At 47.4% G+C, this 129,612-nt stretch overlaps 13 protein-coding genes and 1 long non-coding RNA gene across 14 annotated transcripts; 6 read left to right on the plus strand and 8 right to left on the minus strand.

Annotated features, from left to right (window-relative positions):
• Nucleotides 1–14,791: 14,791 nt before the first annotated feature.
• LOC135809933 (uncharacterized) lies at nt 14,792–17,045 on the plus strand. The gene has a single exon (XM_065323382.1). The coding sequence runs from the start codon at nt 14,874–14,876 to the stop codon at nt 15,987–15,989; it is 1,116 nt and encodes a 371-aa protein (XP_065179454.1). The 5' UTR covers nt 14,792–14,873; the 3' UTR covers nt 15,990–17,045.
• An 813-nt stretch (nt 17,046–17,858) lies between these two features.
• LOC135809934 (2-Hydroxyacid oxidase 1-like) lies at nt 17,859–19,472 on the plus strand. The gene has a single exon (XM_065323383.1). The coding sequence runs from the start codon at nt 17,969–17,971 to the stop codon at nt 19,121–19,123; it is 1,155 nt and encodes a 384-aa protein (XP_065179455.1). The 5' UTR covers nt 17,859–17,968; the 3' UTR covers nt 19,124–19,472.
• Nucleotides 19,473–20,077: 605 nt separating this feature from the next.
• LOC135809935 (uncharacterized) lies at nt 20,078–22,773 on the minus strand. The gene has a single exon (XM_065323384.1). The coding sequence runs from the start codon at nt 22,731–22,733 to the stop codon at nt 21,603–21,605; it is 1,131 nt and encodes a 376-aa protein (XP_065179456.1). The 5' UTR covers nt 22,734–22,773; the 3' UTR covers nt 20,078–21,602.
• Nucleotides 22,774–22,935: 162 nt separating this feature from the next.
• On the plus strand, nt 22,936–24,617 carry LOC135809938 (2-Hydroxyacid oxidase 1-like). The gene has a single exon (XM_065323386.1). It carries the CDS (start codon nt 23,006–23,008, stop codon nt 24,161–24,163), a length of 1,158 nt encoding a protein of 385 aa, XP_065179458.1. The 5' UTR covers nt 22,936–23,005; the 3' UTR covers nt 24,164–24,617.
• A 470-nt stretch (nt 24,618–25,087) lies between these two features.
• On the minus strand, nt 25,088–33,007 carry LOC135809936 (putative phytanoyl-CoA dioxygenase). The gene is made up of 11 exons (XM_065323385.1): nt 32,663–33,007; nt 32,384–32,520; nt 32,047–32,193; nt 30,915–31,000; nt 29,959–30,055; nt 29,545–29,655; nt 29,012–29,161; nt 28,682–28,822; nt 27,969–28,102; nt 26,285–26,366; nt 25,088–25,791 (listed from the first exon to the last, which is right to left on the minus strand). Exons 1-11 carry the CDS (start codon nt 32,751–32,753, stop codon nt 25,720–25,722), a joined length of 1,248 nt encoding a protein of 415 aa, XP_065179457.1. The 5' UTR covers nt 32,754–33,007; the 3' UTR covers nt 25,088–25,719.
• Nucleotides 33,008–37,222: 4,215 nt separating this feature from the next.
• Nucleotides 37,223–38,991, minus strand: LOC135809939 (zinc transporter ZIP3-like). The gene has a single exon (XM_065323387.1). It carries the CDS (start codon nt 38,701–38,703, stop codon nt 37,507–37,509), a length of 1,197 nt encoding a protein of 398 aa, XP_065179459.1. The 5' UTR covers nt 38,704–38,991; the 3' UTR covers nt 37,223–37,506.
• A 195-nt stretch (nt 38,992–39,186) lies between these two features.
• On the plus strand, nt 39,187–41,159 carry LOC135809940 (uncharacterized). Its single transcript, XR_010552256.1, has 2 exons — nt 39,187–40,743; nt 41,035–41,159. It is a non-coding gene; the product is annotated as an uncharacterized LOC135809940 (long non-coding RNA).
• Nucleotides 41,160–53,635: 12,476 nt separating this feature from the next.
• Nucleotides 53,636–55,426, minus strand: LOC135810872 (zinc transporter ZIP1-like). Its single transcript, XM_065324281.1, has one exon. The coding sequence runs from the start codon at nt 55,243–55,245 to the stop codon at nt 53,938–53,940; it is 1,308 nt and encodes a 435-aa protein (XP_065180353.1). The 5' UTR covers nt 55,246–55,426; the 3' UTR covers nt 53,636–53,937.
• Nucleotides 55,427–65,320: 9,894 nt separating this feature from the next.
• LOC135809942 (carbohydrate sulfotransferase 14-like) lies at nt 65,321–67,167 on the plus strand. Its single transcript, XM_065323390.1, has one exon. The coding sequence runs from the start codon at nt 65,583–65,585 to the stop codon at nt 66,702–66,704; it is 1,122 nt and encodes a 373-aa protein (XP_065179462.1). The 5' UTR covers nt 65,321–65,582; the 3' UTR covers nt 66,705–67,167.
• An 8,614-nt stretch (nt 67,168–75,781) lies between these two features.
• On the minus strand, nt 75,782–77,775 carry LOC135809945 (zinc transporter ZIP1-like). The gene has a single exon (XM_065323393.1). It carries the CDS (start codon nt 77,578–77,580, stop codon nt 76,357–76,359), a length of 1,224 nt encoding a protein of 407 aa, XP_065179465.1. The 5' UTR covers nt 77,581–77,775; the 3' UTR covers nt 75,782–76,356.
• A 5,153-nt stretch (nt 77,776–82,928) lies between these two features.
• Nucleotides 82,929–93,941, minus strand: LOC135809946 (putative phytanoyl-CoA dioxygenase). The gene is made up of 11 exons (XM_065323394.1): nt 93,623–93,941; nt 92,862–93,001; nt 91,533–91,694; nt 91,294–91,379; nt 90,402–90,498; nt 89,839–89,949; nt 88,825–88,971; nt 88,093–88,233; nt 87,234–87,367; nt 85,765–85,849; nt 82,929–85,126 (listed from the first exon to the last, which is right to left on the minus strand). Exons 1-11 carry the CDS (start codon nt 93,654–93,656, stop codon nt 85,058–85,060), a joined length of 1,206 nt encoding a protein of 401 aa, XP_065179466.1. The 5' UTR covers nt 93,657–93,941; the 3' UTR covers nt 82,929–85,057.
• Nucleotides 93,942–95,460: 1,519 nt separating this feature from the next.
• Nucleotides 95,461–103,564, minus strand: LOC135809947 (transmembrane protein 216-like). Its single transcript, XM_065323395.1, has 7 exons — nt 103,266–103,564; nt 102,238–102,260; nt 101,414–101,507; nt 100,283–100,375; nt 97,763–97,871; nt 97,320–97,412; nt 95,461–96,607 (listed from the first exon to the last, which is right to left on the minus strand). Exons 1-7 carry the CDS (start codon nt 103,291–103,293, stop codon nt 96,589–96,591), a joined length of 459 nt encoding a protein of 152 aa, XP_065179467.1. The 5' UTR covers nt 103,294–103,564; the 3' UTR covers nt 95,461–96,588.
• An 892-nt stretch (nt 103,565–104,456) lies between these two features.
• On the minus strand, nt 104,457–115,794 carry LOC135809949 (uncharacterized). The gene is made up of 7 exons (XM_065323396.1): nt 114,308–115,794; nt 111,665–111,937; nt 111,076–111,299; nt 110,324–110,587; nt 109,686–109,749; nt 106,519–108,815; nt 104,457–105,629 (listed from the first exon to the last, which is right to left on the minus strand). The coding sequence occupies exons 1-7, from the start codon at nt 115,653–115,655 to the stop codon at nt 105,231–105,233; spliced, it is 4,869 nt and encodes a 1,622-aa protein (XP_065179468.1). The 5' UTR covers nt 115,656–115,794; the 3' UTR covers nt 104,457–105,230.
• An 831-nt stretch (nt 115,795–116,625) lies between these two features.
• LOC135810563 (uncharacterized) lies at nt 116,626–117,942 on the plus strand. The gene has a single exon (XM_065324055.1). It carries the CDS (start codon nt 116,626–116,628, stop codon nt 117,940–117,942), a length of 1,317 nt encoding a protein of 438 aa, XP_065180127.1.
• The last annotated feature ends 11,670 nt before the right edge of the window (nt 117,943–129,612 follow it).

The raw sequence follows: 129,612 nt of genomic DNA on the forward strand, positions 1-129,612 counted from the left end.
AACTGTTCAATACAATTCCGCCACAGTACACTGAGGCAAGATAACGAGTCGGAGAGTGATGCTTGTAGGAGTCCCAGGAGCGGGAAGAACGTATTTGCACTTTCCACGTTCCCTGAGTAGAATGGAATGACACAAATTCCTGCTATGATACTATGAGGTCCAAGACCAGAGAAAGAGAGCCAGAAGCGCAGGTCATGAACCTTGGGGAGGGTTGTTGAGCGCCCCACGCTGCACTTTAACTCGAACGGAATGGAGACGCGGTATTCACGTGCGATGAACACAACCATAACGTAAAGGCATAAGCATGGGTAGGGGCTGCATGGGTAGTTTTCACTGCCGGTGATGAGTAGCAGCGCCTTTGCCGGAGACGGAAAATGCGCAGACAACCTTTACTTTAGTGAGCTGGCTGTGGAGCTGTGCAAAACCAGCTGGCGTAAACAAAAAGGCTGTGAGAGGGTGCATGCAGCTGAGAGGCACGACATGGATTATCGACGCAGGTTAAGAGCTGGCCGTGTTCAAGGTTGATGAGCTCAAAAGGAACATGATTGGTTCGATTAGCACGGTGGATAGGATATTGCGTTCTCCTGTTACCCCTGTTGATGGGTAACACGAGTTGAGGATGCCAATATGGACAAATACTGGCAACAGCATATGCCAGCATGACTGCTTTTATGAAGCAGCAAGGTTAGGGCTGAGACTGGAGAATGACGGTCACACTTGATAGGCCGCAAAGGTAAGCCTGTCACTGTCAGCGCTGATTCCCAGTACAGTGCCACTGCATAGCGTGTACGAATGGAGGATACAGCGTTATGTGTATACGGCATACAATATACTTCAGGAAATACACAGTGTCACGTCAGCGCTGATTCCCAGTACAGTGCCACTGCATAGCGTGTACGAATGGAGGATACAGCGTTATGTGTATACGGCATACAATATACTTCAGGAAATACACAGTGTCACGTCAGCGCTGATTCCCAGTACAGTGCCACTGCATAGCGTGTACGAATGGAGGATACAGCGTTATGTGTATACGGCATACAATTATACTTCAGGAAATGCACAGTGTCACGTCAGCGATCACACCACACCATGCATGCCGAGGCGCTGATGTGAAGCATGTTGTCTGGGTGCTAATTGCACGGCGTGTACGTGTCCGTCTAGATCAGACGCTTAGCCTAAGCACGCGGTTGTTGTTGTTGTTGTTTTCTTTATTTGAATTCGCTAAAACCAAACGGACAGAACTGTCCAGTGACAAGGGAGCGAATGATGAGCGTCATAATCACTATGCATCAAAACATCTCAGGACAAAATGAGACAGACTATATTAAGGGAGGGTCTGCACAACACTTGTACATAAAGGGGAGTACGAGAACAAAGGCGCGGCAGAAGTCGAAGCAAGAAAGCAATCAACGCCAGAGATATTTTTGTCCACCAAAAACAGAGAGAGAGAGAGAGAGAGAGAGAGAGAGAGAGAGAGAGAGAGAGAGAGAGAGAGAGAGAGAGAGATCCGAGGTTAACCCTACATTGTATGCAACTACTGCTGGTGCTGAAGATTTTGAGTCTTCTTTCACCGATGACAACAACCTAGTATTCAGGAGAGCCAGAGCAGGGAGTTTGTGTGCGGATATATCGTGCAATGTCAGTTTGACGTGGGCAGGGAAATCGCCTTGACCACTACTACAGACGTGAAAGGTTATCATAACTTCAATCTACTTAGAAGTCACTTCCCTGACATTGCATGTACATGTACATGTATCTGTGCACTGTACGCACTGTACGGGTGCACCATTTGATCGAACACAAGTCATGAAAGTTTCGGCCAGACACCTTTCGCTTCTACTACATGCCGTTCTTATCATCCACAAACAGTCAAACACACAACACATTTTCGTCATCATTCGTCAGACATTAGTGCTCCTTATATGGCAAGCCTCGATCACAATCACAGCAGTCATATTCTTCATGTGTATAAAAAGGTTTTATAGGAGAATGTGCCTGGCCACGCGGTTAGAGGCAGAGAGTAGATACTTGTATACCGGCGGGCCGTACATGTATCAGGTGAAGTCAAATATAATCAAAGGATACACCCACTGGCACAACCCCTGGACCGGGTATCAAGTGACGAGTGATCTTTCTGAATACGCATTCTTGCTATGCCTTGGTACTATTGTTATGATCAGGTAGCCAGTCTCAGTGATAGACTAGACTGACTACATGCCATGGGCTGTACAAAGACTTCATCAGTACAGTCATGTACTTTGTTCCACATAGCCCCGCAGACTTTGCTGTGATACAATCGCACTAAGTACCGGTGCAGCAGGAGTGACCAGTGAGTGCCTGAGTGAGGATTACCATTGTTTTAAAAGCGCGTGGAGTACCAAGCTATGCAAGAGCACCGCAACTTCAGAAGCAGCAGGTAGCTCGGGAGACTGACCACTTGATCAGCAACTAAGTTAAGTTAGCGTGATGATTATGAACGCGGATGCCCCCCGATGAGAGAAAGACACCTGGGAGGGAAATGGCCTGTGCTGCAACCGATTGCTCTGGTGAATTCTTCTCACATCGTGTGATGAGAGGGAAATACTAGCTTAGAACATAATCGTTTGGAGCAGCTACAAGAACCCTCCCGGCAGTTCTGTTCACACCATTGGGGGCCTCGTAAACGCAGAGCCAGGAAGTGGCCTCATAAAGCTCTCTACAGCTGAAGCAACATAATTATGCTGAAACTACAAGTGGCGCTAGTGAGAGCGATCTCACACCTCACCTAGTCTTTCCTGCTTTTAGCCCGGCCCTACAGAGAGGCTAACGACAGTAACGTGTCGTTCCCTTCGCCCTGGGTGGTGGCTTTGAAACACACCCTAGGACAGTTTTCAAAGACTACAGATTCCTACTGGAACACGGTAGAGAGGTGTTGACTGAGATGAGAAATACACAGTTTATTTCACATACCTAACCCAACCTACATCGTCTACTATTAATTAATATGCAGAGCATGTGCTCCTGGTTCGATGTATTCGACATTCTCAACTCGTCTTGAGCACCTTACCAATGTCCTAGGTTAGTGTGCATGCTGCTGGCTAGGGAGGGTTGGCGGATGGAGCCTCTCGAAAAACTCGTTACGGGTGATCTGCAAGCCGATCAGCAGAGGCTTCAGTTTCATTGGTGCCGGTGAGACTGTCTGGGCCTCAAAACTAGAAAACTTGCTGCGCGCTTAGCCCTGGTCACTTCTATATTTAGATATCTTTCTCATTACCGGGATTAGCCAACCGAGACACCAGAGGAAGAAGAAGAATTCGGTATTGTTCTTATCACTTGCTGCACCGTTCAGTGCTGGTGCTGGCCCAGGGCGGCAGGAGTGGATGTGTTTGCAATACTAGATTACGGTAGTTAACTGCATTATCACTAGGCACAACCAAGAGTGCAGGAACTTTTAAAATGTTTAAAACTGTTGCCACTACGTATACTAGCATCAGCGCTAGTCTGTAGTCTGTGTAGTGTGTTGCATATTGCCTTTTCCAGTATGAAAGCGAATACATGCAATGCATCAGACCGAAGCGCATTCAGAAACGTACTGGACCGCCAAGCTCTGACTAACGACTCACTCATGCTGATTGACGCTAGACCAGATGATGGCCAATACACACACAACGTGCTGGACAGCCTTGCGCGAAGCCGGCGCACAGTCACTTTCAATAGCACAGCCAAACCAGCACTGGCAGGGGGCATACGTGTGCAAGATTTCCAACCTCTGGGTTTAGCTCTGGCCCTGGCCCCTGGATTCTTACTGAACCTTAGGCTTAGACTTATGCCAGCTGAGTGAGGGAAGAGGAGACGTCCCAGGGCATGGTCCATGATGGCAGTACAGATCCTTACTGTGTTCTAAGTCTAAATGCGTGACGGCTACTGTACATGAAGGGCGATGTACCGTGACGTATAATTGCCGTGTCAAGATGCTATCAAGTATACATAAAATGTGCAGAATGTAGACGTATGTTAGTTGTGATTATAGAGTCATGTTGCGTACATTTACATGCACACTATCAAAACCATTGGCAGATCATGGAGGGCTAGGGTGCGATCGACTGGCAGTGATAATAGAGTGCATTGCGGTGACATATTTTCGATGCACGGGAGCATTCAAGCATGCCAAACATACGCAGACACGTGACTTTGGAGGAAGCTCCAATGCAGATCGCGCTCACCTCACTATCCTGGAGACATTATGTTTCCATCGATACACGCAGCTTCGTCGAGTCTCTGCTCTGTTTCCGGGTGGCGCTAACATTCTGTGTGATTACCTAATTATTTCCGAGTATTTAAAATCCCTGATTACTTTGCCTTGAGGCTCCCTCCCGGATGCGATGCTGCATCTGCCGCTAGGCAATGATTATTCGCGGTTTGTTTTCTACAGCTCCAGGTACGCATACCCGGAGCTACATGTACATGTACATGTATATTACACGCGTGTGTCCACGAGAGCGGGAAAGGAGGATGGAGGGGGGGGGGGGGGGTAATGCTCACAACCATTTAAATTAAAATTAAACGTTACTTCATTCAAGGAATAAGGTAACTTCACATCCCGACCCAGTTTTTTCTTCGAACCATACTCCATAGCTTAGAACCTTCCAAGCTGGAAGGCTGTTGGAGTGCGCATCCAAGATGTGCTAGAGCTGATTGTCATTACATATGTATTAGGTGTAGAACGTCAGTACCTTTGATCAGTGTCGTGCAATGTTATCGCATGAGCTGATTGTTTAGTAACTGGTGGTGTTTGTGGACAATTATAGCGTAACTTGTAGTTCCTTGGTCATTTTTCTTTCTTTTTATAAATGATAAATGGCTGGACTTTATACATGACGTACTTCGTCTTGGGGGGTGAGACATGGGGAAGTTACAGTACAGGGGTGTCAATGCCGTGGACGTAGTCTGGTGTCCTCCTCCCCCCCCCCCCCCCCTGGCCTTGTGTCCGTTCTGATAATGATATCATTAGACTCATTACCGTGGTGTACATTGTAGTCAGTGACTAAGTACAATCTTGATTCCTGGTGTCACATACCGCTTTCAGTTTGTACTTTGAACTTGATATCCGACTAATCATTAGCAAGAGTGCCTAATTGGGTACTTAATCTTTGGATGGTCAATATTGAATATGTTGACTATTTGTAACACCCTCAACATACACAAGCACATGCGTGTACGCACACTCACACAGACGCACACGCACGCACACCCATGCACACACACACACGCACACACACACACACACACACACACACACACACACACACACAGGACAGCGAGTGGTATACACATGGTATGTCCATGTAATGGGTCATGGAAAGATTTAAAAAGTCTTCATCGTGTGATCGCCACTGGGCATTAGGAGGTGTGGAAGTAAGTTGTAGATTCAATGTTGTTGCAAGGAAGCGTCTGAAACAGTGAGGGCCCACTGCATTTGGTTCATTACGCATACATGCATACACGTACAATGTTATTAGGGTGTTGAAGGTTCGTGATTCGTGTTCCTCAGTGGAATCATTGGATGGTGTGACTGTCGCATTGTTACGTATCAAAGGGGCTCTGCATAGTGCATACATCGACGGTATCCTATTCTGGAACAACTGCAGCAATTCATACCAATACTGGATACTCAGTCTTGGACAACAAGCACTTGGACACCTGCTGCAAAACAGTGTCTGCTGGCCGGCAGGAACGTGGAGCCCATCAGTACTCAATAGGCTTCATGTGAGTGCCTTGCACCTGAACGGTGTCGAACCATGCACCAGCATGTCAAGTATGCCCTTGAAAATTGTCCACGACCGCATGGGAATGATCCATGCATTCACGGTTGATGCTGAAGAACAGTGTGGGTGAGTCACACCATAGCAAAAATGGCAGATGCTTTAAAAGTGTAGTCTGTACTGACTGACAGTAGGTGAAGTGGCACCGTTTTATTGACTGGCAGTAGGTGAAGTGGCACCGTTTTATGCATTTTAATCCAATACTGCACCTGTGATGAACATTTACCATCGCGAAGCATTGCAAAGTACTTATTGTCAGTGCATCTGCACGGGCATACCCAGTACCTCTGATGTGCAATCGTTGATCTACATTGTACCTGCTTGTTCTTTACCTGGGTATCTTTTGTGCGGCATCTCTCATTTACAATCTCACTTTGCACACAAGTTCTCCTTTTCCGTTTGCTATATTCCTCGTACATACACAAATAGGAGCCCCCCCCCCCCCCCGAGATAGGCATCAGCCTTTTGGTAAACCTGAAAAGAGAGTATTATTGTCGAGCAAAGCCAATAGACACAAATTCATATCACCTGTTGAGTGTTGTGCTCTGTCTCTGACCTGCTTTCTGGTATGCGCAGTACTCGTACATGTACGTTGTATGTCTCGTGTGAAAAGTGACTATTCAAGAGCTAAAGACAGCAGGGTGCTCTAACGGTGATAAGTGCCACGCCATGACTCCATGAGTGCATTACCAGGGTACCATGCACAATGCAAATAGTCTGGGAAAGGGACACTTGAAACAGTACGACTTGCCATTCTGTCGTTTTTGATTGACACTTTAGGACAAAGAATCCCGCGCCGCGGACGACCTTGTGCATACTACTGACAGCATCAGGAGTAATACTAATGCAGTACAGCAACTTAGCATTAACCGCGAGATTTGATCCGCACGACACAATGCTAAAATAATAATTATTGGTATGGAGGGTCCCAAATAGAAGCAGATGGAATGCTGTGGAAATGATGAGGACGGATCTACTTTACACTGTACAGTGTATTTGCGTATGCATGTACGCATGAGTGGGAGAGGCCTGTGGAGCGTGGAGCTGCAGGAGAGGTCTGGTGACTAACTACAGTGCTGGCAACTGAAATCCGACCCCCTGGGCGGCGCGCCGCACCGCCCTGGGGGTCGGATTTCAGTTGCCAGCACTGTAGCAACCAGGGAGTAGTAAAATACATTTTTTTACTACTCCCTGGTAGCAACTAACTAATGTATGGTACAGGTAGTAGTTCTGAGTACTACTACTAGTACTAGTAGTAGTACTCAGTATGTGATTACTGGTTTGCATAGTGCTAGCAGTGAGGATAACAAGGATGCAGTTTACAGGGTTATGGGCCGTTACACGCCCGATTGGTTGAGAGACTCACCTCCTCTCCCCTGACTCACTTGTGAGGTCTGCATTCGCCACTAAGGTGTAAAGGCATAGTGGTGGCCTGCGGAAGCGAAGGCTATAGCTTGTGTGTTTCTGAACATTCAAGTGATGCTAACGCGGATCCCGCGAATATTATAGTGCTAGCATACATGTACAGTACAAAGTACAACAGTGAAGACCAAAATCATAACCCCAGTAGGACATAATCATGGCCTAATGAGGCAGCAATGCCTCAGGAAGTGCATACAAGACATCATAATAATTATCATTATAAGACATTGGGTTTTCTAACTACATTGTACATGTAACTCAGAAGTTGCGACGGACTCGGCCATTTGACAAAAAAGAGCGAAACAGTTGCCGGAGGATATGGAACTTCTAATTCTATCCAAGAACGAACTTCCTCGCTATGGCATGGTGAATGCGGGCCAAGAGCGCAGTGTGCAGATGTGGATTACATTGTGCGGTGGCAGTGCTGCTTACTGATATCCAGTCGCGTCACTCAAGTGCGCGCCGGGCGATGCGCAGCCCTGGACCTGCGAACAATGGGCTGCGAAATGGTGCAAGGTGCAAACTTGAGTGACGCGACTGGATTTCATTGAGCAACACTGTTTAATAGTTATTATAATCCAGGGACACCTGATAGACCTGACGCCTACATGTATCTTTCAGAGATATTGCAAAAATTAATAAGCAAGTGTAAGTAGCAGTCTGCCCCAGAAAGGCAGGCGTGTGGATAGACCGTACTGCACATGGTAGTCCTTACACTCGGAAGTCCATAGCCCTTCCACCTGAGAATCACCCTATCTGCAGTATCTGGGCGACCTCATCTTGGCTTGTTCGTGGACAACATGTGAATTCTGCCTCCTGTACATGTACTGAAGTATCTCTCTGCTCGTTGGTTTTCATACGAACGATTTCTGACTGTTATTCTTCTCGTGGTTATTGCAACGTTCATGCACAAGTCAGTTGTATTGTATTTTGTACTGTATTTGGTATGGTATGGTATGGTATTGATTTATTTGAATTCGGTATCTCAGTAGGGTCCAGCGGATAATGCCGGCATTATATTCGGCATTATGAGACTATCCGAGCATCAGAGAATTATGGAGCATTAGAAGCATTAGAAGGAACGTCTCCAATCTCAATAGTACAATGTACAATCTTAGGCTCCCCGACACCCATCCTCGTCTGCTGTACCTACCGTCCGCCCTCAGTCAAAACCACGGAAATAGACCACTTCTGTGATATGCTAGCTAGTGCTTTGGTAACCGTTCCCATGTCATCGTACCATGTCATAATGGCTGGGGACTTCAACAGTAAGCACAAACGGTGGTGCCCATCGGATTTAACGTGTCCTGCTGGGGCGGCACTTTTTCGCACCCTTACCTGCTTCGGTTTGGATCAGCTGGTGCAGAGTCCAACGCACACAACATCTTCCGGAACACAGTCATGTCTAGACCTTGTCTTCACGAACCAACCCCTGCTGGCGACGGACGTTCACACAGCTTGCGCTCTTGGCTCCTCGGACCATCTCATGGTTTCATGCCAGTTCGCCGTCTCATTGCCCTCGGATCCAGACCTGCCACTTCCTTCTCGCAAACCGTTCCCATATCGCTTCCGTCGAGTTCCCTCTCAGTGCTGGGACTCTATGAACGCTGACTTCTCCTGCCACGACTGGTCGTTTCTGCAACCAGAAGGCTCTCCAACTGTTGACGCCGCGGTAGATCACTTTGCAGCCGTCCTTGAACGAGGGTTCCAACAGCACCTCTCTAACTTTGCTATCGGCTACAACAACCGGAAACATTCCAACCCAACATCCTCGACATCTAGTCCCCCATGGGTGACACGGTCCCTCGTATCTGAAGTGAAGCGCAAGCGTGATCTTTTCAGCATCTACAAGAAATTCCCAACGCCGGTTAACCGGGAGGCTTACCGAGTTCAACGCAACTTCGTCAAGCACCTTTCTCGTACCTCACACCGCTCCTTTCTAAACTCTCTTTCTGCAACACTCTCCTCCTCCGATCGCCCATCACTCCACCAATTCATTCGCAACCAGTGCCGCGGGACCTCCCGCGCGCCAATCCAGTACCTGACGGACTCCCATGGCAACCGCCAGCACGATGTGAAGGCGATTGCAGACACACTGAACAAGCAGTTTGTTTCATCCGGCATTCCGGAAGATCCGAATTGGGTCATTCCATCGCTGTCCCCAGCCCCTGAACTTAGCGCACCACTCACACGCGTCGTTACCACGACTGCTACCGTCTGTAAGCACCTCAAACTCCTGAAGAATTGTAAGTCCCCTGGCGAAGATGGCATACCCAATGAGGTTCTCAAATGGCTTGCGCCATCTCTGTCCTATCCCTTGTGCCTGCTCTTTAACATGTCATATCGTACAGGAGTATTTCCGTCCGTCTGGAAATCTGCTGTTATCGTCCCGATCTATAAGAAAGGCCAACGCTCTCAGGCTGGCAACTACAGACCAATCTCTCTCCTTCCCGCTGTGTCCAAGGTCTGTGAACGTATTTTCTTTGAGTCTCTGTACTGCCACGTCACCCCAGCGCTTTCACCATCTCAATCCGGTTTCTGCCGTGGAGACTCCACAACTTTCCAGCTAACACGTCTAGTACAAGACATCTACACCCAGCGGAACCTCAGGCGGCATGTTGGCATCGTGTTCTTTGACCTAGCGAAAGCTTTCGACACCGTCTGGCATCGTGGTCTGCTTGCAAAGCTAGAGTCCGTCTTCTTGGTACACGGTCCAGCCCTGCAATGGCTCTCATCCTATCTTTCCTGCCGCCACCAGACTGTCAGAGTATCTACCTCCCTATCAGACCCATTACTAGTCGTGTCTGGGGTACCCCAGGGGTCCATACTTGGGCCGCTCCTATTTCTACTGTACGTTAATGACTTGCCAGCCCTTGTACCAAATGTAAGTCTTTTTGCTGACGACACTGCTCTGATGTGCTCCGACAGCTCGGCAGACAACCTCACGGCCTCCATGCAGTCCGGGGTCAACGCTACAGTAACATGGATGGAAACCTGGAAACTGAAGCCTAACCTCGCCAAAACCGAGGCCATGTTCTTCTCTCCCTCGCCCCCCCACTCAACTTCTGTATTTTCCTGGTCTAAATAGTACACCTATTAAAGTTGTTAACGAGCACAAGCACCTGGGCGTTATTCTCGACCGCCAACTCTCCTGGTCTCCACAAGTCCAGTCTGTGTGCAAGCGTGCGAGTGCGTCCTTAGGTATGCTACAACCCCACTGCCAACACTTGAATGATAACTGCAGAAAATTGTTCTTTAAGTCGTACATTTTGCCTATATTTGACTATTGCGATATAGCTTGGTGCGGGTTGTCTCAGACTTTACTCCACAGACTGGAGGTACATCAACGCTTGCTTCTGAAAATTCTGTTTCGAAAAGACCAAACATTTGCCTCCCTTTGTCTTTATAAACTTGCTTCCACGCACCCTCTTCTTGCCCGACATCAGCAGCATCTTTGTATCCTTGTGCAAAAAATCTTCCTAGCCCAAGTCCCGAAACATATTGCCAAGTACAACTGGTTTGTTACCACTAGACCAACACGCAATGCCTTATCACTGCCCCGAGCTAGTTCCTCTCTGTTTTTGAAATCCCCTTTCTTCTCAGCATACTCCCTTTGGTCTAACCTGCCTACTAGCATTAAGACATGCCAGGATATCAGGAAATTCACAGTCCAGCTTTCCACACTGTCTCATCCGAAGTGATCCCATGTATTATTAATGTGCCTCCCTTTCTTTTTCTCTCCCTATCTCCTTTCCCTCTCTGACAGCATCTTTCTTTTTTTTTCCCCTTTTAGCTTGCCGTGGTTGGCTATCACCTGACCTCTCATGTTTATTGGCAGTCTTCGGACGGGCCAGGAGATGTTGAATAAATAAATAAATAAATAAATAAATAAATAAATAAACAACTTGGGAAGATCCGAATGACATAGACACATAAACATAAAAGTGGAGTAGGTGCCACAGCTGATCATTTTATCGCAGGTTGTGGTACTAAACGAATAGTAATACCAGTATGCAAGTACAAAAGAAATAAAAGCTGAATAAATACGACTGCATGACATTGGAGAAAAGCACCAAGTAGAGCGAAACAAACTGTATTGCATTTATTTTACTTAGGTGGCTCAACAGTACAATGTACTACTTCGAAGTACTACAAAGAGGCCCGAAAAACCGATCATATGGAGATAAAAGGGAAAAAGAAGGAGCAAACCAAAAACTAGATGAAGTGAGAAAAGCAACAAAAAACAGGAATATACATGTAAAAAGGAAAAGGACATATGGATACGAGTTAAGCGCTAACCGACAGCCTTCCAACTTGGAAGGTTCAAGGTTATGGAAAGACCAAAGAGGGGAAGGCAAGCGCAACGAAAACGAGCAAAAGCTACAGAGAGAGGCATAACCTTGAACCTTCCAAGTTGGAAGGCTGTCGGTTAGCGCTACGGAGATGTGTTGAAGCTAGGTGTCAGGACGTCGAATGTCTCAGTACTCTGTCAGTTTTGTGCCTAGTTATTGCACTTTCTGACTGTATATAGTATCCAGTTACAGTGATGGAGAGTTGCTCTTAACTATGTCCTTTTCCTTTTTACATTTATTTATGGCTCAACATCCGAGGAATATACATGTAATTTATATAAGCTGTACACCGTCACATGGCAAAAACGCTGGTTGAGGAAAGATGTCACGAACATGAGATGCTGTAGCGAGGATATGCTCCCGGCCCTGCCTCTCTCACTTCACAGTGATTTCCTTCTCTTTCCTTCCTTTGTACCTTTGTACCTAGCCTAGTTCGCCCGAGCGGCAATTACTCCGAGACCTGAGGTAGGCCGCTGGCGAGCTGACGAGCTGGTTGGATGTAATTACCACTGCGGCGCAGTTGTGCTGCTTTCACTATCCATTCACATACATGTAGGTGTTTGAAGGTTTGTGGTTCGTATGAACAATTACAACGCAATTCGAGGTAACAGATCGGCGATGCCTGTTATACGTTTTTTTGCAAAACCAATTCGGTGGAGCATTGTTGGATGGGTTTTATGACATAGGTCTGTGAGGTCCTGGATTTGTTTGATCAAACTGAGCTGAGCTGCTGATACGAAGCGTCGACCAAGCATCCCTGACTGGAGTGAATGCCCCAGCTGGCCTCTCGTTTGTCAGTGGTTGCTACTAGACCTGTTAGTATCACACTCACGACTACAAGTTTCCTGGTGTGCATCGACATCGGCATCAGTACAGTGGGGCCTCCCGCTGTCGATCCTGTTGACGGGCGGACAGGTCGGTGTGAATCCTGAACGGCAACCGAGCCTGTCGCGTTGGGGGATCTCGGCGGTGAGTCTCGCCTCGCCTGCATACATGGACATTGCAACATCATAATAATAAACAACATACATGTACTTTCCATTGGCATCAGTATTCCGCGTAAGATTTTCGTCGCCTGTGTGGTGTGTTTCTCCACCAATGAGCGAGTACTATGATTATTTATCGCTGTTCTCAGACTTTACCATTTTAGCAGCTTGCATATGCCATTGATATAATTATGTGGAAAGCGCGCACTTGCGCCATTTCTGGTGTATAAGAATGATCATTCCTCCATTATCATCCTCTACTGATGAGCTCCGACAGGGAGCGAAACAGCTGTCTAGAGGCGTGGAGCAATATTATCTCTCAACGGAAGTGTCCTTGCTGTGTCTGTATGGTTCGGCTGAAGAGCGCGTGGTTGTGATGAGTTGGGAATGCAATGAATTGAAAATATGGCCGAAAGCTCTGTCGCAATATTTAGTTCTGAGGTCCTGGATTGCTACCTTTATTCTTACTTGGTGCAAATCACGACTCACCACGATTCGGATCATGGTGCTGTGGAAGGCAGTCTAGCCATGGCCCAGTGGATTTGATTCATGCTTCATTGGCAGGCAGGTATAGTGGGACGGTCTAAGACCATGCTTGAGAAACAGAGGGTACCAGGTTCAAGTCCTGCTTGGAAGAGGAAGGATTTTTTCCAGCCGTGCTGCGACCCACAGTTAATTGGGAACTCGTGGCCTGGCACGAGGGAAACATCGATGCAGTGAAGGGGATTTTCGGTCTTTGACCACTTTGTGGTGGGTCTGATCTACTCACCGCTTAGGAGCTGCATCTGCGCCTTGATCCTAGAGGGTGGTGGCGTTCCTGCGGACGCGGAAAAGTCGGCTTCCAGCCGAGTCTCAAGCGAACCGTGATTTTTTTCATTGATGTGAATGCCGTCACAGAGCGGCTGAAGGACGGTCTCTACTGAAACCCGTTTTGCGAGATTTCCTCCACTGCTCGGTGCACCTACCCGTGGTGCACATCTGACATGCACTGCTGGGGAGGAAAGAGCGGAAACTCTTTACCTTTACTCAAGAATGTCAAGATTGCTTCCTCTTCCAAACTAGAGCCTAACACACAATGTACATGACCGTGATGTTACACACAAGAGAGATTGGAAGCTTTGTCACAACTCTGAGTTTCACGTATTACTACGATCAACAGGCAACTGACTGTTATGTTCCTCTCCTGCCATCACGTGACCCAACACTAACTACACCTCAAGTTTTTTTAAAATTATTTTAGCAATGTCCGAAGCCTGCACAGACATGGCTGCTAAAATCCAGAGGTCATGACTTCGTATCATGAATAATGTACATGTACAGTTTGCGGACTACCCGTCACTATCTTGTCCGCCCCAGGATACCTGATAAAGGCTGATTCACTCGCATCTTCTGCTGCATGTACTGCATCAGTGCGAGAAAGAACTTTGAAGAAGACGAGTTCGAGTATACAATAATGTATTGCCATGATTTCTACCCTGCTTTTCATTGAAAACACTATCTGCAGTGCATGCCCTCCAACTTACTTCAAGCCCTTTACCATGCAGACCACCAGGACTGATCAGGTGCATTGTACACAATTGTGCAGCCTGCATACTAGAACTGTGGTACAATCATGTAGTTATGCTCCTACCTCCGAAAGGATGCCAAATTATCCTCCAAATTTTCAACCCCCAAATTATGCCAATAATTATGCCAATAATTATGCCGGCATAGTCCACCGGTGCCCACTGCATGTACATATGCATGTGCCTCACCATCACTTCATCAGGATGTGCAGTGCGTTGCATCGCAGATTCGCAGTTGGAACTACGCATGTCGGACAGTTTACAAAGTTCCTTCGACAGTCTTGCCTAGATCCACATCCGTATTCCGTAACTCCTCGCAAACATCGCCACCCCAGCAATAGGCGACCAAACGCCTCCTGGGTCTTCTTTCAATGATTTTTCGTCCTTTGCACCGGAAGAAAGTAGCCATAGACATCTCGTGGAAGTATTGGTCTGGCCTTGCCGTGAAACTTCTCAACTCGAATGAATGGAAGGTACATGTAGATCTACAAGTGGGGTAGGGTAGGGATCTCTCCCATCCTGGCCAAGGCCTTTTTGGACTGTTGTGGTTGGGGGGGGGGGGGGGGGCGGGGGGCGGCAAGACACGAACCATTCATTCAGACATCTATCGAGAAATAGAATGGATGACTTTGTACTTCCGCGGAGTAATATTTTTTTCATTTGCGGGAATGTGCACAAAATAATGTGAAAAGGATAGATTGCAGGGTACTGGAAGCGGAAGGTGGACCAATTCAAAGTTGGGTGATGGCGAAACCAGCTCCTGACGACAACTATCGGCAATCCTATCTTCCCTTTGTGAATGTAGAGCAATTTCGTGCCAAAGCGAAGTCCCTGCTGCCATGGAGTGTCTACGCATTCTATTCAACCGGCGCTACTGACGAGGTGACTTTGAAGGAGAACCAGCGAGCGTTCACACGTCTGCTCTTCAAATGGAGGTGCTTGCGAGGTGTCAGTGGCGTGAACCTTCAGACAACGGTTCAAGGCGATACAATTGGCTCGCCAGTATGCGTGGCCCCCGCCTCGCTGCAAGGCCTGGCTCATCCGGGTGGGGAGGTCAGCATGGCGCGAGCATGTGCAGCATCCAACACGCTGATGACCTTGAGCACGATGTCAAGCTGCAGTTTGGAGGATGTAGCTGAATGCGCCGCGGACAGCCCATCGCCCAAGTGGTTCCAACTGTACACACTCACCGACCGTGAAATCACAAGGCGGCTGGTGCAGAGAGCCGAAAAATCCGGCTACAAAGCATTGGTGATGACCATAGATTTACCTCGTGTTGGCATAAGATATGTTGGCGATCAGGCGTTCAAGTTCCCACCGTTTGCTTCACTTCCAAACTTTTCCGACTTGCACAGGGATCCAAGCACCAAGGTTAGCAGCAGCAGTATCAGCAGCAGAAGTGCACCAGACAAACCCTTAGAAATTGTTCTGGATAGAATCATCACTTGGGACGATGTGGCCTGGCTGAAATCAATCACGAAGCTACCCATCATCGTGAAAGGTGTAATGAGTGCTGAAGATGCTACTGAAGCACTGAGGAGAGGAGTGTCTGGTATCTGGGTATCCAATCATGGTGCTAGACAACTCGACTCAACTGCAGCCACTATAGAAGTTCTACCGGAAGTGGTGCATGCCGTCAATGATCGTGCGGAGGTGTACGTGGATGGTGGTGTTCGTAATGGTGGAGATGTTCTGAAGGCGCTGGCACTGGGAGCACGGGCAGTGTTTGTTGGTCGTCCAGCTCTGTGGGGTCTTGCATGCAATGGTGAAGCTGGTGTGTCGCAAGTTCTAGAACTTCTCAACAAGGAACTGGAACTAACGGTTATCCATGGCATTGTGTGGATGTCCATCTGTGCTTGATGTTCCCGAGTCAATTGTAGTTGCAGCAGCACGATACCGATCGGCACTTTGAGCGCCGCTCTCAGAAACAGGTACATCAAGTACTAGTACCTGTTTTTGTTCAGCCAAGTAAAATTCAGGCAGGCATTGTCCTTCTTTGAATGGTTTTCTCGGAGACAATGCAATGCAAGATCCAGAAAAGTACGGGCCTGATCATGGATCTCCTTTTTTAAAACTTTGATGGCACCATTTTCGTGTCATAGGAGCTTATCTAGTCATCTTGGCTCTTGTTATCCGTATCTCTGCAAGCAGACCTTGATTGATGTACATGTCTACAGTGCATTTCAAAACTATAGACGCGTAGGGCTTTTGAAATATTTCAAATTTGGCTGGAACTTTTTGAGAATAGTTTTCGGAATATTGCTCAGGATCGCTCCACAATTACTCTCATATAGTTTCTAAAGGATTGGATAACAGACGCCCAATTTGGAAAAATTTATGCACAAAGTGATCACAGATTTTATGTGGTATAGATTATTCATTAGGCCAAACTAAAGAAAGTGGGGCGGAGGGGACTCAAGACGTTGTCTGATCTCCTCTCCCTCCGGGAGATTGCACAGGGCAGAGGGGAGTGGAAGGACCTTTGCAAGGACGTCTGCAAGTCCAATAGTGGCGTCTACGACTAAAACCAAATAATATTGCTCCGAAATATCACAGTACTGCTTTTCATAACTGCTGCAGTAATAATAATTAACATCTTTTTTAAATACCAACAAAATTCCTCTCTTAACGTAGTGCGTGGATCTGCACTGATCCACCTGCCACCATTTTACTGGATTATTCTCAAAACGGAGTCGACAATGCCCTTTATCCTGTGTCTGCGTCCTCTGTTCAATCTGAGCAATGCTGTCATGTGCCCCTTAGCAGGTACATGTACGTCTTGTATTGTATTTCTATTTCTGTTGTCGTTGCTCTTTTTATTTTTATTTTTTCATTTCCCAATTCCCAAGTCCATTCAGCACGTGCGAATTTGTGGGCGGTTTACCACCGCTGACATTGACGCGTGCTTGTGCCTGGCCACAAGTTCCCAGTTGACTGTGGGTAGCAGCACGGCTGGAAAAACCGCTCCCAGGCAGGACTTGAACCAGGTATCGTATCTCAATCATGGTCTTTGACCAACCCACTGTGCCTGCCTGGTTGTAGCCACCGTATGAAAGTGCAGAATGGGTTGCCCTCACAAATATAATAATTATTGCATGCATACAGTTGACTCCACTTATAACGAGCTGGCATAGCAAATTTCGTGATAAATATAGTGAACCAGTGTTAGGCATATGCGGATAATGCCGGCAGAAAAATTGGCAGAATTCGGTACTTTTTCTGGTAAGTTTCATGTACATGTATGTTTGGTATGTGGATAAAGAAATGGAGCAGAATTCGAGGAATTGCCCGAACACTGAACAGTCAGGGAAGTGACCTGCATGTTATCATGGTTACCAGGGAGTCGTATAGACCCGGGTGACTCCCTGATGGTTACGTACACGTTCTACATAATTATGTATACCTGGTATACAGTAGATCTACCATGGTCTACAGGCCAACACCCAGGTAAACCATGTAAACCATGGTAAACAGTGGTTCGATCGAGTCCTGGTGCCGTGGCGGGGTTGGCATCAAACTGATTCAAAGAGCCCGTATACCATGGTATACACTGCAAGACTAGTAGACTCTACTAGTAGAAGTGGTTATGTACTCTTGCTTATACGGTTGTGTACAGTGTAGCCCTGCTTGGCATTTTTGTTTTGTTTTCTGGCGCATATGCATGCAGCATTGCATGCATGGGTCTGACTGACTGTGTTGTTCGAAAAAATGGGAAATGTTTGATGTTTGTTTGTTTGAGAAATATATCGGACATAGTACAAGTAGTACTACTACTAGTAGAACTCTAGCAGGCGCTACGCATGTGGACACTGACTATTTTCTGCAAACGTTAACCGGCGATGGCAAGAGCACCTGTCCAGGATGGGAGAGATCCCTACCGCCACTTGTACCTTCCATTCATTCGAGTCGAGCAGTTTCACGGCAAGGCCAGATCAATACTTCCACGAGATGTCTATGGCTACTTTTCTTCCGGTGCCACGGACGAAAAATCATTGAAAGAAAACCAGGAGGCGTTTGGTCGCCTATTGCTGAGGTGGCGATGTTTGCGGGGAGTTGCGAATGTGGATCTTAGCACGACAGTCCAAGGAACTTCGGTGAGCTCTCCGATATGCGTAGCTCCAACTGCCATGCAACGCACTGCACATCCTGATGGCGAGGTAGCTATGGGAAAATCCTGTGCGTATTCCAACACCCTCATGACGCTAAGTACGTGGGCAACAAGCAGTATAGAGGAAGTTTCCGACAAAGCGGGGGGCACCTCACCCAGATGGTTTCAACTCTATGTTTTGAAGGATCGAAGAATAACACAGCGACTGGTAGAACGAGCCGAGAAAAGTGGATACAAAGCGATTGTGCTGACGATCGATCTTCCGCGCACCGGTATACGCTATGCTGACAAAAGGAGTGGATTTAAATTGCCTTCTCACCTTGTGCTTGCCAACTTCTTGGGTCTGGAAGAGTTTGCAACAGAAAACGACAAACGCTTTGCAACCCTTTCCGACTTTGCCGATAGTTTGTTCGATATTTCGATTTCATGGGAGAATTTGGACTGGCTCAAGTCCATCACTAAGCTCCCAATCATTGCTAAAGGTGTAATGAATGCTGAGGATGCCAATGAGGCACTAAGGCGAGGAGTGTCTGGTATCTGGGTATCCAATCATGGCGCTAGACAACTCGACTCAACTGCAGCCACTATAGAAGTTCTACCGGAAGTGGTGCATGCCGTCAATGATCGTGTGGAGGTGTACGTGGATGGTGGTGTTCGTAATGGTGGAGATGTTCTGAAGGCGCTGGCACTGGGAGCACGGGCAGTGTTTGTTGGTCGTCCAGCTCTGTGGGGTCTTGCATGCAATGGTGAAGCTGGTGTGTCGCAAGTTCTAGAACTTCTCAACAAGGAACTGGAACTGTCCATGGCATTGTGTGGATGTCCATCTGTGCTTGATGTTCCCGAGTCAATTGTAGTTCCAGCAGCACGATACCGATCCACACTGTAAGCACATCCTGCCGATAGGACTCAGCCCACTGTCCTTTGTTGATTTATCAAAGTTTGAAGTGCAGTGACATATTTTGTCTGGTACTCTGCATCACCATCTCAACACCTTATGCCAGTTATGGTGTGCTACATGTACATGTTTTAAACAGACCCCAGCTTTTACAGCTTGCTAAATTGCACCCTTGATTTTTCCGGACAGTTTACATGTACATCGAACTTGACCTTTTAGCTAGGGTTTTTTTGGAACTTCTGCCATTGATTTTTTCTCTGAAGTATGCCGGTCAGCCCCACTAGTAAGGACTGCCGCAATTGCTGATTTCCAGCCGGCTGTATTGTGTACATGCAACACACCTCCTGTCCAATCGACTCATTGTTACGTGGGGCTTACTTTTAATCGAGCTTGAGTGAGTCAGTCCCGTGATGTTTTATGCATAATCACGTTGCAAGTACATGTACAGTTCAAGGTGCAGGTAGTTATGGGACTGCCACTGGGCTGGTTTCGACTGTGATTCGTCTGCGAGTGTGACCCACTACGGCACTACTAGAGCATTAACTTACAACAGTTATGGTGCTGCTACCCTTTGGACATGACTGTGTAGACAGACTGTACCCAGCTTTGTGTCAATGAGGAGGGGTGGGGGGGGGGGGGGGGTACAAAGCCACTTTGTGGGATTGTGTGTGTGTGTGGGGGGGGGGGGGGGGGGGGTGAGGGAGGGGCGGCAAACTTTTGTCTGCCTGGAAAGTGGCTGACATAGACAAAGTTTCAAAAAACGTTTTTAAAGTACAAGTTCAATTTCAACAACGTGCAAATTGTCAACAGCGATTACTTGTAGTTTAAGGACCGGTCAATGTGTCGGGCATTCAAATGCCATAATCTGTATTATCCATGTTAAACCCACAGGTGCATTCTAGACCAGTGCCCGGACGCTGGTTTCAGACTGTTCGTAGCTAGTCATTCTGGGTTGATATTCTGTTTATCTGAGTGGCAGAGCACAAGTCCTAAAATAATGTCAATCAAAAAGAGGTTCTGATACAGTGTAAAAAGCTGATTCAGAAAATTTAAATAAACAATGACAATCATTAGGATTGAATCTCTCGGAAAGTTCAATAGATAATCAGGAAACTCAATATCACCCTGACATAATCAGTAGGGTGCGCCATGACATATACATCAACACGTATGTGCCATAAATATTACCATTTCCAAGCAGGAATAGAATGATTTTTGCTTAGAACATTCATCAGGAAATGTAGCACACTGCTTTTCACACACAATTAAAGTTGAAGTTGCAGCATAACAGTGGACATAAACAATAACAAGCAGCCTATGGAAGGTCTACGAAGAAGTTAGGAAGATGGGAATTGAAGTGAAAGTCAACATTCCCACAGAACAGATATTCCAAAACAACCTGCTAAGCGCAGCCTGTAGCCCCTGACACTGTACACATTTGCGTGCAGGATCATGCATTGAAGTGTGTAGGCAGAGTTACCACAGTAGACTAACGGATGCATACGGTTTGTGCGGTGATATGCTACATTTCTCACAGCATGGAGAGCAACCAGAAGGGTCTACGCATTCCACAGTTACAAGTCCAGCCAGCCATGTAGTCGCACAACATTGCCTGAGCAGATGGCATCGACACCCGTGCTGGTGGAACTGTGAGATGTACCCGGGGTGCCGCAATCCAGGGCAACTCAGGTTGTGGTTGTGGGGGTTGTATTGCAGGATAAAGCAGCCTGGCATGATGACGGAGGAGCACTTACTGATGTTACAGAAACCACTGGTTCTGGATAACCGTGTTGGCCGGGGATCCAGAGTAGCCCATGCTCTGTCTGCGATCCTGGGTCCAGTTGTCCATTAAAAAAAAAATTGTCCATCGATTGTGAAGGCTTCTGAGTTGTGTAGTTGATCTGGATCCATATTTGTGATATACTAGTGGTCAGTGTGGACCGTCGATGATGGGTCGCCGTACACAACGCCATGGAACCGTTGACAGGCCCAAACCACGCCGGGGCACTCTCTTTCATACTGCTGCTCAGCCGATGTCAATGATCGGGACGCATACGCAACTGGGTGGAGACTGCCGTCGTGGTTCTGCAGCAAAACAGCACCGAGACCATAGCTAGCATCCGCACTGATGACTGTCGGCCGTTTCGCATCAAAGAATGACAGGCAAGGGGTGATCAATGCATAGGCAAGTCAAACACTACAAAACAAAATTAATACGGATCCAGATCCGCTACAAGCTGTTAGTTCTCGTGAGGCTCACTGATGGCGACATTTGACACTGGCCAGAAGTGGCCTGTCCGCCTTTCCACGACCTTGCCAAATCTCTCCGTGTCGTGGTTCAGGTCGAAGACCAACTGTTTGATGACTGGCCTGGCCTTCCAGCATATACAGGAGATTATCACTGAGGGTTCATCATTCAATCTCAGATCCACGTTGTTGAAAACATTGAACTCAAAATTCAATATAATTCCTAGAGATTGGATCTGTACTTAGCTGCTGGAACAACAATTGACTCGGGAATATCATGTACTGACGGACATCCACACAATGCCATGGACAGTTCCAGTTCCTTGTTGAGAAGTTCTAGAACTTGGCAAACACCAGCTTCACCATTGCATGCAAGACCCCACAGAGCTGGACGACCAACAAACACTGCCCGTGCTCCCAGCGCTAGCGCCTTCAGAACATCTCCACCATTACGAACACCACCATCCACGTACACCTCCACGCGACCATTGACGGCATGCACCACTTCCGGTAGAACTTCTATAGTGGCTGCAGTTGAGTCTAGTTGTCTAGCACCATGATTGGATACCCAGATACCAGACACTCCTCTCCTCAGTGCTTCAGTAGCATCTTCAGCACTCATTACACCTTTCACGATGATGGGTAGTTTCGTGATTGATTTCAGCCAGTCAATATCGTGCCAGGCCATGGAAGCGTCGAAAGTGACCCGACGGGACTGTGAAGCGGACTGTGAAGCGGCACCTGAAAAGTTTGCCAATTCGTTCCACGGTGGGAACGTAAAGGCCCGTTCTCCAACATATCGTATGCCAATCGGTGGTAGGTCGATTGTCATTACCAGCGCCCTGTAGCCAACTTTCTCAGCTCGCAGCACGAGTTGCCTTGTAAGTTCACGATCGGTCAGGCAATATAGCTGAAACCACTGAGGTGAAGACCTAGCGGCACACGTCGCAGCTGCACTTGCTATATCTTCCAGACTAAACGTTGCTACCGTGCTGGCTGTCATGATCGTGTTGGAACGTGTGCATGCTCGAGCCATGGCCAGTTCTCCGTCGGGGTGCGCTAGACCCTGGAGGCCGGAGGGAGCAACGCATATTGGCGAGGCAATTCCATCTCCCTGAACCGTCGCGCTGAGGTCCACGTTAGCTACGCCTCGCAGACATCTCCACTTCAGCAGCAAACGAGAAAATGAAAGGCAATTTTCACGCAACGTAATTTCGGCGGTAGCTCCGGTTGACTGGAAGGCATACGCACTTCGGGACAGCACAGACTTGGCTTTGGCCTCAAACTGCTCAATCCTCACAAAGGGCAAATATGATCTGCGACCGCTGTGCTCGTGTTCTGTTTGTTTCTCCATCGGAAATATGCACCTCTAATGGCTCTATAAAAATAATACAATCTGGATCATTCAGAATCATAATGGTTGTGGGTCGATCCGGGATATCCGGGCTAGGCTGCGTTCCTTCGCAAAAACGTGTTTTTTAAAATCTCGTGCGCCTGTTGTCCTGCACAGTCTATAGATCTAGTACTGTCGCACGTCACGTGCGTAAATTTAGTGACTATTGTTGCGAAATGAAAACTGGAGCACGGATAGTTTTGAAAGAATAGGGCTGGAGCTAAACATTTGGGATGGCGTCCAAGAAGGAGGATGCAGAGAAGGCCTCAGTTCGCCATCTCCCTTTCCAGAGTGTAGCAGAGTTCGAGGAGCATGCGAAAGTCGTGCTGCCGAAGCAGGCATACGATTACTATTCGTCCGGAGCCACAAACGAAGTTTCCTTGAGGGAAAATTGCCAAGCGTTCTCCAGACTGTTGCTGAGATGGCGGTGCCTGCGGGGAATCACCAACGCAGACCTTCGCACCACTGTGCAAGGGGATGCGATCAGCTCGCCGATCTGCGTAGCTCCCACGGCCATGCAGCGGATGGCTTGTCCTGATGGCGAAGTGGCTATGGCCCGGGCCTGTGCCAGATCGAAGACGGTGATGACCCTGAGCACATGGGCAACATCCAGCATTGAGCAGGTAGCTGCGGCCAGTCCGGGTGACGCTGCATCTCTGAGATGGTTCCAGCTGTACATCTACAGCGATAGAGAGATAACGCGGCGCTTGGCCGAGCGAGCAGAGCGATGCGGATACAAGGCGATCGCCGTGACGGTGGACACACCGCGCCTGGGAATCCGCTATGCCGACATGGAGAACAAGTTCACGCTGCCGCGGCACCTGACCTTGGCTAACTTCGACACGTCCGGTGAACACGCTAGTGGCGTGAAAGGCAGTAACCAGTCTGGCTTGGCCGAATATGTCGCTTCTCTTATTGACCGGTCACTGTGCTGGGATGATATAGACTGGCTGAAATCAATCACGAAACTACCCATCATCGTGAAAGGTGTGATGAGTGCTGAAGATGCTACTGAAGCACTGAGGAGAGGAGTGTCTGGTATCTGGGTATCCAATCATGGTGCTAGACAACTCGACTCAACTGCAGCCACTATAGAAGTTCTACCGGAAGTGGTGCATGCCGTCAATGGTCGCGTGGAGGTGTACGTGGATGGTGGTGTTCGGAATGGTGGAGATGTTCTGAAGGCGCTGGCACTGGGAGCACGGGCAGTGTTTGTTGGTCGTCCAGCCCTGTGGGGTCTTGCATGCAATGGTGAAGCCGGTGTGTGTCAAGTTCTAGAACTTCTCAACAAGGAACTGGAAATGTCCATGGCATTGTGTGGATGTCCATCCGTGCGTGACATTCCAGCATCTCTTGTGGTGCATGCTTCCCAGTATCGATCCCAGCTTTAGTAGAGCAGTACTGCCAATGTGGAAGGATTGGCAGGTGCTTGTCAAGTCTTTCTTCGTCTTCCTTCACACAGGCATGGTCCCCTTGTTTTTTCTGCAGGTTTTCAACTTAAAAATATAATTTCAACATAGTTCTGTAAAAGTCGGTGAATGTTCTCGTTTACACTGGGCAAATTAGAGTGAGATTTTCAATGATTTAGTTAAGCTTGCTGAAAATTTCTTTAGCTGTAGTGGATTCTTCATTTCCCCCAGGCTTGTGTGCACCAGCGGGCACACTTAGAGATGCAATCTATTGTATATGCAATGAATATTCCTCGCGGCTATTTTCAGGAATTTTGATTTTTCCCGTAGTTCTATAATAATTATCATGATGTGATGTTCGCATCACCAGGCTGGCCCTGCCCTGTACAGCTGGGCTTATCGTACCAGTAATAAGTTTTTAACTATCTACATTCTACATGACTATGTCTTTGTGGTGGACATTCATTATGCCTGCCTCATGTCCAGGTCTGGCTTCTTGGGCTTATTGAGTTACTTACATGTACCGCACCCTTGTTTTCATGAAAATTATTATTCGGGGAACAGGCCTGAGGGGAGCACCCAATAATTATGTCAATACACAAGTTATGTACGAGTAAGTATGTGAAACAATGTGACTCTGACCACGTTGTACGAGACAACTACTGCTGTGGACGTGGAAATCCAGTCGAATGAACGGGGCCGGCGCCCTCAGCGTGTACCGAGCACAACGTCGTTGCACGCAGTGTCGTGTTGATGCGATCAGCGCGCTGCAGCGCATATGTACCGCTTACCCACGGCTGCATGGCCAGCGCCCTGGGGCCGCTAGACGTGCGGCCGGATTTCCATGTCCACGGCAGTAGTATGCAGCCTTTCGATATTTCACGAAAGATATTATTTTTGTGCGTGCGCCAAAAAACATGAAAGAAAAGAAGAACCGAGCCAATATAATTACGTATGGAGTATGGATTGTTTTTTCAGTCGATTCAATATTCACACGAGGTTTAAGCATTGCAATAAAGCATTAGTGTTGTTCATGTACATGTAGTACTAACTATTAAATTTTATCCAGTATTCAGTGGTACTGTCATCAGATTGGGTATTGAGATACAGCTCAATTATTCAAGCATGCAGTGACAAGTAAGCAGGCTAATGACAGCAGAACACCGTGCAAGCTCTGTTCAACAATGCGCGGGGGATTTAAAGGGAAACGGTGGAGTGAACTGCAAATATCCTCACGAGCTCATTAGCACCTCAAAAGGTTAAAAAAAGAATAAGTAAAAGAAGAGAAAAAAGGAAGTGATGATAATTAAAAAATAGCAATAGTATAATCAAGAGGGGTAACCTGCAGCAGTAGCAATACTCGTACCCAATTAAACCAAAACTGCAGGAATTCACTTGCGTCTTCAATGGAAGAGAGCAGTTACTTATAGCAGGACCATGTGAGGGAGGCAGTATAGGAAGTATAAGCGGCAGGGAAGAGAATTACCTTCTCCGGCAAAACTCAACAATAGTATATTTCAACAACAACAATAAAGCATCTAGCTCCACTCAGCAAGACCAAAGAGGCGATTTCCAAGGTCGGTGGCTTCAAATCCTTTTGCTTCAGCAACCTGAGGAGATCCACACAAACCAATGAAAGGAAGTATTGCATTTGAAGGCTCGAAGTCAAGTTGAGAACCCGGGTCAAGCTGTTGTCAGTCACCACCCAGTCTATTTGACCATCCCAAGGCTCCTTTGGCAATGAGTATGTTGCATGCGAGTGTGAGAACAAGCAAAGCTTTCTTTATTGAACAAGATCCCATGCTGGTCCATGAAGCAAGGGAAAAGTTTAACTAAAAAATAGTGTAGAAAAGAAAAGGACATATGGATACGAGGTAAGAGTAACTCTCCATCACTGTAACTGGATACTATATACAGTCAGAAAGTGCAATAACTAGGCACAAAACTGACAAGAGTACTGAGACATTCGACGTCCTGACACCTAGCTTCAACACATCTCCGTAGCGCTAACCGACAGCCTTCCAACTTGGAATAGTGTTAATCAATAATGAACAAAGTGCTTGACCATGTTGCACTATGACAGCCAACAGTGAGATCAGTTACCTTTTGTTGAACAACCCTGGCTCTATTCCTTGCCTGGCTAGTCCCAGAGTAAGCTGGCAGGACTTTGATGAACTGACACATCCTGGGGAAAAACCACCACAGAGCAGGATCATGAAACAAATGTGTTATTTATTTTCGAAAGATTATTCACACTTTCAGGCCAGGCCCATCTTCAGACGTAAAGATATGATGGGTGGCCCGGTTGAGTCGTTACATCTCTTTGATCAGTCTCCAACGTTTCTTTTACACATGTACATGGAAACACGAGGCCAAAAGAAGGACATATTATGTAAGGTGTAATCGTTCAAACTTGCTTAAAGGGGAAGTTAAGGCAAAAATTAAAAGTTCACCAGTTGTAGTCTTCGGGGTGCTGAGTCGAATGGTCGTGGTCCGAGGAAGCTGAGACGCTCCCTTCCTACTTGAATCCCAATCGAACTCGCGCACTTCCACCGAAACTGGGTGACTGCGCCCTACTAGATGGGGATTTGTATGCAACATGTCACTAAAAGCGCCATTTCGTTCTTATAAAAGCACGGATGACCGCGATTGGCCCATATGTTGTAGTCTTTTGGACGCTGAGTCGATTGGTTTTGGTCCGAAAAGGCTGCGATGCAGCGTTCCTCCTTTATTCCCAATCGAACATGGTTGAACAAGCGGTCACGTGCTCCTGGGTGCCCAAATCACCTGGTCACCACGCCAGCAGGCGACAACTTTCACACCAAGGTTCAACTCGGGTTCAACTCGAGTGACAGGACTGCACCCAAAAAAGGTCAAACAGGCTAGTAAGTTGTACCCTGCAGGCACCGTGACCAGGTGACTGGTGTACGCAGGAGCACGTGACCGCTTGTTCAACCATGTTCGATTGGGAATAAAGGAGGAACGCTGTATCGCAGCCTTTTCGGACCAAAACAAATCGACTCAGCGTCCAAAAGACTACAACATATGGGCCAATCGCGGTCATCCATGCTTTTATAAGAACGAAATGGCGCTTTTAGTGACATTTTGCATACGAATCCCCATCTAGTAGGGCGCAGTCACCCAGTTTCGGTGGAAGTGCGCGAGTTCGATTGGGATTAAAGTAGGAAGGGAGCGTCTCAGCTTCCTCGGACCACGACCATTCGACTCAGCACCCCGAAGACTACAACTGGTGAAATTTTGATTTTTGCCTTAACTTCCCCTTTAACAGCAGTGCTGTCATGTGCAATACACTACAGTCTTAGATGGTCCTCTGCCCGCGATGTCAATAAGAAAACACAAACATAGGATTACAGTACGACTGCCATGGCGACCACTCTGAGTAGGTGACTACCTGTCTTAGAAGACCACTGCAACTTGGACCAAGGGATGCCATTTCAAACGAAACTACTCTGGATTAGGAGACCACCTGCACTCAGGCAAGACCGCCGGAAGCAGCTTTACATTGGACCGGTCATACCGTGATCTTTCGTACAGTTTGTGCATGATAGTGCGGACACATAACCTCCTCAGTGGCAAACATGTGTTGGTGGCTGTTGTATCATCCGTATCATGCCTGTCATGATTGTCTGAAGCCATTGTCTGTGTTGAAGAAGTTGGTTCGGTGATAACCTGACCAACCGGACCGGTTCCGGTGGGCCTGGCAGGGACTAGGTTTTGAAGGCCCCTTGAGTGGTCGCCCGTACATAGGTTTCACAGTATGTCTTACCTAGGGTTACAGCTGTCGTTGGGAGCGCTGCCATGTGCCATGCGCTGATCCCAGATGACCATGCTACCGGCACGCATGGCCACGCGCTGCGGCTGCCCATAGAGCGGATCATCGCAGTCGACCTTCACCAGAGTCTGTAAGTGTAACACAGAAGAAACAAAGGCACATAAAGACATGAAAAGAGACATCACAATAGCGAGAATTCCCAGATTTAATAGCTAGAGTGCTCAACGCCACGATCGCCTTAGCCTTGCTATGTGCATGAAACACAGCGTTACAACAATGATCTAGCTGGTTGTCTCTGTTCTCTTCTACCTTTGTGAAAAGAGATATCATGTATGTGACTACTTAGGTACACAGAAGCCACAATAGAAGTGTCTACAGAGTTCACCGCAAGCTCCTAGTTTCTTGCACAATGCAATCATCGGGTGACTTTCGACATGGTCAGTGGGACTTGGCCAGTTTAAAAGCCATAATTTGGTGATGGCTGGGAAGGACAAGGAAGAGAGGAATGACCACTTTGGGAAATTTGTACTCAGAACATGCAGCAGGTATGTGTGGGAACGAGGGCACATACGTCATCACATGCATCGATCAGGGTGGGAGGTTTAGAAATTCCCCGTTCAGTAAAGGATGGGTGGAATGGAATTGCGTGGATTCTAGCAACCGGAATTTGTGTAAATTTGCGATCAAATGTTGCTTTCAAGACTTACCCTACGCCGCATCCGCACGCCCATGCTCTCTTTGCAAGAATCTGCCCACTTGGCCATGTGGTGGTGGCAGCCGACGACTATTTGGAAACCGCCATCTTCTACTTGGTTGTCAGCGAAGTTGATGAGTCCCTGGACGTTGATCTGATGTCCAGAAGAACAAACACAGGTCAGCAACTTGCCCAACTAACCAAGATAATTTACAGCCAGTAATGTATTCCTTGAAATTGCACACCATGCCAACACTGCCAGGTTCAGATGTGAATAAACAAACATAAAAATTAAAAAAGCAAAAAAACAACAAAACAAAAGCAGTATAGATGTTCCCCTTACACTGCCATCTTTCTCTGATCCAATCTCGCTGTTCTCTTTGATGAAGTCGCAAGGCTCCTCGTACGTCAGCTGCTGCTGGCTTTCTTTCTGGTGTTTCTTGGCATCGCGCAGAAAGATGGCATCATCCAGTGAATACCGCCAGGGGTTGAGCTGAATCAGCAACAGCATATACATACACTCTACATACTCAACATAGTCAAGAAAAGCGTTCAAACTCCCGCACTACGAATGCCCCCAATTCATTTCGACATGAACTCACTGCATAACTTGGGCACTATAAAGGAAGACCTTAGGGTCCTGTGGAAATTCCCCAGTAAAAAAGTACAACTACAAAAATCAACGTCATTGAAGCTTCAGAATTCACAAAGAAGGAATCTGATCTTGGTGAGGAACACAAATTTGGGTCAGGGATTCCCCTTGCAAAGAGAAAGATAGGAGAAGCACATGTGAAGAATGACTAGGATAATCTAAATACAAAAAGGCCATCACATTGGCACCAGGTTCAGCCCAAGTTCCAAACCAGTGAAACTCACATCCCAATGCAGAGAATACGCTGTTTTCCACTTCTGATTGATCGTGTCTGGTTCGTCCTTCACTCTAGTCGGTCGAAACATTCCAAGGCGACCCTGGTTAACAAGCAGGTCCTGATGAGTGGAAAGAGAAAAGTAAAGGGCAAAAAAGGAAGTTAAATCACGCACCGTGCTTTAAGTCTTGTCATCTAGAATTTCTGCAGTAAAGAAAGTCGGCACTAGGGTGAATAACCTAAAATGTAAATGCTCCGCCGGCTGCTCAGTCTGCAGACGCCCAGTACTTGTAATTGTGAACTTGCTCAGGCTCGTTTGAATAGCTTGGAGTGAATGGCTGAGCCGATCACATGGAGGTTTTACAACAGGTAAATTACGTTTGACCGGACCGAAGCACCGCCGCAGTATACCTAGAAAGCATACCTGCCTTTGCATGAGCGTCGCAAATGCCGAGTAGATCTTTGGATTCTGTCTATTTTGCAACACTTGCTTGCGAAACACCGGTAGATAACCAAGGATACTGCAAGGAGATTGATGCACACATACACACACACACACACACGCGCAAGCACACGCGCACACACACACAAGCACGCACACACACACACACACACACACAAGCACGCACGCACGCACACACACACACACACACACGCACACACACACACACACACACACGAACACACACACACACACACACACACACACACACGTTGAATGTAAATGCACAGCCTATAAATGACACTAGTGATGCCAACCAGAAGGACAAAAAACAATGACATAGAGCAGTTCTTCAACTTGAAATGAAAACATAATTATCTGAGGTGCTTTATACTAGTGGTGTGCACGTACAGTCGGGTACCCGTGCTACCCGTGAGGACTTCGGGTAGACGGGTACAGAATAGTACCCGAAAACCTGAAAGTCGCAGATGACATCGTGTACAGTGCACGTGTACAAATTCATGTAATACTCCGCATGTCTACCCAGTGTGTAAGGGAAGGGGTGCATTGTGGTGTTACCACGGAAACATTACCCGATCGGGTACCCGTGGAAAACTAGTTAACTACCCGAACCCGATACCCGAAGAAAATACCACCCGACTCAGCACTAGTTTATTCGGGGTGGCCTCACAGGCACTGGTTTGCAACCCAGTACACAGCCCAATGTACAGGGAATGTTACTCGCAAAACCAGTAGATCGTGAAAACAAGATCAGCATCGAGTAAGTAGCTCTCAGGTTTGTGTCCAAGCACCTCCTGACACGCCGGTACCCGATTCCCAACCCAGATGATAGGCATGCACTGCAGAACCGCGCTTAGCCCGTCGTTATAAACATGTGTACTTGAGGCAGTTGGACAGCACGCACACATAGCACATACCCTGCATGACCCATTGGAGGCCAATCGTTGTCCCAGGTTGATGGGTCATCTCTCCTGATTCGGGCAGGCGGTCTCTCCTCATCCATCTGCATACCACCACGGCACATACGATATCAAAAAAGAACGGGTATTGGAAATTCCTCAATCTTCGGAGAGCAACAGCAAGCTCGCTCTATGAAGAACACAGGAGTCACGCGTCTGGGCCAAAATAGTGTTATTCCCCCCCCCCCCCCCCCCCCCAAGGCAGGGTTCATATCTTCGTCCCTGGCCAGTGCAGTTCTAAATGGCTGTGTTTCTTCATACAGCATATCCATATGACGAGCTGAGATGCATAACCCGATAAGTGACAAATTTGAGAAAATCAGATTTTCAGCAAGGCGCACCAACAGGCAAAATTTCACATTCAACATTTGATTAGAACTAGAAACTGGCGCCCAGATATGGACTTAGATACAAACCGCACATAAAATGAATCCTTTTTGACCAATATCCGAAAAGTGATGAAATGGACACACACACACACGCACACACACATATCCATATGCACAACACATACACACACATACACACACCTCAGACCTCAGACATGCCCATCGCGGAAGCGATGATAGCGAACAGCTATGTTAGACATAGCAACTTGTGCTGGGATTACACCATTCAACAGCTTGCACGGCTGATGAATTGACCGCCACTAATTTTTAGCCTGGTATCCACCACACAGCTGATTGAAATGGCTTTTTTCTGGCCAGTGAATCCCTATTTCCATTTTTTTTACACACACACGCCACACCACATACTCCGGCATACACTGGCTGTTGGTAACCACCCAGGAGGATGAAAGAAGAGCTAGGAGAACGAGAAAGAGAAGAAAGACGTGTGTGACCATAATCGTCGGGAATTGAACCCGCAACCTCTCGTCGACTGCACATACCACTGCACCATATGGGACACACACACACACACTGTCACACACACACACACACACACACACAAACACACACAAACAAACACACACAAACACACACACACAGGGCACAAACAGCGCAATAGCACAGTTAATCTGTTATCTTGAAAGTCGAGCTTGTTCAGAGGCTTTGCAGGCAAACTGCTTTGCTCACTAAGCTTGCCTTACCTGCTTCTCATGCTCCGTTGGCCCGTCCCATTCTCTCAACTTGTAACCACGGCTTTCCAGGAATGTCCACAGCTCATCGATTGAGGCTCGGCACTCATCTTCAGTCAGGACATCTCGGATTACTACGAAACCATATTCGCGAAAGAACTGCAGATGGAAAGCACCATAATAGCCATGATAATAACTGTGTAAGATATCGTACGAGTTGCTATGGCACACACGTACACACAAATACAAAAAGCGTGTTCTACAACAATAGTAGAACGCGTTCTCATACCCGCATGCACGCACGTGCACGTGCACGCATGCAAGTGTACATTTCAATACCGGCACTTACCTCGCTCAGCTCCGTCGTTTGATCACTAGTAAAACACTTTGCATAGCGCTTGTCACTTTCATCCAGGGGAATATCAATACGCGGTATGGCATATACTGTCGACGGATCAAATGGTTGCTCTTGAACAGCATCTTGGCCTGAAGGGATATAAAACAAACATTTGAGGTCATCTTGTCAGGATGATTACATGGATTACTTTCGTCTCCAAGAATTAAAGTTTCTCCTACATAACTCCATGGCATGCAACAACTGAGAACCAACATTTCAAATGATTCGTACCATTATCGAAGTATGACAAAGCGGAGCCCATACCATGATTCAGTGTTGTTTGAGTCACAGCTACGTCACGCCGTTCTGAATCCAGAGTCATATGGCGGGACTCGATTTCGCCTTTCAGCTTTCGCACTGATTCCACAGTATCTCAACAGTCGGTACTGGTAGGGAATGATAATGATACTTGTAACTAGAGACAACTACATGTACTTCGAAGTACAATGGCAATGATTACGATTCTGCTAACCACTCATCAGAAATTTGAAATCACTTTCAGTGGCTTCAGTTCGAATACAGCCGAATCTCTATCACTTTCATTGTACCCAGGCTGCTTCGCTGGATAATGTTGTCTTCTCTTACCTTCAAATTTCCTTTTATATTGGTGCTATTCGGATTCCTAATGGCGTCCTCCACCTTTCGGTATCTCCTTGCGCGCAAGTCCAGAGCTCCACGTGTGCCTTCTTGCCACGTCAACAACTGCGACGTGTGTGTTGTCAAAACAGCAAAGAACAGCAGACCTACAACGCCGTCAGCTCATGTGCGTCATCACTGCAGCGCAGATCTACAGTAGATGAGCTCAGATTGTGCTGTGCATTTGAAAAATCAAAAAGAGAAAAGTGAGGGGAATACCCCTACTCAGCTCTCACGATCACGCATGGTACAATGAGATCATGTCATGAACTATGACGTGACTGAGACTTGCTAATTCTGTAGAATTCTTGTGACGTCGACATCCTGGATAAACACTTTTGGCTACCACACTACAAAAAGCGCAGGAATGACAACCAGCGATCATGCCTTTTAATTATTAGTTTGTTTCATGCCATGGTTTTATTTTGACACCACTAACTACTTTAATACCTACTTGTAGTCGTTGGTGCATCTGACTGTGATGTGAATCCGACACAAGCAGTCGCATCCGGGCCCTAGCCAAGGAGAAGAGAGTCCTGACTCCTGGACCTGGGCCCCAACCTCCCCCTACCGGTATGTACATGTACATAATTTTTTTAATGTCATTGAGCCTGTATTTCAAAACCATGACTACATGTGTGATGACTACTGAGTAGTGATGATTCGACTATTTTAGAGCCCATTGTATTATCAAGTTACAGCCCAGCCCGTTCACCAATTGATCTAGGCTAAAGCTAAAGGCTCAACAAAAGGTTCATGTGGAGTGTCTTCGTAATAATTATTATGATAAAGTATACCGAAATCCGGTGGTACCCATCGAGCTCAGCTCAGTGGCGAATATCCCTTACTTTCACACTGTGACGCCAAAACAAGATTCGTCAATTTGCGCATTGCCAAAATTAGTACTCATGATGGGACTGAGATATGCTGAGACTCATGCATGTCAAGTGTACGCCGGGATCGGCAATGCGCTGTGCCCTGTTCAACACCCGGAGGGAGTGCTCTCTGCTCAACACCCTACACAATGTACTACTGTAAAAAAAGCCATATATATTACGAAGTGCTAACTCTAACGGGTTAACGAGGAGAAATCTGTCGTTAAAATAGAAATCGTTATACAGAAATCCATACATATACTGTCCTATTGAGCGTTGAGAATGAGTGAGAATCGTTACCTTTGGTACACGTAAACTAGTCAATTTTGGGAAATCGTTATATATGCGCTTCGTTAGAATAATGACTTTTACAGTATGCCCAGGTGGTCGTAGCAAGAGTACAAAACGCTTTCTATGTATTCATTATGTTCACAAGCAACGGTCCCCAAGTGGGTGCTTGCACGCACGCACCCACCTTGACCTTGATTTTGCCCATTGCGTACGCAATGATAGCGAATGTCGGAAAGTTCAAGTGAGAACACGAGCGCAGAACTTGGCATGTCGTTTCAGGTCTCCTGGTCGACGAAACGGGCGTCCACAGACACATAGAAGAGGATCAGGAGCGGGCCGTGGCGGTGGAGTGCTACTCGCAACTCGTCTCCAGCCGGGACGATCTTGGCAACTCCCAAGCCAGGTGGTCACGCCGAGGTCCGCCAGATCAGTCGACACCACATCTTGCCACCTCTTCTTCGGGCCGTGACGAGGACGGGTGGCAGGGAGCTCGCCGAACAGCACCCCCCCCCCCCCCCACACACACGCATGCACGCACGCACACAAACACACACACACACACACACAGTCACACACACACACACACACACACACACACACACACACACACACACACACACACACACACACACACACACACACACACACACACACACACACACACACACACACCTTGAAACCTTGAAACTGCCACCTAAATGTGATGCAGTGCCTCAAAGTCACACAGTATCACTAACCGGCACAAACCCGCAAGTGCACAGTTAGGAGATGAGTTGATAACTGATTTATTTGCTCGGACTGAAAGAGAATTTATACGATATTTTACAGTGAATACAACAGTGCGTTGCAGTGCAACATCGTACGGAGCACGCATACTTCATTATTTTGGGAGAGCAGTATGCAGTATGTACGTTTGTACGATTTTCTTGACCCGGGTTGATTTCAACCCTCCCCTTGGGGGGAGGGTTGAAATCGACCCGGGGCGAAATTTCAACCCGGGTCAAGCACAATGCGTCATGTAAACGCGCCATTCATTTTATGCACATGGCAGGTTGAAACCTGACCCGGGTCGAACTCAACCCGGGTTGAAACGCCTCATGTAAACAGCGCCTAAGAGAAAGCTGCAAATTGCTGCAGTGCCGAAAACATGATAACGTCTTTAGAACTAAAACATGTAAAATAGCAAAATTAAACCAACTCGCTTCGCGACACAAAGAGACAAGGAGGGCAGAGTTACTTCTTGCATTTGTGTTGAGCCAGGTACTGGAGACGTGTGAACTTCCGAGAGCAGGTCGGGCATGGGATGGTGCGGCGCTCGGAGCCAGAGCTGCATGTTCTGCGGTTGCAGTTATGCCGGCGGTGCCCAGCTTTGCTCCGGAAACAGCGGTCACAGGTGTGGCAGTGGTGCTGACGTTGGCTGCAATCAGTTGGGCGAGGTGCAACTATCTCAGGAACTGGAGCATCACCAAGGCTGGGAGAGCAGCTATGCACAGCAAATCCACCTCGGTTAGCAAACCAACGATGGCACATTTCCCACAATACAGCACCGGACTGTTCATGGATCGGCTTCAGTCGCTCTTCCCTGCATTTGTGCCGCCGAAGTCCGCTTTCACTGGCGAAGAGTCGCTCACAGATCGCACAACACACTGACTTGGCTGTCGTTTCAAGGCATAAGCGCCGTGCAACAATGGCATCCGAGATGGACTGGATCCACTCGCCACGTTCAGCTGCGAGGTCGTACCAACGGGTGTATAGACCGAAAGACTTGAGGTCATCGCGTACCACATCACACCATCGACACACACACACACACACACACACACACACACACACACACACACACACACACACACACACACACACACACACACACACACACACACACACACACACACACACAGTCAAAGACACACACACGCACACAGTCACATACACACACACACACACACACACACACACACACACACACACACACACACACACACACACCATTTGACCATTTGACGCCCATCGCCGGAGGCGATGATAGCGATGCTACAGCAGAAGCCATAGCAGCTTGTGCTGGGATTGCACCATTCAACAGCTTGCAAGGCTAAGGAATTGACCGCCACTATTTCAGCCTGGTCTACACCACACAGCTACGAAGTGGCTTTTTCTGGCCAGTGAATCCCTACCGTGACTTTTTTTGGTCTCTTTCATTTTTTTCACGCACACACATCACACCACATACTCCTAACCACCCAGGAGAATGAAAGAAAAGTCAGGAGGAGTCTGAGAAAGAGAAGAAAGACGTGTGCGACCATAATCGTCGGAAATCGAACCCGCAACCTCTCGATTGAAAATCGCTGCACATACCACTGCACCATATGGGACACACACGCACGCGCGCGCGCGCACACACACACACACACACACACACACACACACACACACACACACACACACACACAATATTGGGCATCAATGCCCTTTTGGTTTGCGATGTAAAATAAAACTTCAAACAAAAAACGTGACACACACACACACACACACACACACACCCCGGTGACACATAAACACGCACGCTCGCACACAGCGCCATTATCAGCTCTGTGGAAAATACTACCAGGTCAGTCTTATAAATTTGAGAAGGCGAAATGGATTCCAATCTGTCAGTCTGGTAATGCAAACCAAAAAGTGAAGTGGATAGAAAGCATGTCAGGTGCACAAATATACCAAGCCTTGAAACAAAACATTAACCCAAACATGGGCAGAATCATGCAGAGAAACCTTACAGAAGAAGGCCAAGCACATTGTAAAACTGATAAAACACATGCTATCCAAGTAGGATGCAACAGCTGAATTTCATTATAATTTTTTATATTTTCATGCCGGCGTTAGTTTGAGACTTTTTTTTGACGGTGATTATATAGTATATAAATACGTTGAGGTCCTTGAAGCACATGTGGGTTAAAAAATAGCCATTGTCAAGGAAAAAAACGATAATAAAGGAGCCATGCACCATTCAGTTGCACTGCGCACATGATCGGGCTGAAGGCGGCAGCTAGATTCACAGAGTGAAACATGTCAAATGGTGTATATAGGAGCCGGAAAGGGAATGTTCGGAACTGAGTGTTCTGCGCGTGCGCGCGACTGTGTGTGTGTGTGGGGGGGGGGGGGGGGGGTGAGGGGGTGTGTGCGGTACAGGAAAGGAGACGAAACCAGATTCAGGGATGTGGATGTACATAAATCACGTTTGCCGCCTGCGGCAGAAATATTTATTGATGAAAATAATCAATGATCATGGTGGTCGTGGTCATGGTCATGCCACTCACACTCCAAGTGATCGTGCGTATGATTCAGGCTGAGCATAGCGATAATAGTGAAGCCTACAATAATCAGCACAAGACGCATCAGCTGAATGTCATACTCACCCCGCACGCGTTTCCCTTGAATCTCCGGCGAGATGATTTCCAGGAACGTGATGAAAAGGAAAGTCCCGGTGGCAATTCCCTGCAGACACGCTGTCACGAGCTGGCGGTCAACTTCATTGGTTGCATTCGCTTCAACGGCGATACCTATCCCAGCACCAATGGGACTCATGGCAGCAAATACCAGTGCTGCCAGACCGATTTGTTTTGCACTGGCCTTCAACTTGACCATGCGGATGCCGAGAGCGAATGCCAGCACACATTTGTGCAGCAGAATGGCAACGAATATCTGGATGGTTGTATCCGAATCGCTCTGCAGACCGAGAGCGAGGCCCTCAAACAGTGAGTGTAGAGACAAAGCGGCGAGCAGCACCAGCGAACCAAACGTTTCCCTGGCTGATTTACCCCTTGTCTCGTCAGTCTCTCCGGGAGCGGCATCACCAGTGGCCGGGGTTGGAGACGCCGCGATAGACACCTCTGCCTTAGTGCTGCTAGCCCCTGGCTGTTGACCAGCTCCCTGTCCTGATACAGGTAATGATGACCCTAGTAGCGGAGTACTGTCACAGGATTCTTCTGTAGCCGCGGACACCGTGCCATACACTGGTCCACCGCTTGTTGAGCTGAATGCCACGCGTTCTCTCTGACTCTGAGTTCCACAGTTGTCGAAGTTGCGCTCTCGGTCGCATCCGTGCGGTGGAACGTTAGCTATGTCACACTCTGATTCCGCTCCCCGATCGCGAAAGAACAGAACAAGCTGTTCAAATACCAAGATAATAAGAAAACCACCTGCCACGGTGATCTCTGTTAGCGGGTACTCGATATCCAATTCTTTCTTGCACAGCACGTAGTCAAACATTTCCCGAACCTCAGGTAGCAGGTGGAGGAGCGCAACTCCCAGGAAAATGCCCCCTGACAGGCAACTGGCGAGGCTTGTGCAGGCTCGTCTCCAACGTCCACCGCTTGTTGACCATGACGACAGACGAATGGGCAAGACCGCAAAAATCAGGGTCAGAAAGAATAAGGTCACGATGGACACCACTTTCGCTGCCACAACATCCATCTTTGCAAAGCGCCAGTCCTTTTCAATTTCGGGCAGACTCACTTGTACAGAACTCGATTATCGGATAGCAGTCAACCCGTCGCAGGATCAGGGCCAGTCCTGTCTTTGTCGGAAATCCTGGAGTGTTGAAGAAGCGGACTTGAAGTTTTGAATTAACAGTCTAAAGTAAGAGATCGTCATCCTTTTCTAGAGCATCGTCGTTTTCATCTCTCGTGGAGATCGAGAGTGGAGACTTGAGACTTGAGCTGGAGAGGAAAAAGAAGACGCTGCTCCTTTTTTATTTTTTGAAAGACTAGTCTCACCTGCCCAGCTAGCTGCAGCTGCGCTATCAAAGCGCATGCGCGCACATGCGGTGACTCATCATGCATGGCATGCATGTCGCTCATGACTTGAGTCATGACTCAGTGGCAGTGCATATATGCTGTTCCCACTTGGCCATCTAACAATATGGCGGCTTTTGCGCCGTTTTTGACAAATCCCAACGGTATTTTATAATACGAAGCGAATTATTACATTTTCACATCGAAACCATGACGAACCGAATTTTTGTACTTGCTGACACGCGCGTCAGACGCGTCCTCGATCGCCTCGAAAATATTGTGAGGAAAGAGATTGAGATGAGAACAAAGGAAACAACCTGAATTATTTTGAGAGGAGAGAAAGCTAAAAGAGCTCGATGGAAGGCCGAGAATTTCAGATAGGCCAGCAAACAAGATGCAGAGATACACTAACTTTACTGTGAGGATTTCCTCTTCCTGCTGACTGGACGGAGCGACTCGTGTTGTGGGAGAGTTGCAATCAAATGCGTCTGTGCAACAGACTTGAGGCGCTCCAAGGGATTGCGGATGGCCTCGTGGTGTCTCCTTAGCTCGTTGAAGCGGGCGTGAATGCTCTCACTCCCTTGCTCTCCGAGGAGACCAAGACCAACGCCTCGCCGTCGGATGGACGGCACGACATGCACCTCCAACATGTGCAATTTCGGCGTGATGTGGCCGAGCTTTTTGCTGACGACGATATCTCGGCATGCAGTCATAAATGTCTCCACCAAGCCTTCTAGCTTGGATATGGTGGCCTCGTCCACAGGCCTGCAGTGGCTGAAGAGGGCAGTGCACTCGCCATACAGGGACATCAGGTGCTGGTAATCCTCATGAATTCGATTTGCCTCTGGGAGCAGCAGAGCAGCAGCGGCGCACGAGAAGCTACTGCAGATAAATGTGCTGGGGTTATTTCAGTTGTCACTGCTGGCTGAAGAGCTATGTGCACATGGTTGCCCACAAAAGCACCTCCATGGTATGCTTGCCTATCGATTCCATTGCGCTGGAAAACTGGCTCGATGCTTGCTCAACATGGCCCCTCACACTTTTTGTTCTGTTTTATTGCGGCCATTTGGTCGGTGAGTGACTGTCTCCACGCAAGCAATACAGTACGGCGTGCATCACCATTCTTCCACTGGTCTTGTAGGTGTTGTGTCACGCCCTCCACTGTGGCAGCAGGTATCAAGCTGAGAAAAGAGAACAGTGTACTGGACTTGCTGCTGCACTACATGTAGTTGTTGGGTAACTGCAGAAATCTCCTCATCCGTTTTGCTGGCTTCATGCAGTGACGAAAGCTTTTCAAAGCTGCCAGCATCACCAGCTACTGCTGTAGCAGCAATGGCTGCAAGGATGACAGTGGCAGCAGGAACGCCTGCAGGAGCGACAGTGGCTGCAGGAGCAGCTGCAGGGACGGCAGTGGCAGCAAGGACGGCAGTGGCAGCAGGAACGGCTGCAAGGACGGCTGCAGGGACGGCAGCAGGAACGACTGCAGGGACGGCTGCAGGGATGGCAGTGGCAGCAGGAACGACGGCAGTGGCAGCAGAAACAGCGGCGGTGTCTGCTGTAGTAGCAACGGCGGCAGGAACGGCGGTGTCTGCAGCAGCTGTTCTTCTGGCAAGCTCAATGTCGAGGGCTTTGAGCTCAGCCTGAAAAGCAGTCAGCATCCATGGGAAAATACCCAGATCCAGATGAAGAGCCGCGATTACAACATTCTCCTCGGGAATAGGTAAGATCACTGGACGTATGCTGTTGTTGTAGTTCTTTGCATTCTTTAGATTTGAGCCACTGTTCGTGAATCCAGTGAAATCGTTGTACAGAGTTTCTAGTGTTCTGCTGGTAGAATCGGCATCTGGGTTTAGGGCTGGTGGAATGTCCATATTCTTCTTCTGACATAGACAGTGTAAGCATGGTCGGTGCCACTGGACCCCGACAAACCATATGCTTTCGTTTGATATTCGTAGTCGCCAAAGAAAAACAATTTGAACGACTTGTTCTTCCATGTTGCTGTTGTTTGCAGATCTCTGACCTCGTCACGATAGACTCCTAGCGCGGTTTCAAGGTTCGATGGCGTGTCTTGTGCCTCGAAGATGCAAATCGGGATAGTGTTGAGGAGTGAATTCGGCCGCTGCACATTCACGATCTGCAGGACAAACTTGAAAGATCCTCCGCCGTGATCACCACCGAGTTTGATCCACAGTGGACGGACCAGTTCGCAAGCAGTTGACAGAACAGGTCGCTTGGCTTTGCCAGTTCTGAAGCACGCAGGGTATGTTGGCAGGCTGGACACTGCGCACCGTTGGTTAATGTTTGGCATATGCATTTCGTGCAAAATACTCTAGAACAGCATGGTGACCGAACACCATTGCTCGGCATGCTGCGGCAGATCATGCATTGTACTGTGGCTGCTGCACTGCTGTCGGCAAATCTTGACATAGTCAAATTGCACTCTGCTTCATAATCAGGTGCAGATATGTCATACGCCTCACTTTCAGGTATATCCATGCTATTGCTAGATGCATAGGGTTTACCGGGTGTTAGCGGCCGTCGTGAGTTCCCTTCGGGAACGGACACGATAATTTACTTTTTACTTTTATTGCTAGATGCACATGCACTGCTACTGCTTGATGTCATTTTTGCTGCATGCTCCGCTTGCTGTTTTTATCCGTTTGCTTGGTCGGCCACCCTTCGATTTTTCTTGAAACTTGGTGCAGACTCTGCGAATCACAGGTTCAGGTCTTTTCTAACTAAATGTTACCCCTTGTCCACAACCACCGCCACTGGGATTGAACTTCTCTGTGCTCTGTGATCTCTTCAGCACTCTTTGGCAAAGAGCACAGATATATGTTGGGTGAATGGTAGGGTCGTCATTACAAACATCAATACTGAATACGTTTTTCATCGTTTCAGTGTAGTCAGACACTGGATATCTCGTCTGTTGGGAGCACGCAGTAAATTTTGCGCCTCCAACACGGCATAGATGCTGTAAATGCGCTGCATGGTGCTCCATGTCGTGCGATGCGTCGCAGATGTGCATATCTCTCACTGGAAACAGAGAAAAGTAAAGGCCCATCGTATTTTTGATTTCACCATCGTATTCAAAAGAACTTGCGAAAATATAACGGACAACTACCCGAGGATGCGAGGAAAACCTCGAGTGGTGACTGAATAACTCCAGAAGACGTACCACGAGCGTGATGAAGGTAGCTAACAATATACTGACAGCAATTTCAGTCGATAATTCCACTGCGCCAAAACAGAAAGCAACTTCCTTCTCCTTCGTCCGATCAAGGAATGTTTGGTACCAAAATGTTGCTGTGCGCGTCAGCTTTCCACTCCCGCGGATTTAGTATCAAAAATGTGGGGCTAGCGGCGGTAAATCGCGGAAGAATGATAGCAACTCACCTTAATCTCAACGTAAAATGATTAATCTTTGATTTTTTGCAAAAATCAGCGGGTACCCCCCGCCATGTTAGATGGCCAAAAATCGCTGGCTGAAACAGCATTATGCTAGTGAGTAGTGAGCGCCAGCTAGCTAGCGGAAATCAGCGCTAGCTGCAGTAACTAGCTAGTACATACGGGTAGCTACTAGTACTATATAGCAATAAAAACTGCTTTATGGCAGTTTTCTAAAAAAAGTTATTGTGTTCTAGTCCATGGACCCCGTCTAAAAAGTAAGAAATTAACGAAATGTGATAGCCGAAAATTAAAATTTCACACAAAACCTCACAATAATCACGACACTTGAAGATCTAATAGTACGGCTTTCAACACTTGTTTATTCCGACACTTGTACTTGTACAAGTACATGCATATGAAAGAGGACCACGAGGGGAAAAGGTCGTCTCGCATTCTGTGTGTGATTATTGTGAGGTTTTGTGTGAAATTTTAATTTTCGGCTATCACATTTCGTTAATTTCTTACTTTTTAGACGGGGTCCATGGACTAGAACACAATAACTTTTTTTAGAAAACTGCCATAAAGCAGTTTTTATTGCTATAATTTCTTTTGTTTTTTTGGCTAAAGGATATTATAATTGTGTCACCAATGGAATGCCCAAATAAATGATGGCCTACATGTACGTAGCGCCTCTACATGTTATTATTATTATTATTTTATTTTACTAGGGTGTTTCCCACACTGTACTATGGTCTTCTTCCGGGAGCCCCTATGTACTGTACATGTACGTGTATCATATCAAATTCAATACCGTAGTATACGCATTGATGTGCAAGCCTTTTCTTGCAGAAAATGGAACTAGTCTTGCATACATGTATTCATGTTCTTCTGCAGGGGAATCATATGGGTAGTGGCGGTGATACTTTTTTTTATACGCAGGTCATTCTGTGGATGTTGCAGAAGTTCATGACTCTGTCATAAAATTGTCTTGTCTTTCAGAAAATTCAGGTGTCCACACCCGAAATCAAATTTACTTGAGAATTGTAACAAGGTGCGTGCCGCAGATGTTTTTGTTGATTCTGTGTTTATAATTGTAGTCATGGGTTGTCGTGATAAGGTTATCCGGCATCATATTGTAGTGAAATCGTAATCCTGTTGATGCCGATAAAACTTTTGGAAGCAGTTCAATGACTTCAAAGTGTTACAAGTCCACGATTGTCTAAACCAACACAGCAAAGTAGGAACAATAAACATGTATTAAAATGTAAACAAATACATTGCTGAGTCCGACACCTCGTTCCAACAACTACACTGATCCTGAGGACATAAGGGGCAAGGATATATGGTTGGAGGTACTGAGAGATAAACAAGGCACTCCATAATAATAACATGTTACAGTCGTCCCTCTCTAATCTGGCACTTTATAATCCAGCACCCTCGATAAACCAGCACAATTTTCAGTAGCCAAAATGTCCTCTTCATGTACATTGCAGCAGTAAATCAGATTTGTTAATCCAGCACCCTCCCTAATCCAGCAGATTTTCGTGGCACAAATGGAGCCGGATTATAGAGGGACCACTGTACACGACTTTGGGGGAGTATGAATGATATCCAGTCAAACCTCTTTAGGACGAACATCAAAGGACCGATGGCATTTGCTCTGTGAGTTTGTCTTAACCCTATTTTATAACGAGTGAATACAATTATTTCTCCAATAGAGACACGAATAGATTTCTTCTACAGCGAAAGATTCGAAGCCAGACCAAACCATTGACTCGTCTTTTATGAAAGAAATGAGTCACTGAACCTTTCTTTAGCAACATGACGGCAACTGAAACAACAACAGAGAAAATACGATACATGTAGAGCACATTCTTGCAGGTACTACAAACAGATTGCAGATCGTAATTCTTGCTCTACCGGCACGCAACTTTATTTGGGGCAGTGCAATCTCGGCGCTACTCACAAATCAAACAGCCCAGACTCGAGTAAACAAATCCGATCGTACGAGATTTTCACGAGACGAGACTGCACCCATTGGCTTGTTTCGTATGAAGCAAACAAGTCACTGAATGCATGAACCTCTCCATAATGGAGATTTTCCCTGATATGCGAATTTATTTTGCATACTAGTACTCGGCCAATGCGTCCTTGAACCTTTCCCTCCAGATTGGGAACTACCAACGATGCTATGCCACTGCAAAATTCAGATTCTACCCTATGATCGGAGCACGGAATGCCGGAAGTAATCATGACCAGTGCCTTACTTGTAACGTACCAATGTACAATGAACATGAGTATTTCGACAACACATCTAAGCCTCAGCAGCAACATAAGCCTTACCGTCAAGAAGGTGAACTCGCGTTCTTCGCACACTGTTGGCAAGGGCAAAGAGATACGAATGGATCTAAATCCGAATAACATCAGCACACGTTTCCGTAAATGAAAGGGTGAGCATAAGCAAATGAATCGAAGGAAGCTGGTCAATTCAGAGATCACCTGTCATTGAGTATCCCGTAAAAGGAGGCCTCGACAGCAGAAAAGTTAATAATATAGAAAAGAGATCCTGTCAGCTTTTCCATTATTAATTTTATTGTATTCCACCTAAAATCAGCACACTTTTGGTAAATGAAGAGTCAACACAAGCAAATGAATCAAAGGGAACTGGTCAACTCACCTGTCATTGAGTAATATTCCGTGAAAAGAGTTCTCAGCAGAGCCGAAGCGAAATAAGCCAGGACACGAAATATCCGAAACAGCTCATGCAAGAAGCAGTTCCAAAGAAGGAAGTTCTTCGCGCATGCACATCCGAAAACGGACTGCACTGCATGCAACACAATGTCTGCCGTGCACGTGCACAGCACGCGGCTACCAAGCATTGGTAGATCTAATACCGAGCACCTTACGTAGAAACTTACGTAGCCTAAGTGAAGTACCGAGCACCTTACGTAGAAACTTACGTAGCATAGCGGTGTCGTTTTTTCTGCCATGTGAACACAATAATAGAAAAGCTGACAGGATCGCTTTTCTAAATTACTAACACCAAGAGTCCATAACTGGAGTCGTAAGTCAGTCAAGTGTCAGGTCAAGTCGGCGGAATAGCGCGAGCTCCAGTGTGGGTTATGGACTCTTGCTAACACCCGTGCCCAGCGGCACAGCTCCGGAGTCCGGACATTAGTCGTACAGGGGCACGTGATGCTTGCACTTTTTTTTTTAGCGGGGTAACGGCCTCTTTTACGGGCAAAATAAAGTCATGTAGACGTGAAAAAAAATTGAGATACCATGAAAGTTAAAATAGAATTTTATTCAAGTACAATACATTGGGAAACTCCAAGAAATTCCACGTAAAACGGACGGAATTCAGTTTTCAATGGCCGATGCCTACCCCAGCACCATCCTGCGTCGCACTGCGGACACTTGGCCGTGGTCTTTTGTTCTGTATGCAGTCTGTGAGTTTGTCCGTCAACAATAACATGACCACAGAGCAGTTTCGACTTTGTCAAAGTCAATGAGCTTTTTGGTTGAAGTCAGAAGAGTTCGGGGAGAAAGGTTGTTGCAGAGCGACTATAAGTAGGCCTTACCCGATCTCCAGTACGTGCTGCATTTCTTGACTGTATCGTGAGAACATTGTCATTCATATCAAGGCTTTGAACTACTACACTATTGTAGCCACGCTGATGATTTCTATTGAAGAGCAGCTTCGAACTTAGATGTGAGCTTCGTTTCTTGTTTGTTTTTACGACTTCTGGGCTATTGCCTTGCATTTTGAAGAAGAGCTCTGCATGCAGGGCAGGGGTGAGAAGCGTCACAAGCTTCGGGCGCAGTCACGTGTATGGATGCACGTCGACCGGCAGAATTCATCTATCTCTACTACTATCAGGAGGATGGGGAACTGAAAACTGGGTCTGGAGTAGTTCACTCGAGGAGCAGCACATGCACCAGTACCTTTCCAAGGCCAGTCACCCCAAGTGAAATTGATACTGAATTGTTTCAGCACCTGATAGTGGTATGACCTATTCCTAAATTAGCCTACTTTGCCTGTTAGTGAACAGTGGAGCAGTACATTATCAATTCTGTCACAAGCCGTGGCAAGATAATTATGTTATCATGCCGTTGCCTGAGGTGTGCGAGCGGGGCTGCAGGCCGACTGCTGTAGTAGATCGCTATGCGGCCCAAGTGGATGTATGATTCACTCTCTGGATACCATGTTATTGGATATGACTGCGCTGTTAGACAGTTCATTCTCAGTGACAGATGTTCAGTAGGAAGCATCCAGCAATGATGAGAATATGTGTGAGCAATGTTTTGTGAACATTGCTACCAAGTCCAGCCTCACTGTCAGCTTTGATAAAACAAAGTGCATGGTCATCAATGCTGATCCACCTCTTTGCCGAATGCTTGATTTTTGCAGATGCCGACAATATAATTGTGAAAAACTTCACTTACCTCGGTACCTGTATTGCTGGCGAAGGTCAGTTGTCGGTTGAGGTGTCTTCATGTCTTGCCAAGCCTTCCCTGGTATTTGGTGCCTTGCGTTCTTCTATGTTTGGGAACAGCCAAATCTCCGTTGAAACCAAAACACATGTTTATTTTGCAGTTGTTCTGTCAACGTTGCTACGCCTACGGTCATGGCCAGTCAAGGCAACCGATACCCGTCAACTGTCAGCATTCCACTACCGCTGTGTTAGCTTCATCCTGGAAGTCAGCAAGTCGGAGCAATGTTATGAGAATCTCTCCGCTGGTGATATCTTGGAGCAAACTGGAGATGCTGAGGACCAGTCCCCAGCCCCCAGCCAGTCTTCGTTGGCTGGGGCATGTCGAACGATAGAATGCTGAAATGCATCTTGTTTGGTGAGCTGCAGATGACCCGCCCTTGCCACGGACCACGCAAACGCTGGCACGACAATATACATTGTACATTATCTCCAAGAACGACATGTAGCCTAGTCGAGTACTGTCGTGAGTGGAGAGTGGCCTGTAATGCCATCGCCATTCAAAGTTCTGTTTGTCGTGACTGAAAATGCTGTCGGTCCTATCAGGACCTGCCATCATCGCAGTTGAGCATAATGGTATTGTGTGTGTACATGTATAATTATGTGTGTGTGTGTGTGTGTGTGTGTGTGTGTGTGTGTGTGTGTGTGTGTGTGTTCCCAGCACAAGTTGCCATGTCTAACATAGTTGTTCGCTATGATCGCTTCCGCGATGGACAGATCCGAGGTCTGAGCTGTGCGTGTGTGTGTGTGTGTGTGTGTGTGTGTGTGTGTGTGTGTGGTGTGTGTGTGTGCTGACCTGCCTTCTCTCTCCTCATTCCTCGCCTACCCTGTAGGCTAAACGTGTTCCATGATGAGGCAGGCGTACATTCATGGCAACCTTCCCTTCACATGAAGATTCTCAATACTTTCCTAGACACCAGACTCTACGAAATAGAGGTTGCGACTTCGGCGATGATTTTGTTTAGGAATGGGTTTGCTCTCACACTGGAGTCGTAAGTCAGTCAAGTGTCAGGTCAAGTCGGCGGAATAGCGCGAGCTCCAGTGTGGGAGCAAACCCATTCCAGACTCTTTTTATTCTATCGTTTTCGGTGCCTGTCTGTACGTTGGTCAGCCTGTCTCCCTTTTGCTTTCAGTTTCATCCCTCTGAATATCTTTCTTAATTCTATCCCTGCCTGTCTTTCTCTCTGTCTGTGTGTGTGTGTGTGTCTCCTGGGTGGGTCCCAACAGCCAGTGTACGCCGGAGTATGTGGTGTGTGTCGAAAAAGAAAAAAGAGAATGAAAAAAAGGAAAAAGGAAAGAGAGGGATTCACTGGCCAGAAAAAAGCCACTTCAATCAGCTGTGTGGTGGATACCAGGCTAAAATTAGAGGCAGTTAATTCATCAGCCTTGCAAGCTGTTGAATGGTGTAATCCCAGCACAAGTTGGTCGCTATCATTGCTTCTGCGATGGGCATGTGTGAGTGTGAGTGTATCTGTCTGTCTGTCTCTGTCTATCTCTGTCAGTCTGTCTCTGTCTGTCTGTCTCTGTCTGTTTCTCTCTCTCTCTCTCTCTCTCTCTCTCTCTCTCTCTCTCTCTCTCTCTCTCTCTCTCTCTCTCTCTCTCTCTCTCTCTCTCTCTCTCTCTCTCTCTCTCTCTCTCTCTCTCTCTCTCTCTGTCTCTCTCTCTCTCTCTGTCTCTCTCTCTCTCTCTCTCTCTCTCTCTCTCTCTCTCTCTCTCTCTCTCTCTCTCTCTCTCTCTCTCTCTCTCTCTCTCTCTCTCTCTCTCTCTCTCGCGGGTACGTACACACACACACACACACACAAACACACACAAGGTGTAAGTAATCACGAATTTTGAGCCATGCATAAAAATGCAAGAGTGTAAAGCTGAGACGAATATCCCGAATATTCGAAGCAGAACGAATGAACGAACGAAGCAAGAAAGCACTGTGTATTGAGCAGGGAGTGGTGCTTTCTGGTTTGCCGAGTGGACGGTTCGATGGACTTCTCGTGTGCTCTGGATGGCAGCCGTGAGTCAGTCAAGTCAGAATTCAAGTCGGCAGGAAAACCACGAGCTCCCATGTAGGAAGCAACACACTATTCCCCTACTATCGCCGAAGTCGCACCAACCTCTTCTTCACATTGTTGTCCCCAGCGCGTGCTTGCGAATTGGATGGTTTGGAGGCAACAACGTTGTGAATGGCCAACAGTCCTCAGCGCTTGTTCAGCACCTCCATGAGCGACACTGACTTACGCTGCTATCTGGTGTTGACGAGGTGTTTGTCGCGCTGGAAACGGAACGTCTCTGTAAGTTTGTATCCCTGGTGATGTTTGTGCCTGGAGAGCACTATTATAAGTGGTGCTCTTCAGGCACAATTTTCCTCAGCCTACTCAGGCTCAACTGATGAGGGGTGAATTCCCCGAAACACTGTGTATTGAGCAGGGAGTGGTGCTTTCTTGCACCTTTGCCGAGTGGACGGTTCGATGGACTTCTCGTGTGCTTTGGATGGCAGTCGTGAGTCAGTCAAGTGAGACTTCAAGTCGGCAGGAAAACCGCGAGGTCCCATGTAGGGAGCAACACACTCTTCCCCTACTAACGCCGAAGTGGCACCAACCTCTTCTTCACAATATTATTATTATTTGTTCATATTTTAATAGATAGATTGATAGATAGGTACTACTACAACGTGTAGATAGATAGATAGATAGATAGATAGATAGATAGATAGATAGATAGATAGTGCCTTTGCTGTTTGCTTTATGCAGACCTCACTGACTTGTCAGTTTGAGCACTCTGGCAAGGTACGTTCGGGCCTGATTGGAAATTTTTATTTCCATTGCTATCAGGTTCGGCCTCATTTCCTCTGTGCTGCGCTGACGAGTCCACAAAGGACGAAACAGTTCTGTCCGCAGATTGAGTATTTCGCTCCTGCTCTTGTAGCAGTTGAGCACTCTTGCGTGGGGTAGTGCCTTTGCTGTTTGCTTTATGCAGAGCTCACTGACTTGTCAGTTTGAGCACTCTGGCAAGGTACGTTCGGGCCTGATTGGATTTTTTTATTTCCATTGCTATCAGGTTCGGCCTCATTTCCTCTGTGCTGCGCTGACGAGTCCACAAAGGACGAAACAGTTCTGTCCGCAGATTGAGTAGATAGATAGATAGATAGATAGATAGCAGACTCAGCGGAGGACGTTCAGGTTGGTTGTAACTCTGAGTTTCATGCCGTTAGGCAATCATCAGACAACTGATACTCGAGTCTACCCAACAATATGCTTATAAACACACCACAAGCATAAACAAATTTAGCGCTAAATCTGGTGTAAGGTATGGCTAGAAAGCTGGCGTGGGCCAAAGCGGGACAGTAGAAGTGCTAGGAGGGTGACGGGCATCGCAACAGGCAGGTGTGAGCATGAAAGCGCGGAAAGAGGCGATGGGGAGGCAGTGTACAGCAGATGGGTGGAGGTGCCAGGAGGATGGCGGGCAATGGGCCAGTGGGATCGCTAGGGGGTCTTTGGGTGACGGGCAGGCGTGAGCATGGTGAACAGAGTGGCATAGCCAACAACAGGCCAAGGGATTTTGTTATTTTAAAATAATTGATATTGGGGTGCTCAGGCAAAGTGCAAAGTTCGTTTGATAGGTGTGAAATTTGCGAGGCAGAACTTATTCTCATGCCTGCATTTCGAGATCATCTCAGACCGCTTGTTGAGCAGGAGCTTCTTGGGTGTAGTCAGGATGTGGAATTTTTCCGCGGTGCATAGATTGCATTTTTTTACTCACATCTGTATGATCGGCTCCTCTCCCGCACCTTCCATGTAATGGTCAACGGCTTTCCCTAGCTCTTGAGCTCCCATACGAGTTTTGCGAGCTCCGTGCTGTTTTTGTATTTTTCATGGCGCATGGAGGGCAGGTGGTTGGCGTGATGGGCTTTGAAAGGTGTCTCTGATAGACCGATGTAAATCTTGCTGGTAGATTCTGCAGTGGCCTCATACACTATCTCCTTCGTCTGGCACTCTCCACGCAGCAGGAAGGACTCCTTGATTCTTCAGTTGCATGCCTTAGTTTGTTCTGGCGCTCGCAGGTTGCTCTTGTTGGGCATGCAGCTGTAGCTCACTTTCAGTGTGTTACGGTTGAAAATCTTCCAGAGCTTGGATGTTTTCGGGAAGTGCCTGGAGACAAGGCTCAGGAACCTGCCGGCGACGTTTGTGCTGACGTTCTTCGAGTGAGGGGGGTTGAACCATATGACCTTCCGGCTGCGGTTCTTCCTGCCCCTCTAACTCTGCTCATGTGCCTCGGGCTGAAAGCTCAGCACTTCATTGTATCCACCGGCCTTTAATGCGGTCTGGTACACGGGGGCTGCATGGTTGAATGCCTCCGCGTCGCTTGATAATAGTGGAAAGGCGCTTGTTGACAGCAGCAGGGATGTTTTTGGTGATCTCAGGCGGGTGGTTTGACTGCTTGCTGACGTAGAGCGGGTTTTCATTTGGCTTTCGGAAGGGTTGAAATTTCCCAGTGTCCAGGTTCATCGTGACATCCAAGAAATCCACCACCTTCAAGTTTGCTTCGATGGTAATTCTTAGGTCGAAGCGCTTGAAGATTCCCGTCAGCTTTTTTCTGAGGCGGTCTGCAGCCTGTGGGCTGGTGTCCTTGAGAGCGGCCAGTCCATCGTCTCTATAGGGACCGATAGCGGATCTATCGACGTGGCTTGAGAGCTGGTTGAGAAGAAAAGCGCCCACAGGTTCGCACGTCTCTGCGCCATCGTAACTTCCCATTGTTACGTCAAACATGTCGCCCTTGTCTTCATCCAGGGGCGGCCATCACGGAATAGGAGCGATTTTCGGACGTGAAGGATGATGTCCATTTCACGCGGCTCGATCGTGGTGAATTGCTCCGCCAACGATAAAGCCTGACGGAGGAGCTGCTCACAATTCTGTGCCCTGCTAAAAGCGCATCATGGCTCTGTTTAAATGCTTTTCGGCTAGTGTGTTTCTGTGGCATAGCGGACTGAAGAATAGTAAACGTGTTTTGCAATATATGTACGAAGCTATTTTGTATATAGTATGTTCCCATTCCGTTTTTGCTTTGGTGTAGCCCTGAGGTTGATTGCTTATTTATTTCTACCCTTCCTCTCTCCATACTTCTGTCCCCCCCCTCTCTCATTCCTTCTGTCGTCCACATGTATTAAAGGAGGCGAAATCGCCTGTTTGTGGTGCGACGTTAAATACACTTCTACAACAACTACAACAACAATTGACGGGTAGAATTCTACCACGTCAAAGCATAGGAACGTGTGGCGCTGTTTGTCGGGTATCTCCTTGAACCACTCGATCACTGACATGGTGCTCCTCCATATGTTCACGGCCGTTTGGCGACGCACAGCAGCCACGATCTTCTCCAGTATAGCCTTGCTTACCACACCCACTTCCGATTTGGCTGGGTTAATGAGTCTGCAGGGCAGCGCTCTAGCGAAGTTGTTTCTGTGATCTTTCAGGTTTTGTGATCTTTCAGTGTTATATACATACCTTACACCAGATTTAGCGCTAAATTTGTTTATGCTTGTGGCCCTATGTGTTTATAAGCATACTGTTGGGTAGACCCGAGTATCAGTTGTCTGATGATTGCCTAACGGCATGAAACTCAGAGTTACAACCAACCTGAACGTCCTCCGCTGAGTCTGCTATGTACTAAGCTCTGTCTCTGCAGCTCGGGGATCAACGGATTTGTAGATAGATAGATAGATAGATAGATAGATAGATATAATAGACATTGGGTAGACATATAGACAGGTAGATAGACAGCCAGATAGACAGATTGATCGATAGATCAACATATAGATAAACAAATACAGACAGATAGACAAAGTGTCTGAGGTTCTTGCTGCAAATAGTGCTCAATACCCTAACAAGGGCAGAGCATACTACACAAGGCAGAACAACAGAGGGCAAAAGGTTTTCTCAGAAATATTCGACCACTTCTGAAAAGTGAAGGTTTCGTAATGTACATGTAAGTCCTTTTGAATGATGCAAAGATAACAATAACTCCACACACGTTAAAAACCCTGACGCATGGTTACACTCTTATTTGCAGTGTACTTCTACAGTGCTGGTAACTGAAATCCGACCCCCTGAGAGTGGGTTCACATTCTTTGCGATTTGAGCCCACCGCTCAGGGGGTCGGATTTCAGTTGCCAGCACTGTACAACATGTACGTACATGTAGATGTAGCACAAGAATAATGCTTGAACAGGGTAACGGTCGCATTACATTCCATTTTTTTTTAATTTCCACGATGGCCTATGGCCAATAAGGTGTCGTCCGTAATTATCGATCTTCTTCACGAAGAGAAAAATGTTTCGTTTATGGGTGGGTGGGTTGAGGAGAGTTTCGTTGTGAAAGCCATCAAGTCAATATATTTTTCGTTGAAGGGTGTGGGGAAGGGTCAGAACTAAACTTTTTCGTTTTCGTTCCGTGAAATTTATCGATAATGCCGGATGACCCCGAAGCAAGGGACAGAGTTTCACAATCCACTTTGTTCTCACACATGAACAAGCACTGCTTCCCCCAACAGACAATGAATTTGGTCTGATCAAGGAAACCTAACATTGCAAAAACGAAAATGGATACTAGTAAATCATGTACATTTGCACAAAAAAAAAGAAGATTACCATTGAGGACTCGCATGTGACTTTATAAAATAATAATATATGATCGTCTCTCATATCATAAGAGATGATTCAAAGGGACAGAATGTACTTGAGAAACATCCTTAGGAACACACTTCGAAGCACATGTATGCCTGGTCGTGCAACGAAAGAAATGAAAATAGAGAGCTAGCTAGGTGTGCTGCAAGACTTACGCACATGTACATGTACATGTAGTCCATCCAGTCAACAAAAAAAACATGCACAAGTACAACTATGGTGACAAAGCAAACTACTTTCCCCATAATTATTACATTATAGTCGTACACACGTGCGCATGCATCAGATGAAAGTAGGAATTCGAAAATGACCTAGTGGCGACAGGGGAGAAAGTGCAGATTTCTGTGACAAATCATTCTCAGTGCACCGTTGTTAGCGGTGCCATCGTTCCATTTTCCATATGGCCAGTATGGTTAAGGTTGTGACCGTGGCCATGACCACAATCCGCATCGTCGCCATGGTGAGGCTCGTGCTGCAAACTAACCAGAGCGATGATGGCGAAGCCGAACACAATCAGTGCCAAGCGCATCACATGGATATGTGACTCACCCGGCGAGCGCTGTCCTTGAATCTCGGGGGAAATGATTTCCAGGAACACCACGAAGAGGAACGTTCCGGTGGCAATTCCTTGCAGGCACGCTGTAACAAGCTGGCGGTCAACTTCATTGGTTGCATGGGCCTCAACGGCGATGCCAATTGCCACACCGACAGGGCTCATGGCTGAAAATATCAGTGCTGCCAGAAGGATTCTTTTCGCGCTGGCCTTCAACTTGACCATGCGTATGCCAAGAGCGAATGCCAGCACACATTTGTGCAGCAGAATGGCAACGAATAGCTCGATGACTGAATCCGACGCGTTCTGCAGGCCGAGAGCAAGGCCCTCGAATAGTGAATGCAAGGATAGAGCAGCAAGCAACACAAGGGAACCAAGCGCCTCCGCTGAGTCCTTTCCAGCTGGGTTGTCTTCTGATGTGGAGGCACTTGAAGATCTGCGTAGGCCACTGTTCTTTGCACCGTTTGTGGACGACGTGAAGATGACTTCCCGATCCTCAACATTAGTTCTTGACGCAGGATCGTATGGCGACAGCTCATTGCTGTAGTTGACTTGTCCATTGGTGCTGTTCAGTGATTGGTCTTTGCGCACTGAAGCAGCAGCTGAGGTGTCCTGCGCGTGTGACGGCTGATCGATACTGCTATACGCCGGCAGGGCGCACGCTGAACTGAGCGTCGCAGGTTGCGAATCCTGCGAATCCTCTTCCTGGCAGTTGTCGCAATTGCGCTCCCGGTCACATCCATGTGGCGGAACGTTCGCAATGTGGCACTCTGATGTGGGCCTCCGCTGATGAAACAACAGCACCAGCTGCTCAAACACGAGAATGAGCAGAAATCCACCAGCGACAGTCAGCTCGGTGAGCGGGTAGTGGATTTCAAGGTCTTTCTTACACAGCACGTAGTCGAACATTTCCCGAACATCAGGTATTAGGTGGAGGAGCGCCACTCCCAGGAAGATGCCTCCCGACAAGCAACTAGCGAGACTTATTGAGGCTCGCCTCCACCGTCCACCGCTCGTTGACCATGAAGTCAAACGAATTGGCAAGACGGTAAACAATAGGGTCGGAAAAAACAGGCCCAGAATGGACAGGACCTTCGCTATCACAATATTCATTTTCACAAATAGCTACCGTACATCTACTTCCGTTCAAAAGGTTTGAGACTCTAACTGTCAGTGGCACGCAGCGAGCGCTCACTATGTCGGACAAAAATCGGAAAGACCAGAAGACTTCTAGGGCATCGTCATTCTCTTCTAAAGCGTCGTCGTTTTCATCCCCTCAAACTGAAGAGGAGAAAGAAGACGCTGCGCCTTTTCAAGCAGCTACTCTCCTGCATGCGCATGCTCGTCACTTACTGAGTACGTGGCTTGAGTGTGCGCTGGGCTGAGCTGGGCACGCCGCCACCCTGTACTGACTGACTGTACGTAGATCTACCCCCTGCTACTGTGACCTTAGCCCCATGCATGCTACATACTACACACTCTCCACTAGACTACAGTGACAGTGTAGTCACGTAGCTAGCTAGATAGCGCTAGCTGAGCCATAATCGATCATGCCATACCAACGCCCATGCCACGCGAACGTGTCATGCACAGTGGCATGCGCCGCCTGCGGCGCGGCCCCGTGCCTGGACTAGTACTAACTGATGATGTAGTACTACTAGTAGTAGTACAGACTAGACTGTATCTAGACTAGTACTAGTATACTAGTAGTAGATCTACTAGTACTAGTACTAGTAGTAGTAGAGCTAGATAGAGAGCTATGCGCGTGCGATGGGCCGACACTCCTTTTTTATGATAGTAAGACATAGTAATAGTAATACTAATAGTTACCGACTGTCTGTAGATCTACTCGTACATGGTCGACCTGGAACCACGTAGACCCACCCACCCCGACCCATGCCCAGCGGCCAGGCGCTAGGATCATGAGGATAGGATCATGTATGGCACGTGAGTGAGTGTCAGCGTCCCTAGCCACAGCAGCCCTGATCTGACCCGCCCCTGGCCCGGCCCAGCGTACTATTGCAGTCATTCCATGGTGATTTCTGCCAGTTCTGGTTACCCCATCCCAGCAAGTGTAGGGTGTACGGTGTGCAACTGTGCATAGGTAACTGTCTTGGCCGGGGTTTTTTTACTCCGTGTGGTGTAGACCAGGTGTGCATTGGTGGTCGATTCACATGGCTGCGCCAGTTGTGTGGATTTAGACCAGCTTTTTGGTCTGTCTCATTCGGGTCTTGTTCGCTATCGTTGCTGTAACTAACTTAGTGTAAGAGAAAATCTGTGGGTGCACATCCAGTGCATTTGCAGATGTGCGTGCTTCTCTTGCGACGGGCGTATACATGTAGGTCTACATGGTATGGTAGATGGTCTTCATGCCATCATGATTGCAGGCCTGGCCCTAGCCTAACCGTAAGTAAATGTAAAATGACCATCTACATGTACATACAGTACATGTACAATGTACACACTAGTCAGAACAACAGATGGCCTGATCAGTCACATCCCATCTCAGGCACTCATCAGGTGATATGAACATCAAGAAAAATAACCCACTATTTAAAGCCCAGTATGGCGGGACAAGGATAACAGAAAGCGCGGCGGAGGTGTCGAGTGATGGCCACAGCGATGGGCCCAAGACCTACATGTAGAGGGGACGGCTCGATACCGGGACGCTTTGACAGCCAAATTTGTATAGACCCAAACCGATCATCAGCGTTGATTTTTCACTCGAAATATGTTTGTGGAAGGAAACTGGCATGTTGAAGTTTGCTCTGGGGCCAGAGTCAATCGAACTGAGCCACTCCTTTGGGTTGTCCCATTGCCTCCAAGTTGCCCAATTTTTCGCTTCAAAAAAGTTCAAATCAGAGGTGGCTCCAAACCGGACACGTTTTAGAGTGCACGTCAAATTCACTCTGGGTCTGAAATTAGGTAATTGCTATCGCTCCACGACGGCCAGTACAGAGTAACAATACGCCTTGTGTGTGCTTCCATTAGTTTTGATTGGTATGCGGTGCTTTATTGGCGAGAGGCGAGCCGCTGTTTACCTGCGACAAGAAGTTGATTTTTCGAAAGTCGTAAAACTCAAGTCGCAGTGCGAAGCAACACGTCAAAAACTCACCTGCTTGGTATGGCGCTTCTGGTCATCGCAGAGCCATGACATTTTGGCTCGGAGTATAACACATCGTAGTCTCACTGTGACATATGTTTTCTAATCAAAATACCAAGAGAGAAAGTGTATATTGAGTCCGTTCCGGTTCGCAACCTATGTCCTATTTGAAACCGTCCCCTCTACATTGGCAGCACGGAGCCTCCAGTCAAGCTTCGATACGGGAATCACAAGACATCCATCAAGCTTCCTGGATAACGCAAATCCACGGGCCTCTCAAAACATGTGTGGGAAGATAATGGCAAGACGCACGACATCAAGTGGCGAGTGGTTCAGAAGGCCAAGGCCTACACTACAGCAACATAACGAAAAGATGCAGCCTGTGCCTCGAGGAGAAAGGAAGAATAGTCACTGCCGACAGGAGATCGAGCCTCAACAGGCGGCCGGAGTTAGGGACCGGCGGATTACGCTCGAAAAGGTGGCAGATTCTGCTCGAAGAGCAGTGAAATTGGCAGAACCATACAAACCTTATGGCGGGCAATTCCTCGAATTCTGCTCCATTTCTTTATCCACATACCAAAAATGCATGAAACGTGCCAGAAAAAGTACCGAATTCTGCCAATTTTTCTGCCGGCAGAATCTGCCGGACCCTAGCCGGAGTTGATATCTAAATGTCCACATCAAAATAAATTCATGCTAATAACATGATCTTCTCGGCATCCTGCTTCCAGGCAGTAGAGCCAGTTGACAGCCCTCTGCCGCCTTGTCACCATCATCATCTTTGCACGGCGCATCTCACTAGCTGTGCCAGCTCGGTTGTACCGTTCTATCACCTTTGTCACCTTTCTTAGTACCGCGATCCTTACTGGCTATGGCACTGAATCGGATATGAGTTGATAGCGCCCCTAGCGCTTTCTGTTATCCTTCTCCCGCCATACTGGGCTTTAAGTAGTGGGTTAATTTTCTTGATGTTCATATCACCTGATGAGTGCCTGAGATGGCATGAAACTTTAAGTTGTGACTGATCAGGCCATCTGTTGTTCTGACTAGTGTGTCACGGCTCTACCTTCCCGGTATCGAGCTCTCTTGGATTTCTGCTGGAATTCACAACAGTCTACATGTACAACGTACAAAATGAGTATGTAGGTACATGTACATGTAGGTAACTCGTGAAGCAACAGGTGCAGGTGACGGTTTTGTTACATGGACAGAATCCTCGCCACAACGTGAAAGATGCCATGTGTCAGCGCTACATCGTGTACTCAGTCTAGTCCGTAGCTCAGCTGAGCTACAGTGTACTGTGTAGCTCTCCAAGACTCCATGCATGATCCAGATCAGATCAGACATTATTATTAAAGGGGAAGTCCGGTGAAAAATTTAAATTTCAGGGTCGGTAGAGTTTCGGCCGCTGAGTCGAATGGTGTTGGTCCCACGTGTCTCCGACAAAGCGTTCTCGAGATATTTCCGTTTGAAAAACTGAGTTTCGGGGGCTGCGCCATGACGTCATGCGGCCGCGCCACACCCTCTGCAACGTCATAGCGTGCAGCTAGGTCAAAAGGAGTGCGTGAAAGCAATAGTGTCAGTGCTATTTCAAGTGATTTGGCGACTGATATTAGGTGGTGCAAGCGACCCCGAAGACATGTAACTCCTTGTGAGAGTGAGGATGCAGCCATGGCTGACCTTCATGAGTTCGGTCTGGGGCTGAGAACCTCGGTAGTCAGCTGAAGAAATGGCCGCGCGGGCCGGTCAAGAGTGAGCGCTACTGAGTTTCCGACTGATGAAGAAGCAGCAGCTATTGCAGACGAGGCTGATGTAATTATCAGATCGCTGGAGAGCAGGGTCGCCAAAATGGAGAAGAGTGATGCGAGTGCTCTAAATGTTGTTCCATACCGATTAGATTCGCTTAGACTCCAGTAGCCTGCCACATGGTGATGTTTTGGTGCGGACTTGGAATATTTCGGACTACTCAATTGGAGAACAGTGCAGGCTCTTTGAACCACGGGCACGACTCTTCGCTCCCAACGCTATGGAATCTGAAAGTTCTAGGTCCGAGAGCTGTTCGCTGTTTTGTCACTTGTCACGGTTGTGCACTCATCGCTGTAGCATAAAATAATGAGGCGCCGCGGGTGCGGAAAACTAAAATTTTCTTTCTCAAAGCACAACCACCGGCACCGGCAAGGAGAAACGCACGTTCTCTGACTACATGACTGTACAATACGACTGATACGAGTGTAGTACATGACAAGTCCGTGTGTTGACTAGTTTTCTGAGTCTTGTGTCAGTTCTGAGTTGTGACATGAGTTTGTTGACTGCATGCACTACAGCTAGATAACACACTGCACGCACTGCATGCACGCAGCGCAGAGCGCATAGACCATGTAGACGGGCTAACGGAAAAGTCCAACTCGGAAACGGCTAAAATACGGTATAACCTCCAGATTTACCGAGCTGAAAATCACAGGGTACGTAGTGTTTGTAACACTGAATCGAATGGTCTTGGTCCGAAGAAGCTGCGATAAACGGCTCCCCAATCGAACGCGCTCCGAATATGGCCATTTTTGTACACAACTAGATGGTGTGGCTACCTGGCTGCACGCTGTGACGTCATCACCTGGATCTGGGTGATGCGCGCTCAAATTCGCACATGTTCGATTGGGCGTATCTGACGAACCATAAGCCGCAGCCTCCTCGGACAAAGACCATTCGACTCAGCGCCCCGAACTCTACGGACTGTGAAATTTAAATTTTTCACCGGACTTCCCCTTTAATTATGTGACTTGACAGGCAGGATCTCTGGCAGTGGCAGTGCAGTGGCATGCATGCAGTAGGCCATAGGACTATTATAATTATTAGGAGAGACTCATGCCATCGCGTCATGCTAGAATATGTGCATGCCGGACCATGCGCATGAGGAAAACCAGCCTACATCATGTACAGTGCAGTGTAGCTCGTATACAGCTACAGGCTATACTGCTAGGCAGAGGAGCAGAAGAAAAGCAAGTCATCAATATCATGATTATGGTCATCTGGTCATAGGTCATGCATGCATGGCCTGCTTCACAGATGGCAGACGAGACGTCCGTACTCCGTGTATGAGCCGATCCTCAGACGCAAGTCACGTAACACGTGGTGGTTGCCATGGTTGCCAATGGGCAAAGGTTACTCGTTATGTAACGTAACGCAAGCTGCTTTGAATATCTGGTGAACAGGCAAATCCCAGGTCACATTCAGTTTGTTCGGGAATGGACGCGTGGAGGTGAAAGAAGCACTAGGATGGCGCTCAACTTCATGTCCGACACTCGTGTTGAGTCAGAGCAGCTGTCAGGAAGCCTTTTAAATAAATAATTTAATTCCATGGCAAGAACAAGCTTCAGAATCGCTCCAACTTCCAAGCGCTAGTGGAGGCGGACCGTTCACATTTCGTATACTTTTCAATGCGCCAACCCGTTCACCACAATCTCGACGTGAGCGCCGCTGTCGGGCACGGCGCCGTGTAATTGAAAAAAGCCCTCTTTATAATAATTATAATGTTCCAGCCACTCGACAGCCCACGCCTCTGTAGCGCATACGCCAAGAGTGATTAGCAACTGAATAGAGCGGTTGTCAGTTGACAAACCCCCTTTTATTTACACTGTCTTTAGCTGGAGAACATTATGGCAAAACCTGATGTGGTACAGCTAGATTTCCCGGCCGGTTTGTATAGAAGCAGGCCTGTGCAACTAACATCACGTGCAGGGTCGTGGAGGCAGTTTGTGATACACCTGTGCCCAGTCCTCCGTATTCCCCCTGCCCAGCATGTACCATGCATGTACTGCTGTCTGAGTGTGGATTTGAGCTAGCTACTGCCACGGGACATGTCCATATTGCGTCCGCATCAGAAATGATGTTTCCTCATTATGAGATAGTGGTTTTTCCCCAGACCCCTGTGCAAGATCGTTTGCTATAAGACATGTTTCCATCGGTCCCTTATACAAGACGAAATGAAACATTGATCGATCTAACTATGGCCATTTGATTTATCTTATTGAGAGAATCGATCCTGCAGCCTGTGGGACAGCTGAAGGTGACGTTATAACGAAGTTTGTCTACAAACGCTAAATACATTCGTCAGGGTTTTTTGGATCGCTGCCTTTGTCTTGTAACCAATGTCGTACTAACGAGAGTAGACCTGTAGATCTACCCTACAGTACAGACTTCAGTACTCACGAAACGACGAACGCCATACATGCTCAGCTCGCCATCCATATCAGCAGCCCTCGAATCCCCCGCTAAGTGCGAAGCAAAGCCAACGGCGCTCGTTTCCGGCGATAGGCCTCGCACTGACGAGTGGAATGCTATACCACGGAAGCTCCTCGGTGGGGCGTTGGAGTGCAGCCTAAGTCTTCATGAGAAAATGTAAGTCGTAACTCTGTTGAACGTGACCAGTACCTCCATCAACCGTCGCACGAACTGGATTGAAGCTACTGTCGTACGGATCTTTTTAATCTATTTTCCTTTTTGCCGCTAGTGATACTTCTTCTCACTGTATAGTTACTTGGAAGTAGTTGATCCTCCTTCAATGTGGCTTCCCTGGTACATCCGGTATGTGAGGAAGCCGAGAGATGGACTGACTAATTATTCACTTGTCCTGTCTTTCTAAATAACATGTTATTGCCAATATTATCGGATGTAATGATATATCGGATATTATGATGGCAACAAAGAATCAAAACATGCATAACACACTATATTATTATCGGCTATAGTGATAACTTTAAAATACATGTAGCAATAATATCAAAGGCCCTATTTTTTTACTTTCTTCACGTTGCTTATTTTTATAGTGACACATGTACATGTACATGTACATAACAGAATTTTTATGGAAATGCGGGCACTGTCAACTATGCAGCATGCTCATTTGTCAAAACGCCATGCTAGCTGGAAGTATTTCCTTGCCTTTCATGTGTCGATCGACAAAAGAAAAAATCGATCGTATCGCATATAGTGATGCATCGGTTATAGTGATAAAATCACGGAAATCAAAAGGGTACGCTATAGCCGATACAGACTGCATAATGCTAGGAGCACTATTGAAGTATTGGTGGGTCTTGTGGCGCTGTGTGGAAAGCCATGTGTAAATGTGGGGGGGGGGGGGGTCGGGGCCAGCGGTGTTACTTTACTCTTTAGGCAGGAGGCTGTTTACAGATTGTGTGGTTGTTGTAGGCAGGGGCTGTAGTCTAGTGTAGAGGCAGTGACAGGGATAGCAATGTAATGCTAGCGCAGAAGGTGTGGCTGTTTTGGGCAGGAGGTTGTGAGCAAGGTGTCATTGAGGATTGAGGATAGACGCATACGCATTGGACGATTGCCGGCATTTTACAAGGCAGAGGGCGCACTGTGACGAAAAAAGTGCGCCTAACTACAACCATCATCCGCTGGTGGAGCCCCAGCTAGGCTTGCGAGTTGCGACCATTTTGAATGGTACGGGGTCAGTTGAGTATTTTTTGTTCGTTGTTGGATGTCAGCCTTGTGTAATGTCCTCCCATACCGCGCATCATTTTGTTTGTACTTACACTTGTTTGCGTTATGCTTGGTTTGTTCGGGTTTCGGCACAGTGCGTCCTCCGCCTTGTAACATGCCCCCCTCCCCCGTCCAAAATATTAAAGTATCAAACAAGTCAAGAAAAGGACCAAGGAACTGCAAGTTACGTTATAACTTATTATGTCCACTAACACCACCGGTTACTTGACAATCATGCGATAACATTGCACAAAACTGACCGACAGTACCGACGTTCTGCAACTAACTGGCTATCAGCTCTAGCACGTCTTGGGTGCGCACTCCAACAGCCTTCCAACTTCGAATGTTCTAAGTTATATGGAAACATAGGAGGGAAGCCTTTCCCTCCTATGTTTTCATATAACGTTGAACCTTCCAAGTTGGAAGGCTGTTGGAGTGCGCACCCAAGACGTGCTAGAGCTGATAGCAAGTTAGTTGTTGTTATGTTCATTTTAATTCGCGATCAAACGGGCAAGTATGCCCATTGCCCAATTACAGGAATGCAAATACCGGAGATAGATAAGGAAGAATAGAAAAAGAGCGAAGGGCTACAGCGTAGAGGGCACACATTTCGAGGAGAATCAAATGAATACAATCATGTACTGGTGGTCAAGAAGAGTATGGGGTGTGGCTGCCAGTTTAAACTGGTCTTAAAGGGGAAGTTAAGGCAAAAATTAAAATTTCACCAGTTGTAGTCTTCGGGGTGCTGAGTCGAATGGTCTTGGTCCGAGAAAGCTGAGACGCTCCCTTCCTACTTGAATCCCAATCGAACTCGCGCACTTCCACCGAAACTGGGTGACTGCGCCCTACTAGATGGGGATTTGTATGCAAAATGTCACTAAAAGCGCCATTTCGTTCTTATAAAAGCACGGATGACCGCGATTGGCCCATATGTTGTAGTCTTTTGCTGAGTCGACTGGTTTTGGTCCGAAAAGGCTGCGATGCAGCGTTCCTCCTTTATTCCCAATCGAACATGGTTGAACAAGCGGTCACGTGCTCCTGGGTGCCCAAATCACCTGGTCACCACGCCAGCAGGCGACAAATTTCACACCAAGGTTCAACTCGAGTGACAGGAGTGCACCCAAAAAAGGTCAAACAGGCTAGTAAGTTGTACCCTGCAGGCACGGTGACCAGGTGACTGGTGTACGCAGGAGCACGTGACCGCTTGTTCAACCATGTTCGATTGGGAATAAAGGAGGAACGCTGCATCGCAGCCTTTTCGGACCAAAACCAGTCGACTCAGCGTCCAAAAGACTACAACATATGGGCCAATCGCGGTCATCCGTGCTTTTATAAGAACGAAATGGCGCTTTTAGTGACATTTTGCATACAAATCCCCATCTCGTAGGGCGCAGTCACCCAGTTTCAGTGGAAGTGCGCGAGTTCGATTGGGATTCAAGTAGGAAGGGAGCGTCTCAGCTTTCTCGGACCAAGACCATTCGACTCAGCACCCCGAAGACTACAACTGGTGAAATTTTAATTTTTGCCTTAACTTCCCCTTTAATTGGCATTGGGTACCACGAAGGCACGAACAGCTGCTGGTAGCGAGTTCCATTCAGTTGCGCCAGCGAAGCCAAACCGGGTTGTGCCAGAACGGGTCCCAGCTTGCGGCAGCTGAAGGCCATCTTCAGTCTGGAGTGGAGGCGAGTTCTGCCTCCCGTTGGGTGGGAGACTAGTGCACACAGTGGTGGACCTGCCTTTTCATGAGTACACCAGTGACCTCCATACTAACGTAAGAGCTTTCTGGCGGTGCTAATCCGGAACAGGCCCATTTGCACTAGGAGCGGGTGAGCGGAAGTGCCTGGCAGTTTTCCAAACACTGCCCGGGCAGCACGGTTCTGGAGTTTCTGCAGCCGATCCACCTCTTGGGCTGTAAGGCAGGAGTAGAAGCAGTTTGAGCCGTATAGCAGGTCGGGCATCACACCATGGCTTTCATGAAGGCGATGCGCGCTGCGAGGGTCAGGCATCGCCTAGCCTTCCACAGAGCACCAACCGTCTGCGAGACTTTGCTGACAATTGTCACAACATGATCATCGAAGCCTTAGACGGTCATCAATAGTGACACCGAGTTGTAGAACGTCAGTATTGTCGGTCAGTTTTGTGCAATGACTATGTTCTCGCATGAGCTGATTGTCAAGTAACTGTTGGTGTTAGTGGACATTATAGCATAACTTGTACAGTCATGTAGTTCCTTAGTCCTTTTCTTTACTAGAAATTAATCATTGGCTCTCCATCCAAGTCTATCAAACAATATAATTATACCATGTACGTACGTGTCCATGGCTTTGGTAAAAAGAAACTAACTTAGGTTGAAACCAGGGAGTAGTAAAATACTACTCCCTGGTTGAAACTAACTAACATTTGGAAAGGCCTCCATCGACGCCGATTCTCGCTGCGTGGTCCGGCCGACACTTCGACAGATAGCCTAGCCTGCGCGTGCGACGGGCCGTAGAAAACGTAACGTTCGCACATGTAATTATGTAGACCTACATGTGCATCCGCGCTACCGGGGTCCAGCATCCGTTCACTCATATCGATTTGGCCCGACTTCGGCAACCAACTTCGGCAAAAGAAAAGTCGGATTGCACTAACGGCATCGGGACTAGCGGAGTCAAGGAATTTGTAGGAGCTCATGGTTGAAAAATGTCTTGAATTCCATCCTGCAGGGCTGTAATTGTTGTTCAGCTGTAGTTGTGCAAGGGCTTTATATTTACACCTAACGTTATGCTCGGACCGTGCAGTGGAACTGATAACGACTGGTTACGTTAGTCGTTAGTGTGCAGGCCAACTCCTGCTAGTCGCGTTGAACATGCTCTTCTCTTTGGCATGCTGCACAACTCCCCGTAGATTGATGATGGCCGGCGGAGCGAAGTCTTGCATGGGGCTCTCCCTCTCTTTGGCGATAGTCCTGTGTGTTGCCAGTTCTTGTTTGTATTTGCGCCACTACGTGTTTGGCGGGTACGTGACCCTTCCTCCTAACGTCATCATGTCCAGAGAGAAGAGATTATCGCCTGAGATAACGCTGCCCGGTTTGGACGAGTCTCGCTTGGCAGATGACGTGATGGCGAAGTGCTCCGTGAAAGTGACGTATCCAGAGAAGTTGACGTTGAAAGAGAAGCGCGTCCTCTTCAGAAATATGATGTATGATGACAAGTACCGCGTAGTGTTCTGCTACTTGTCCAAGGTCGGATGCTCAAACTGGAAAAGAGTATTTGCTGTCATGAAATCCCACAATACGTCACTGTTCAAACTGCAGCATCACGATTTACACAATCGTAGTGCTCACCACTACAATGTCCTAGCGGATTTGAATGGGCCTGAGGCCCTGAGGAGACTGCAGACGTACAGGAAAGTCATGTTTGTGCGGAATCCGGTCACTCGTCTCTTGGCTGTTTACAGAGATCTTGTTGCAACGAGATCGAAGAGTACTACATCGGCTGTGAGCAAGTTCATGCATGAGTATTTCTTTTCGACGAGATTAGTCAGCTTGATTGGACACAAGCTTAAACCGTCGGACGTCAACATTACTCTGACATCATTTGTGAAGCTAGTGCTCGAGGAAGAAGACCCGTCTGACATGGATGAGCATTGGCGACCATACATAACCAGCTGTTTGCCTTGTACAGTCAATTATACATACATCGGCAGGCACGAGCAACTACCGACAAGTGCGAATGACATTCTTCAAGCACTTGGAGTTACTGATGTTCAGTTCCCGAACTCAGAACCAGATTATAAAGATGAGCCGGTGCGGATCCAATCATCGGCAGAACAGTACAAGAAAGTATCACAGACACTGGTGAAGAAGCTATGGCGAAGGTACTCCGACGATATGAAGCTGTTTGGCTATAGCGAACCGGTGTCACTCGGCTCAGAGGATGGCTCGCCGGTTATAGAGCCAGATACTTTGGAAGAATATCTTCGGGGATAGGTAGCTGTCAGTAGTTATGTACTACATATTGTGTTGTGTTTTTCTCGTAAAGTTACATGTATACGAGTCTTAATCTAATATTCAAAAACTGTAAGAACCTGGCAAAGCAAGCTTTAACAGTATGCAGAGCATCTGCACATTAACGGCTATTGGGTACGCGTCACACCCGCAGCAACGTTCTTGGCGTGCAACCAGCGTGTCGTACTGCAAGGTGGAGGGTGCACCTGGTTCGGCTGCGATCTGAGTACGCCTTACAAAATGAGTGCCTGCAAAAACATGTAAAGAGGCCCACATGACGTCATAGAACGCCCCTCCAAAAAAATATCATATTTTCAAAATGGAATATCTGTAGAACTGTTCTTCGGAGAGACGTGGTGCTGGGACCATTCGACTAAGAGCCCTGGACTCTAAAACCCTGAAAACCTCTCTTTCACAGGACTTTCCCTTCAATTTCCACTCTGGTTTCTTTGCCCACATGCTCTGTGTCTTAAAAAAAAAAGGTCTTTTGCACAGCTAACTGGAGTTGGTCATCCAGCAAGAAAGCATTCGCGCTAGTATATCCCAGCATATTTATTTTGTCACTATGTTTCAAAGGCAGGCAGGCATAGTGGGATGGTCTAAGACTATGAAACAGAGGGTAGAAGATCTACCAGATTCAAGTCCTGGCTTGGAAGCGGAAGGATTTTTTCCAGCCGTGCTGCGACCTACAGTACAGTTGATTGGGAACTCGTGGCCTGGCACGAGGGAAACTTGGGTGCAGGGAATGGGATTTTTCTGTCTGGCCACTTTTCTGGTGAGCTGATCTACTTACCCCACGCTTTAGGAGCTCCATCTGCGCCTTAAATCTTTGCAGGGTGGTGGCGGTCCTACGGATGCTGAAAACTCAGTCTACTACTGAGACTCAAGCAAACCGTGAATTTTTTTCGAAGGCACGTCTTGCTGCAGTTGACGATTCCTAAATGTCCGCAAGTGCTAAATAGTGCTGAAATGCAAGGTGCTGAACCTAAGCAGTGCGGAAAACTGTGTACATGCACGAGGGACGTTTTTTGCTATGTTCACATTCCCAGCTCGAAAATAATAAAGATGGACAATGGTACTGAGACTAGGACAAGCGTGACAACTACTGAGCAGGGGTTGCACCAAGACGCGGCAGTGATGGTGGGGCATTGATGGCTCTGGGGGACTGTTGACCCAATACCGAAAGGCGGAAATCATAGCACCACAACCCAACGCCACTAACATTTCAGCACCACTTCTTCTTTTTTCCGTGTACAGTGTGGCCCACAGCATCCCGATGTTGCCTGATGATTGAACATAAACTGTAGCATGAAACTCAGAGTTTCCGCGGGCAAATTAGCCCACCCTACCCACTGTTGTACTGTGCAAATGCACTAGTACGCACTGCCCTGGAGTCATCGGAGCACTCTCTGCACACTTGGCACTTCCTCCTGGCCAACTGCACACTGGCAGCAGGCTGTATGGTATCACACAATCGAAGGTTCGATCAGGCGTGTTGTTCATGACGCGGCCTCTTGTTGTTGACGTTGTTCCAAGTGGAGTTCCAAAACAAGTTTAAGCTTCAGGCTGCAGCTAGATCAGGTGTCCATTTCGAACCCAGACTGTGATTCTGTGAACCAGGGCCTAGGGAGGTGCTTAGTGGAAAAGAGGGAAAAGAACACTCTTGGTACAGGTTATGCGTTAGAGTTTACCAACTACTCCCCCCCCCCCCCCCACACACACACACGAACCAGATCGACCACAGTCACAGGCGACAGGTTGGCACAAAGCTGACACGGAGTACTGAAACGTTCCACGATATGTAAGTGTTGGCAGCTCAGCTGGATAGCATTAACCGACGGCACTGGCCTTCCAACATGGACGCTAACCGACGGTACTGCACTGGCCTTCCAACATGAACGGTTCGTGGCTATCAGAGATACATGATGTACATGTACATGTACTGATGTAGCTTTATTACCAAAGCCAAGGGGAAGGTAAGCACCAACGAGCCGCGCACAAGCTACACAGCAAAAAAGAAAAAAAAGAAGTAAATTATCGTATCCGTTCCCGAATTCGAAGGGAACTCACGACGGCCGCTAACACCCGATAAACCCTAGCGGCAGATGCAGCGCCTAACGGTGGGCTACACAGCAAGGCTCCACTGAACTCTGGCCTACGATGATGACAGGACGGTGGTGAGGCAAATTTACAGTACGGTATAAGCACAATACGACAACGTATTCCCACAACCACCCAGCTTGGGAGGCTCACCGCCAGCAAAAAGAAGACACGAAGGCGAAGGAATTGCAACCTATAATAACAGACCTGGCGCCAATATTCTCCAGTGACGTCACTCTGTTCTCCAGTGACGTCACTCTGTTCTCCAGTGACGTTACTCTGTTCTCCAGTGACGTCACTCTGTTCTCCAGTGACGTTACTCTGTTCTCCGTGACGCTCAAACGTGAAATTGCTCGAAGTACTGGTAGCACAGGCATGGTGGTGGCCTGGCACATGCGAAACATCTTTTAGCTGGTTGTGTTTCTCAACGTAATTGTATAGCCGGTGGTAACGCGGACGTGCAAACTTTACTTTTTTTACATATTAACATACATGTATTAATTTTGTGTTTGCTCACAGTTGACCTTGTTTGATGCGAGTCGCATTTTATTAATTAAGCTAATGGCTTAGGGCTCCCTTGAGTAGTGCAAGTCACAAGTATGATGCAAGCCAGATAATAATAATCTTTATTATTTAAATTGAAGTGTACAACAACAGTAATTGCACATTGCTCAGTTGCTGGAATTATGGTAAGCATCTCATGTCAAGTGCATCGACAAGGAAGAGTGTCAGTGTCAGTAAGACGATGCCAGTTCAGTATCTTGCTGTCAACCTGCAGCGCATGTCTAACTGAAGAAAAGTGGGTAAACTTTGGTCGTGTCAGGGGCATGGCGCGACGCGGCACGGATCTTTGTGGGCAGTTCGGCTGCAGCGCCACACCCACGCCTGCCCCCTGACCACTTTACCAACTTTTCTTATACAATACATAGGAGATTGAGTAACATGTACATGATTGAGTATGTACATGTTATGTATGTGTAGGTGTGTGATACACTCTGAAAGAGTCCCGAGCCTACATGTACATGTAGGTACATGTCATGGTCAGGGGTGTGTGGCGGCGCGGCACTCCACGCTACCGCACTCATCTTTGGCTGCAGCGCAACACCCCTGGCCACACTTTTAGTTTTACCCACCTTTCATATCTCCTACAGTTACATTGTACATGTACATGTACATGAAAGAGTACGACATCAGGTGGTCCATCGTCGACAGAGCAAAGACCTACACTACAGCAACATCTCAATAAGATGCGGCCTGTGCTTGGCGGAAAAGGACAAAACCATCCATTGATCCGCGCTGACGCAGCCACGCTCGAGAGCGCTCCTCAACAAAAATCAGAATTACAGTAGTATCAAGATGTCGACACCCGAATACGTTCAATACGTTCAATACGTTCAATACGTTCAATACGTTCAATACCTTCAATACGTTCTACCTCTTGCGCTGCGGCACTGGCGTCACTTAGTCACCTGCATCAGGCTACATGCCGCCGCCACCAGGCCCAGGCCAGGGCCTGTCACACCTCCTTCTCTCCTTCCTTTTTCACCTACCATGTAATAACCGACACCATCCGCACCATGTCTCCCTAACTAACGTATCACTGGAAATGTCACACTAATCATATGTCGCGCTTTTGCCACCTTTGCGCCCTATGCCACCTGCTTTTTCGCGCTTTACTCACTTTGCGCGCCCTGTTTTAGCTACCTGCCTGGGCCATGGGTATACATTTGGACCCAGATGATGTACAGGTTATCAGTTGTCTGAGGATTGCCTTAGCTTTGCTATGTGCATGAAACGCAGCGTTATATGTAACGTTACAACAATACGGAGGATTAGCAAGACGAAATTCGCGTTCGCGTTCGCAAACATTTTTCAGTTCGCGAACTGGATTGCGAACTTTCGCATTTTTCGTTCGGAAAAGTAGTCGGAACACGAATCGCGGATTCGTGTCAGGGCAGTCATAAATTTACCACGCTGTGCTGTCTACACGTGTCAACGTCATGCATGTGCGAATTCTGTTTGCTAATCCTTCTCATAACGCGAATTCCGTCACTGAGTTCGACTTTCCTTGGAGAGCGAACGCGAACGCGAATTTCGTCTTGCTAATCCTCCGTAATGACCTAGCCGGTTGTCTCTGTTCTCTCCTGCCTTTGTTGTTGTACATGTACATGATTGTACTTCGAATACTACTGTATCACACGGCACGTGCATTGGAAAAGCATCCCTTGAAGTTGAACCAGCCTAGGTTGCCTGATGATTGTGTAGCGGATCCCACCGCTGCCACCAATTATGTAGCGTATTTTTTTTTTTTTTAAATTTCGGCCAGTCGGCTACTATCATTTTCGTCTTGGGGGCTAGACAAGGGGAAGTAGCCATGTCGGGGCGTGAGCCCGCCTTTCGGCACCGGGAGTTGCAGCTCGCTCGACTTGACTCTACTGAGTGCAGAGGAGTAGCGTATCCCACCGCTGGCACCAATTATGTAGCGGGCCGCAGTCTCTCTCTCTCTCTCTCTCTCTCTCTCTCTCTCTCTCTCTCTCTCTCTCTCTCTCTCTCTCTCTCTCTCTCTCTCTCTCTCTCTCTCTCTCTCTCTCTCTCTCTCTCTCTCTCTCTCTCTCTCTCTCTCTCTCTCTCTCTCTCTCTCTCTCTCTCTCTCTCTCTCTCTCTCTCTCTCTCTCTCTCTGAGGCAAATGCACGCGGGTCTCAGTGAACACACTGTTAATTATTACTGAACTAAACGGAAGACTACATTGTAAACATTAACTCTGACTCTAACTCTAACTGGCGTCTCTAACTGAAGTTTCTAACTGAAGTTTCTAACTGGCGTTTCTAACTGAACTTTAGCCGCCGCGGTCAGCGGAGATTTTCTGTTGCTGGTGCTCTGCTGTGGAACGCTCTCCCTGGTGAGGTCCGCACAATTACCCTGCTACCTGAGTTTAAGCATGCATGTGTACCATACGCCTGTAGGGAGTAGTTCGAGTTGCTGCTGATCGCTCTGCTCTCCCTCCCCGTGCAGTTCAGTAACCCGCACGTAGTATCACAGATACATCGTATTCTCTCTCTCCCCCCGTTTACCCGCAGTTATTAGTATCCTATTCTCTTACTATGTGCTTCCATAGCTTTTACTATGTTCTTCCATAGCCACTTCTAGGCTAAGCCTTCGCCGTCATTTTATTGGGTCGTCATCCCGTTTGAATGTGCGAAGTGAAATAAAAACCAACCAACCAACCAACCAACTTTCTAACTGGCATTTCTAACTGGCATGGGGGGTGAACAGCAGCTTTTTATAGGCAGACAGCATACGTGCTGCAACAGCAATGGTCACGGCAAAGCTCAGCAGAGAGAAGAAGAAAGGTCAAAGTAGATGTGTGGGCAGTAGAAAGTGTCATTGCACAAGGAATGCTACTTGGTTCTATGCAGAAGAAGGAGCTGAATGCGATGTGGGCAATGGACGTAAAAGAAAGGCGGTTGAAAGTGCAGCAAAAGGTCTAGACTAGTATTTCTAAGGTCAATATGAAACATTGAACGCAGTGGGACTAGTTACTGTACTATCTATGTCATGGATCTGCAAGCACGGTATACAGAGTTGCAAGTGCGGGTTACGGGTGCGGTGTAACACACGTGACCAATACATTGAAAGTGATTCACGCTGCAGCTGTGTAAGTACTCTAATTTCAGAAATTTCCGGTGCTCAATATTTTCGGTATGAGGGCAACAGGCTAGGTTAGGTGAACAGAAATTTTCGGTACAGACAAGCAGTTCCCTATTGGATATGTGTGTTAGTGTTTGTTCGGTGTATTGAAATTTTAGGTGTGAAACAGACGCACCGAAAGTATCGAAAATAAAAGTACACCGAAAATTTGTGAAATTACAGTTATAAGTTACTAGCGTGCCAACGCTACGACTTCCTTCTTTAAACACAATCACGTCCTCGTGATTAGAGTACGAGTAGCAGAACACGAAGTGACGAACACTGATAGAAGATCATGGAGATTCGCAGACTAGACTGGGCGAGTATTACTAGTAGTTGATAGCCGGACTCCGACAATCGACTGAGATTAGAAAGCACTGGCGGCATGCATGGTCGCGTCGGAATAACCTCGACGGAAGAAGATAGGCAGAATGGATGACTTGCATATACAGGTGTATGTATTCGTGAACAGCCTCGGTTGATATCCGGACGCGTGCCACTGTCAATTGTATTTTGTTTGCCCGTAAAAGAGGCCTTTGTCCGGACGCATTGAGGACAACTGACATTGAAGTACTGGCTGGAGCGCAGCAGCAGATCATAGGACTAAGAGGTTGTACGAACATTGAACATTTTAGTAGATAGCGAATCATTACTGGTAGAGCCTCAACCGGAATATGGCAAAATAATATCGGAAATGATAACGTTTGGAGTAGACAGAATAAATGAACTGATAAAATCATATTCATAAAGTAGCAGCACACCAGGTTCACACGATCTCACGGGGTCAAAAAGGGAAAAGAACCATCCTCAAAATAGGACGTGAAAACCACAGCACTCTTGCTGCACAACCCTGGCAAAAAGGGAAAGAACCTCCGTCCTCCAAATAGGACCTGAATACCCACAGCTCACTTGCTGCACAACCCTGGCACAACCTGCCAGCACAATCGCAGTTCAAAACCGAACTGAATACATTATAAGGGGCATTGTAACACACATCGTCCCAGGTTAGCTAGATAGACCGTGGCTCACCATGATCGGACGCCTACCTAACTAAACTGGATTCACACACTCGCATAAAGGAAGACTAAAGAGAACAGAAAGACTGAAGGAAGACAGGAAAGAAAATGCCATATCGGGAATTAGCTTACGTTGGACATGGAGCTTGATCGGTAGAGACGCTGTCCGTCATCATTTTGGACTAGGGGGAGACGTGGCGGCCGAAGGAGTAGCGGCGACTGACGCATCAGGCTGGGCCATGCTGGTACCGGTTACACCAATAAAATAATTTACCACTGCCATCAATTCTGTAGCGCCGCTGCCATCAATGCAATACAGATAATAGGTGGGTTCGAATCTAGCAATTATAAAATTGAACCACCGCTGCCACCAATTCTGTCCTCCAAATAGTAATTAGTTACTAGCGTGCCAACGCTACAATTGCACTGCATTGTAGGCATGAAATCGATCGGCCCACTTCAAATCGTCTTTCAGCAGACATGAAGCCAAGAAGAGATGTCACTACGAGGAATGATTTCGGGAAGTGGAGATGTCAGGTTTCACACCTGTTGCTCTTTCAGACTGGGGGCCTGCCCGGGGTGGAGGTGGGGGAGGCATGGGCCGTGCTGGTATGGCATACTACAGGCAGCTGATTTAGTGATTGTCCTGATGGAGAGCGAGCAGGTGAAACATTTCTAATCATGATACTACAAGTATGGCGTCCGTATCGCATTGATCCGGAGCTGCTTGGCCTTTGCAATCCTGCGTGCCAACATTACTATAAAGTGTGCAAGCAGGGAGCGCGCTAGCGTTCAATACATTTGGGGGATGGATGGCCCGTCTCCAGATCTTCCCGTTTCCGAAGGAAATCCCTTTTTAAAGAGCCTTGTCGCACCTTGACTTTGATTTTGTGTTTCTCATTATTTTTGTATTTTTGTTGCAATCACTGCTTATCCATGCCGGTTCCTTTTTCCTTCTCCTCCCCTTCTCCCTTCCTTGCCATGGTTGGCTAACACCCTCTCTCTTTGTATTGGCCGGTGTTCTCACTGTGCTATGAGATGCTGTAATAAATAAATAAAATCGTGTTGGTAACTAGGCTAGTTCCTAACAAGTGCCTGTCAGTCAGCGGTCTAGCTGACACTACACTCATAGCGTGCAGGACCGGTCTTGCTAGACACTGTATGGACCAAGACTAAAACCCTTTACTGATACCGTTACTGTTAGTTGAATTGTGTGCAGACATATTTCAAGTTCTTTTCTCAATGTTTTTGGAATTATTAGTAATAGTGACTTCGGAGCGAATCATAAGAAGGGAGGTTGGTGGCTCGGAAAGCTGCACCTAGCGCATTTCTTGCCGACTTTAAACGACACTTGGCTTACTCACGCCATCCAGAACACACGAGAAGTCCAACGAACCTTCGAATCGGCAAACCTGCAAGAATACATCACTCCCTGCACAGTGTTTTGCGGAATTCACCCCTCACCAGTGGAGCTCCAGCAGGTTCAGGAAGCCATAGCCAGTGGCAGTGGCTGGCAATGGCGAAGTACGCCACTGCGAAGTGAGGATCACGTAACCTGTCGTTGGGCTGTGTCTGCTTTGCGCAGACTCGCACCAGACCGCCATGAATTGATTGTCATGGCTGCGGACAAAGCCACGTGCTTTCGAAAACTCCTCTCTTACAGCCTTTGGCCGGGCTTTGGCAAGCATAGCTCGCTTTTTCGTTTTTCGAAGCTGTTGGGGGAGAGAGAGAGTGTTCAATCAACTAATAATTATTACTTGGCTTACTCTACTGGTGGGTGCACTGACTCGGTGTAAATCATGTAACGAACGTATAGTACATGATGTACATGATTCTTAAAGTGAAACAACTACTTGTACCAGTACTACGCTCTCTGGCTTGGCGGCATCCAAGCACTAGCTCTCGGCGCAATGCATTGTGTTACTGTGCGACTGCTATAACATGCATCCCGGTAGTAATTTCAATTATTTGTACGGCACTACGAAGGGTGGGTCCTCTTTACTGTTCACGACGGCCTCTTCAGGTGTGCATTTCGCACTCTCGCTGTGTACCAGGGAGATACTCAGAGGAAAGGAGGTGAACACTTAGCCACAAGTAACAACGTTAGTCACAGGTGGTGAGTTGATCCCAAAGCTGACAAGTACTTAGCATTCCAGGACATGAGAGTGCATGACCGTACAAGAGGCACTGCCAAAGGGGAAGGTAGGCGCTTGGTGCCATTTAGCTGCACACAAGCTTCATTCCAAGGCTCCATGGACTGATGAGGACATTTTTGTAAGTGCTCTGAGTTGGCAAGCATGAAAAAATGGTGCAAACAGAGAAACGAGAAATGTGATGAAAGTCTAAATGATTCATCCAGTCCTAAACAATAATGCAGATCATGTGCTATTTCGAGAAAACAAATTGTCTTCCTAAATGTATAGATGAGGACTGAAACCATTACATGTCATGTGATTGTATGCTATTACTTACTCATCTGTTATCGCTCATTCCTAACAATCTTATAAATAGGCGACGTGGAGACATTTTAGTGTGACGACTAGTAACGAAGTGGACATAATGTAGCATGGAAAATGGAGTAGTGTTCCGCACAAAGGACTAGTCAGAAGGTAAACATCCACGATGGCTTCATCATTCAGCTCTACTGGGCTACTACTAGTATAAACAATTCAGTGAACGCACGTGTACATGTACATGTATCACGTGATACATGTACATGTACATGTATCACGTGAAAGCCGGAATTCGAAAATCGACTCACTAATACTCACTAGGGAGACACTGCAGAATTGAGCGCAAATGATTATGGCACAGTTGTGGGTGAAGTAATCTATTCATGATGATCATCGTGGTGGTCGTCATGGCTATGATCCATATCATGATCATCCATAAGACCAGTTTGATTGAGAGCCATGTTGAGCAGACCGTGGCCGTGACCACACTCCTCCCCAGCATGGCCATGGTGAGGCTCATGGTGCAAACTAACCAGAGCGATGATGGCGAAGCCGAACACGATCAGTGCCAAGCGCATCACATGGATATCAGATTCGCCCGGCGAGTGCTTTCCTTGAATCTCGGGGGAAATGATTTCCAGGAAAGTAACGAACAGGAACGTTCCGGTGGCAATTCCTTGCAGGCACGCTGTAACAAGCTGGCGGTCAACTTCATTGGTTGCATTGGCTTCGACAGCGATACCAATCGCCCCACCGATAGGACTCATGCCTGCAAAAAGCAATGCAGCCAGCAGGATTCTTCTTGTGGTAGCCTTCAACTTGACCATGCGTATGCCAAGAGCGAATGCCAGCACACATTTGTGCAGCAGAATGGCAATGAAGATCTCGATAACACCGTCAGTGTCACTTTGCAGGCCAAGAGCAAGGCCCTCGAACAGCGTATGCAGGGATAGAGCAGCGAGCAGCACAAGCGACCCAAGTGTTTCTGTGGCGGCTTTTCCAGCTGGGTTGTCTTCTGGTGTGGATGTACTGGTAGATCGGGATAGGTCAGTGTAAGGTGTACCGTTTGTGGATGGCCTGATGGCGGCTTCACAATCATTTCTTGACTCAGGATGTTGTCCATTGTTACACGTCGGTGGGACGCACGTTGAAGTAAGCGTCGCCCGTTTCAAGTCCTGCTCGTTCTCTTCCAGGCAGTTGTCACAATTATTGATCTCTCGGTCGCATCCATGAGGCGGAATGTTCGCTACTTTGCACTCAGATGTTGACCTGCGCTGATGAAATAACAGCACCAGCTGTTCAAACACGAGAATGAGCAAAAATCCACCAGCGACAGTCAGCTCCGTGAGGGGGTAGTCGATATCAAGGTCTTTCTCACACAGTACGAAGTCGAACATCTCCCGAACATCAGGTATCAGGTGGAGGAGCGCCACTCCCAGGAATATACCTCCCGACAAGCAACTAGCAAGACTTGTTGAGGCTCGCCTCCATCGTCCACCGCCCGTTGACCATGAGGTCAAACGAATTGGCAAGGCGGTGAAGAATATTGTCAGAAAGAACAAACCCACAATGCACACGACCTTCACTATAACAACATTCATTTTCGCAGCTCTACAATCATGTACAGTACTTCGGTTGGAAAGGTTTGAGACTCTGCCTGACAGTCCGCGAGCGTTCACTGTATGTTGTTTTAATACCGGACAAAGTCGGAAGCACCGGAAGACGTTTATGTCATCGTCATCTTCGTCTTCTACGAAAAAACATCGTCGTTTTTATCCCATCAGACTGACGAGGAAATAGGAAGACGCTTTGCCTTTTCAAGCGACTCTCTTTCATGCGCAATCCTGCGGCAGGCTGGGCTCGCGCTCGGACCCATCCTGCCAACCATTGACATTGTATTGAACCAATGCCGGGGGTGTGGGGCATGCTAGATACAGGTACGTGTACATGTACATACAGTGTCAGTAGACTAATTTATACAGTCAGTTAATTTACTACGTTCCACTTCCAGCTGGAGTAGAGTGCGATTGGCTAGCTGGAGGATTCGATGTAATCTCGTAAATCACTCATTTTATTATGAGTGGTCAGCAGAGCTAGAGAGTAGGGACAAGTCAGAAAGCGCAATAACCCATCACGACACACACATTGTGTATCTGAGTCTGACATGGGCAGTTGGAAGGAATCCAAGTGGGTGTTAAGTGAGAAATACACTCAACTACAGTGTATTCCTGTTCATGTTGCAATCTCAGCCCTGTACGCGTGTACGAATCACTATTCACGAAACGTCGTTTGACAGGCGTGTACAGGCGTGGGCGTATTTCACAATTATTTCATTTGCAGAAAAGAAAAAGGACCAAGGAGCTACAAGTTACGCTATAATCTCCACTAACACCACCAGTTACTAAACAATCAGCTCATGCGATAACATTGCAAGACACTGACCGACGGTACTGACGTTCTACAGCTAACTGCAATGTAATGCCATGAGCTGATTGTTCAGTAACTGGTGGTGTTAGTGGACATAATAGCGTAACTTGTAGTTCCTTGGTTCTTTTTCTTTTCTATAAATTTATTCTTGGCTCTCCATCCGAGTCCATTTCACTTACATGTATTTGTTATGGAAACACTGGCACTCGACCTCTGGTCTTGTTCGACGGGCGGTGGGCAGTGATTAGGCGATCTCACACTCGCATTCTGGCTGGATTCCATACCGTTCTGACACCAGTCATTGCACTCTTCATGTGCATGCACATCTACATGTATGACTGTGTAATCAAACCAAGTACAGTGGTCCCTCTATAATCCGGCACCATTTGTGCCACGAAAATCTGCTGGATTAGGGAGGGTGCTGGATTAACAAATCTGATTTACTGCTGCAATGTGCATGAAGAGGATATTTTGGCTACTGAAAATTGTGCTGGTTTATCGAGGGTGCTGGATTATAAAGTGCCGGATTAGAGAGGGACGACTGTACACTGTATTTCGTCACCAATGATAGTATCATCAGTGCATGTTCACATCATTTACTCATATACATGTACATGTATCGGTACATGCAGCATGCTTTCTTTTACTTGTATTGTGGTGTCTACTCAAAATTGAGAAGAAGTTTGGAGGTTTCCTGCAGTTTCATAGTTGACATAGTAGACACAATAGGGTGAACTCACCCATTCCACAATAGTCTGCAAATTTCCGAACCATTCCATTATATACAACGTTTCGGCCAATGGTCTTCTTTAGGTAGTCTACTCAAAATTGTTTTAAATAATAATACATGTACATACCGGTAAGACTAATAATACACACCGGTAAGACTAATAATACACACCGGTAAGACTAATAATACACACCGGTAAGACTAATAATACATCCTTGATACTTGATGAGAAGGGAACGAAAACGTTTGGATATTATAGCAAATGCCCTATTTGACTGTATGTACGGTATAATGACCATTGCCGAAAATTGTTCTTTACGTCGTATATCCTACCTATATTTGATTACTGTGACACAGCGTGGTGCGGTCTGTCTCAGGCCCTTGTTCAAACTCTGGAAATACACCAGCGTCTGCTTCTAAAAATCCTGTTTCGCAAAAATCAAACATTCTCCTCCCAACGTCTCTACAGTTTAGCTTCAGTATCTCCCCTCTTAGAGCGACACCAGCAACATCTTTGCATCCTTGTACACATGATCTTATTGGACCTGGCTCCAAAACACTTTGCTTAGTATAACTGGTTTGTGTCCACCAGATCAACACGTCATTCCTTCTCATTATCCCGTGCCAATACCTCCCTGTTTCTGAAATCTCCTATCTTCTCTGCGTACACTCTCTGGTCTTCCCTGCCAACTAGCCTTAAAGCATGCACAGACATTAAGGAGTTCAAGCTTCAGCTTCTTCGTCCTAAATAATCTCACCATTTTCGTCATGCCTCCCCTTGCAGTACTCTCTTTGTTTCTCTCCTTATTATTCAGTTCGCCGTGGTTGGCTACCACCCGACTTCTCATATATATTGGCAGTCTTCTGACGAGCCAGGAGATGTTGAATTAATAATAGTAGAAAGGAAAAGGACATATGGAAACGAGTTAAGAGTAACTCTCCACCACTGTAACTAGATACTATATACAGTCAGAAAGTGCAACAACTAGGCACAAAACTGACATAGTACTGAGACATTCGACGTCCTGACACCTAGCTTCAACACATCTCCGTAGCGCTAACCGACAGCCTTCCAACTTTGGTCTTTCCATAACCTTGAACCTTCCAAGTTGGAAGGCTGTCGGTTAGCGCTACGGAGATGTGTTGAAGCTAGGTGTCAGGACGTCGAATGTCTCAGTACTCTGTCATACCCGAGTTTCAAATTATTAATAATAATAATGTGTTTGCGTGGATACTTGCGAACTGATACGTCATGTACTTACCTTCGTTTGGAAATAATTATCCGCCTCCGACCTCTCCTAAAAAAAGTAATACACACTTATAATTATGCAATGTACACATGCCGTTCATTCTCTGCACTCCCATACTGGATCAGCGGGCTTGGATCTCTCATCAAGCTAGCTCTCCTTGGCGGATTAGGTCTTTTGCCGGTTTAGCTCCATGGCACCTGTCTAAGCAGCCTTCATCTCCATTAGCAGTATCTCTGCTCAGTGCTCAGGAAAACGCATTACATCTTGCTGTGGAATGTAAAAATGTAAAGTATTCATTGTCAATTACTCCAAAGTACATGTATGAATAGAAGAGGTTGTAGCGACTTTGGCGATAACAACAGACGGTTCCTCTTTGTCAGTTTTGTGCTAGATCGTGCACCCGTCACTGTTCCAGATCGGATTTAGTTGGTGGGCTCTAACGCTGCCTTCGGATTCCCCTCTTTGCACCAGTTCACCACAGTTCCCTCCTCCATCACGCAAAGCTTCCCACCCTTAGCTCACGACCGTCGAGTCCTTGTTAAGCAAACCCTACTAGCATGGGACATCCACCACCAAACCTCCCCACCCACCTGCAACAAGCACATCTTGCAACACAACGTCAACACCAACCATACACCCTTCGACAGACAAGGACCTACTCCATCGGACTCTCCGACCTTGGCTCACCATTTGAGGTCACGTTCGCATCCTTAGAGCCATCATGAATGTACGGCGACACGATGGCTGTGTGATATGCATGAACGTGACATTGATGATTGTGTATGTGAGTACAACCAAGAGTATAATGGCCTTAGTAACAGCATGGGAGCTTTTTAAAAGTATTACATGTGCTTGTATACTCCTGGTACAGTACTACCGTAGTAGTGCCATGCCAGGTGGCCACTGCAGTACAGCGCACAACCCAGGCAGCGAGATATAAATATTACAGGCTGTCCAACCGTCCTGCTTTGGACCAAAACATTTGTATACATTTACATGGGAGACACTTGCCTGTGTATACATTGCATATAGGTGTAGGTGTCCTGCTTTGGATTGGTGGCAAGATTGGACTGACTTTTATTAATTTTTAAGTGGTATGTACTCGTATGCCAAATGGAATCAATCCAAGGCAGTCTTCACTTCCATACTTGCACAGCTGCGAGCATTCTTTCAAGCCTTCCCAGGGGAGCTTTGATTATCCAATCGAGCCTGGCCATAAGGGCTCCCGTTTGCCGATCCAGCTAGAGAAGGTTGAGTCACCAAACACAGTACCACGTCCTCGGCATATGCAAGACATGAAGGAAACAGTAACGCCTGTACTTCAGGTCACACATGGGCATGGTAGTGTCATGGTAGTGTCATCGAAGAGCCAAGGCCAAGGGTATGTCTTCAGGTCACACATGTGCATGGTAGACTCGTGTCATTGAAGAGCCAAGGCCGCAAGGGTTTGTCAGACGTTTTGATCCTTCCCCAGGTATAAGCCTGACGTCGTCCACTTCGGTCAACGATATCCCCGCTTGGAACAAACTGATGGCTTCTTCAGACCGCCTCATATCCTAGTGCGGTCAGCCGAAACTACTGCACTTTACTCAGTCTTTAGGCCTCGTGAGACTCGGGTCTTTTGCCCTAGTTTTGGCTTCAGTGCATGATATCTGTGTCAGCTCTCTCCACAGATGGCTTTCGCGATACAGTCGAGGCTAGCCACAGCAAGTCGAAGATCTCGCCGCTGTTCAGTGTTCACCATTATCGAAAATTTGGAAAACGTCGGACTCAAAGTGAACGATCGCGAATTGTAAGATCACTGTCCACCATTTTTTTCCCCACAAACTAAGAGTGAGATTGTTTAACGATCCACCAGGCATAGGTCAGGGAAGATTTCACGTCCGTGGCCACGAGAACATTTTCCCATGTACATCTGTAAGCTACGCTGTAGCCTGTCTGTAGCCTAGGGACAGGAAGTGAAGGTGCACACAGTCTAGACCAGTATGATCAAGTGTTTCAAGGGTTTGTGGACGGAGGCGAATGCACCGCAAGTACAATCCGCTGAGCTGTTTTCAAGCCCATTGCTGTGGGCAGGGATGTGTGCGGAAGAGTTGTCAATGTACAATGTAAATGTACGTGTACGTACTGTGTGTGCGCTGCATGCATGTGGTGCATGCGCATAAAAACTAGCATTTCTGCTTCAGCAAATCGCTTCACTGCCAGTTAACTTAACTGCCACCTTCTGCATGGTCTCCAGAAACCCCTGATTCTGCTAGAAACCCTGCCGGAAGAATCCAATATTTGGCAGCGCCGGGGTAGGGGGAGAAAGCGCTTCATTTTCAAATCAAGGGCCTTGGGAAGTGCAGCGCTGGGTAGCGTGGTGACCACAGAATCAAGCACGGGGGGGGGGGGGGGGGAGTTTGTCCGGGTTCATGTTGAGTCCCTTGAGATCTCAGTGGAGCTCCAGGACAGTAAGATCATCCTGAAGGTCCTGGTTGTAGCATAACAGAAAAGTCCATTCCAATGACAAACAAGGCAATGTCATCTTCATAGCAGAGAGTCTAATGAAGAGTAACCAGAACGTTTTCTCGTGACAATCATCAGTGGTTTAATTAACTTTTCGTCACTAAAAGTCAAAGAGAATACGAAAGTATAATTATTTCAAATAGCCATGCATGTGACTCGCCCTAAAGCGCGAATGTAACCATAGAAGGAAAATACGGACGAGAAAATCATTGTAGTGAAGTAATAATTGCTTGTGAGCATGGGTTGACTTTGGGTTTTTTCTAAGCATCTTCCTGATCACGTTATCATGGATTTTCAAGAAAGTTCTTTCACAATAGTAAAATTAAAATATTCCTAAAGAGAGAAAGAGAAAAAAATAGGAAAAGGGGAGGTAAAAAAAGAGGGGAGCTCCGGAGAGAGAGAGAAAGAAATTTTACTCCGAAATGTTTCAACTTTCTTTCATGATAACAGAATGTCATGATAATACAATGTATATAGAAATTTTTCTAGGAACTCTCCAACTCCAAGTGAACTTACAAGTGAAGACTGTCCGTTTTCTTGCCAGTTGTATGACCAAGATGTGTGGGTTCCAGGTCATTCTTCTGGCTGTATTAATAATAGTGTTGAAACGATCTCACCGGATACTCGTTAGCTCGCTCGCCAGAAACTCGGCTCGTTTGTGCGGCCAGCTCGTTTGCACTAACGAACACCGTACACCATGGTACACCGTACTCCGTACACATGGCAGTACATGTCGACCGGGGAGTCGTAAAATATTTTACGATTCCCTGGTCGATCGAGAGTCCAGTCCCTCGCAAAGTGAAAATCACTCGCAGTTACAGGTGACTGTATGCCTGCACGACACTTGAGTTGTTTCAGTTGTCGTTGCAGCTTTGGTGGACTCTACTGATGTCTTGTTCCGCATCTGCTGACCTGTCGCAGGATATGCTTCGGTCACCTCTCCATTCGAGTGAGAGTTACGCTCAGTCGTTTGGAAGTTTTCTCCCGCGATGCAGCGAAGACCAGGGCTACTTGCAATCTTTGCAAAACGGTCTATTCTTACAAAGGCTAATCGACGACGGCGCTGAAAAGACATCTCGACACCAAACAGCAGTCCGAAGTGAAGCAGCAGCAACCCCAAATGCCGGCGGTGATAATTTGAACCAGCTGAAAAAAATCGAACTTAGAAAAAAAATATTCAAAAAAATAATCATATTTGCCACATCAATGAAACTCGTTAGCTCGCTCGATAGCTTGCTCGTTAGTGGAACTGATCGCTCGTTTGTTATAGATACGCTCGTTTCAACACTAATTAATAACTTTAAAATGGTTCATGCTCATCTTCCCTTCCTCATCAATGAACTGATGTCAGGCGAAATATTGGCAAAAATGTCATTCATTTTGTGCAGCCAAGAGCCTGTTGGCGGAATGAAAGTGTTTACCAGGGTAATTGGAAAAAAAGATGTGATGTTAAAATTAATTTCATATTTCACTCATGTTTCATTATTAAAAATGATCCAAGGAGCGCAGAGCATGAATGCAATGGGCATGGCCGGGCATGGTGCATACAGAAGACCACTGTGCCAGTCATGTTTGAATGTAGGAATACTCCTAGAACCAACAAAGACCACTACTGAACTAGATAAGTGATCCAATAACAAGACTTGGATACATGATTTTTCCGGGGTAATTGACAAGAATTTCAGGATCTTGTGAGATCAACTAAAGTGCAGGATACTTGTCAGCTCAAACATATTTCTACGTGTACATCGTTGTGAATGTCAGTGAAGTCGAGATGTGTATGGTTGCCCTAGACGTAATACTACAAGGAACGCTAGATACTACAGTCCTGCTCAGCGAAATCCGATCGCTTGACCGTTACTGAGTTCCGCCCTGCACCACTTCACATCCCTGTGTTCTTTTCAAAGTGTAGGGCTGCACAGTGCCCGCTGTGGCGTTGACTTGTTTGTTCGGAATTAATTGAGCAGTACAGCAGATTGCCTGAAAAGTGAGTAAAAACTAACAGCTATGCAGTTGTGAAATCTCCTCACCTAATTACCAATCACGATCACCATCAACATTTCAGGTACGGGAAGCACCCAACTTTGTCTTGAATCACATAGTTAAGAGTTGGGGAAATCGCTTGGCTGCCGGGGACACAAGAAGACCTCAGTGTCGACAGGGTCACTGCCATGGTTTCAGTCCAAACAGGCACTTGCCGACATCCGATAGTTCAACTGAAGCAAGGTCCACCTGAACAACAACAAAAAACGAGTGCACAAACCCGGCAAAGACAAAGTACAATTTTTACTTACTGTATTTTCAGGAATATAAGCCGCATTTCAAACAACAGTGATTCACCTAAAAAAAAAGACAGTCAGCATGGCGTATGTTCGATGGTCAAATTGACGGTGATAAGCAGGGCAGATGTCTGTATTTTGTGACAAAAAAACCTGTGTGCGGCTCATACTCCAGCTGGGTTTAAAATACTCCGGAGAATAAGGTACTTGCCATCTCGTGAGTCACAGTACTTGCACTAGACAGAATATCACACCACTATATGTACTCCTGTGAGGATGCTTGCGAGGAGATAGGCAATACAACTGGCACACTCATTGTCAAAGCAAAGCTCCTGGACAAGGCAATGTGTCGACATGGCAAGGTGCTTTAAGGAAGGAAGTTGTGCTCGCTGATAAGACGACAAGCATGACTTTCTTGATTTGGCAATGATGTAAGCGAGCTATCTCAAGATCAGCTGCAAGTTGGTAATTGCATGAATATGCGGCACTTCCAGTCAGAAGTAGGTGGTTGAGCACAACACATTTACACTGTGATGGCAGCGGGCATTGAACGTCACCCGTACACTGTTGACTAACAACGCAGGTACATACCTTGCCCTGTACAACCTTGGCTCTATTCTTTGCTTGAGTTGTGTCCAAGTCCAGAGCGGGGAACATCTTCATGAACTGGCAGAATCTACGCACGTGCAAACACACACAAACACACACACACACACACACACACAAACACTCACATTTTGGTGCACAAATGACTCAAAACATATGGCACACTATATAAGTAGGTTTGCCAGATACAATCCTTGAAGTCCTTGCAACAAGAATATCATTTATAACTCATTTGATATCGTTTTTAAGAGGTCTCTAAGTTTTTTTGAATCATTTTCTAGAACTGTTTCGACAAAACATTCAATAATTATAGAATACAGTTCATTGCCTGATGATCGTAGTAATACGTGAAACTCAGAGTTGCGACACAGCTTCCAATCTCTCTTCTGTAGTATACAGTTCAAAGTTGTTTATCCGGTGGTCAGATATCCGGCACGTCGCTTATCCAGCAGCGCACTGACACTGACATTTTTTTATGCTAAATTACACTCAGTCTGCGGACAGAACTGTTTCGTCCTTTGTGGACTCATCAGCGCAGCACAGCACATTTATGCTAAATTACAGTCCAACTTCCATGTGGACAGTGAGCACCATGAATGTTGCCTTGATGCGGCGTCAGTACCGTTACATACAAGTACAAGAGAGTCTGTAGAGATGAGCAGGGCGACCGGCTCTGGGTAATATCAAGAGTGCATAAACAAGCGTATGCAACTGTGGTTATGGGTCAGTGCGCGGCGCGCTGCCTTCATTACGTAACTTGCCTTCACCACGCTCTGAAAGCATGCACTCAAACCCACAATTTCTCGTGCCAGCCCATCAGTTTTTGCTCGATTCATTCCAGCACCTATGCGATCTCTGAATTTTGGCGCATGAACTCCAGTTCCACACGAAAGTTCATTTCAAACCAGAGGGAAAGTGCAGTGCTTAATTTTCCGCAGTGCGCGGACTGCAGCTGAATGATGTAATGAAGGCAGCATGCCGCGCATCTGGCCCATAGAAAAGAGATCACAGTTGCATACTCTTGTTTATGGACTGTTGGTAACACCAGTAACAGAGCACCAACATACAGGTACAATCATGTTTTACTGTCCGTTTGATGTGTGAACCGTGAACACAAGATGACTATGCAGCTTCAGTTATCCAGGATACCGGTATTCATTTATCCAATATGGTTCAGTGGAGGGTGCTGGATACCCAATCCAACATGGTCCAGTGGAGGATACCGGTATTCATTTATCCAACATGGTCCAGTGGAGGGTGCTGGATACCTAGCACGCAGCTGTACTTGGTTTCTACGGCATTCTTCCTGATAAGGACTGCGTGAAAAGTTTGGTATGGTCAGAAGATTGGAATTGCGTTCTATTTCGTGTTTGAGCTTGGCTTTGCCAGAAGCTGCACAGTTCAGGCGGCCATCAGGGAGTTCCCCTTGGCATCCTGCTCTCAGAGCTACTTACCTCAGGTTAGAGCTGCTGTTGGGTGCACTGCCGTGTGCCATGCGCTGGTCCCACACCACAATACTGCCGGCACGCATGGACACGCGCTGCGCTTGCTTGTACAGAGGGTCCTCGCAATCTATGGGTACGAAACTCTACACGATAGCACAGCCATAGCAAAAGTTGAATGGGAGTCTGCAAAACAGTAAGCAAGAGCTGAACAAGCCAAAATAGCATTGCTTAGCACCGAAATGGGCAAGCAAGGAAAATAGCACATGGTTGTTTGCAAACTGGTCATCACTCAGACTACACGTGCCCAGTAGTAGACCCCTGTTACTACCGGCCCTACTCACCCACCGGCCCTACTCACCCACCGGCCCTACTCACCCACCGGCCCTACTCACCCACCGGCCCTACTCACCCACCGGCCCTACTCACCCACCGGCCCTACTCACCCACCGGCCCTACTCACCCACCGGCCCTACTCACCCACCGGCCCTACTCACCCACCGGCCCTACTCACCCACCGGCCCTACTCACCCACCGGCCCTACTCACCCACCGGCCCTACTCACCCACCGGCCCTACTCACCCACCGGCCCTACTCACCCACCGGCCCTACTCACCCACCGGCCCTACTCACCCACCGGCCCTACTCACCCACCGGCCCTACTCACCCACCGGCCCTACTCACCCACCGGCCCTACTCACCCACCGGCCCTACTCACCCACCGGCCCTACTCACCCACCGGCCCTACTCACCCACCGGCCCTACTCACCCACCGGCCCTACTCACCCACCGGCCCTACTCACCCACCGGCCCTACTCACCCACCGGCCCTACTCACCCACCGGCCCTACTCACCCACCGGCCCTACTCACCCTGTCCATCATTCTCAGCCCCATGCTGTCTTTGGTTGTCTCGGCCCACTGGACAATGTGCTTGTGAAAACCCACCACCGTCTGAAAGCCACCGTCCTCGACCAAGTTGTCGGCAAAGTTGATCAAGCCTTGCAGGTTGACCTACAATGGTATCACACGGGACAAGACAGATGTAGAAGATGGGCACATGCAGCCAGGCAGGCAGTTCCGGACGGGTAAGAGAAAACAACTCGCCAGCAACTTGTACACCGTAGGAGCGTATTCGAAGATATTTTATTTCTCTGCTTGATGTCACCGTTAGTTGTTTGCCTGAGGATCGTTTTGCTTGAAACTCAAGTAGCAGACAAGAAATCGTTCTGACTTCAGTACATTCGAAAGCTCTGCAGCATGGTACTGGGCACTGTGTGAGCAGTAGAAGTCCGGGTATTGAGCAGTTTGTGAGCAATAGAACTGCAGTATTGAGCGCCATGTCAGCAATGGAAGTTGCCCACTTTGGGACAAAGACCTGTTGAGTGCCACATGATAATGTGAAAGAAAGTGGCTGCAAAGACACACAAAGACCACCTGTCTTTAGCCGCATTCCGATGAACCAAGCAAATGACCGTTATTAAAGACACGCTTTCCTGTACATGCACTTACCATGTCCTGTCTGGTGTGCGTGTGTGTGCGTGTGCGCGCGCGCGCGTGTGTGTGTGTGTGTGTGTGTGTGCGTGCGCGCGGTGATGATCTTACCCGATCGTCATCGGCAGTTCCAACCTCATTGTTTTCCTCAAAGAAATGGCCAGGATCTTCGTACGTGATCTTACTCATTGCGTCTTTCACGTTAACCGCACCCTGTTCAAAGTGCCCGTCACGCAATGAATGCCTCCATGGATTTAGCTACAGATTGAAAACAGGACACGCGAAATACAGGTACAAGTATTTCATGATTCCACCATGACAATCTCCATCTAGCATTAAATAAAGTGAAATGTCCAGAGCTACATGTATAATGGAATGAGATGACGCATGGCCGATTCAACACAGTCCATGCCAGATCAATATTGTGAGTAGTGGCCTTCCCACGCCCATTTCGCTACCTGCATGCGTACACCAGTACGTGACTGTGTCTACCCCATATCCAGCAGCAGCACAATCTCTGTATGCAATCCACACGGCACGCAATACAAACTGATTACATGCGGTTATCACAATATCATATCTCCTACTAAGCCACCGTTATAGATATTTACGTAAAGCCCTCTGCAAAGCTGGGCATTTCCCCCGTTGATGTTTCCTTTTCTCAAACAAGACAAGAGTATTCGGCAGTACATTGACACTTGCTTCTCAGAACATAACTCACAGGCGTATCCAGTGAAATCATTGCACAGTTTGCTGGTCAATGAATTACTTTAGCGTTCATTGCCTATGTACCATTAACATTATTGGGAAAGCTCCATTAAATTCGAATCGCAATGAAGAGACCGCTTTGGAAAGCTCCGATCGCAAAAAAATGCCCCATGCTCGTTGCATCCCCAATCAAAGGTAGGTTGGGCTCAGGTGATTTAAAATACTGGCAATTCAGCTCTTTCAAGTCCACAATATAATATACAGTCTTTGCACCAACGAAGGGACACATTCTATTTTATTATGGCATGCAGTTCATATCCACAATAAAAAAATAATGTTGCTGGTGCTTTTTATTTAAAAAACAAATATTTCCACTAGAATATGCATGAAACCTGTCACCACGAATAGGATACTTACATCCCAATGGAGGGAATACGACGTCCTCCATTTGTCATTCGTTTTCTCTGGATCCCCAGCCACTTTGACCGGGCGAAATAATCCGTAGCGGTCTTGACTCACCATTAGATCCTGCATTGCCAGTAAGGGACCATATACATCCATAGGTATCCACATAAACCGTTGTACCAGTCAATGATATACAATAACAAAATTTATCGTTTTATTGCACATCGTCTCCACCGTTTTTACATTGCATGAATAAAGTACACCAATGTCGGTTCAGCTAGTTTTATTGATTGTGGTTATCAAATTATTGTCTCCTCGCCGTGTGACAAAATTTAATCGCATGAATTAATTAACTTATGTCATCAGTGCACGGTCACTGGCAGAATCTGAAAGTCTGGGGCTGCACAGCATCCGGCCCTGATCGATCACGCAATCAGATGTCAAGGAGTACGAGAATGGTCGACAGCAGAACTTATAATACCAATGTACAGTACTAGAGGTTTAGACAGCGATGCATTGTTTCTCTCGACTATGTGTCTGTACCCAGGTCGCACACTAGAATATTATTATAGTACCTTTCGTTTCATGAGCGTGGTGTACACAGAGTAGATATTGGCGTTCTGCCGGTTCAGCAGTGCCTGCTTGGTAAAAACTGGAAGGAATCCGAGAATGCTGAGCAGAGAGAGAGAGAGAGAGAGAGAGAGAGAGAGAGAGAGAGAGAGAGAGAGAGAGAGAAGTGAGATAATGATTCATGATTCATGATCATCACCACAGCCACCAAAGAACATGCAAAACTGCCCTATACTATAATCATGGTATCGAGTCACCAAAGACCCCCTAAAGAAGAGCTATACTGGTAGGTGAATTGTGTTGCAAAGAGTACAAGTGCTGGATAAGCTATTGGTTAGCCACTCTCATTGTACTTGTAATATCAAAAAAAAGTGTTTCTTTTCTCAGGCCAAGATTAGAAGCGGTGAGGCCTCCTGCAGTTTCATACAGAATTACAGATGGAGCGGACTCGCTCCCTTCTATTTACACTGCAACGTTCGAACACATTTTCGTAGTTAAAACAACGTTTCGGCATATAGCCCTCATCAGGTTTGCAATGATGTGCACTCTACAAAGGAGCAGCAAATATACTGTGCTGTGCTGTGTTTGCGCCAAATGTGTCAGCTACAAAGGTGGCGAAAGGGATTGGTGATATATTAATATCCAGATACGATATATTCACAGTAGTGCCCAGCCAGCATTAGTGTTTACTTGCGGCCGCAAGTTTGATTGCAATAAAACTGTGAACGGTACCATTCAGCTGTTTCTTTACATATGATACACGTAGAATATTTTTTACGATACTTTTCCAGACGTTTCGTCATTCTGAACAACACCGTCAGTGGATAAATATAGAAACAGCTTTTTTTGAACTGTGTTCCATCTAGGAACTGATATCAGTTTCAACTCATGACTTACCCAGCATTGGCCAATGGGGGCCAATCATTGTTCCATGTGGACGGGTCATCTCGCCTGATCAAATCTTCTGGGCGTTCCTCATCTTGCTGTGCAAGGATACAAGACAATAACATGGTGACGGTTTTCCAAGATGACATGCAGTATTGCAGTATGCATTACTTGCTATCATAGCAGAGTGGGATGACATGCGGGGTTGCAGTGTGCATTACTTGTTCTCATAGCAGAGTGGGGAGACTCACCGGGTGCTTTCCGTAGAGTTTCTCATGCTCGGTTGGCCCGTCCCACTCGCGATACCGGTACCCTCTGCCTTCCAAGTACTTCCAGATGTCGTCGACCGAGGCCTCGCACTCGTCACGACTTAGGACATCGCGGATGACGACAAAACCGTACTCCTCGAAAAACTATGCAGACATAGCACAACAGATAGCCGATATTACAAACATAAACAAGGACGGTCGAGGCAGCTCGAGGTAGAGTGCACAAAATTCAAATGTATAGAGCAGTATACACCCACACACAACAGAGGCGAACGGCTGTGTGGCTGTAACTTGAAGTTTCACGCATTTCAGCAATCATCAGACAGCAGCATTTGACATTCACCAATGCCAAAAGTCGATGTCCGATGATCGCTGAAATGCGTGAAACTTGAGGTTACAACTACACAGCCTTTTGCCTCCATTGTACGTATATTACAAACATACTTGTTAAGCACTCTCGGTAGGCTGCTCTGCTGAGTGCTGCTGAATTACGCATCGCACGCTACTTTTAGTAGTTAGAGCACTCCGGCGCTAGAGCAATGAGGTATCTTTTAATGTCTGTGGTGCCTCCTTTGCACCATGACAGGTAGCTCGGCTTACTTAAAGCTCGTAGCTGTACTGATGAGGCCCATATGGCTGAAATAGCTTGCTGTCTGTAGCATTGCATATCACAAATATATGTATGGATACTCCCAGACCCTCCACGTAGTGCCTCGAGATATGTATTGCTAAACTTGGGTTATGTTTTAGTGTATCGTCTTGTGACTGGTATAGTCTCAAACAGATAATGGAAGGTGGTGTTTTGGGTAGGGCTTTTTCACACGCACGTGCACACAATCTTGGGTTTATCAAGGAAGTACAACATTGGGAAGTCTTCCAAGCCTAACTTTCGTTATCGGAGTTGCGATAGCATTGTTCATAGAGAGCAAAAAAAAAGTACTGTAATTTCACAAATTTTCGGTGTACTTTTATTTTCGGTACTTTCGGTGAATCTGTTTCATACCTAAATTTTCAATACACCGAACAAACACTAACACACATAATCCAATAGGGAACTGCTTCTCTGTACCGAAAATTTCTGTTCACCTAACCAGGCCTTTTGCCCTCATACCGAAAATATTGAGCACCGAAAATTTCTGAAATTAGAGTAACTCTTCGTCCCTTCTAGACTCACGAGGCAATGTTGGGCATCTTCGGCTAAAGCTTGACTGAGTAGAAAGGATACAGGACTCCAATTCAGCAAAATACATAGCAGAGTACGGGACACCAAACAAATTAACGGTATTATGCATTCTAACATAGCTTGCTTACCGATTGAAACTCTTCCTTCTGGTCGATTGAAAACGACTTCACGTAGCGAGTGTCATCTTCATCCAAGGGAATGTCGACTTTCGGAGCCACGTAAACAGCCGCCGGGTCAAACGGCTTTGCCGGTGGCCTTTCCACTTCACCTAGTAGAATGCAGATTGAACAAGACAGGCATCATCAGATTGTTTGGGGAAGCATGTTGCACAATGTGCACGTGTGTGATGTGCAATGATGGGTTTTATGTGTCTTCACGTTTCATGGTCAATTACTGCTAGTCACCGATGCTCATACTTCGATGGAATGGCATTGGTCTTCATAGAACGTGTCAGCATAGTGCGCCGTTGCCACCGTTCAGGTGACCTGGTCTATAAAGCGTGATGCACATCATCACTTCTACGACGCGATGCGATCGAGAGCTTTTTGAACTTTTTCTGCAAAATTATGCATCACAGGTTGTCGCAGCTCCGTCGCAGGTCGCATCGTGGGAAGCTGAGCTAAGTTCAACAACTTCATTTTTTACACGGCAGGCGCACGTGGCACAAGTGCTCCGGCTCGAGTTCTTTGAATAGAGTACTTTTTTAGTACTCCCGATGATCCCTGGGTGATCATAGCCATAAAGGAAGTGACGTGGGACAGATGTACGAAACCAGGAATCACCGGGAGTACTAAAAAAGTACTCAATTCAAAGAACTCAGTCACTGCAATGACGTCGCACAAGCACTCAACAGATAATTTTAAAATTGAGAATTTCGAAATAGTCTTACATGCAGTGGTTGAGGAGCTCTCCGCTGCACCCATCTCTCGGACTCTCTATCTCACTACCAAGAATGAAAGAGGATTACCCTCACTGGGCCTCAGTCTGTCGTTCACTGGCTCTCCTGCCTCTCCTTTTCAAAGGACAACAACGATCTCCGTAGCTACACTGCACGAAGATCCGAGGCTCAGACTGGTATGAATGTTTCAGAACAATCTATCCAGATTCTTATGACTCCGTTCGCTGATATCGCTTTGTTTTTGCAAATGTCAGCGTTTCATCAGGACAAGCTTCGGTTCGCCAGGCTGCAGGCCAGACGTGAACATACTGGCAACTGCACTGCATGTAGTCTTTGTAGAAGGGTCGCCGGACTCGACTGGCATGCAGCACGTCAAACGGACAAAAGCCCTATCAACACTGGTCACTGGATTCGACAAGCGGCAAGGGGAAGTCCCTCTGGCTTCGTACCAACTACACTACAGTCTACAACTACAACTTGTAGCACTGTATCTTGTGTCACTTGAACATGGGCAAGCTGCAAGTGCAAGGTCCAAGCCGCAGACTGGCAGTGCACTGCCGGGTTGTTCTTCTTGTCTGTGTTAGGTAGTACTGTAGATCTACGCCAGGTATGCTGGGCGTTTTCCTGAGTCTGAATAGCCCTGCAGCCTGGATCATGGTTTGCTATTGTATAATATTATGACTGTGTGTAGTAGTATGATACAGTCATGCACATGTACATGCAATGTCCCCAGCATGGTGACAGCCGTGGCATACAGCTTTACAGGTCTATAATACTAAAAAAATGTTGCTGGAATAAAGTATCAGTCAGAGTGAGGAGGTGGCAACAGACTCGGCCATTATCCTGTAAAACTCCACAACGCCACTTTCCGGAAATGTTGAATAAATACATACATATACAAATGGAGACCAAGGGAACTCCCAAAGCCACCGACACCCTGATTCTGAATAACCCACTGTTGCAATGACTGAATACCCGGCATCAACGACACGGGTAGGGGCACGAAGGGGAGTGTGTGTGTGTGTGTGTGTGTGTGTGTGTGTGTGTGTGTGTGTGTGTGTGTGAAAAGAAAGAAAAAAGACCAAAAATAGGGATTCACTGGCCAGAAAAAGTCACTTCAAATAGCTGTATGGTGTAGACCAGGCTGAATAGTGACGGTCAATTCTTCAGCCTTGCAAGCTGTTGAATGGTGCAATCCCAGCACAAGTTGCTATGGCATCTGCCGTAGCATTGCTATCATCGCCTCCGGCGATGGGCGTCAAAGGTCAAGGTGTGTGTGAGAGAGAGAGAGAGAGAGAGAGAGAGAGAGAGAGAGAGAGAGAGAGAGAGAGAGAGAGAGAGAGAGAGAGAGAGAGAGAGAGAGAGAGAGAGAGAGAGAGAGAGAGAGGGAGAGACGATGTGTGTGTGTGTGTGAATGCAATGTATGCGAGATCTGGACTCCGGCCAAAACCCGCTGCTAGTCTGCCCGATTTCCTCTCTTTTTGGTTGCGATTAAAACCTGTTCATCCTGTACTGTGTTCCTCAGTATGCTCTGTGTATGACTGCATACTGAGCCCTGTAAGACTGTCGGTGGGCTAGAAGATAGCGCTTTAAAATCGTACTTGTGAACTAAAGTTACTTGATCATACGCGAAAAATGCTTCATTGAACCAGCCCCGTCCCGATGTCACTCTATCTGGACCATGATCATTACGCGGCTGGCGTTCACGTCGCCGTACACAAGACAACGGCAGTGCCGCGTGAGTTAACCCCAAACATCCTGACAAATAACTCGGCCTTCGCACCGGGCAAATTCAGTGTGAACATGTCCCCGGCCAAAAAGAGCGCTGAGCCACAAGCTCAGCCTGGCCAGTCAACCTCAATTGATTTACTGGGGTGTTTGCTTTGGCATAAAAAAACCCATAGTTTTCCCTTTCCTCGACCAATGAATATAGAAATAGCATCTGACAGAAAAATAATTGGGTCAAACACCAGAAATAAACGGGAAAACAACGACTGCAAAATAATGATATGGCCACATGTGTAACCATGGCAATTTGAAAATGTCAAAAAAGAACCAGCAGTTCGAAATCAGTATTCTGACTACCGGCAACACTGCGGCCTGCGCAGTATTGCTGATGAAAGTATTGCTGAACTGGAATACAAGGTAATAACTCCGGGGCATGTGTGCAAAGGGTAGGAGCATGCGACAAAGTACCTGGCAAAGTAACATGAGTCCAGATGAGCCCCGGTGCCGGCGGCAACCACCTTCCTTTTTTCCAGGCTAACATGCGACGAGGCTCACTTCCAAACTCGTAGTGATCAGTGCCCTGCATGCCCTGATCAGCGCCAGCATGCGCCCATCCTACGTCGGCATCATGCGGCTGGCAATTATGAATGGTCACTCGGAAAGCTTGTCTTGCCTGCGACCTGTGTCAGCAGGACCAGTGCATAGGAAATGCCTGTAACATAACCAGCATACATGTACTCCAGTGCCTGCTCCGTCTTGATTTAATTGGTTGCTGAACGGAACCGCCGACACTGATCTTCAGGTGTGCTCAATCACCGGCGTGATGGTGAGCTCAGTCGCTAACACTACGGACTGGAATTGTTGACAAGGCGTTTGACTCGACGGGAGCTCACCACTCTCGGAGAGAGAGAGCTGCCGAGAGAGTAAGCTAGGAGCAATGTTGAATGGCAGGGCTGCACCGCCCGGTGAATGGCAGGGCTGCACTGCTCGGTGAATAGCAGGGCTGCACTGCTCGGTTAGCATGTTTCCAAGCACTTGAAGTCAGCTAACACACTCAATGGTGCTTAAATCTAATGTCAAACTTCTGAAACCCACCATACACTGATACAGCAGTAGCCCTAGTCATGGCACTCAGATAAGCCTGATACTGCTCCATTCCATCGTCTTGCTAAGACGTTAAGATGGTGTAGCCACAGGATACACACATGCTTCATTGCGCCGTGGCATCCTCAGAGCACTTGGTCATGGCTGCACAGGGAATCGAAGCGGACGCCAAAAAGCAAAGCATAGTTGGACACATACTCTGTGAACACTCATGGGGAAGAAAGAGCTGTGCAGCATACACTTTTACATCACCGCGACAAATCTACTGCTTATTTCTGAAGTACAGGCAATGTGTCCGCACTGTCCTGGGTGCATGTGAGCTGAAGTACACAAACCAAGTATGTGGCTTTTGAGTAGGTTCATTCACGTATTTTCACGTTTAACAATGCACATGTGGCCAAAGAAACACAGGTACACACACAGTAATGTACACATGCACATACACACATGCAAACAAACAAGCGGCAAACACACACACCATTGGACCATTGGACGCCCATCGCCGAAGGCGGTGATGGCGATGCTACAGCAGAAGCCAGAGCAGCTTGTGCTGGGATTGCACCATTCAACAACTTGCAAGGCTGAAGAATTGACCGCCACTATTCAGCCTGGTCTACACCACACAGCTATAAAGTGGCTTTTTCTGGCCAGTGAATTCCTACTTTTTGGTCTTTTTCATTTTTTTCCGCACACACATCACACCACATTCGCCGGCATGCACTGTCTGTTGGTAACCACTCAGGAGAATGAAAGAAAAGTCAGGAAAAGTCTGAGAAAGAGAAGAAAGACGTGTCTGACCATAATCACACACACACACACACACACACACACACATCATGTCACGCCTTGTACGTACCATATAAACTTGAACAAGACATGGCCGGCTAGAACACACTCCATGGCCAGCATAGCTAGAGCCCAGTAACCAATTATCAGTTCCACACGCAATCTGCAGTAAGTGGAAACAGGACAGAGTCACAGAGGAAATGGGTAGACATGAAATGGAGGGATTTACAGATACATCAATGCTTGTTTTGAAAACAAAATTGTACTGGTATTTTTTTTAACCATTAGCTTTACAATCACAATGATTTTGGACAGCATACGGCAAGATAAACTCCCCTAAGAGCAGAGGCAATAATTGATTGATTCCAACTCGACTGACACACACGTGCGCACACACACATACACACACACACACACACACATGCACACGCATGTATACACCCACGCATGTACAAGCGCACAGCCCCCCCCCCCCCCCCCACACACACACTAGACGTGACAGTGTTGACTTACACGTATGTTTGCCACAGTACGATGTACAGGTAGGAGAAGAGAACAGGCAGGCAGAGTAGCAGTGAGACAATCAGTGGCACCTTGTGTTGTGTAATGTTACCTTGACTTCCTGTAAACCATACAGATGCACACTATGTGTTACGGAGGTAGCCTCAATTGAAGTATTATTCGTTCTCGTTCTGCTTCTTTGAATTTGCTGAACAGTTTTCCTCTCCATGCTCTGCTAAATCGTTGCCTGTACGCGCCACGTCTAGCGCCTTGTTTCTACACTGGCACTTAGCACCTTATTCGTCATCACGCGCTCTTCTTATCTACATGTATGTGCTAAGTGTTGGTGTAGAGGCAAGGTGTTGGATGTGGCCGCCGCTCTTGCTATAGTTCATTGGAGCGTAGGCACAGTTGTTGTTTTCCAGAGTTCTGCTTGTGATTGTATTCTTCTGAATGGTCATCGAAGTAAATCTGAGTATGGTTCAAGACAGTTAGGGCATGTTCGTTTGGTAGGATCGGGATCCCGATCCACTGGATTCGCACCCTTTCGATTGGTCGAATCCGGATCCGGATCCTTCGGATTTGGATCCGGTCAACTCACCTCAGGGAGCAGGGTTGACCGGATCCAACGGATCCAAATGTACCTTTGTGCGTATATGGCGGGTAAAACTCGTTTTTGTACACATTGTGGTACGCACACGTGGATCGAGATAGAGCTTGCTGACTTTTTGTACAATTGGCGCGGTGAGTACGACTTTTTATTACTTCGTCAACATGGCAACAGTCAAGGCTCAAAAAAGTGTCCAGTTGACTCTGAAGGATCCGACGGATCTGAGATCTGGATCCCGATCCTTACCAATCGAACATGCCCTTAGTTGCCTTTCGAGAGTATCTCTGGGTTTATTAGCCACAGTATGAAACCACATTCAACATAAACCATGATCAGCTCCGTACAAAATTCTCATGACTTTTTCGAAAGTCAAGGCCTGTGTGCACAGACTTTCCTATCCACATTTACTGTCCACCTTGCTAAGAGCCACATCTGGCTAGGCTCAGGAATTACCAGATATGTTTGAAATGTCTGTGGTGACCTCGGAAAATACAGTGCTTACATCAAAGTGCAGCCTATGAATTAAATCCAGGACGTCAAACAAGCTGCGTTCTACTAGGCCAACATGAAAATGAATCAAAGAGTATGGGCGGTTTTCCATGCTCTATAATGAATGGAAAAATGAAGTGATTCGACTTTCGTTCATAGTCTTCAATCGGAATAACGACCTAGTTGATGGACGGTATCCACTTTACACATCAATCTCCAGGAATTGTGGGGAATGTTATCTAATGCGGACACACGGTCCAGTTTGTGTTAGCATGCCTTGACTAGATTGGCCAGGTCAAGGCCAGGGTCAGCAGTTTTTTCTTTCTTTTTTCTACAGAATCCACACAGATATCTCAAGACACTGGGGTGAATAATGGAGTGTGGTGGTGGGGCCCATTAAGCTCAGCCGACCATAGGTCTCGGCTTCATAGCTCCATGGACGCACCAAAGGGATATCGGGCAGGGTAGTGACTACCGTGTACAGTCAACTTCGCTAATAACGACTGCGGATATACCGACAATTCGCGAATAATGACAGCATTTCCATGCCCAGAGCAAAGTCCCTTCCAACTGTAATACATATAATAAGACTTCGGGTATTACGACACTTCGCGAATAAGGACACTTTTTTGATGCCCCGCCGAGTGTCGTTATAAGCGAAGTTGACTGTAAGTACAAATTTTCATGCACGAAATCTTTCGTTAGATCACTCCACCAGCAGGTTCGTTACGTACTAAATTTCGTTTTTGGTCGAGGTATGTCATCCTGAACGTTCAGAAAAAAACTTTAGTTTGGTACAAACTTTAGTTATTTCGTGCCCCCTAACGAATAGAGCAAAAGTTAATTCCAAACGAAATGTTTTACTTATACAGTAGTGACGAGTGAGGTTCTGCTAAACGTGAAACGTAGAGAAATCCCGCAGAGACCACTGAGATGTCTGGGTTTGAGTCTGCAGCTTTGCGTGTTATGCCGGGGTGTTCTACACGTAGACGAGACTCTCTACGTCGTGGCACACACAAAGAAAATGCACACGGATCTACCGGGTGCCATCCAAATCAGGCAGAAAACTTCCAAAAGTGGAATGGGAAATTCCCAGTGCACATTCTACGTGATTTCTTTGCATGAACGGAGAACAAAAAAACTGGTTTCCTTTACGTTACGGCAGTGCGAAGAGTGTTCCCGGGATTCTTCACTTCACGTTCCCGTAACGCAGAGCAGAACATCACTGATATCCCGTGCCGCTCAGCCAGAGCTCAAGCTGATCCTCGGAGTGTCACCAGTGGATATATGGCTACCAGAACACGCAAGGACATGCTCTATGTGACTGTCATGCTCTGTGGCACAAAATAATAATTTGACAAACAATTTTGTTATTCAAGTGACAATCGCGATCATGGGGCACACACATTGCCAAGTCTACACAGTGCTCATACCCAAGAAGAGCCGGCCAAGCTCCAAGAAGAGCAGGAAGATGAAGAACACAATCTCGCCTCGCAGATTTCGATCAGGGTACGGTAGAACGATAGCTGAAAAGCAAACGACATGTCAGAACACGGAGATGACAATGGTTCTTGGATACACAATTTAGACAATTGTCAACTATCTTAAAATGTGCAAGATACTCGAGGTCATTCTTCGAAGTTAAAACAGAAATCGTTATACAGAAATCGATACATATACTGTCCTATTGAGCGTTGAGGATGAGTGAGAATCGTTACCTTTGGTACACGTAAACTAGTCAATTTTGGGAAATCGTTATAATATGTGCCTCGTTAGAATAATGGCTTTTACAGTAGCTGCCTTGGCAAGGGTCCGCGGCATTTATCTCACATAGAGAAAAGGGTGAGCCAAAAAAAGCAGGATTGCTGTAGTAAAACAATGCATTTCAATTGTCTTTCTCCCTATGTGTAAGGCTCTACACCCAGGAGTATGAAACACTCTCTTGAGCTGACACAATTTGCTCCATGGCAAGTACAACATTCATCTCATAAACATATGTGCCAGCATATTGGGCTTGCTTTGGATGCCTTTTTCAGGGACAACATTCTCCTCTACGAACAATTAGTCAGTTAAACATTCTGTCTGTGGTTCCCGAGGGAACTCACGACAGCCGCTATCACCAGGAATGATTCAGTGGCACGTGCAACGTCCAACAGTGGGGTGAGGAGATATGACATCACCTCACGATTACCGTCACAAGTGAGGAAAGCCCCACTAGCCACATCCATGTACCCCACGTGCCTGGTCACAAGTAACTTCCCAGTTCACTTTGAGTAGCACTACAGCTGACGATCTACACAGTATTCTGCATAGGTAATGTTCCTTGATTGTTCTTGGCGACAGCATAGCATGCTGACATTAGTCATGCAGCTAAACAAGTTTCCATAAATGCACGTTGCAGGCATATCGGTAATGTTAATTAAACGGCTTGGGTCAACACTCTTCATGTGAGTACCCCTATTAATCAAAGTGTACAGTCTCTGACCCAGATTTGACCCCAACCTGGAATGAAAGCTCTTACGTAAAAAAACATCCTGACAGCCAACGCGTCATTAGCTACTTACTCTTGTAGACGAGGAGCAGGATTTCACAAATCCATCCAATTCCGAAAAACCAGCCATGGAAGTAGAAGAACATTTGCAGTGGCAAGGAAGAGAGCTATCACAGCCTGGTCAAGGAAAGTATGCTTTGTTCGGAGGTACAGTGTATCATTGAACAGTTAGTGCTGTGAGTGTGAGATGTCAGTGGTAGCATACCTTCATGGTACATACGAATCTGTACATCACAGCTGTGGTACTGTATAGCTGATGTGATTGGACTGGTATGGTATAGCCCAAAGACATACAAAAATTAATAGTACTCCGGCTAGATCCGTAAGGCTGTTATCCACAGAACACTCGCTACTACTGAAGAGTTTCACTGTGCATTCATTGTAACCCAGGTCTCGGCGCATCGGGTACCTCTCTAAAATGTACGTGTCAACTTTCTCAAGTTCCACCAGTTCTTAGCTACAATCACAGCGTACTGAGGACATTACCCTAAGTACAACGGACATGTCAAGTACCCCACAACGTTTGTACTTGAGCTGGTACTCAGTATGCCGCACAATGCAAGAAAAGATCATAGGTGACACGTGTAGAATGTGCCTGGAAGCGTAGTGCTTTCTACACACCATTATTAATTACTACATGTAAAGCATGCAGCAATTGAAGTCTGCACATACCAATATCATACAGACTGACAGCAGATAAAATTGGAGGACGAAATCAAACATTTTTGAAGGACAGCTTTTCATGCTGAGCATAAAATGAGCCCATACTGTCCAGTTCTTTCTAGCAATGCCATACTTTCAATATCTATCACAAAGCTTCATCCAGGAGTCGGATACTGTTGCAACGACTGGCCGATAACCTACAGGAAAGCAAAAGACAGAGACATTGCAGTTACTGAGATCGAAACTTACAGGGAAGAATGCTGGTAGCTATTGTGTACAATGTAGTAACTGTTCTGCGTTGTAGCTGTTATGTGATTGAGCGTGATAACCTCATTTGCCCAACTTCTACAGTAGGAAAGCGTCACACTCTAAGGGATAATGAGGTACATATATGTCACTCTCTTTCCCAGCCTATGTCTCCGAACTGTACAAGCGAGTTCCACGGCAGGGTATCGAACATGCGCTCGTCATTCGGTGTGACAAAGCAATCATGTACTATCGAAGCTATGCGACTACATCACCTCTAGAGTTGTTTTAAAAATTTGTAGAGAGATAGAGAGAGACAGGGAGAGAGAGAGAGAGAGAGAGAACGTGTTCTGGCAGGTGTATGTGTGTGTGTGTGTGTGTGTGTGTGTGTGTGTGTGTGTGTGTGTGTGTGTGTGTGATAGTCTGTGTGTTTGTCTGCCTGTGTGTGAACGCGCACCTATGTGTATATCTGTGTTCAAGAGTGTGTGGTCAGTATTGAACCGCCCAATGGCCAACACCCATCCCAATCTGTGTGTGGGGTTGGAAGTATGATCTCACTTATAGACCCACCCACCGCAGTAAGTGAGTTAGGGCTAGTGCAGATAAAGAATTAGCTGCCTCACAAGGGTATCCAAAAATACTATCCATCCCAGGATCATGCATGTACAGTACGAGCATACACGCGGACACTGCGTACATACAGACAGACACACCACACACGCACCATGTACACACACATCACACATACCCAGACACACGCGGCGCATCAACACACACGCACACACACAAGCACGTACATGCACGCACACACATACACACACACACACACACACACACACACACACACACACACACACCGACACAGTGACAGAGGGAGTAGCCTCCATCTCACTGATTCTGAATGTTCATGGAACCCAATTCTTCTACATGATTGTATTCTCTCCCTAAAATCTTACCGCCTGTCAAATCGGGACACAGATTCATCACTGAAGTCTTTTAGTTTTAGGGGCTGGTTTTCTCAAGCAAGAATCGCTACTGGTCATGCCGCCTTCGTCAAAGCAGCTCGTCACCCTGCCAGCTAATTCCCACCTAGGAAAGCTGTACTCGCCAACGTTTTCTTTCAATGGTTGGTCAGCAAGGAAAACCAACGCGAAAACCTCTCAACGAAAACTAATAATTATTATTATGTCTCTTGCAGTAACGGCCTGTTCGAGTAAGTCACGGTGCAATGTAGCGCGGAAAATGAAAGAAATCCAGTGCAGCGCGAGATTGATGTAAAGACCGTCCACACCCCAGTCTCCAGACCATACTGTAATCTGGTAATACCCGGGCATACTGCCCCATACATTAATACTAGTGTAGTACTAGTAGTAGTGACCTGGCCTGGTGACGAGCGTGACTCAGTCACGCTCGTCACTATGGGCACGTCACAGTGTCATGACTGAGAAGTGAGAGTGAGAGTCTGCGCTAAGTCTGTGTACAGACTCAGTGTATTCGACACACTGTCACTGTTTTTATTACAATCACTGAATCAAACAATAGGAGGACAGAGGAAGTGTTTTTACTCAGAGTTTCACGCACTAAGCGATCATCAGAAAACAGTTTTCTGATGATCGCTTAGTGCGTGAAACTCTGAGTAAAAACACTTCCTCTGTCCTCCTATTGTTTGAACCAGCTCTACCACTCGGTATTGAGCACTCTCTTGGACAGCCTGGAACCTCTCTGTTTTACAATCACTGAATCAGTAAACGTCATGACAAAGAACTCAACGCATTCAAAATGTACTTAGTAATCAGGGCTTGTTGTTATGACAGTCGGCAATACTGCTAGCATGCAATGAGAAGATCACCATGATTATGTGTGTACGAGCGCTTGTACTTGTGTCCGATCGGGCTAGCTGTTTGAGTTACTTTTGACGTTTCAACACTACCAGCCTGCGTGAAAGTCAGTCCTCATCCACCATGCATGGTCAACAAGACCCGTCAAGTACTCGTACTGTGTGTGTGTGTGTGTGTGTGTGTGTGTGCGTGTGTGTGTGTGTGTGTGTGTGTGTGTGTGTGTGTGTGTGTGTGTGTGTGTGTGTGTGTGTGTGTGTGAGGTGTGTGTACCCACACTGGAAACGGATCACTCGCAACGAATACTCGCACTTCCTGAGACATATCTGCGCAGCAGAAATCATTGGATTCCAAACATTCTAGTGTAGAGGTGGAAATAATGATAATTGGTATTCACAGAGCGATAAGTGATATCAGAAGGAGCAAACAATCTTGCTATAGTCATCACTCAATGCTATGTGGAAAATCTGAATTTAAAGAAGCAAACATGCTTGCCGCTTGTCAATAAGTGGATACAGAGGGTAAAAATTTAAATTCTCTCGACGCTAGCATTCTCCAATGCACATTACATCATTCTCTAACGCACATTACATCATTCTCTAATGCACATTACATCATTCTCTTACATACAGCACTCATACCCCGGTGCAGCCAGACTACACGTTCTGTACATGCGGGTTGGCTGCGGTGGGTTGTCTGGATGTACATGCACATGCCTCGGTACTACGGTAGCACATGGCGCATAGCACTCTCAGACTGGAAAAAACGCCAAAAGCACGAACAGTGAACGAGAAAAAAAGAGTAGTAACAGCACAAATCAATAATAAAAAATATCAGATAAGATCGATAGTCACAGTCTTGCCGCATGGCAGACAATGCTTATGTGTATTCAATATGCATGATGTTCATTCATGTCTGGGGAAAGTATTGGGGGTAGTCGTGGCATATCCTGTACGCCAGGCAGTTGTGATGCCGGCAGTGGTAGTGGTGGTGGTAGTAGCTTCACTGCTCCACAACCAATGGCCTTTATTGGAAAGAGCCTTGGCGACATCAGGTGACCGCTCTCATCAGCGAGACGCCGCAGGACTAGATCTGCGCCTTGCGCTTGATCTGGTTAAGTCGTGCGCAGACCTTCTTGTGCGCCGGGAAGTGCGTCTTCTGGCACTGGCGGTCGCAGTAGAGCACGACGGTGCAGCGCTGGCAGTAGTTCATCTTCACGTCCGGACTCTTGAACTTGAGGCAGTGACCGCAGCAGGTAGCCACGCGACAGAACCTGAAGAGCACGACTAGGTCGTCGTCGGACATCGACGTCCCGTGGAACTTGGCGGCGTGCTGCACGCCGAGCAAGGTGGCGTAGGTGATGATCTCGGTGCCGTGGAACGGAATGCCCTCGATCTCCACCACCATCCACGATTCGTCGGCGCCGAGGTTGTCCTCCCAGGCCTCGATGAACGGTGTCAGCAGTTCGTGTTCATATTGCCATGCCTGGAAAGCAAGCAAAGATAACAGGCAATCCGGTGAACAAACACACACAGAAACCAGCCAAAACAAACATACACACACAGGCTGAGTGCATAGTGGGGATGGAAGCAGCCAACACTGCATAATGGGGGTGGAAGCAGCCAACACTGCATAGTGGGGATGGAAGCAGTCAACCCTGCATAGTGGGGGTGGAAGCAGCCAACACTGCATAGTGGGGGTGGAAGCAGTCAACACTGCATAGTGGGGACGGAAGCAGTCAACCCTGCATAGTGGGAGTGGAAGCAGTCAACACTGCATAGTGGGAGTGGAAGCAGTCAACACTGCATAGTGGGAGTGGAAGCAGCCAACACTGCATAGTGGGACTGAGTGGAAGCAGTCAACACTGCATAGTCAACAGGGCTCTAGAGTGCAGAGCAAATTAGTGAAATATGAAGTAAAACTGTCCCCACTCCAAAGTTTCATACAACAATGGAATCATCAGAGGGATATCCCCTTCAGGAGTATACAAAAGATTGTTTGTGAAAGGCCATGGAACGCAGTACTCTACGATTAGTGCGGGCTTGCCCGATGTGATCCTACTTGTCAAACAAGCTGCTGCAGGGTACTGTATTCAGCTCAGCTGTTCAGAGCCAGGGTTGGGCATAGGAGCTGGCTGCTGCCACAAACTTCAATGGCATTGACTACTGTACTGGACTGGAGTAGGAGGCAAATGTTTACAGAAATTACATCTGAAGGTCCCTGGTTTGAGTTCTAGTGCCGGTGACAGTCAATGTTTTCTTCAGACTTTTCCCTTTTCCATTCCCACAACCCGTGACTCGATGATAAGAAAATACATCTGGTGCCATTTCACCAATTTAGAGCAGGATTCCACGCATGGCATTTCTCAACCAACCTTGTTCATGAGAACGAGAATCTTGCGTTCCTCCTCATCCAGCGTTGACATTATCTCTCGGTAGTCGTCCTCGTCTTTCACAGATTGCGTGTACAGACCGGTCTCCATGAAGATGCGGACCGGGTGGTTGCGCTCCAGGCCCAGGTGCCAGTCGGGAAGGCCCATACTCGGCCCGACGATCATGGGATCCGCCGGGAAGGCGGAGTAGCGACGGGCCCGCAGCATAGCGGTGTACAGCTGCTGGAAGGGCATGCCGTCGGTCTGCGTGCGCTGGTCGTAGAACAAGGCATACCAGTACTTTGTCAGTTCGTTGGCGGCGTCACGTTGATCCTTGGCTAGTCTCAGCAGCAGGCCAATACGTCGCAGCTTATTGGCCATTTTCAAGAAATCCTGATGAGGCGGCATGTACTCGGTGGATTGAATGCATAGCGATACATACGCAATTAGAACTACTACACCGTCGCTGGCATACTTGGATGTTGCAATTTTCGTGGCTTCCGTAGGCTCTGGCTGTGGCTCCTTAGGCTCTTTCTCCTTGTCCTCCTGTTTCTCATCTCTTGCCGGTACGTTGAGCCTGACCATGCCCACTTTCACCGCCTCGAAATGCCTCACCAGCAAGTCGGAAATCTGCTTCCATCCGCCGGTGCACGCCAGTGTCTGCAGGTCGAGCAGCGTCAGGAGCGGCGTGTGGTGCGCTTTCAGCATGTGGTACTCGCGGTACGCCACCATGGCGGAGGTGCGGATTTCCACGCTGTCCGATTCGCCGAGCCGCATCCTGAAGCGCCGCTCCAGGTGCCGGCAGAAGTAGAGGAGCTCGTGGAACTGCATGGCCTGCTCCGGGTCCATGCCCGGCCGCCGGACAAAGTCTATGCAGCCCTGGAAGACTACGGCGAGCGTCTGCAAGGCACGTCCCCACTCCTGCAGCTGCTCTTCAAAGTAAGCCAATGTCAGGTGAGTGGCGCACACAAGATAGTGACTGCCGGAGACCGTGGAGAGGTACGCAGCGCGCCGCAGAAAGCTGTACACCGTATCGTCCGGGAAGGCCAGAGCGAAAATGTTGTACGCGGTCGGGTTGCGAACAACCTCGCTGTCACGGATATCCGTGCAGTACCGGAACGCACGCAGCATGTGCGGATAGTCCAGCCGGAAATTATCCTGAATGGCTTCCACGTCGTCCTGGGTGAGGGGTTCCACGGTTGCAATATAGTTCAGCTCGTTGAAATAGTAGGCTGTGTATAAGCGGCGGAACACGCGGTGCTCTCTGTCCTCCAGCGAGGCAAAGCCGTGCTTGAGAGCGATTGGCTGCATGACGTAGCGATTGAGCAGCGTGTTGTGGCTGACCAGTGAGCGTTTCTTCAGCTCTCCCATTATGTGTCTTTCCAACAGGGTCGGGCTGCTGAAGTGAAGCAGATGAACAAGGGCGCCTGTTGAAAAGGCCGCGTGGAAGATGCACATGGCTCCGAACGCTATTTTCTGCTGATCGCTGAGCATGTCGGAGGCCATCTCAGTGAGGATGTAGACCAGCTGATCGGTTTCTGTCCATGACGGGTAGTTCATGTCACTGCGGTGCTCTGCAGCATGCTCAAGCACCTGTGTCATGGTCCATTCCGGATGGTACTTTGCCAGTGACACCAGCAAGTGGATGGCCAGTGGGCAACCGGAGCTGAACTTGGCTACTTCGCGCGTCTCACTTTTGCTCAGGCATGGCGCCAGCGTGCGCATCAGCTTGTAGGATATCGCGGGCTCCAGCGCTGGCACCTCCATTTCCACAAGGTCTCCCTCCATGGTCTGGCAGCATGTCAGAATGATACGCACCGTGTTGTGGTAGTCCAGGATCCTTTCAAGCATCTCCGCTACGGAGTAGTCTGAGTCACTGAGCTGTGCGGTGTTGTTGCTGACCGAGTAGACACAGTCCTCTAGGTCATCCAGTATCAGCACCGGGTTGCCTTCTAGCACGCTGATTTCCTCCTCCAGGGTCTTCATACTATTGCCAGTGCTGTTCGGTGAGATGATGTGCACGATACGTCGCACGGCGACCGGACACGTGATGCATCCGCGCAGCGGCACGAAATGCACGTAGTTGTCCTCGATCTCGGCCAGCTTGCGTGCCACCGCAATGGCTATGCTACTCTTTCCCATGCCGTTGGAGCCTCTCAGGGCCAGAACACGCTTCTCGGTCTCCTCGCTCTGCAGCATGTTGTTTAGGGTGGTGATCGCCTGCTCGACCAGCTCATCACGCCCTGAGAATGGCTGGCTCAGCTCCGGGAACTTGTGATCGCGGGCTTCCCGCTCTGCAGCTGACACACCAACACACAAACACACACACACACACACACACACACACACACACACACACACACACACACACACACACCATGTACCATATATACGCCCGTTGCAAGAGAAGCACGCAAATCTGCAAGTGAACTGGATGTGCACCCACAGATTTTCTCTTATAGCAACGATAGCGGACAAGATCTGAATGAGAAGGATCAAGACTAGCGCCAGATAACTGTCCAATCCACACAACCCGCGAAGCCATGGGAAACGACCACCAATGCATACCTGGTCTACACCACATGGAATACATCGGCATAGAACGGCCAAGACAGTTACCTAAGCACACCCTACACTTGCTGGGGCAACCAGTATAGACAGCATGCTGCTTTGATAGAAGCAGACACTAGATGCACTGGTACCTTGAAGTGAAATTGGAGTTACTTTACCAAACAGCCTCGGCTACTGAGTACTGGGACCCCCCCCCCCCCCCACACACAAAACACACACACACACACACCACACGCACGCGCGCGCGCGCACACACACACACACACACACACACACACAAGCACGCCTGGATACACACAGGACACACAGGACACTGACACACAAAAACATGGACATGCATGTACATACAAGTGCACATACAATGCATGTGCACACACAATGCAGGTGCATACACAATCCATGTGTACACACAATGTATGTGCATACACAATGCATGTGCACACACAGAGCATGTGCATATACAGTGCACAACACGCAAACCAGTGAGACAAGAGGGCTCTTTCAAGTACAGGTATGTGAGAGAGCACTGTGCAGTAGCAGAGAAGGATTTGTCCCAAAAACGGCCGACTTCGTTATGGAGAAATATTGCTGCTACTCACCCCTTTCTTCTTCGGCTTTCTTCTTTGCTTTCTCATCTGCAGCTTTCTTCTCCTCATCCTTTAGCTAGATGAAGAGACAGGGAACAGGTAAAAGTGGAACCAGGTTGAAGCAGCTGTGATAACGAACTAAGCACAATTCACGACATTTGTTTCCAGCATAGTGAGTGAGTTAGAGTTAGAGAAAAAGAGAGAGAGAGAGAGAGAGAGAGAGAGAGAGAGAGAGAAAGAGATAGATAGATAGAGAGAGGGAGAGAGAGAGAGAGAGAGAGAGAAGGAAATTGAGAGAGAGAGAGAGAGAGAAAAGAGAGGTATGCATTCCTGGTCTAGAATTAAACACATCAAACACCTACATGTATGTCAACACTTAAGCGCTTGAGATGATATCTGAACTTGTTGCCGCTCGACCAAATCAAAATTCTTCAAATGCATAATGTTATCTCAAGTCAGAAGAACATATTTGACGTAGCAAAGCATCCGAAAATGTGAGAACATGAACCATTGGTTAGAGCATCGCTGGTCTAGCGAAGGTCTCTCAGGTTCGAGCACTAATGGTGACCATCAACTTTTTCTTTAGACGTCGTCTTCCCTTTTCAGTACCTCAGACTTATGGATATTAAATTAAAGAGTCATTCGTTTACCTTTCTCGCAAATTTGAACAGATGGTGGTGGACTTCTCGATAGCGATCACCAAAGCTTTTAAGGATATCAATGAAAAGCTTGTATCCGGATGGACCTGTCTTGCGAATCCAACGATACAGTACATTCATCTCACGTCCCGATTCAAACATCGGAAGCATTTTCAACCAATCTTCATCGGAAATCAGTTCCTTCTCGACACAACGCGATCCAAATTCCACGATGTCAATTCGATTCTGAAGATAGTTGATGTTGGGTCGAACAATCTAATCGGACAAACCGCACGCAAACCAACAGCATAACCACCCAAGCATGTGAGCACATATGGAGACACACACACACATACATGTACGAGTATTCACGCCAACAGATACACAGACACACAATAAATTCACCATCTACATGGATCAAAAAGTATATTATCGTGTCCGTTCCCGAAGGGAACTCACGACGGTCGCTAACACCCGGTAAACCCTAGCGGCAGATGCAGCGCCTAACGGTAGGGATGAGTGGATAAGTCTCACAACCACTGGTACAAGTGCCGAGAAACCCCATTAGCCGCAATCTACAAGGATAGGTGTTGCGTAACTTATATTCTGATTACGTTCTGATAATTGACCTTACGTGAAGCGCGTTAACACCCCTTGCCCTACTGCTACTACCAATAACACACTGCCTCGCAAGATTCTATTACTTGACATACTCCGAGAGCCAAACACTAAATTGTTCCTGTCGTTTGCACAACTTCACTCACCGTTTTCCACTCTGACTTGGGTGCCTCAGCCTCTCCCTCATCTGCTTTCTTCTTTTTCCGATTTCTAGGCTCCAAAATATCAGCAGGTGGTACGATGTCGACGTCGGCCGCTATCAATTTCATTAAATCCTCACCGGCGTCAAATTTTAAATCATCAAAGTCTTCCCTCACTATGCTTGTACTTGCTGGAAGTGCTTTCAACTCATTCATGTCAATTTTGCCACCTACAAGCAACAACACAGCAGCAGCAACTTGACAGTGAGAAGCATACCTTGAAAATCCTGGGAGAAGAAATTATGTGGGCTTGGGCGGCTAGGCTGTCAATAACACGCTCACCAACACAGTGAAACACACACACGCACGCATACACATGCACACACGCATACACATGCACACACGCATACACATGCACACCACACACACGCACGCGGAGCTGACAAGCTCGTTCCCATAACCCTGGAAAACACTTTTGCAGAGTTATGGGAACAAACTTGCCAGCTCCGCGTGCGTGCGCGCGCGCACGCACGCACACACACATACACACACACAGTATTTCATGTCACAAGAACCAGCGGCAACGGCAACTTACAGGTTATTCGGAGTTTCTTCATTACAAACGTCTTCAATGACGGCTGCTCTTGTATGATACAGCGGTATAACGTGTCGATGTGCGGTGGCTTCTTGTGCAAAAGACCAAGCATGAAGCGCACGGCAATCTTTTTCCCATCAGCGGCACCGTGAAGTTTCCGGATCTGTTCTGCCTCCTGCCCTGAAATGCCGCCGGAAAGGAATAGCAGATCTAGGACTTTGCTCGCGTCAAGGTGCTTCACGAGAAATGGCCACATGCTCGTAAGGGAATCCACTGCAGAGAAAACATGAGTTGAAAACAACACACGTCATGTTGAGGAGAGAACCATGCGAGTCCAGGGAAGTGAATGTCCGAGATGGTCACATGACGTCAGCCATGTGACGACCAGCGGACGCAGTTTTTGATTTTTCCGGCCATAGCCGCACAGCCGTTCATACTTGTGTGTATGATATGGTGGCTACTCATGACCCCCTCAGCATTACATCATACCCGTTGGTGGTCACAGAGTTGCTCCAAACCATGGCCTGGTCAACCGGACCGGTTCTGCCCACCCTACACGCTGGTTCCACTGTTCACACGTCATGATAACTGTCAACACAAAGTTGGTCACTTGAAAGAGATATGAAACCACTCTACTTCCAATGTACTGTGTGTCCAAAGTCAATTGAGTGGCATAGCTTAATACAGGGGCCTCCCAGAGCACTTCAGCATGTTTTAACCAGTGCAGTGGGCACAGTGGGTTGGTCAAAGACCATGATTGAGATACGAGAGGTACCTGGTTCAAGTCCTGCCTGGGAGCGTCTTTTCCATCTGTGCTGCTACCCACAGTCAACTGGGAACTTGTGGCCAGGCACAATAGGGTACATGGGAGCAGCTAATGGGGTCTTTCTTGGCACTTGTGCCCGTGGTTATGAGACTTATCCACTCACCCCCACCGTTAGGCACTGCATGTGCCGCTAGGGTTATCGAAGCGTTAGCGGCCGTCGTAAGTTCCCTTCGGGAACGGACACGATAACTTACTCTTTTTTTAACTCCGAGTTTCACGCTTAGTGCGTTAACGGGGAAGTTAAGGCAAAAATTAAAATTTCACCAGTTGTAGTCTTCGGGGTGCTGAGTCGAATGGTCTTGGTCCGAGAAAGCTGAGACGCTCCCTTCCTACTTGAATCCCAATCGAACTCGCGCACTTCAACCGAAACTGGGTGACTGCGCCCTACTAGATGAGGATTTGTATGCAAAATGTCACTAAAAGCGCCGTTTCGTTCTTATAAAAGCACGGATGACCGCGATTGGCCCATATGTTGTAGTCTTTTGGACGCTGAGTCGACTGGTTTTGGTCCGAAAAGGCTGCGATTAGGGCTGAAACGATCATTCAATAACTCCTAACGATCAACCAATATCATTAACGATCGATATATTGGTTTTATCGATTCTTGTCAGCTCTATCGAACATGAAATACTAGTACTCAAGTAGAGAATTTCATGTTGTTTCTAGAGCGAAGAATCTTGTCATCACCCTCTGGCAACTTTTCTCATCTCCGAATTCTCCCACAAATGAACCGAAAAGGCAAAGTCTTCTCTCCCGATCTCTTTCAAAGCCACAAATCAATTTTACTGCGCTTGAAAGTAGATGGTTGCACTCGTATCCACTATCGGATGGAGTGCAAGGGCTAGAAGAGTGCAAGGGCTAGAAGAGTGCAAGGGCTAGAACATTGTCACTGTTATGCATGCATAAAAAATCGTTAGCACTCGTTTTGAACAATAACGATTATCGATTGCACTCTTAACGATCGATATGCGAGTTATCGGTATAATTGTTTCAGCCCTAGCTGCGATGCAGCGTTCCTCCTTTTTTCCCAATCGAACATGGTTGAACAAGCGGTCACGTGCTCCTGCGTACACCAGTCAGCTGGTCACCGTGCCTGCAGGGTACAACTTACTAGCCTGTTTGACCTTTTTTGGGTGCAGTCCTGTTACTCGAGTTGAACTCGAGTTGAACCTTGGTGTGAAAGTTGTCGCCTGCCGGCGTGGTGACCAGGTGATTTGGGCACCCAGGAGCACGTGGCCGCTTGTTCAACCATGTTCGATTGGGAATAAAGGAGGAACGCTGCATCACAGCCTTTTCGGACCAAAACCAGTCGACTCAGCGTCCAAAAGACTACAACATATGGGCCAATCGCGGTCATCCGTGCTTTTATATGAACGAAACGGCGCTTTTAGTGACATTTTGCATACAAATCCTCATCTAGTAGGGCGCAGTCACCCAGTTTCGGTGGAAGTGCGCGAGTTCGATTGGGATTCAAGTAGGAAGGGAGCGTCTCAGCTTTCTCGGACCAAGACCATTCGACTCAGCACCCCGAAGACTGGTGAAATTTTAATTTTTGCCTTAACTTCCCCTTTAAACTCGGAGTTAAACACTTTTTTCGTCCTCTTACTTGTATTATTGTTTGACCTAGCTCTGCCTCTCGGATATTGATCACTCTTGGACAGCCTGGAACCTCTCTGTTTTACAGGGTATCTTAGACCAAAGTTTCACAGAAGTCGAGAATAGGAAAGAGTAGTACTGTACAGAAGCAGTGATTTCTTATCGATTTCGGCTACTGAGTATGTGTTTATTTTCAGTCCTGACTGCTCAGTGTTTCTTACTCTGCATGCTGTTGATGTGGTGCTGCTCGCCGACAATGGATGCCCTCTTTCTCAGCTTTGCAATGCTTCTCTTTTCCTCGTCAGAGTTATTCTCATCGGTGAACTCTGCCGCGTACGGGCTGTATTCCTCCACCTCCACATCCTCGTCATCGCCGTCGTAATCCTCGCCGCGCACGGCATCATAGTACGCGCTGCCCGAGCTGTCCTCGTCATCCGAATCATCATCGCAATAGAAGTCATCTTGGCCCTCGCCTGACTGCCACTCGTCCTGCGTGGCAGCCGGGGCACCGACCACCTCCTTCATGTACGACGCCACGTTCAACTCCTGAGGTATGGGCGCGTTGTACACCCTCGGTCCTAGATGCCCTCCTCCGCTCAGAAGCGGGTACTGTGACTTCTCGCCCCCGGCTTGCTGGCTCTTGCGCTCATTCTGCTTGGCGCGGGCACGCACCTCTTCCTCTCCCTCTGTGTCGCTGGATGACAGTTCTCTGATCTGCGATGGAAGATCAGCAGAAGCCGTCGCGTGGGCAAAATACTCATCATCATCGGGCAGCGGACCAAGCGGATGTCCAATCGGATACTTGAAGCGGTCCTCAAAATGCCCTCTTTCGAACTCGTCAGCAAAATCTAGGTCCGGTACATCACCGAGATCATCCACAAAGCTAGCGGAAGTGGCAGTAGGCGCAGCAGCAGCAGCAGCAGCAGCAGCATCATCATCATGCAGAATAGGAGTCTCCGTGAATTCCAGAACGGTTGGCTGTGCTGTAGCGTTGGCATCCGGAGGAACAGGAGGCGATGGTGAGTGACCGGCAGTTGCCTGCGGCTGCAACATAGCATCACCTTGATCATCACCCTGCACGCTGTCTGCTGGACTTCCACCAGCCATCGGTAGTATCAACTCAACCTGCGAACTCTGTTCAGCATCATCCAGAAACATCTGTTCAGATGCAGCCGACTCATTAGGAATTTCAGCCACATCGTGCACCGGACCTGACAAGCCAGCCGCGCCTTCTGCCAGTTCTGGTAAATCATATGAATCTAGACCATCTAGTGCATCCAGATCGTTTCCTGGTGGAGCTTGGCTAGTTAAATCCAACACCTGATCTTGGTCAAGACCTTCACCTGTTGAAATCGCTAAGTTTCGTTCATCCTGCTTGTCACTGGCCACTGTAAATTCTCCCTCTGAACTATATTGTTTCAGCATATCAAGACCACCTGAAGACGAGGGAACGTTTTGAGAAGCCATTATATCGTTGTGAACATCAAAACATTCGGCTTCCAAACTATTTCGCTCCTCGGGTTCAAAACTAGCGGCCGTTTCATCTGCGAGATCATCGTGTGTCGACATGAGAATTGCCTAAAAAAGACAAACACACACGAACATGAACTTCAAAACGTACGCCACCTCACAAACAATTGTATCTCATGACTCAAGAACCTTTTTCAAAACAGCACAAACAGCCACAAGGCTATAATTATTATTTGAAAAATTGTGTTTGTTCAGACGATCGGTACGTCCACGGCCGGCGCCACGAGACTTTCGAGAGCAGGAGTCGTAAAATACCACTCTCTGCTCGGGAGCAATCCTGTTCCAGCTACCGCAGCCGGCGCACCACAACGGGGCCGTGGATTGACGGCGCAAGAATGATGAAGATATGCCCATTTTTCTTGGGCTTTCACGTCACCACTGGTCACATCCCCTTCATCATCCGGATACTTCTCAGAATAACATCGGCTCCTGTCATCATGACTGTGCGTCTACTCACTCAGTACTCTGTGGAGTGTGGTTGAGTTCACTCGAGTAGATCTACTCGGCACGACGGCAGGACCCGGAGCTCCGGAGAAGCCCTGGTTGAGTGACTGAGTGACTGGTCACTTGCTCAGTGGTGTCATTCATCCACTCACTGATATTGATATTGATAATAATTATATCTAGCACTCGCTAGTACTAGTAGTAGTAGTACTGTAGTACAATTATTTAGTACAATGTCAGAACATAATACTTGTGAAGCCACGCTATGGAGTTAGGCTAGTCGCAAATTTCATTCGCGTCTGGTGAAGATCACAATCCGTACAGATACCGACATCTTCATAAACAGCAGTGGCCATTGTATTGGTCTTGCTTGGTGCACGAGTAAGAGTAGATTGTTATATTTTGCAATCTCGCAAAGAATTCTGGCTTTGCGGAGCAGTATTTTGCTGATAATAGATCAGCCGCTACAAATTAATTCAGAAAACAATAGGCCGCCAGAATCCAATATGGCGTAAAAAAACCTGGATTCAATCATCGAGAGCTTCTCCAGTGAACTGGCTACACGATGCCGGAACGAAATGGTTATATTCGCAGGCTTCCTGTGAGTGTGTTTGGCGTGTGCCTGGGCACGGCTGGACAGGTACCGATGTGGAATAGCCTTGCGAATAGCAAGGCAATGAAGTGCTTCGACATACCGCAGGTAGTTGCACAAGTGTTCTGGGTGATAGCCGTTGTCCTGCTGACCATTCTGGCGGCGCTCTATTGCTGGAAGATTGTGCTGCACCCACGCTCAGTGCGCACGGAGTTCCACTGCTACTACCAGAGTAACTTCTTCACACTGCCGTTCCTTTGCCTGATCATCCTGTCAGCATCATTGCCACCGGCATGGTTTGCGGGCGAGCCATCACCGCTGCTTCTACTGCTGCTAGTGCCGCTGGTAGCCATTCATGTCTACCTGTATGGCGAATGGATGTATGGAGTCAATCGGTCGCTGCGACTGGCAAACCCTGCGTTTCAGCTGGCGGTTGTGGGCAACTTCTTCGGCTCCCTGCTGGCATCGAATGCCGGTCAGAGTGAGCTGGCCATCGGTCTGTTCACGGTTGGCATTATGTACCTGTCTCTCACGCTGGCGTGTCTGCATGCGGCCAACACGCGTATAAAACGCGACTGTACCGGCGCTATCCTGCAGGAGCAGACGAGACGTCGCCTGGTCAAACTGGACGAGGACCTGCACCCTCTGCTTGAGAGCACACCGGGCCGAGTGCAGCACAACCCATGGTCACCAATGTCGGAGATCTGGGCTCTGCCACCGGGCCTGCACCCGACGATATTCCTGTGCCTTGCACCACCGTCCGTGGCAGCACTGGCCTGGGCAAACATAAACGACGGAGTATGTGACAGGCTGTGTAAATCCCTGGTCAGCATTCCCATCTTCTTCCTGCTCACGATGTCCATCCACCTGCATCGGTTCTTCCGACGCACGCCCTTCTCCCTGGCCTCGTGGGCGTTCACGTTTCCCTCGGCGGCACTCGGAACGGCCAGTATCAAGTACGCCGAGTATGCCTCTCCCGGGTTTTCATACTTGTCGTTCGCGCTGTGCTGTGTAGCGATAACGTTCTGGACAATGGCAACTCTGCTCAGTCTCTACATGCTCGGTACACGCGGTCTCACGGCATTCCTGTCACCCGGATCGGAGAAGACAAGCGACGTACATTTCCTGGTGGGCGGTGCGGCGGCACGACTGCAATGCGAAGAGGGCAGTTTGGAGGTGGACAGGTCAGTGGTACACCGTGTACACGATGTTGAGCAGATCGGGCAATGTGGCGCTCCGTTCCTCGATCCACGAGACAAAACCCATCAAGCATGTGAAACGTCCATATAATTGCAATATTGGCCAGTGCACCCAAAATCGGATTTTTTAAATTTATAAACATTGAACAACGTACGGCAACGCAGCCACTTCTGCCAGTGCATGAAATGATAACTGGCTTTGATTGTCATTATATTTGACGCTGAGCCGCTTCCCAATGGCGCTGCCCTTGAGAATAATATTGATATAATATTGATAGTGATGTAGACAATTACCACGGTTGATATACAGAACGTTGAGACTGTAAAGTTGATTTATGCTTGTCTATCCGACTAGTTGAGAAGTATTCACTCCCTGAAAGACACCACCTCCCATTATGATTAGAACGTTAGCTTCCAATGGGCTAAACCTACGCGTATTTAATTTTGGTATTATCATCAATGTGTTTGCCAAACCTCTTGCTGCTATTATCAAGACACATCGAGTCACTCTACAAGAAACACTAATTTTGCTCCATAATCAGACAGATTTCCGGAATTTATAGACAGAACAGGGATGTCTCCCAATCAAAATTCTGAACTTCACCGCCTCCTCGCATTCTCTTATAACCCTGCTTCTATGATGTTCATATGCACGCACAAAACTCATCCGCTCTCATGCAATAGGGTGTGCTGCCTCTGTTTGATTCTGCGAATTAAAATACATGAAACAAGAACAGCAGCCACCTACCTGGAGTAGCAAAATCCCATCTTGAAGTTATTGTGGATAATCCATAATTAACTGACATCCTCATCAAAGACTGATAACCTTCCTTTGTACAGTGCTCATATTAAACTGACATGCCAGGGTAATGCTAAAGGTGTGGGGCGGGGGAAATACCCTATGCTGGCCGATTTAAATATTGTTGCCTGTGGTCAAATGCAAGGACTTCTGACAAGAAGTGCAATCCCTTCATCAGATAATACGAGTGTGGATCGATATCTGCATAAACACCTACATAAATGCCACAATATGCATCCTGAGTTGTGAAGCTTGCTAGACATCAAACTCGAACTTCTGGTATTTCCCCACTATGCTCAGGCACTGCCGTGGGTGAATAGTGTGTTTTGTTCAAAGAGTATCAGATACAGATACTGGTATGATCAGGCTGGCAATGAGTCTATCAAACTTGTATACCGGTAGCCTTCTCTAGCTACCATGCACCTCAAAATAATACCCTGGCTGTTGAAGACAGCCGGGCCTTCTAGTTCTGTACAATTCTCCGATCATGAATGGGCAACAATTGGTCTCACCCTTTCCTCAATTAAATTGGTTGTCTTGACATGCTACAAGGTGCAGAAATAAATGAATAAATAAAATAATTATATCTACATGACTGCATTCCTGATAGGATTGTTGACAAGACGTACTGAACTAACTCTCCAGATGCCAGATTGCAGTAGAGTGCTAGCCTATAGTGTGTACTGCCAGACATGTGTGGATGGCTGAGTATGAATACCAACGCTGTACCGTGATTCCAAAGGTTTTCTAAAAAGAGTGCGTTTAGAACTGTAAGTGTGATACTTCTCAATAAAAACATGGGTGGGGTGGGGATTTTGCAAAAATAGCAGTTAAAAATTCTGCTGATTTTCAACTGATCAATCTGAGTAATGCATGAAATCAAGACCTACGATCAAGTAGCAACTAGCACACTGGTCCATCATAAGCCTCATCAAGTCCTATGTCCTTCCCCTCCGTCCAGATCTGTGCTTGTGTGCATGCCATTGCCGGGTCGGTCCAGAACGGATCGGTAGCCGGCAGGCCCAGCTGTACTAGCCCCAGACATATCAAGTAGAGTGCACCCGTGTCGCCGTATGGATTCATCATTCCGGGCTGATGGCCGTTCACGCCGGCCGATAACCATTCTCCAACGAAGTTGTCCGGATTGGACATGAACCTGCTGATGAGACCAGTCAATGCAGACCGTACCTTCCCCACTGGTAGTTTCACTGGCAAATTGTGCTGCAGAGCCAGCTGACCGAGAACCTGGAACGCACCGAAGCGATAGTGCTGTGATCTACCGACCAGGAAATAGGTACCATCGGCATGAATCATCCTCTCCTGCACAACTGCCCAACGCTGCATTCTGCGCAGCAGGCAAGCATGCTTCTCGCCCAGAGGGTTGCCCTTTGCTGCACACACGCTGGCTACATCAACCAGCATGGGATGCATGACAAAGCCGTTGTACTGGTCGAAGTGAAAGTGCGGGCCATCCGCGTATGCCCCGTCACCCGCGTACCAGGATTCCTGAAGTCCAAACGCCCGGCGTATGAATGTGGTGTTGCTGCTCAAGTTGTGCAGCCACAAGCCAGCCTCCACCATTGACGGAAAGTTCACATGGTTATTGAAGGTGGTGTCATCCAGCGTAAGTGCCAAAGGAAGATTTGTGGCTATAGCCTCCACCAGATCACGGGGAAACGTTTGAAATAGCTTTGGCATTCGCAACATGGTGTGCCCAATGTACGCAGCCTCCACTATGACTGCTGTACACCCGTCCCAGTGAACATAATCTCCACAGGTTCTGTTCAGGAAGATGTTGTGGAAAGCCTTCCGTGCCAAGGTGATGTACTCGTCGCGCATTTGCCCTTCTGACGAGCCGTCCACTGGCAATTCCAACCAAGGAGCAATGCCAGCCATTGTTCTGCCAAACGCTGCTGACACACGATACGATGTGCAGCTGATGGCTGTTGGGGGGTGTCCGTTGAGCTGCTTAGCCATCAGGCTGTTCAGGGTGCAAGTACTAGCATGTTCCAGCACTGGCCGGGCTATCTTGTTCAATGCCTGCAAATGCACTAGACGCTCACTGCCAACCCCTTGAGGTGATTTGTTATCCCGTGGGAATTTAGAATAGATGCCCAAGGCTTGCACTGCATTGAATAATATCGCGGCAATACACAGGATGACCCATACTGCAGAGTCAGTCTTGCTTAGAGCCATTTCCACGGTCTATGTAGAGAGCAGAATGATAGAATTGTGAACTACTGCAAGTACTGGATGAACTTGAATGTGGGTGTGTTGGCGGTAGTGGCCTCTGTGGCGATGAAGCTGTTGCGAGTGCATGGGATGTATATCTACTATGTACTAACTGTGATGGTCATAGGCATTGGACCACTGAGGGCAGGCGACATCCACTTTTCCAAGATGTATCAGCAATTTCACATCCAGCAGCAGGGCGGTCCTCTGTGAACAGGCATTATTCTCTCCGACATGCCTTTAGCATAACTACAGTCAGTTTGTATGCCATCCATTAATGATTTGACTCCATTCATTCGTCACCTGTACGAAATCACTGTCAACTGTTCTAGTTTTAGTTGGATACTCAGTTACATGCACTTGCTTACAATAATTGGTATGTGTTTATTACCAAAAATGGCCTATGAAAACTTGGACGTGATAACTTATTTTGGCAACAAACTAATCGCTTGGTTTTTGGTCGGAATGTCATCGATGAAGATATAGATAGACTTCATGCAGACACCCTCATGATTCTACATCTTTTGCACTAAATAATAATGTTCAAGCAGACTGTTGCCATCGTGATCGGGTGCATGGAGAAACTGATAAAATCATAGACTCAGCTCTTGCTCGGAACGTGATCACGTGCCCCGCCCTACTGTTCTCAGGCCAGACACAGATGAGAACCTCCTTTGGCTTTGATGTCAATGATGACTTGGACGAAAGAAAATCTCCGCCCGATACGATGAAATGAACATATTTTGATTTGGGGATAATTGTAGTTCAACAAGGTTCGAATACTGTACTGTACTCGAAGACGCGTTTCGTCGCTCGTCCACCCTGCATGACTGCAATGGAGCGAGATAAATCGATCTACATCCTGTCATTGGCTTTGCTATGTGTTGCTTGCGGCGTCCGGGGTGAGGATAGGTTCGTGAAAGATGGTGGCGACACGGGAGCTGCAGATCGCCAGGTGCATCTTGTAGCTCTTGAGCAGATATCACGCCCGGTACTGGGGAATTTGAGCTTGTGCACTCTCAATATAAACATGCTCAATCAAACTAAGGACGGAGCGTACCGGACCTGCCCCGATTACCGTGTCGCTGCAGCATTTGCCAGACTAATCTCCGGCATTGCTCCGTGGCTGGAGTTGGGCGCGTCGGACAACAGCACAGACGAAGGAAAGCTTCGAGCGGAGTTCATCGACTTGACGAACAAGGCATTCTACAACGTGTTCGTGAATCAGACATGTCGGGATTTCGTTCACTGGAACCAGTGTCACGGTATGGTCGTGGAGGCTGCATTCGTCGGCCATAGCCTCCTGCGTATGCCTAAAACCGTACAGGCAATGAGCTCTGAGCTGAAGGAAGCAATGGCCAGTAACTTACAATTGACTTTCACATTCTCCCCACCAACATGGAACAACTGGTGCAATTTCCCGTCAATCCTTCAAGCTGGGCTATGGTACCATAACCTTAGCAATGGTACGAGCTACATTTACACGGCTATCAAGCTGCAGGAAGAATGGTACAAAGGCGATGGAGTGTACGGTGACGGGCCACATCTTCATTTCGACCAGTACAACAGCTTCGTCATGCACCCGGAGCTGGTCGATGCAGTTGCGGTGTGCAAGGGGAAGGGCGACGCGATGGGTGCAAAGTACGAGTGCCTGCTGAAGCGCATGCAACGCTGGGCCGTGATTCAGGAGAGGATGATACATCCGGACGGGTCGTACATCATCTTCGGTCGCTCAGAGTTCTATCGGTTCGGTGCATTCCACGCCCTATGTCAGCTTGCCCTTCAGAATCTTCTACCCAGCAATCTGCCACGCGGTAAAGTGCGCACAGCGATGACGGCCGTCATCGGCCGCTTTCTGTCCAATCCGAATAACTTCATCAACGGATGGTTGGCGTCAGGAGTTAATGGCCACCAGCTTGGTATGATGAACTCGTACGGGGACACCGGCGCATCATATCTGATAAGCTTTGGCCTACTGCAGCTGGGCTTGCCAGCTACTGATCCATTCTGGACAGAACCAGCAGTGAGCTGTACACAGGCTCAGATCTGGGTTGAAGGGAAAGATATTGGATTGGATGAAGCGTATGATGGGCCAGTGTGTTGACATTAATTTAGTCACTGTTCCACAATTCAATTTTAAGCTATATCAACTCCACCACATGTGCTCTCTGGCCAACCTCATCACACCAGCAACGTGACTGCAAGTGTGCGCATGAGGTGGAGGTAAAATTGCTTGCCTATTTATTGTACAATTCCTTAGCTTTTGAAATCTGGGCGGAATATCTTTTTTTATTACGGCCATGCCAGGTCCACCCGTCTCATTTTAGATTGGAGGATTGGGCTGGAACTGTCTGAGCAATCTACAGATGTGTGAAGATTGCAAAGGCATGACATTTTGGAGTTGCAGCCCACTCCAAAGTGGCATATTTTTTTCTATGCGCGTGTCCATATGTGTGTATATGTTCGGCGGTGTATGCTTATGATTGTGTATGTGCGTGAAAAGCCTCTGCGCCCAGTGCATTGACATGGCTACTATGGCCCCAGCCGTCGCCACCGTTCGATTACTACCGTAAAGTACCACACGATTGCTTCATCTCACAAAATCTTTTATGTGTAGCCGGGGAAAGAAAAATCCCGTGCTGCTGCTCAAAAAAGAGAATGATAGGACAACGTGCCGTGTGGGAACAATGTACATGGGCACATCATATAACCTGCTACTTTGCAACATACAGTATAGACTCGCTCATCCACCTCACCTGCAAATACCAGTACAACATGGTCCAGGTGATGGGGTACACTCGTTCTACTTCGCAATGCTGAAAACCAACTTCTTTAGATGTATATAATTGTTGGAAGTATCGTTAAGGGGGGGGGGGGGCAAAGCAAAGTAATACATCTTTTAAAGGTAATTTATGATAATAATACTATTATAACACAGCCCAACACTCAAGTTAACCCCCTGGATGTCAAGTGAAGCACACAAGCTGCACATGTTACACTTGCATTGTACACACTGAGCCAAACAATAGGAACAGAAATCTAACTAATAAGAGCCCAAAAACCAAACAGAGAGGTTTCAGGCTGTCGAATAGAGTGCTTAATGCCGAAGCCGGGGCAAACGGGAAACCACTCAGCAAGCTGGCCCATCATACGCCTCATCCAATCCAATATCTTTCCCTTCAACCCAGATCTGAGCCTGTGTACAGCTCACTGCTGGTTCTGTCCAGAATGGATCAGCAGCCGGTAGACCCAGCTGCAGTAGACCTAGGCTAACCAGGTACAGTGCACCGCTATCACCATACGGATTCATCATTCCTGGTTGATGACCATTCACTCCAGCAGATAGCCAACCATCAATGAAATTATCCGTATTAGACAGGAACCGCTTGATCACAGCAGTCAGTGCCATCCGAACTTGTCCACGGGGAAGACTCGATGGTAACAGATTCTGCAATGCTAGCTGAGACAGCGCCTGGAATGCACCAAAGCGATAGTGTTCACTGCGTCCAACGATCAGATATGACCCGTCTGGATGGATCATCCTCTCTTGGACCACAGCCCAGCGTTGCATACGTTTCAGCAAGCACTCATACTTTGCACCCATCGCATCACCTTTCATCTTGCATACACGCACTGCATCGACCAGTTGAGGGTGCATCACATAGCTGTTGTACTGATCAAAGTGGAAATGTATTCCATCGCCGTACGCACCATCACCTTTGTACCATTCTTCCTGCAACTTGATTGCTTCGTAAATGTAATTTGTTTCATTTGTCAAGTTGTGATACCACAGACCGGCTTGCAAGATGGAAGGAAAGTTGCACCAGTTATTGCTTGTGGATTCATGAAATTTGAACGTTAGCTGAGTGTTTGTTGCTATGGCTTTCTTCATTTCTTGAGGCCACTTCATGACGAGCGTTGGCATTCGTAAAAGTGCATGTCCTATATAGGAAGCCTCCACGATGTTGGCACTGCAACCATCCCATTTGATAAAGTCGGCGCAGGATTCATTTACAAATGCGCTGAAGAACGCTTTCTCAGTCAGCATAATGAACTCGGTTCGCAGTTGTCCTTCAGCTGTCGTATTATCACCACCTAACTCCAGCCATGGGGCGATGCCCGCCACAAGCCTTCCCAAAGCTGAGGCGATCCTGTAGGAAGGGCAAAGGATTACGGACGGTGCTCCAGGTCTTGTCTGGTTGATCATTTTGCTCTGAAGCGAGCAGGTACTGAGGGCTTCCAGCACTGGCCTAGCAATCTTCTCCAAAGCATTCAACTGCGCTGCGCGATCGTCAGCTCCACTCTGCGGCTGAATGGTCGGCGTTGTTCCATCTGCAATGGCGAAGAGCAGCGCGGGTAAAGCCAGTAGGCGCAGCATTGGCCCTAACGCCATTCTAGACTAGATCAAAGAGACAACCAAGTTGAAATGCTATTCCGTATTCGCTAGATTGTAGAGCAGCAAACTACATTGTATCCCGTGAGAACAGCTGATGCCAAAACCTCTGTTCTACTATTGATAGTATGTGTATATTATAGTTGCTATGCCCCGAAACAGACTGTACTGACTTTAGTCTACTTCAAGTAGACCTTGAAGTTTATGCACAGATGCGTTTACTGGTCTCGCCGGACTACTGTAACAAAGTACAATTTTTGACAGCAACAGCAACGGCAACAGCTGGGCTTAGTAGTGCCATTCCTGTATCGTAATTAGATTATTAAATTGTATTCACGTCCTGTCAAAAACATTCTCCTGCGGCTGCGGTAGGGCAGAGGTGGGCAGGGGGTGGGGATCTGTAGTAGCAGGCCGAGGGAGGTGGCCCTCAGCTAGGCTTTCTCCAAATCGCTTTTCGCCTATTCGGTTTTCGCTCGGCTCAAAATTACATCAGATTAGGCTGCAAAATCAGCTTATTGTTCGAAAATCGGCTGCTTATATTGTAAAATCGGCATCATTCGTTCGTAAACGCACTTTGCTACAACATTTGGCAGATTTTCGGCGACTCTCAAAGGAACCCTCCAAAATCGGCGAAAAGCTTAGCGATTTTTCGATACAATGTCATCTTGTTTTCGGCGAATTTTTCGACCGGCCATTTTGGGGAAAGCCTACCGCCTCAGTCTCTGTTGATAACTCTACAAACTTGAACTGGCTCTTAGATCCGTTCACACAAATTCTCCAAAACAAAAAAATTGTAAGGCTCAGTAAGTGGTACAACGAACCATCGGCAGTCAGGCTGGGGCACATTGTATACATGCAACTCTGTCTTCAGAAATAGTCCAATTGTTACCATAATTATTACGTTTTCCACTTTTCACCACCATCATCAGGAGTCAAGAAATATGACCGCACGTGTAATACATGTGCTACCAGGGGACAACAAATGCAATTACAAGTAGAAAGCCGTGGCGCAGCATCGCATGAAACTATAACATGAACAGTAAGCAGGGGGACAACAATGACAACATCAAACCCACAAGTTCGTTGAATTTACTACAGTGTATGTTAACACTTGAATTTGAGGGTTATGACACTTTCTTTTTGAACACACAAATCGGGCTTGTACATGCAGGTGAATGCAAATGGCTTCTAAAACTTTCAACTGCACATACGAATGACTAGCACTGCACAGTACAGAGAAAGAAGAATCTGAATATGACTCTTCATTCTTCTGAATTATGATTCTTCTGAATATGATGTTCGCTCGCCACTGTTGTGCTTCTCACATGCTTGCTCATTTTAGAACTATTCTAGTTGCGTTGTTCTCTATTTCGCTTTCGCACCTCTTTCTGTTCCTTATATTAGTATTTGATTTAGTATTCCATCTATAGTTACGTACATTCACTGAAGATCGTAACGAGAAAACCGTTCTGAGCACTTCTTCTTTTTACATGTACATTATTTTTACATTCACATTGCTCTCGCATGTTTGTTACTATTGTAATGAAGCATGGTTACGGCACAGCTTAGTACTCTTGTTTGCCATATTAAAACATAGTCTATGAAATTATTATCAGCGACCACGGCCAACGCAGAAACTAAATATTGCGGTCCATCAAAAATCACTAACACACTGGTCCATCATACGCCTCATCCAATCCAATATCTTTCCCTTCAACCCAGATCTGAGCCTGTGTACAGCTCACTGCTGGTTCTGTCCAGAATGGGTCAGTAGCCGGTAGACCCAGCTGCAGTAGACCTAGGCTAACCAGGTACAGTGCACCGCTATCACCATACGGATTCATCATTCCTGGTTGATGACCGTTCACTCCAGCGGATAGCCAACCATCAATGAAGTTATCCGTATTAGACAGGAACCGCTTGACCACAGCAGTCAGTGCCGTGCGAACTTGTCCACGGGGAAGACTCGATGGTAACAGATTCTGCAATGCTAGCTGAGACAGCGCCTGGAATGCACCAAAACGATAGTGTTCACTGCGTCCCACAATCAGATATGACCCGTCTGGATGGATCATCCTCTCTTGGACCACAGCCCAGCGTTGCATGCGTTTCAGCAAGCACTCATACTTTGCACCCATCGCATCACCTTTCATCTTGCATACACGCACTGCATCGACCAGTTGAGGGTGCATCACATAGCTGTTGTACTGATCAAAGTGGAAATGTATTCCATCGCCGTACGCACCATCACCTTTGTACCATTCTTCCTGCAACTTGATTGCTTCGTAAATGTAATTTGTTTCATTTGTCAAGTTGTGGTACCACAGACCGGCTTGCAAGATGGAAGGAAAGTTGCACCAGTTATTGCTTGTTGACTCGCCAAATTTGAACGTTAGCTGAGTGTTTGCAGCGATGGCTTGCTTCAACTCGTCGGGCCAACTCTTCACTATCGTTGGCATCCGTAATAGAGTGTGCCCGATGTACGAGGCCTCTACGATGGTCGCCCTGCAGCCATCCCATTTGATAAAATCCTCACAAGAATTGTTCAGGAACACATTGTAAAAAGATTTTTCCATGAGCAGAATGAACTCTGTTCGGAGCACTCCCTCCGAGGTTTCGTTGTCACCACCAAGCTCCAGCCATGGTGCAATTCCAGCCAACAATCTGCCCATCGCTGCCGATATGCGATACGAAGGGCAGCTGATGGAGGACTCGGGCCGTGCGACGGTCTGGTTGATCATTGTCTTCTGCAGGCTGCAAGTACTAAGAGCTTCCAGGACTGGCCTTGCGATCTTCTCCAAAGCATTCAGCTGCACAGCGCGGTCCTCAGCACCACTGCCTGACTGAAGGATGGCTGCGGATGCGTGGCAGACGGCAATAAGTAATACTACCATTGATGGCATTGTTTCGGGCCGTGCCATCATCATTCTCATCGTCATTATCGCGCTCGAAAGCAATCAGATGCTACGAATCAAAATGGTTCGAAGATCGTCTTCGGAAAGGTTAGGATTACTGATTAGCATTTACAGTGCCACGGTTCCACTCTCTCTAGATTCATTCCAAACCTTGCCCAATCATGCCGATTGCGATGGGGTATGAGAACGATGCTTGAGGTGCCCTAAATAATAATATTGGCTAAACAGTGCCTATGGAACAATGCTGTTCGCTCTGCGATTCAATCTTCCAGTCTTTCCATAGTCAGAGTCTAATCGTAGGGGGTGGATCATCTGTTTCATGTGTTGGTGTGATTTGCCTCTATCCGGGCCCGGCTGACACGTCTGTGTCCGTGACAGTCAGTTCATAGGCATGGAGCTAATCTATCAGTAATATTAATAATGCCTACTAATCATGCTAATGTTGTTGTGAATAAAACCGTTCTCAAGTAGTAGATACTAAGATAGTACTGTAGTGCAGTAGTACAGTCAGTAGTACTGTACTACAGTAGTAACCATGGTAATCTACATGTGCCAAGGCTCACCGAGTTGCTGTCAACATGGGCAAAGGGTTTACCTAACTACAATGTAGGCGAGTGATGCCATCAATGGTGAGAGCGACGTCACTCAAAACGCTTCGTGGCTTCTTGGCACTGAACATCGTGATTAGTCCTAGCTGTTCTGGGATGGAGTGGGTTGGTGTCACACCCAACATGAGGGTTAGGACTTAGGGATTTGCTGTTATCATGGTTATCCTGGCACGGTGTTGCTGGCATCTCTGGTCTCGCACATGTACAGCATGCGGTCCATTCATTTGCAGGTGCTGATGAAGGGTTCTTAGAAGTTAGTAGTTAGATTATTGTTTCCTGGATGAGGGTTGCCTCGGCGATCCTGCAATAGATCTACGCCTGTACCATGTGTACTGGCTGTAGCCTAGTGTAGGCTGTACATGTACTATGGCCAATGACTTACGTGTTGAGTAGCATTCCATCGCCATATACCCAGTGCTAGTATCTGGAAGGACACTGGACAGCTCCTGGCGTCACAACGTGAATGGCTGGAGTCACATTTGTAGGTGTGGGAAAGCGACATCACTACCACTGGTGGGAATGTCTGAGCAGAGTTCATACCACGTAACCGTTGCAGGGACGGGTCCAGGAGGGGTTCCGCGGAACCCCCTACGTAACAGTTTCCTCAGTGTGCTACTGGAAACCATATGCGTGTACATCACTACATGTACACGCATCAGTTACTAGTTTTACTATTTTATCAGCTATTTAGTCTTGACTAGATTGGAACCCCTGTAGCGATTATTGCTCCTCGTGACTTTGATCACTATAAACACTATCACTACATACAATCATCTACATGATAGCACAGTCAACTTCGCTTATAACGACACTC

Source organism: Sycon ciliatum, chromosome 2 (genome assembly GCF_964019385.1).
Source record: "Sycon ciliatum chromosome 2, ocSycCili1.1, whole genome shotgun sequence".
Taxonomy (NCBI): Eukaryota; Metazoa; Porifera; class Calcarea; order Leucosolenida; family Sycettidae; genus Sycon; species Sycon ciliatum.

Excerpts from the sequence above, each read along its gene's own strand:
- LOC135809942 (XM_065323390.1), top strand. The coding sequence starts at position 65,583 with ATGCTCTTCTCTTTGGCATGCTGCACAACTCCCCGTAGATTGATGATG.
- LOC135809934 (XM_065323383.1), top strand. The coding sequence starts at position 17,969 with ATGGCAAGAGCACCTGTCCAGGATGGGAGAGATCCCTACCGCCACTTG.
- LOC135809949 (XM_065323396.1), bottom strand. The coding sequence starts at position 115,655 with ATGTCGACACACGATGATCTCGCAGATGAAACGGCCGCTAGTTTTGAA. Across the intron at positions 111,938-114,307 it reads CCACATCAACAGCATGCAGA|TGGATTCCCTTACGAGCATG; the intron begins GTAAGAAACACT and ends TTTTCTCTGCAG. Across the intron at positions 108,816-109,685 it reads GAAAGCCGAAGAAGAAAGGG|CTGCAGAGCGGGAAGCCCGC; the intron begins GTGAGTAGCAGC and ends TTGGTGTGTCAG.
- LOC135809939 (XM_065323387.1), bottom strand. The coding sequence starts at position 38,703 with ATGGATGTTGTGGCAGCGAAAGTGGTGTCCATCGTGACCTTATTCTTT.
- LOC135810563 (XM_065324055.1), top strand. The coding sequence starts at position 116,626 with ATGCCGGAACGAAATGGTTATATTCGCAGGCTTCCTGTGAGTGTGTTT.
- LOC135809936 (XM_065323385.1), bottom strand. The coding sequence starts at position 32,753 with ATGACTCTGGATTCAGAACGGCGTGACGTAGCTGTGACTCAAACAACA. Across the intron at positions 31,001-32,046 it reads CAACGGAGCATGAGAAGCAG|ATGGATGAGGAGAGACCGCC; the intron begins GTAAGGCAAGCT and ends GGTGGTATGCAG. Across the intron at positions 25,792-26,284 it reads CCAGGGTTGTTCAACAAAAG|GTTGCTGAAGCAAAAGGATT; the intron begins GTAACTGATCTC and ends GGATCTCCTCAG.
- LOC135809947 (XM_065323395.1), bottom strand. The coding sequence starts at position 103,293 with ATGAATCTGTGTCCCGATTTGACAGGCG. Across the intron at positions 102,261-103,265 it reads GTGTCCCGATTTGACAGGCG|GTTATCGGCCAGTCGTTGCA; the intron begins GTAAGATTTTAG and ends GCTTTCCTGTAG. Across the intron at positions 97,872-100,282 it reads GCTTGGCCGGCTCTTCTTGG|GAAGTCAAGGTAACATTACA; the intron begins GTATGAGCACTG and ends TATGGTTTACAG.
- LOC135809946 (XM_065323394.1), bottom strand. The coding sequence starts at position 93,656 with ATGGGTGCAGCGGAGAGCTCCTCAACCACTGCAT. Across the intron at positions 89,950-90,401 it reads CCACGCTCATGAAACGAAAG|GATCTAATGGTGAGTCAAGA; the intron begins GTACTATAATAA and ends CTGGCAATGCAG. Across the intron at positions 85,127-85,764 it reads CCAAGGTTGTACAGGGCAAG|GTGGACCTTGCTTCAGTTGA; the intron begins GTATGTACCTGC and ends GTTGTTGTTCAG.
- LOC135809933 (XM_065323382.1), top strand. The coding sequence starts at position 14,874 with ATGGCGAAACCAGCTCCTGACGACAACTATCGGCAATCCTATCTTCCC.
- LOC135809935 (XM_065323384.1), bottom strand. The coding sequence starts at position 22,733 with ATGGAGAAACAAACAGAACACGAGCACAGCGGTCGCAGATCATATTTG.
- LOC135810872 (XM_065324281.1), bottom strand. The coding sequence starts at position 55,245 with ATGAATATTGTGATAGCGAAGGTCCTGTCCATTCTGGGCCTGTTTTTT.
- LOC135809945 (XM_065323393.1), bottom strand. The coding sequence starts at position 77,580 with ATGAATGTTGTTATAGTGAAGGTCGTGTGCATTGTGGGTTTGTTCTTT.
- LOC135809938 (XM_065323386.1), top strand. The coding sequence starts at position 23,006 with ATGGCGTCCAAGAAGGAGGATGCAGAGAAGGCCTCAGTTCGCCATCTC.